This window comes from Trematomus bernacchii, unplaced genomic scaffold (genome assembly GCF_902827165.1).
Source record: "Trematomus bernacchii unplaced genomic scaffold, fTreBer1.1, whole genome shotgun sequence".
NCBI lineage: Eukaryota > Metazoa > Chordata > Actinopteri > Perciformes > Nototheniidae > Trematomus > Trematomus bernacchii.
In genome coordinates this window covers 4,717,155-4,837,521 of record NW_022987567.1, presented here as the reverse complement: position 1 = coordinate 4,837,521, position 120,367 = coordinate 4,717,155, and the positions used below count along the sequence as shown (strand labels likewise).

The 120,367-nt window shown below is 39.8% G+C and overlaps 8 protein-coding genes across 9 annotated transcripts; 5 read left to right on the top strand and 3 right to left on the bottom strand.

Annotated features, from left to right (window-relative positions):
• Window positions 1–1,870: 1,870 nt before the first annotated feature.
• Window positions 1,871–4,585, bottom strand: LOC117478894 (tripartite motif-containing protein 16-like). Its single transcript, XM_034125832.1, has one exon. It carries the CDS (start codon window positions 4,388–4,390, stop codon window positions 2,720–2,722), a length of 1,671 nt encoding a protein of 556 aa, XP_033981723.1. The 5' UTR covers window positions 4,391–4,585; the 3' UTR covers window positions 1,871–2,719.
• Window positions 4,586–6,761: 2,176 nt separating this feature from the next.
• c6 (complement component 6) lies at window positions 6,762–20,426 on the top strand. Its single transcript, XM_034125829.1, has 18 exons — window positions 6,762–6,871; window positions 7,809–7,980; window positions 8,664–8,823; window positions 9,629–9,773; window positions 10,488–10,629; window positions 11,131–11,269; window positions 11,697–11,888; window positions 12,259–12,502; window positions 12,999–13,121; window positions 13,609–13,775; window positions 14,152–14,377; window positions 15,404–15,572; window positions 16,204–16,315; window positions 16,452–16,584; window positions 16,728–16,922; window positions 17,775–17,862; window positions 18,184–18,428; window positions 19,391–20,426. Exons 2-18 carry the CDS (start codon window positions 7,835–7,837, stop codon window positions 19,570–19,572), a joined length of 2,808 nt encoding a protein of 935 aa, XP_033981720.1. The 5' UTR covers window positions 6,762–6,871; window positions 7,809–7,834; the 3' UTR covers window positions 19,573–20,426.
• On the bottom strand, window positions 19,848–30,327 carry c7b (complement component 7b). The gene is made up of 18 exons (XM_034125831.1): window positions 30,051–30,327; window positions 29,697–29,758; window positions 29,403–29,475; window positions 28,744–28,885; window positions 27,929–28,073; window positions 27,503–27,641; window positions 26,976–27,104; window positions 26,101–26,344; window positions 25,824–25,937; window positions 25,544–25,710; window positions 24,822–25,050; window positions 24,091–24,259; window positions 23,536–23,623; window positions 23,322–23,454; window positions 22,736–22,930; window positions 22,428–22,524; window positions 22,140–22,315; window positions 19,848–21,183 (listed from the first exon to the last, which is right to left on the bottom strand). Exons 1-18 carry the CDS (start codon window positions 30,054–30,056, stop codon window positions 21,011–21,013), a joined length of 2,481 nt encoding a protein of 826 aa, XP_033981722.1. The 5' UTR covers window positions 30,057–30,327; the 3' UTR covers window positions 19,848–21,010.
• A 3,432-nt stretch (window positions 30,328–33,759) lies between these two features.
• Window positions 33,760–68,417, top strand: ghrb (growth hormone receptor b). 2 transcript variants are annotated; one of them, XM_034125844.1, is made up of 13 exons: window positions 33,760–34,010; window positions 42,203–42,290; window positions 48,008–48,143; window positions 49,568–49,734; window positions 51,316–51,482; window positions 51,874–52,012; window positions 52,970–53,105; window positions 54,358–54,536; window positions 61,518–61,696; window positions 61,802–61,946; window positions 64,597–64,690; window positions 66,324–66,393; window positions 66,769–68,417. In XM_034125844.1, the coding sequence occupies exons 2-13, from the start codon at window positions 42,212–42,214 to the stop codon at window positions 67,630–67,632; spliced, it is 2,355 nt and encodes a 784-aa protein (XP_033981735.1). In that variant the 5' UTR covers window positions 33,760–34,010; window positions 42,203–42,211; the 3' UTR covers window positions 67,633–68,417. The 2 variants fall into 2 exon arrangements, with proteins under 2 accessions (XP_033981735.1, XP_033981734.1); XM_034125843.1 differs by lacking the exon at window positions 33,760–34,010 and having other exon boundaries at window positions 42,188–42,290.
• A 3,092-nt stretch (window positions 68,418–71,509) lies between these two features.
• LOC117478727 (coiled-coil domain-containing protein 152-like) lies at window positions 71,510–78,840 on the top strand. Its single transcript, XM_034125629.1, has 8 exons — window positions 71,510–71,572; window positions 72,395–72,500; window positions 73,075–73,143; window positions 73,490–73,554; window positions 74,090–74,225; window positions 75,485–75,612; window positions 76,521–76,631; window positions 78,569–78,840. The coding sequence occupies exons 1-8, from the start codon at window positions 71,510–71,512 to the stop codon at window positions 78,671–78,673; spliced, it is 783 nt and encodes a 260-aa protein (XP_033981520.1). The 3' UTR covers window positions 78,674–78,840.
• Window positions 78,841–81,327: 2,487 nt separating this feature from the next.
• Window positions 81,328–84,796, top strand: si:ch211-22d5.2 (serine/threonine-protein kinase NIM1). Its single transcript, XM_034126033.1, has 3 exons — window positions 81,328–81,601; window positions 83,025–83,293; window positions 83,964–84,796. The coding sequence occupies exons 1-3, from the start codon at window positions 81,328–81,330 to the stop codon at window positions 84,723–84,725; spliced, it is 1,305 nt and encodes a 434-aa protein (XP_033981924.1). The 3' UTR covers window positions 84,726–84,796.
• A 1,230-nt stretch (window positions 84,797–86,026) lies between these two features.
• Window positions 86,027–87,439, bottom strand: gadd45gb.1 (growth arrest and DNA-damage-inducible, gamma b, tandem duplicate 1). Its single transcript, XM_034125933.1, has 3 exons — window positions 87,247–87,439; window positions 86,925–87,132; window positions 86,027–86,815 (listed from the first exon to the last, which is right to left on the bottom strand). Exons 1-3 carry the CDS (start codon window positions 87,387–87,389, stop codon window positions 86,702–86,704), a joined length of 465 nt encoding a protein of 154 aa, XP_033981824.1. The 5' UTR covers window positions 87,390–87,439; the 3' UTR covers window positions 86,027–86,701.
• A 4,715-nt stretch (window positions 87,440–92,154) lies between these two features.
• Window positions 92,155–93,152, top strand: LOC117478976 (growth arrest and DNA damage-inducible protein GADD45 gamma-like). Its single transcript, XM_034125959.1, has 3 exons — window positions 92,155–92,272; window positions 92,393–92,594; window positions 92,704–93,152. The coding sequence occupies exons 1-3, from the start codon at window positions 92,172–92,174 to the stop codon at window positions 92,815–92,817; spliced, it is 417 nt and encodes a 138-aa protein (XP_033981850.1). The 5' UTR covers window positions 92,155–92,171; the 3' UTR covers window positions 92,818–93,152.
• The last annotated feature ends 27,215 nt before the right edge of the window (window positions 93,153–120,367 follow it).

Here is a 120,367-nt window from a genome sequence, read left to right as displayed (position 1 = left end):
CAAGAGGTCATGGTGGCATGGGAGGGCCGACAGTACGTGGTATTTTATACTGTATAAATAACCTATTTATTGTTAAATCATGCCCTAAACAAGGTGTTCAGACCAACAAACTCAAATATAGTATAAAACTGCAGAAAGTACTCATGATACCCTAGAATTCTGTTTACTGTAAGTACAGTAAAAGTACTTAGTTATAATTAAGTACACAAATGACATCACCCATCTCTTCAGAGAGCTAAAGGTGACCTGTGCAGCAACACATTTCAATAAATATGTGTCAATACTAAGAGCCGCTAGATTGTGCTGCTGTAATGGAATATATGCAAGGAGAATAAAAACATACCCTGTGGTCCAGCTGGAGTCTCCTCTGCCTCCTGATCCCTGCCTCTGTCCCTCTTTCTGACACTTCATCTTTATTCCTCACATGCATTTGTTCTTCTTCACTAATGTCTTCATCTCCTCCTGGCTTCCTCCTGCTCTCACCCTCCTGGTCTCTTCATCTCTCTTTTCCTTTTCCTCTTTCTGTTCGTCCTGATCACTTGTAATGTTTCCATGTTGTGATTGGACATGAAAGACTCAACTTGCTGAACGTTAACAGGGTTTATTAACCAGTGCTGGCTCACACACGTTATACATGCTTACTGTGCACTTCATCACTGCTAGTGTGTCTATCTCCTGTGTAGACAGCAGGGGGCGCAGTTATACTGAGAGCACAATACATTCACATGAATATCACATTGACCTTTTTTTAGCTTTAAACATTTGGCTGTTATACTGCATTTAACATAACAGTTATCTGGAACTAGTGCAATTCTGCTGTAACAGTATCTTTAAGACTTTTAATTCACATTTGTACTACGTAATGACAATAAGTTGAATCGTCTTCTTCTTCTCAGATATGTCTTTTTGTTGTTGTTGACTCACTCCAGCTACTCTGGCCTGCAAGATTCTACTTGTGAAAAGCACTGGTAGCCTACAAATGCTAGTATAACTTTACACGTTAGGGCCAGCTAATAAGCAGGGCCGTCCCTCCCTACAGGCCGATCATGCAGACTGCGTGGGGCCTCATCTTGCGGAGGGGGCCTCATCTTGCGGAGGGTGCCTCATCTTGCGGAGGGTGCCTCAACTGAGCCGAAAATGCTGCGCGCTTATGCGGCGCAATTATGGCGCATTTCCACCATGGCGTGGAGCGCGGTTTAAGCGTGCCGTGTCGCTGCGCGGCTCCACTAGCATGAGGGAGGGGACAGACATCACAGACAGTGATGAGGAACACTGTGCTTTGTTTCAGGAGGAAACTGAGTTATTCAATCAGAAGAGACAGTTTTGATGTAAGAATACATATTTATTGCCAGGAATACACAAATGAATGTAATGGAGTTTTGGCGATTATAGGCCCCGTTATGCAGGAGTATCATTCGGGAGGGGAGAACCGATCCGATGAAACCCCCCGGGGTCTTGACACTGGTGGTGGTGAATTGATAGTTGGGGTCGGTCTGAAGGGGAATGGCTTAGCTTGAGCCTGGATTCAGAGGGACAGGAGGTGAAAAGGGGGGGAGGAGGGTTGCGTCGAGTCACCTCAAATGACAGCTGTCAGAGGGGAGAGCAGATTTAAAAGGGTTAGCGGAGCGCTATGATAGGCTTGTGAGAATAGAGCGAAGTGATTGGTTAAGCTGGGGAGTGACGCCCCCGATCACTTATTGAGAGGAGAGAGAGAGTAGTAACATGGAAATAGTAAATGAATGAGTAAAGACGGTCTTCCTGGTTGAACTTGCTCTGAGCTTCATTTAGTCTCAGATCACTTCCACATGTTCTACATCAGCTTCGTATGGCACCTTGGACATAACACAAGAAGAACATCCTTTTTGTTTTTGAAAGACAAACCTTTATTAATCATCCAAACATTTAATTTGATCACACATCCCATCAGTAAAGTCTGTTCAATGATTTCATGATCAGTTTCACTTTATCCACACCATGAATGTCTTTAATCTCAGCTATTTCAAACAGAATCATACATGATTTCCTTATTGATTATTATCATGATAAGTTATGTTCTATAACACATCAGAGCACCCTATTTCTATTTGGATAACAACAACAACAATTAGTCTGCAAAAAAATAACATTTTATTTCCCAAGCAAAGACTCTAAGCTATTTACAGGAGAATAATACATGATGTACTTATTGATCATGATCATGACAGTAAGTAATATCATTTTAAATAAACATGTTATGATGAAATAAGTGTTATAACCATCTGGGAACTCATTTGTTAGTTAATTTGGGCAACAATAACATTTAATCTGTCAAAATAATACATGTGATTATAAATGCCTCTATTGTTTTAGAAAGTGGCCAGAATAAAATATCTACAACAAAAGAAGCTCTGCTGCTTTCTCTCTGAAGACTCGTGCATTACAAGAGAAACAACAACATGAATCAAAAGAAATATCCAACACATATTTAGAGCAAAGTTTACATCTCAGTTCAGGTGAACAAGGATCCTCCTGAGCAGTGACAGCCTCCATGGCTACACAGACACAGGAAGGAGCCGGAAGAAAGTCCAACATTTACAGAACAACTCATGAGGAGATGTTGAAGCACATCCCATAATGTTTGATTGACAGCTGATCTCTGCACAGTGAAGACATGAACAATCAGCTCTGATGGACACACGGTGAGTTTAAGAAGTAGAAGAGTTCCTCCAATGACTTCAGGCTATTTGAGTTTACAAAACTCAGCAGTGTCTCCATAATTATAACAAATCCAAACTCCAGCATGTAGCGGCTGAGTGAATGTGGTGTGGACTCTGTGGAGGAGAGTCATGGTTTCAGAGATGCTGTAGAAGGACAGAATACCTGCTCTGTGATCCAGGTACACTCCTACTCTGGAGGACGGAGGACCTGAGATGGGAGTGTCGATACGGTTGTAACGAAATGTATAACTGTGTTGGTTACAAAATAACGCCCAGGATTTGTCATTGTGTCCAAATGAACTTTCATCCCCTGCTCTGATGATATTCTTGTATGCGACTGCTACTTCAACTTCTCTCCCTCTCCCTCTCCGCTCCACCTCCCAGTAACAACGTCCAGTCAGACTCTCTCTACTCAGGACCTGAGAATAACCAGTGAATCTGTCTGGGTGACTAGAATAAGACTGATGTTGTCCCATGAGTGTTGCTTTTCTGCCCCCCTCAGATAATACCAGCAGTGTGTGTGCTGTGTTTGGATCCAGTGTGATCTCCTGTGAATATGTTAAGAACCCAGCTCTGGTGGCAGGCTCTGCTGCTGACAGTAACACATCCACTTCAGTCGGTGAGACGTTTGTCCATTCCTCTCTCAGGACGTCCTGTAGTTTGTCTCTGACTGCTGACAGGGCCGCCGTCACGTCCTCAAAGTAGCTCAGAGGACGGATGTTGATGCTGGATGAGTGTGTAGGTTCACTGAGGGCTGACAGTGAGGGGTAGCTGTGCAGAAACTGGTTGTGATCCTCTGTGTGAGACAGCAGCTTCAGCTCAGCGTCTCTCCTCTTCAGCTCAGAGATCTCCTGCTCCAGCTTCTCCTGAAGCTCTTTGACTCGACTCACTTCTCTCTTCTGCTGGGATCTGACCTGCTGCTTCACATCAGAGCTTCTTTTCTCCATGAGACGGATCAACTCAGTGAACATCTTCTCACTGTCCACCACTGCTTTATCAGCAGAGCCATTGACGGCCTCCACCTCCTGCTGAAGCAGCTTCACCTCCTTCTCTCCGTCCTGGATTCTCTGCTGGATGTTTTGTCGACTCCCCTCCAGCTCTCTCTGCCTCTCAGTCCTCTCTGCTGCAGCTGACACTGTGTCGTGGCCCTTATGTTCCTCCACAGAGCAGAGAGAACAGATACACTGCTGATCAGTGCGGCAGAACAGCTTCATCACCTCGTCGTGACGAGAGCAGATGTTCTCCTGGAGCTTCTTGGAGGGCTCCACCAGCTTGTGTTTTTTAAAGACAGGCAATTCATAATGAGGCTGGAGGTGTTTGTCACAGTAAGAGGCCAGACACACCAGGCAGGACTTACAGGCTCTCAGTTTTCTCCCAGTGCAGACATCACAGGCCACATCTTCAGCTCCAGCATAGCAGAGATCAGCAGGAGCAGGTGGGGGTCCAGTCTTCTTCAGCTCCTCCACTAAAGCTGCTAACATGGTGCTTTTCAGCAGGACAGGCCTCGGGTTGAAGCTCTGCCTACACTGAGGGCAGCTGTGGATCTTCTTCTCATCCTCTCCGTCCCAGAAGCCTGTAATACACTTCATGCAGTAGCTGTGTCCACAGGGAATAGTCACCGGATCCTTCAGTAGATCCAGACAGATCGAACAAGAGAAGGTTTCCCGGTCCAGCTGAACTCCTTTCTGCGCCATTTCACCTCTCAGTAGCAGCGAGTGTGTGAGTTTCACTTCCTGAGAGCTGAAACTAGTGAGACAGGTTATCTGAACAGCATGTATGTGTGCAGTGAATGTGGCCTATCAGCTCTTGTACTTTACCCACATGTTGGTTACACCCCTCCTCCTCAGTGTGGATCTGAAGGGGAGGAACCAGGAAACACAGAGTGGAGCTGGCTGTGTCTGAGAGCAGGAAGAAGAGGGAGTGCTTATCAAACTCTGACTCATTCCAGGAGGAGGAGCAGCGCTCAGACTCTGACCTACACAGAGCCTCGGTTACAACCTGCTCTTCATTTGAAAAGAGCTTTTAGTTGTAAAATAAGTTGGTAAACTTACAAAATCTGAAGGGGGTTAAATACTTGTTTCCTCCACTGTAAATGTATAGCCTCAATGTCCTGAAATAGCTGATTGATTTAATAATTGATTTAAAGGTAGGGTAGGTAAGTTTGAGAAACCGGCTCGAGATCGCTAGAATTTGAAAATACACAACCGGAGAAAATCTGCCACTTCCTTACAGAGCCCCTCCTCCAACACACACGAACGCGCACATGACCAATGAGGGCACGAGATAAGTTTGTGCACAGATGGAAGGCTGACAGGCAGGTAGGCCATCCAGTTATTTTAGCCGGGCCGGCTAAAATGATTGGTCGTGCTTTTTACAGTACTACGGCTTCCACAGATGACATTTTTTTATGGATTTTTTGTCAAAGCACTTAAGATATTCATTGCTATCGGGATGTTAAGAGCATTCCATGGAATATAACAAAAAGTGTATCTCGAGCCGGTTTCTCAAACTTACCTACCCCACCTTTAAATGTAAAGGGAATGTCCACTCAAAGGTTAGTCCACATTATTTGACAATAAGAAAAAAACTAAAACGAATTTACATATGTGAATTTATAAAATAAACTGTAAATCTGAAATGGAAAAGTTGTCTAATGATAAGATAAGATAAGATGGACCTTTATTAATCCCCGTGGGGAAATTCAGTTGTACAAGCAGCCTAGAGGATTTGAGGTCCACCCCGAAATAAAGCAGGTTAAAATAATTAAATTGCACACATTTTATTTTGATTGTTTGTTATGTGTAGTATTTGTGTTACTGTATGTTCAATAAAGGTGATTTAGCAAAATACACCTGTAGAGCCTCAAGAGCCTTTCTTGTGCTGGCAGACACAGAAACATATTGGCGGGGCGCACTTCGCACGCGCACACACTAAAAACTTCCACGTGCTCCGCGCTCACATTTTGCTGGGCCCACGTGCCTTAGCACCGCTGCTACTGTATGACTCCATCCTAGGGGAAACACTGAACACACTAACTTCAATCCACTCACTCATCTGAAGCATTCCTCTAGAGCCAATGTCCCATTCAATGTCAGTGTTGTTTGTAAATGTGTGTTTGTAATGTTTGGTTTTTCCTTAACTGTAAAGCGGCGATGTCTGAAACGCTTAATTCTTTGTTTTGGCATGTATACGAGTCAGAGTAGGCCGTGTTAGTGTGTCCAGCAACGCATGCAGCTAACGCTACCGCCAGCTTAGGAGTTTTTATAATGTAAATACAGTTTTATATACAAGTAAGATGATATTGCATTTCTTAAAGTTGTTTTTTACCTGAAGGAAGAGGTCCTCATTTTGAAATACAGTTTGCTCTCCAAGTGAGAAATGAGACCAATCTGGAGTCAGAACATGGTAAAAAAAACCTCTTCCAACACCTCTTAACACACAGACTGCATTGATAGCAATCGTATGTTAATAAGAGTCATTTATAATATGTTCCCAACTACATAGTTATCTCAAATCAAACAAAAACAATACACAAAAATATATTTCTTAAGAATCACATTTAAATGTAATGTTTTAGACACATTTGTACTCTGCCTTTACAGTGATCTTTGTTTCAATCAAGTTATTTTCCATGTTTCCAATTGTCTGTCATGTGTGCAACCTCTGATTGCAAGTTTCACTGTGGTTCTTGCAATAACACGTTTTTTCAAATTCCTGCATTTTTTAATATAATAATAATATTTTAGGTATATTTAATTTATGTATTTGTGGAGCATTGAGCAATCTTGATGGTGTGCATTAGATTGTAAATAAGAATCTGAAAGTGTTGAAAGAAAATATATTTGTCTCCCCCTCGGTATCGTTATCCGTCAAGTCTCAAACAAAGAACATCTGGTTTACATCTCTGCAGCCGGGAAACTCCAGAGCTTTTCCCATCTCGTAAAAATAAAGGACACGATGGTTGTGTAAGAACTTCATGTGCTGCTATGTTTGGATATTAGTATTTCTTGGGAAATCACTGAGGGGGTTTTACCTTTCTGCAACAAACCCAAACTCAGATTGAGTTCTGCCTGCAGTGCCGAGTGGACTCAGTGAGAGGACTCCTAACTGCGTGAATATTAACATACTAAAACTACATGCCTTAATATCTGATCAAGAGGACTTCAGTGTACGTGGTAAGTCAGATTTTGCTTATTTTTTATGTAGCTTCACTGGACACAACCCTATTGTACTTGCTTTCTTTTGTTGTCTTTTTTCTTATTAAATGCATTTTAATACATTATGTAAAACACTCAATTCCAGGCATTAGGCAACAAAATAACAGAAGTTATGTTTTGCATACCAAATAAGGTCATAATGTCAACAATAAAGTCAGTATTAATGCAAGGAATATGAAAAGCTTAATCAGAAGAGGAATATTTATATTTGCATTTGGAGGATGAAGTTGAATTACACCAAGAACATTTTCACATGAAGAATTAATTTAACATTTCAACATTAAACTCGCTATCTTGAGAATACATATTACGGCTAGAATTTGGACATTATTCTGGAGATGCAAATTACAATAAGTCTTCCTCCGTTTGTCTCTTTTGCCTGGTTCCAAACTCTTCTGTATCTTTTCACTTTATTAATGAAATGTGAAGTGCTTACAAAAACAATTTTTTTAAATAGACTTTATTGAAACATTTGTAAATGCAAAGACAGATAGCAAATCCTGGAGGACGCACTGCATTAAAGTGCTGCAGCATTTTTTGCCTGAGTAGAGTCAAGCAGATTTAAGTTAGAGCAGTTGTTCGCTTAATAAATCCTAACTCCAGCCATCATGTGAACATGTTGAGAACACTTTATTAGGAAGTTCCTCTATGGAAATTCAATAGCACTTTGTTTTTATAGGTTATTGCGGTTGACATGTTTAGTTTGAAATCAACCTTTCCAGAGTAAGATATTTTAGGACCAACCTGTAGTCAGAAAATGGTTAGCCATAGCTTAGCAGGATGTAATAGCCTTGCTTTGTCCAAATTGAAGGAAAAGTATTTCTTCCAACACCTGTTAACACACAGACATACAGTATGGTGTATCTGATGATGATATTCTGGACATTATTCTCAGAGAAAGTGAAGTTTCCCCCCCCCCTCATGGCGTCTTCCCGTGGGTTATTGGTGCTGCTGCTGCTGCTCGGCTGGACCTCAGCCGGCCTCGCCTGTTTCTGTGACCGCTACCCCTGGGGGTCCTGGTCCTCCTGCTCCAGGACCTGCAACCACGGCACACAGTACAGATCCAGGTGAGACACACACATTGACCTAAATACTGTACTGTTGGGAAAATACTGAATGTTCTCTTCCAATATCAGAGTCCACATGATAACAAAGGTATCCCAACTGTAGCTGTGTGCATGACAGGATGTATGATTACCTAGAAGAGCATCAGGACTGTTTTAGGCATATGATAGCTATGTGATTAACATGATGATTCAGCCTCTATGGAGATAGACATATGACAAGCATGATCATTTCTGACGTGGAGCTAATCTGAACTAAACATTGAATACTGCTTTATATTCCTCCATCTTGTGACTGTGTAACTCCCTCTCTTGTATATCAGCATGTGAAGGACACTGTTCAGGAACTAGTTGATGCTCTGTGTGTGATGACTACTTCCATTCTGGAGAGGATCATAAATACATGGATCCTGAGATTGAAGCTCAAGCCGGTGACGAGTGATACAGAATGGCTTCTGAGGCCAGAATTAGGAGAAAGCGTGTTATCAACAATTTAGCAAATTGAAACCGAAAATTGAGCCAGGAAAATTGTGAAATACTGTAATTTGAAAAGTGTTTTCTTTCGTTCCTCTGCTGATTTCAGTTAGGATTGTGAAATACAAATGCCTCGTTCATATGATGCCAACATCTGCTGCATGTAAAAGTGATTTTTTTATGTTTCGTTTTTTGTGTTTTATGTTTGACAGGAACATTAATTATAACGATGATTATTACTGGAAGAATAGCTGCCGTCAGCTGTGTGAGAAACACGACAGGAGAGCGTGTAACGAGCAGAGCTGTCCGATCAACTGCCTGCTGACGGAGTTTGGGACGTGGTCCGACTGCTCGCCCTGCGCCCAGAAACAGGCAAGAACCAAAAACATTAAAAACACATTGACTTTGAGACGAGGGAACCAAAAGTGCTAAAATATTAACTAATTTCTGGGTTTAGGACTCATTCCTGTATATTGTATAGGTACAGTATGTGACACTACTTTTGTGAAGCTAAGACTTTGGTTAACCCATTTCAAGCACCAACACATCTTGTCCATATAATGAAAGGTTGCCTTTGTTTTCACAAGGTATTGAATAAATTGCATTGAAATTAAAATTGAACATTTGTTTTAGCTTTTGGGGGCAACATAATGTCTTTACATGGTGCTTAAGGACAAACGGGTGTATCATTAAAGAAAGGGTTGAGACTTTTCTGCGAATTGTGATATGAAGCTCATAGGTTTCATGGTTTATTTAAGTATCAAAGATATGTAAAAACCAAGAAACAGCCGTTAGACCTTATTGATCACTTGGTCATTGGTTAAAACTTTAAAGGTCCCCATATTATACTGTTTTTCACTACTTTATTATAGGTCTCAGATATATACAATGGTTGGTGATTGGCTAATGGTTACACAAGCCAAAAAAATCGTTATGATAAAGTGGCCAAAATCTGATCAGCTCATTTTCAGACAGGTTTTTATATAAATGGATCAGGACAAAAAGAGAGAGAATCTTTTTTCCTGAAACTTTCAGAATCTCTTTACACTGAGGGGACACATGTTGATGTAGAAAAGACATGAACGGGGATTTTGCATAATAGGTGACCTTTAAAGTGTACATTTAAATTGAATAAATACAAATCTAAACCAGTATTTCTCACATGTTGTTACCACAGTTTCGGACGCGGTCGGTCCAGAGGCCGTCCCAGTATGGTGGATCGGCCTGCAGCGTGCAGCTGACGGAGGATAGGCCCTGTCACCCCTCCACTGAGTGCAAGCTAGCCCCCGTCGACTGCAGAGAAGACTTCAAGTGCGATAATGGTAATTAGACTTTGACTGGTGTGTAAAAGAAGCAACGCAAAACATCACACATGTACAATCTTCTAATATGGTCAATTTGTTATGTTTTTACGTTTTTTTAATGATAATTTTCCTTGCTGATTGAAGAAACAACAAACTGGAAAAAGCACACTTTTTTGAGGCAATTTCGTTTCCATAAAAAGCCTACTTTCACCCTTCTGTTATATTCATCTCAAGTTAACCCCTTTTCAACTGTACAGTAGTGTCTTGCAAACATATTTTTGTTCTTAAAGTTGTTTTTTTATTTTCTCATACTTAATAAATCCCTACTTCTATAACGTACTACACATTTTCCAGCAATTCTTTCCATCTATATTACAATGGTTTATGTAGAACTTCAATGCCAAAATATGTTTCTTTTTTTTGTACAGTTATGTGCAGTGTTCAAACATTCCCTCTGTAAAATCATTTGACTCCAATATGTAAACAGAATGAAAAAGGAATACAATTAATTTTTTTCCATGATCTGTTCTGTAAATGTATGCAAATAAGCACATATTTAATAACATGTCTCATTTGTAAAACATTGTAATAATACAAAGATACTTGTCTTTGTTCATCAATATATATATAATCAGCCAGGGAAGTTTCTTGGTGTTATTAATTTCTTTCTAAGCACAGACAAAAATAAATAAATAAAATGTTATCTTCAACAAAACCTCCTTTGTGCTGCAGGACGCTGCATAAACTCCACGTTAACGTGCAACAGGCAGAACGACTGTGGAGATAACTCGGATGAGAGGGACTGTGGCGACCTCAAAATTGTGTGTCCAGCGGAGAAGAGAGTGGCCCCCGGCGCTGACCTGGTGGGGAATGGGTGAGCTGATGGTCAGAAAGTCACTGCTGAGTTTACAGTTGTCCTAACATTTCTTTCAGCTGTGTTCATAAATACATTCCTTTCTGTCAAGTGCTCTTCTGGCATTTCTTACAACACAGAATTTCTATTAGTACCACTTGCACTGCTTCATTAAAAGTCCTGTACCACTGCTGCAAAGACCGAAACACAATTATATTTATTCAAATGCTTGTAAATGTTGTTGACATAATGTATACAATTTATATATTTGTAATACAAATGTTAGCGAACAATAAACTATTGAAATGTTTTATTTAAATCGTTTAAGATATCACATACAACAAACAATACTTAACTCTAACATAAGCATATATTACATTCTTCAGTTTCTTGCTCTGCAAATTCTTTATACATCTGTTATCGACCAATCATTTCGGGCAGCCAATGAATTGTTGGACTTTGGTGCTAATTGCACAAAACAGATTCAATGAGATTTGACTTCTTACTGATTTGTTTGTGTAGGTTTGATGCTCTGGCAGAAGAGCCCAGGGGAGCGGTGCTGGACAACATGTTTATGGGAGGAAGTTGCATGATCAAGAGACCTCCGACCACATTGCTTTACCACCGCATCCCTCAAAACTTTGAAAGTTTTGAAATTAAGGTACTATTAATAATTATTAATTGCAATAACTATTGGTTTCAAGCCCTCACCACCCACATCTCAGTGGCATCTGTTTCCGCCTGTTTCTGCTAGAAAGTCCTAAACCAGAAACATAGTGACAGAAAAGTGGCCACAATAATAATGATGGAAGCCTAATGTTGGCTTGGCTCTTAAAGTGCAAAACTGCATTATACCTTTTTTGAAGGACAAAATATTACGACATTCTGACTATCTCAATTAAAACTGGATCAACAAATTCTGTGTCATTATTTCCATCTGCTGTAGTATGTGTGGAAGAGCAGCAATGGATAGGGATTTGCAATCCTACACATATAGGCTTCAACGCTACAATTTGAAATTTGTTTAGCTATTTTGTTACTGTCTTTATTATTTTAGACTTTGATTTACAAACGTTCTGGTTGTAAAGGTTGGACAGCTGGAGGACTTCAGCATTGCGCCCGAGCCGCTGCACACCGAGTCTGTCCATAAGAGATCCTCAGACTCTACTGCCAAACAACAAGGTGGAAACCTCTTTTTCTTCCCCATCTTTTTCTTCAGTGGAAGTTCTATGTCCCATAGCAGCTCTAACAAGGAAGCTTTTGAAGCTTCAAAGAAAACGGTGAGTGACTCAAACAATAACAAACACATTTTAGCAATATAATTGTGAAAAGCTTTATGAATGTGATGCATTAACTCATCCCTTAACACCATCCTAGAAATAAAAAAAGTGATGCCCAGTGAAAAAGTCAAAAAGTGTCCTTAGATCTCACGGTCTGTTACATGGTCCCCACAATGTACATACATGCACACACACACACACACACACACACACACACACACACACACACACACACACACACACACACACACACACACACACACACACACACACACACACACACATATATATATATATATATATATACGAATCTCTACACATGCATGCATTTACTTTTTTCCTGTTTTATGTCCTATATTTCCTTCCGTAGGACTCCAAGTTTTACAGGGTGCACCAGGTTCTTCCTGTATCCACGTTCAAGGTGAGGGACCCGGGGGACCTCGTCCTGTCGCTGCCTTTCCTCCAGTTCCTCCATGCTCTTCCTCTGGACTACAGTTACGCTCTCTACAGGGACATCTTCCAGCGTTTCGGCACACACTACTACGGCTCAGGGAAACTGGGAGGCCATTATGACCTGTTGTACCAGTACAGCCGAGAGGAGCTCACCACTTCAGGTATTATAGCACAACCAGGTGGTCAAAATCTGGAATTACACCCTGGGCTAAAGTCCAGACTGTTTCTGATGCTGCTTGGATGGTATACATCATTTATTTTCCAACTTGATATCTAACTGATGTTGTGTTATGTCAAATACTGTATCCATGTAAGAAATGTATGTTGACTTCCAAATACACAGATACGATGGAACAGGTTTTAAGATTCATTTTTTATTTGTTTTGAATTTTCATCAAAGGAGAAATGAAGTGAAAAGAGAATATATTATTTTATCATTACTAAAATGGGCCTTGCAATGTACTTTTAGTTGAATAAATGTACCAATACTCACTACAATTGTGTAAAAAATATCAAATTCATATCTCATGAAGCTATAAAAAGAACTGAGAAAAAAGTTGCGAACATTTAGAACTATCTAAATGTAAAAGACTACGCATACAGTGCTACAGTGTTTTGATTTCTTTGTTTCTGCGTCATGTTGCTCATCATCTCCAGGTGAAACAGAAGAGCACATCAAAAGCTGTCTGGGCCGAGAGACCACCTGGACCATCATCCTCTACACAGAACACAGCAGTGTAACCCGGTGCTCCGACGACAGGATGACTGAGAAATATCAAGGTTTGTTACTCACACTGACAGACAGCCCACTTTCTAGAACCAGAACTAAACATGGAGAAGCAACGTTCAGTTATTATGCTCCAAATATCTGGAACAAACTCCCAGAAACAGCACATTCACACAGATTAATACAATTAAAGATCAAATCAAAGATAAAAAAAACTATGAAATAAGAGATGAATTAAAGTGAACATATATACATATTGGGTCATATATACATATTAGATATATCTCACACTGAACTGTAACTTTTATTCATGTTCCTTTGTTATTCATGTTTTATTATCTTTGCTTTTAAATTATTGTTTTGAAATGCCATTTTATAATATGTTTCTTAATGCTCGTAATGGCTTTCATCTTCTAATTGAATTGCCTTGTGTTGAAAGGTGCTATATAAATAAACTTGCCTTGCCTTTCTTGATTCCTAACTCTGCTTTTCATTGCGTTCTGATCTGATCTTATCTTCACCGTGTTCCTTTTGGTCTAGGCTCGTACATTAAGGCAGCAGAGAAGTCTTTCTCCATGGTGAAAGGAGGTCGAGCTCGAGAGGCCGCGGCTCTGGCCTGGGAGAGGGAGCGCCCCGCCCCGGACTCAACGGTCTTTAAGAACTGGGCAAAGTCTGTTCTGGACAACCCTGCTGTGGTTGAATACAAGGTTAATCAAATACCACTGAACTTCAAAATGACAAAACTCAATTCTACAAAAAGCTGATGTTGCCTTCTTGTCTCAGAATCAGAATCAGAAACAGGTTTATTACCAAGTAGGTTTACACGTACGAGGAATTTGACTTGGTGTCGTGGTGCATACTGTACATAGTAGTAAAACAAGAATTCAAAACACAGATAGAGAACTAGAAAAATATACAAAATATAGTAAAATATGACAGTATTTACATTGCAATGGAATAAGATGGAATAAACTATGGAATAAAAATCGGCAGTAATACAAAAAAAATAAAACAGATATTGTTGTACATTGTGTGCGTTAATGTAATGCATAGACTCTGAGTTGTCTGTCTGTATTTGTCCAGGTGCTTCCCATCATAGATCTGGTTCGGGGGATCCCTTGTGCCGCCACGAAGAGGAGAAACCTGAGGAAGGCCCTGCTGCAGTACATGGGCGAGTTTGATACCTGCAAGTGCTCTCCGTGCCCCAACAACGGCAGGGCGGTTCTCTCCGGGACAGAGTGCAAGTGTGTTTGCCAAACCGGCACTTTTGGCACAAACTGTGAAGAACGAGCTCCGGACATTACTTCAGGTACAGCAGGACACAACATCCTGATGAACAAGAAAATAGAAGACAACAAAGTATTGTTCAACATTTTCTTTTGATGATCTTGAATTTGAATAAGGTAAACATTGTTTCTAGGATATGCTGTCTTTCCCTTCGCTTTGGTATGGTGAGAATAACCATGAGAAAGTGTGGCTATTAGGATGAAAGTCAAGGGCTTCAATTAGTGTTGTAAGAAAATCACAGTTTAATGTTGCAGCTGCAAGCATAACACAACTCCATACTATCAAAATGAATCCAAATAGGATCCAGAATCTGAAAGTGATCTTTTTTCATTTAATTATGAACAACACACAGCCTTTGTTTTATCTCTCTCATAGTATAAATGTATGTTTTTACCTCCCTGACTTGCAAATTCATGAGTTTGATCGTATGTGTGAGACCATGTGAAGAACACTGCAGTCTGTAGGGCAGTACTTTAGACGTTTAAGCTAAAACACAGTTCCATTTAAAGGGGACCTATCATGCAAAATGCACTTTTGTACGTCTTTTATACATGAATATGTGTCCCCGGTGTTCCAGGGAACTCACCAAGTGTCAGAAAACACAACCCTCTCTATTTTCCTCCATACCCAAATCTCTAAAAAAGGGGCTGCAACGGATCTGATAAAAACTGATCCAGATTTGAACACTGTCCTGACGTCAGGACGGTGGCGCTACGGCTATTGGGCCAACTCCACCAATCAGGAGGAGACAACCACGGCATTGCCGTTCGAAAGCGCTGGAGACGCTGTAGTACATATGCCAGGCCTCTAGATGGTGCTGTTACTCACAGAATCAACCCTTGCAAAAACAGAGCTATAAATTGTCAAATTGAGCGAAATGAGGCATGGCTAAAATGCATGATCTGTTTGGTATTTTGAAAAAAAAAAAGTATAAATATGCCTTATATAGGTATGGTCCTACACTATATTATTCAAATATAGCATGATAGGTCCACTTTAAACTAGGTTTGGTGATGTTTTGGTATGGATTGATTTGTAATCTCCACAGAGGTGGTGGATGGTTACTGGAGCTGCTGGGGGCCGTGGAGTCGTTGTGGAGCGACGATGAAAAGACATCGGACGAGACGGTGCGATAACCCCGCCCCCCTCAGAGGAGGCCAACCCTGCGAGGGCCCTGACAAACTCGAGGACCCGTGTCACATCTCCATCTTTGAAAAGTAGGAAAAACTGTTTGCTTTGAATGAGTCATTATTGAAAAGTCAAGGAATGTTAGGCAGCTAGCATCAGATCACATGGAGTAAAGTTAACTAAACATGGCATGGTGATCTCATTAAAACTTATTTTTCACTATTATTAACCCTCCTGTTATCCTCAGATTTACTTTACACCCTTAATCCTCTGGGGTCAATTTGACCCCAGTAGTTTAAAACTCAAGAAAATGATTATATTCCAAATGTTAACCAAAATGTATGTCTCTGGTGCTTTAGGTGTCTTAGCTGACTACCTAAATAACCATTTATATAAAACATTACCCCAACCTTCCCCCCCACAGACCCCTTTATACATCCAGAATTCCTATTATGTGACTAACTAAAAATATATAAACCACCATAAAATCTCACTGATTGAAATAACATGTTAAAGTAAGATCTTTTTGATGTTGTTAAGATTTTTTCTTTTACACAATCTTATAAGCACACTTTGAATGCTGATGTATACACCATATATGTTGCAGCAGACATTTCAACTTACATTAACACAATTAGGTTGTAGTCAAGCTTGTATTTTCTCTTTTTACATAAGTGTATCATTTAGGATTTATTGTATGTTCCATGTTTTTGTGTCCAGACAGGACACGTGTGACAATGATGACGACTTCACTATAGGCTGGAAGGACACGCTGCCTCCTGGTGTGGAGGGCTGTCTGAGGCCACAGAGGCCCACCAACAGCTTCCTCAGGGTAACACTTACACTACACTTTCCACTAATTTAGTCCTAGAAAGTGTCAGCATTGTGACATCTAACGCACATTGCAGCAGCTGCTATATTGGTGGCTAACCATGTAACTTAATAATAATAACTGCCTCCTCTGACAGAAAGCGAAACAGTATTATGACTTTGGTGAGGATGAGGAGTTCCAGTGCTTCACTGGCTTTGACCTGGAGGGCTTTCAGTTCATCAACTGTCTTCCTGATGGCACGTGGCAACAACCAAAAGGAAGATGCATCAGTAAGTTTGCCTTCTCACATGAAACGTTGTAAATTGGTATAATCATACATCCACACATTTCTGTAAGGTCATTCTCGATACACGCGAGGACTGTAATATTTCTGCTCCAGTGTGTTACATTGATTTAAAATCGTGATTCTCAGGGAAACTGTGCCTTCCTCCTGAGATCCCTGAAGGCATGACGCTGTTCCCCACCAAAGAGCAGTACAGAGTGGGGGAATCAGTGGGACTGAACTGTGACGAGTCCAGCCTGAGACCGATGCCATCGGGCTTTTACAAATGCAGCGACAGTCTCACCTGGGAGCCTCCCCTACCTGCTGACCTACGCTGCTCAGATGGTACAGTAGATTACTCTTTTTGAGATCGCAGAGTCATGCAAATGTAAAAACAACACTTCCAGAACCAATGCTTTTAATGCAGGTTTTTTGCAAAGAGGCTTAAAGAAAGTGAGATTCCCATGGTTTTTGCAAAGCGTCAGTCTAGACATAAACAATGTTATTTTTTAGATATACAATCTTAACCCATGTATATCATTAGTATTATTTATTTGAAGCTTTTTGCAAATAAAATGTTAGCGATAGTTCAAATCAACATGTCACTTATGGACATTGTCACATAATTACTGATCTTATTGTTTTTCCTATGTTCAACTGAAACTGAATTATTCAGAGTGCTAGCACTATGATTCAATCAGAATTGGGTCATAAGACGTGTTGTCAGACCACATAACTTAAAAAGAGTTTTGATTTTTAACAAACTGCCACACTCGAATGGCATAACGAGAAGCTATATAAATATTAAGTTTGAACACACTTTCAATAAAGCACAATCTTTGTAAGCTCTTCAATGGCCGGGAAACCATCACTTCTGCTGCGGTTAGTGAAAACCGTCCTGCATGAGAATTTTGCTTTATCATCAGTGTTTTCTAACACCATGTTTGGCTTTACGACAAAGAACGCTTCACAGATAAGGAGTAACTGCTTGGTTTGGCAGACTCACATCTGGTTCCCCGCCTCTGATAAAGAGTAGCACGCAGCTGTGTTCCCTTACTCCCATGCGTGGGAAATATCCAGGACTGTGTCCCCCAAACTAAATAAGACAGACTCAAATGAGGCTCGGGTTTCGTATGTAAAATACTATGCATGAATGAGACAGCTCAAGTCTGCTTTCTGTGTACTTCCTGTTTGCAGAGGAACCGTTTGTTCCTGAGAGTCGGTGCGGGCCAGGAGAGAAACTGCAGGACTCTAAATGTGTCTGCATTCAAAGAGAGAGCTGCCTGTACGTTTTTCTCAATCATTTTTCAATCTTTCTATCTATATGTCTTCTTATTTATACGTTATTAATTAAATGTTTTCAATAAAATCAATTGTATATTTGTTGTTAAATTATTCTATGTTCTTTATATTTCTTGATATACATGTATATGATTTTTGTGGACTATAAAACCAATATATTACAATATTTGATTAACTTGAGGGTGTGTGTGTGTGTGTGTGTGTGTGTGTGTGTGTGTGTGTGTGTGTGTGTGTGTGTGTGTGTGTGTGTGTGTGTGTGTGTGTGTGTGTGTGTGTGTGTGTGTGTGTGTGTGTGTGTGTACAGTTCACAACCCGAGACTCTGTGTATCCTGAACATTGACCTCGGTGTTACCGTGGCGATGTCCCTCTGCTCCTTCCATGCCGGTCGTTGCCACAGCGATCCGCTCTTCTTCGTCAGCGAGGGGTCATGTGACGAGGTGGATGCAGCTAAACTGGAGTGGGCCAACTTCAGAGCCAACATGTCCTCCAAGAGCTCGGCTCAGGAGCCCTGTAACCTCGACACGTGTTACGAATGGGAGACCTGCTCTGGTGAGTTGGTCGGACACAAAACATTTTACATTATGATTTTGTATTGATTCGAATAAATTATTTAGACAGAGTATAGCATTCTATTAATTTTTTTTTTAATGCTATTTTCTTTTATTCTGATGTGTTATGATGATTAAACCTTGCCAGTGTGAGACAACCAACTGAGGTTCAATAAAGTAATTTTAGCCAGCCTACGAATATATAAAGGGGCTGGATATGCAGTACTCAATTATTGGTTTCCCAAAAAAAAATCATTATACATTTTCTGTAAAACTGTTGACAACTTCAATTGGAGGTATTCTTTAATTGTTAGCATTTTTATTTGGTCCTACTGTTAATTCTGTGTATTTGTTCATTTTTATCGTAATAAGTCAAACGTTTTTTTTCGAGGCTAGTTTTATTCAACTAAAAGTCTCGGTATTTGTCTTATCTTAGTGATGAACATAAAGAGACATTTTAGTCAAGTTTTTGTACTGCATTTAGTACCGGAATTAGTTGTCTTTTTCATGAACTATATTGAATTTTGATATACTAAGAGTTGGCGTTTAATGAAAATGTGCCGATTCGTCATTGTCTTGTCATGGAAAAAAAGGTTGTTGACGAACATACATTATTTTGTCATAGTTTTCGTCAATGCTCACGGAAGCAAACCCTTAAGCTGTAATATGTTTTGTGAACATTTGTCTTGTTTTGGTTGTGCTCATGTTTTGAGAGTGTATCCAGCAGATGTTTTTTAATTACCATTACTGACCAAATACAGCAATGGCAAAAACTGTGTAAAAATAATCAAATGTTCCTTCACACTTTGAGATAAATTCACTGGAATTGCTTCATAATTTTTTAAGTTTTATTGTTAACTTGCAGTCACTCATATTCAGCATGGATTCTTCATTCATCAAAGTAGTTTTCACATTTATATAGTTAAAAAAAAGATCCTAACGTTAACTCTCGTCTGTTCTCAGCATTAAAGAAGTGTGAGTGCAAAGCTGCTCGGGACTGCCCCAGAGGTGAAGCCAACATGTTCTGCGTGAAGCTGACCCGGACCCAGAGGACTCGCAGCATGGACCTGTGCTCCATGGCCGCCCTCAAATGCATCAACTATCAGTTTGAGATTCTCAATGAAGGCGTCTGTGAGTCCAGATGATCCTTCATATGCTTTTCTATGATTCCATCTAAACATCTGACTGTAAGCATATCTTGCACAATGTTATTATGTTACTCATACACTTATACAACTGGAATGGCAAGCAAGTATACTCGGGTTCAAAGATCAAGAGTAAGTAACCCTAACCCCAACCAACCCTAACCCTTATCAAAGGCACACCTAACTGCTCCAAATGGAAAGCAAATAACGTTGCTAAATTGAGAACAATTGTAAATTATGGAAGTCATAATTCTAAGTATATTTTGAATAGAAGATTAAAGGTCAATGAATCCAAGATGGTGCTTCCATAAAATCCAGAAGTTTATGATATCAACCTTATGTCAAGTAGAATGATTGTGTAAAAACGACATCTCTGATTGGTTGAACTTGCGTTACATGGGACATGTTTAGTGAGGGAACATGCCAACAGCGTCTCCTCCATTGTATGCCCTCAGATTAGAAAAGTAACCACCATTTTGACTTGTTTGGAAATGTTCTCCTGTTACGAAAAAGTTAACATGTATATAAAATGTATTTCTGAAAACATTTGTGGCGAAACAAACCATGCAGTTGCAGAATCTGCCTTCATTTTAGATTGAACGGTTATTTTAAAATGTTATAGTTCCAAGTTCACATTCACAATGGTTTATACAGTATCTCATATAATAATAGTGTTTCCTAGAATCCAATGTTTTATAGTAATTAGGTCCATGCTTAATATTCAATGCAAAGGCCTTTCCATACCCATTTACACATGTGAACTCTGGCCAAGGCATAAAGCGTATTTGAGGCTTTCATACAGCTTTTCTTATGCGATACTTTAAAATGCGCATTAAAGTTGTGAATGGAAACAAGTCTCCGGGTCGGAATCTTGTCTGATTTCATATGTGTTGGGAAATATAACTGTTTCAATTGTAATGTTAGTTACTAATAAGCTGTCACTATGCTTTCATAATTTTTTTGAAAACTTGAATTACTTTAAAGACACATTGTTTTCTCTTATGTTCTACTTTACACTAGTCCAACATACTTTTGAAAAACACAGACCTCCATAACTGTAGAATCTTAAAAATAAAGATACATTTAGAGATCTAAAATGTATTGATATGATTCATTAACACGTTATTTGTTATCATAACTTTTGATTCATAACTAATAATTTGCAAAAGAGTTTGGTTCATAAGTCTTTATATAATAAAACTTAGTCAAGAGACCAAAAACATAGTTGAAGTATTTTATTTGATTGATTTAATTTTGTATGATTGAAGATTTTCTCTTAGTTTTAGAAAATAAGCTTATGTAAATATGTGTATGCAAATGCGTAAAAAGCACATGATTTGTATAATTCAAGTGTTATAAAAAAAAGAAATTCTATTTACAGTTCATTGAAAACAACATGTCCCTCCTTTATGTACAGAGTGAGAGAGCTCAGACATTTTTATTCTGGACAAGCCTCGATACCGACAACATGGACCTGCTCATTAGCACAGCGTCTGGCCCCCACCTCACATTCAGTCATCGTCTTGGCAACGCTGTCATCACTGGTTTTGGTGCAAAGGGGGGCGGAGTCTGTCGGGCAGTCTGAGACGTTCTGACACACGCATTTCGATTCTAGAATTGAAAAAAAAACAATTATATAATGATGCAGTCACACCACATGTTAACAGTTAAATGAATCTTTTGAACATCATTCCTATCGCTTCCTGAAATCGGGAAATGACATCGCTAATAACTCAGCAAAAGAACACCCAGTCAGCCAATTGAAGTTGAGTCATAAACTAACTCACAGGTTTGACTTATTTGTCAGAAAATGATAGTGAATGGTAAATTATTACCCAATATCCATGACAGTTTACAGACCTACTTAATGATTCAATGACATACAGCATTATTAATGAGATGTTGCTAACTTTCTATTATGCTAGTTATAAAGTTCTCATTGGCTAATGGATCATTTGGAAATGTTGGTTTGAAAATCGAAATGTGTCATAGCAAGCAAAACCTGAACTTAAAAAGGAAACATTAGCATTGGAAAACTTGGACAAAAGTTGAAATGTGAAAAGTAATGGCCAATTAGGGGCAAAGTGTCTGTGAGTCGGTTGTCTGAAGAAATGTGTTTTTTGGAAGGTTCAAAAACATTTTCCATGTATCATTAATAAATGTGTTCACAGAGTGTGTATTTTTGGAGCAATGGGCCCCAATCCAACGATTGTGTTTGGGCTGCCGAACAAATAGTCTTTTAATCCAATATTATTATCTTTCGGACTATTGACGTTTAGGATAATGGACCTTTAGAATAATCGGATGGCATTTTATCAATAACAATTTTCAGATTTTTTCTTCATGGCATTTTTATTGAATTAGTGACTTTCTGATTGTTCAGTGCAACTTTTTAAGGACCATGTTTTTCTTATTCAGTTAAAGTATTGTTTTTAAATATGTAGTCATTGTCCTGAATCCATTTTAGACGTATTGTCCCAACAAACTTGATGTACAGTGAGCTAAGTATATTAATATCCATGTCAAAACAACAACAATAAGGTCCAAGGTGTAATAAATAGGATTACCCTGACAAACTGTCCCTGGTTTGCAGTCCTCACAGGACAGGGACAGCTCTTGTGGCCCGTCACAGTCTGTCGCTAACTCGAAGCTCCGCCCCAAACAGCGCAGAGCTCCGAGCTGACAAAGACTGAGTACTCGGGTTCGGCTTGAACCGAGTCTGGCACACAGCTGCAGAGAAGTCCTAATGTGGGCAATAGAGGAAAACAATCGTTACATATTATTTTCTACGTAGTTCTAAAAAAAAGCCTTTCCCTGTGCATGACAATAATATGATTATCAAAAATAATACTTACGAGCACTGAGATGGCATTTTACACACACACTCAGTTTTTCCTACGTTCTCCCAAGGCTTACATTTCAGGCCAGGTGGAGGAGTGGGACCTGAGAGCACTGAGGAGAAAATATAGAGGTAAACTGGATTCAATATTTGACTGACATGCACAATTCCATTCCAAATAAATTAAAATGTTGCTTCAGAACAGATAGGGTTGCAGTAAAACATAATTATTAAATTGTATTTATGCTCCCAGGGGCAAAAGCTGCTAGCAAACAGATGTATATTTACACTTTCACATTGAACCTGAGAGTTAATGCATTGTACCTGCTTTACAATGAGCGCTGGCCGGTGAAGGAGACCACTGCAGACTGGGACTGCACATGATCTCTGACACCTCCTCCGCGTCCAGCACCGACCCCGCAGGACAGGACAGGAACACTCTGTGTCCAATCTGATAGGCTACCTCGATAGGGGTGGCTATGATGTCACTGTTGAGTAGAGGAAACCCACATGTGGCACCTGAGATGGGAGGAGGGGAACGTTTAGCAAGAAGAACTGAGGACATAACACAGGACTAGGATTTCTAGAGGTGCATAAAAGGGACACGTAGAAAATCTTTAGACAGTTTTAATCTTCATCTTAATCCACATCTGTGTTTAAAAAAAAAGTAGTGATATACTGATTGTCTAATGGCAACCATGACAGTTGAAAATACTCCTTTTTGGTTTAGCTAGCAATGACTAGCTTAAAGGATTTGGCAATATGTCATTTTTGCCTTGAAAATCATCTCAGTAACTATCAGATGGATTTAGATGTGGTGCCTACAAAATCCTAACTTTCTTTATTGAATCACTTCAAGTAAATTGAGATATCTCGCTAATAAGCAAATAATAGAGCCAGAAAGACATACTTTTACAAACCGGCGATTCTGTCCTCCACTTCTGGGTTTCAGTGCATTGAGCCACAGTGCCTCCAATAAGGTAATAACCGTCAATGCAGGAGTATTGCACCGTGTTTCCAACCAGGTAAAAGTCCCTGGGATTCTGAGAAAATAAAACTCCAGTTTATTTATAATACAGTAACTGGAACAACCTTTTTAAACGGCATAAATCAAGCAAACTCACCTCAATATATCCGTTCCTGAGGTTTGGGGGCGCTCCACATGTCTTTGGTGGAGTCACTGGGAGATCGAAGCACTGAGGCTCCATCGTCCTGCACACAAAAAGTTTACAGTGAGAACATTAAAACACTGACACCACCTTTTGCGAATTGTATTGTATAATTAGGGTATTTCATGTGTAGACTGGCTCTACAGTGCCTCACTATCACCTCTAGAGGAATACGTGGGAAAACAAGAGAGGACGGGCCAGTGCAAGTTAGCTATCATGCTAACTTAAGTATATATGTTAAGAAGACATAGACATCTTTGACATAACATCCACACTGTACACTCTCCACTTGTTGATAATGTTCTTTTGATAATGTATATTATGGCATATCTTACACATTGTACCTTTAACAAACCACTTCTACTGTATGTGTATAATCAAATTAAGGATATTAAGTCTTAAATCTTCTGTTATATTATGAAAAACAAGTGAGAAAGTCTATGGGTTTGCTTTGGGGTCATATATTTGGGATACACCCTGGTTCCCACAAGTTCCTGTGCATAAACTTACTGTAAGTACTGGATGTCTGGGTCCTCACAAGGCTTCACTTCCGACACCTCTCCGATGCAGTGCTGGCCATTCCTGGGGGCGGGGTTTTCACATCTTCGGGTCCTTGTCTTTTTACTTCCAAAGCAGGTTCCCCAGGAAGACCAGCAGGTCCAGCTGCCATCGATCACGCCTTAGAGAAAAAATAAACATTATCTTTGCTGTTCTTTCATTGACTGGACTGCATGGTAACATAAACGTACATTTTTTCCAGGTAAATCTTATAGAAATAACTTGCCGTTTCAAGACAATAAAGGAAAGTGGGTTGGACGTATTTGAACTTTGAATCTGGATTACATTTTTGTAATCTCAGGATTTGTTAAGCACTTTCTTTACACTGTTATTACATCTTCCAGTTACTCGTGAGGCTTTCTGCTCTTAAGCTCGTAACCCCACTTCAATGTATGATCACTGATTACATTTGAGCATTTTTACTTTTCTTTAGTTTAGAAAGTTGTCTTGCTTTCCTGCAAGCTTTTTGTATTGTAAGAATGAAAATGACAAATGTAATTTTTTCATGGATGTTTGTTCTTATGCAACCTTTGAAAGATCATGTTTCGATTTAGAAGTGCTTTTTGTCACTATTGTTTCTATGATAATACTATCAGTGACATGTATCTTGTGACATTTGATCTTCATTGAATCTGGATGTATAATTTTCATCCCAAACTAATTTCAAGTTCTGTGTAGCCTACCTGGTTGTTCACCAATCACAGCTCCCTGTTCACAGGCGTGGCCCGATGTTCCCGGCCGGCAGGCACAGTGACACTCGGACCCCGTCAGCAGCGGCTTCCCGTTGTTCTGGCAGGGCCCGCAGTGACAGGGATGCTCCTCCGACAGGTACTCCTCTAAGGCTCTTTTCAGGTGGACTTTCTTTAAACCTGCACACTGCACTTCCTTCACCAGCTCATACAGAGGACGCAGCTGGAAAACAAGTGTACACTTTACAACTGTGCAAGTATAGAAAACATGTATACACAGATAATGTACAAAACACCGGGCAACCCCTGATTCTGAAAACTAAAGCCAATGCGAAGTTTGTTAAAACTGCATTCTCTCATACTCAACTGGTTTAAAAGAGTGCTATTGTATATTCAAGTCCAAATATGGTTTTAAATAAGCTGGACTAATAGTAGTTATCCTGTTAGAAAAGGAAAGGTTATTTTTGTCTTTTTTGACAGAGCATGCTTATTGTTTAAAAAAAAGCGTGTATCAAATTTGAATGTTAATCCTGCCAGTATTTTCTATTTAAATTGCAAACGCGCCATGCTGAAATTACAAAATGGACAGGAGCAGCAACATAAACAAAGGGGGGTGGGATTTGGTGAAGGGTTAGTTAAGCTCGATCAACTAATCAAACAATAATTAATAAACATCCAGATGACAGCTGACAACCAGCTGTGTACCACTGTCATACCTTCATGTCTATGACTTCAGGGAAGTCTTTGACAGACGAGGCCCAGTTGTCATAGATTTCTCCGTTAGCTTCTGGGTTATCAAGATCCAGGAGAGTCAAAGCGCCCGTCAAAGCCGTATCTCCCCCAAACACTTTGACCTTGATGGGCATGTTGTTTACTTTGTTTCCTGAAGGCAAAAGGCAAAAGAGATTGCAATCCAACTTGACAAAATGTATTTGCATAACTGTGTTCTTTGACACTTCAGGGCAAACCTTTAAATAAGGATTTTCTGTTACTTACCATGACTGGATGATAAAGATTTTGTCAGTTTTTCACAGGTTGTCTTGACTTTCTTTCTAAAGAAACGGCGTTTCACCTTTCTCCAACACCTCTGGTAGTCTATATTTGTTGTACCTTTACACAAACAAGACAGGAGCAAAATATTAAGAAATGTTCTGATGGGAACCTTTTAATGCAAGAAAACAAATCCCAAAAGTCCATGATATTCTGCATCAAGACTTCTAGATTTGTAAGGCACTCTTAAAAGTGAGGTTTTAATTATTATCAAAGCTCTTACTTGTTGAATCGAGTGCCTGACGGTCTAACTCCAACAAGCCTTGGTATTCGCCTCCGAGTTTGCCCTCAGAAAGGTAATGTGTGCCGTATATCTCAAACAGCTGGCGGTAAGCAGAGTAGTCATACGTGTACGGCAGCGAGGACAGGGCCTTCCAGAAACCTTCAGCCAGAGTCAGATACTGAGGCACAGAGTTTTGGAACTGGGCCAGCTCCACTTTATTCTTCAGGATTATAAGTCTGTAGGCCTGGACGATTGACACCAAAACACCAAGAAGTCATTATTTGTACTTCTACATACACCGTTAAAGGTCCCCTATTATACTGTTTTTCATCAATTTATTATAGGTCTCAGATATATACAAAACATGTCTCTGAAGTGTTTGGCTCCAAATACCAAACAGATCATTGCAGCATCCCATAATCCCCTCTGTTTCAGCCCTGTTTCCAAAGTGCTGATTCTCTGTCTGTTACTTTAGATGAAAATAAGGAGCCACTCCCCACGCCCCTCTGAGAGATATTTGGTTAAAAAAAACACAATGGTGCTCTAGGAGGAGATTCAGGTGATAAGGTGGGGGGTGGTTACCTTGGTTGGTGATTGGCTAATGGTTACACAAGCCAACACATCGTTATGACATCATCAAGTGGCCAAAATCTGATCAGCTCCTTTTCAGACAGGTTTTTATATAAATGGATCAGGACAAAAAGAGAGAGAATCTTTGTTCCTGAAACTTTCAGAATCTATTTACACAGAGGGGACACATGTTGATGTATACGTGGATTTTGCATAATAGGTGAATAATAGGTTTAAAGCAACTAGTCACAAAGCCCAAGAAGAGCCATATCAATGGTTTCACTCTAAAGAAGTGTTATCATTACCTTATTGTCAGTGAGCTCTTTGTGGAAACTACGACGGTCGTGTCCCACCAAGGCGTTGGCCTGGATGTGCTGCATGTAGGACCAGGAGCTCTCGTAGGATTCATCGCTGTCTTCATTTTCTACAGTCACCTGCAGCACAAACAGAGTTCAGCATTTGGTTTCATTAGCGTAGCTGCTGAGAGCTTATTGTGCCATATTTGTTGCCATGCTAGCTGCTGACTTTAGGGATTTATGACAAGACAAATCTGATGATCTTATAGAATATGATTAATTACCTTAGATAACACTACCTAAATGTATATAGGTAAAGACGAATCATATACATCAGTTAAAGGGGCCCATTATGCTTTTTGGGGTTTTCCCTTTTCCTGTAGAGTGTTCTATGATAGGTTGTTATAATACACCGGTATAGAATGTTTACTTCAGTTGGATGATAAAAGACACATTCAATTATTAATTCACAGTGTAATACTTTATATCTAAAATCATATCATATTGGCTCCTTATTTGTGAACATAAACACTCACCTCGAAGTTGTACCTGAGGATGTTCTGTGGCAGTCGGTAAGAGTCTTGATGGTCCCCACTGAACACCTTCCGGCACTGCCCTCCGAAGCTCAGAGTGTTGATCACACCTGCTCTCAGTTTGCCTGTTAACACGTTGTACCTGTAATGAATGAATTAAAGAACTCTTATTAAGTAGATCTGTGGTTCTAGCCCTTTTTTTAAGGGACACTTTGTTTTTTGAAGTACACTGACCACCTTGGATTAAGTGATGTGTTTTAACAGAAACAAATGAAACTCCCCGGGAAACGTTTGCGATCCCTTGTGGATGTTAAGACCCCAATGTTCGGAGCCAATGTATAGGCAACAATTTCACCCCAAATATGACGATTACAAGCCTATATCACACTCATGACACATGTTCATGTTGTTGGAGTTGAAGCTACTCACCCTCTGCCTGTGACGCCGGAGTTTGGAGGCGTTTTGTCGAGGTCACATGAGTACTGGCTGTTGTCTCCATCACAGTTCCTCTCATCCAGACCATCCTCACAGTCCTGGTCTCCGTTGCACACCAGAGACTGGCTGATACACTGACCTGCGTTGCGTAATGTGTACAGTAAAGACAATTTATTCTACAATACATAATTTGAAAAAACATGTGAAAAGTTACCTCTATTATAATATTGGTAAAGTCTTGCTGAATATAAGAAAGTGTAAGAAAGTATTGCAACAACTGAGACAATCTGGTAAGACCCTGAGCAAAACCTAAGCAAAAGATTAGCATTCCTGGGCAAATTTAAATTAACGGTAATGTTTTGTTAACTGAAATTAGTTTTTGGGTTTTGTGAAATAAAAAAACATACTATGAAAGGGATAAAGTTCTAAGATAAAAACATGAAGAAGATGTGGTAGCAAACCGTAAATAACAAGATACCCAAGCAAGCATTCTTTATTGAATGAGACGTGGAAACATGTTCAGTGTAGTAATAAAACAAGAGATACATTGAGTCATTCTGTCATAGACTTCTATCAAATCTGCCCTTTTAAGGCGCCGCCTGTTGGCCCTTTCAAAGAATGCATATTTAGAGCACTTATACATTGACTGCACTTTTCAGATTTGATTAGTAAACATTCAGTGATGTAAAAATCAAGGTAGAAGCATCTGACTTTTTTGTAATCCGTGAAGTGGCCCCCCATAGGCCAATTAAAAAATGCAGGTTAGAGTCACTTCCACATTTAGCTAAATACAAGATGTCACAACATACCAGAGGTACAGCGGAACCGGTCTCCACAGCCTGTTGCAAGGGGACATCCTTTCTTTGAGACACATGGCTGTGCTTGTGTGGCTTCTCCTGAACATGGTGCACCCCCAAATTGGGCGTACACCTCCACATGGCGGGTCCGCACCTAAGAGAGGAAAAACCATTAACATGAAATAATTTTTTGTTTTTTGTGACATCACTTTATTTCCCAATGTTTTGCAACTTACTGCCGTGAAGCTTTTTTCAGAGTCACTATATTGTGTGTTTTTTCAACATGGAAGCAGCCACTTTTTGATTAAAACATCTACTATAAACATACAATTACGTTTTTCAAAATGTCGAGGGACCCTGTCTGCATAACCTATCAGACAACATGAATTGAGAGCCTTCCCCCAAGTTCAGAAAGTCATGCCAGGTTAAATCAATAATATGTTGCAGCAAATATTACGTAATTTGATCACAATCAATGGATATGCTTGCTAGGGTAAATTATAAATCTGCGCAAATAGTTCACATTAAGTTAATCCAAGGTTTTCTGCAATACAAATCTTGCTAATGAGCAATAGCATCCATCTCAATTTATGTAACCCCACTCTGCATTTTGTATCACACCTTGAGGCACTGAAATGAAAACCATACAAAGGATGTGTGGTTTAAAATACCTTTGTCCTGGAGCAGCCATCACACTCTGACCACTCTCCATAAGACCCCCATCTGCAGTCAACATGCTGACAGCTAATAGAGAAAGACATGGACAATATAAAACAATATTCATGTTATATTTGTCGCTTGAGAATGAACAGAAAAGTATTAATCAATTTTTTTTTTTTAAAGCTGCATTCTTGGGTCCCATGTTGATAGTGTGGAGAAGAGAGACATTGTTTCCACTATTAATACATTACTGTACAAGCGATAATATTGCAGTAAGATGTTAGGAGAGTTGTGTGTACACCTACCATACAGGACATATAAGGACGACCAACAATGCAAAAGAAGACAGAACTGCAACCAAATCCATCTGAACACCGAAAACAGGAAAACTGTTAGCTCAATTCAGTTTGCTCTACATTGATTATGTAGAGCAAACTGATATACTTTAAATCACAGTAAATGAACAGACGTTATTTCATGAGTTAGTGAGTGGTGACAGTATGAATTTATGTATTACTATCAATTGGAAAGGGATAACAGAAATACAAATTGTAGTGTAGATAAACTCAGACACAGTTTTAAGGTTACTGACATATAACACTGTCCATTTGTCGATATTATTGTAGCATCATAAATAATAAATGTGTGGTTTACAGTACCTTCATGATGTGCTTCTCAGAATATGGCCCTCTTGTCTGATCCACTGGAATATATATAATCAGCAGAGTGCAGAGTATTCAACACAACCCCGAGTACAGGAATTCCCAAACTGAAGAAACTCTAATCTGTACAACCAGATTTTTAAAGCCTCTGGGTCATGAACACAGACCCAGTGTTCTTTTCCACAGCTTCAATCCAAGGCCAGTGTTATTGCTCTTTTATCTACACTCAAACTATGACTTTATTTCCAGTAACACTATTCATAAGCCTGTTTGCTTTGAGTGCTGAAGTGTACAAAAAGAATAGTTAGGAAATCTGTTCTTTTGTGAAAACAGTCACATTTGTCACAGGAATAGTTGCATCATAGTTGTTTACGTAGAGAAGGACATCAGTACAAGTCAGGAAGATTTGGGCAAAGTTCACAAAAACCCCCCATGTGGCCCATATTTGAATGCATGTGTCTCTGTTGTTGCTCTGTGCACAAAATACATGTTGTTGTTTCTTATTAGAGTTATACAATAAATTCATATTTTTTATTGTTTTGTTTTTCAAAATGTGACTTTTTTACTTTTAAATACAAGTAAAATCATTATAAAAGCCCAAACAGCATCAAGTAACATGTCCAGAGGAATATAATCAAATAGACGGGAATTTGGAAAGCACAGACCTCTACCAAGGCCAAATGCCTTATCTCGCAATGCTGACAAAAACTGAAAAATAACTAATGTATCCAGCCCCTTGTTACTTTTCTAAACAAAACAACAGTGATATCCTCCACATCCGTCTTTTCTGAAAATAGAGCAGTTCTCTGTGTGCTTTACAAAGTCTATTGTGAACAAAGACTGCTTATAGGAAGTGGAATTAGTCACCATGACGTCGCCCATTGGTTTGTGCACTACAGTTTCAAAGCCTGGAGTTTAGCGTATTGGCTGTTTTATTCTAAATAGACAAAATCCACATAATGCTATATTGAATAAGAATTGAAACTAGCGATTGAGATCATTAACTTATTAGGAAAATGTTCAGTAGGTTAATAAATCAAGGGAGAAGTAGAGTCATTTTCTCATACACTTCTATTAATTGAACCATAGGAGTGGCTCCCTGTGGCCATTTGAAATAATTAACTTTTAGGGCACTTCCACATTGGCCACACTTTTCAGAAATGGATGTTTATGCTTGATTGCGATACTTTAAGTTATCATGCAGTTTGTTTAGAAAAGGACAAACTTCACCAAAAGCAGCTACACCTTAACTGGATCTTACCCAATCCAAGTACCACCACCTGATGACTGATCGCTCTGATATGGTTGTAGTGGGGCACAACAGGCCTGGATACGAATAAGTTGTGGTTGTTATCTAGTAATTTCTTATTTTGGGTTCAGCAGCAAGAGATGTGACATACTGTATATTAAAGATGAATACAGACAGTGTGTGGAGACGCCTTCATTCCTTTCTGGTGTTGCGACATTGACACTTTACCCTCTGGTGGTGGGTGTGGTTGGGAATGTTGTTTTGCAAATTGCAATCTCAGAAGATCCAGCTTGCAGCTTCTTGGTATGATTTAGTTTTCTTTGAACTTTTCTTTTGCTGTAAATAATTAACATTAACTAAGTAAACACAATGCTAACTTCACTATTTGCCAAGCACTTGAGTTACTCAACTTCAACTTGAACCTCTCACACCTTTACCGTTAATACATTGTGTCCTGTCTTTATGCTTGTAGATACAATGTGACAGGTCTACCATTGGTTAAGTCCAGGCTTTGTGCCTTTAAGACAAATATGTTGTTTTTATTCACTACAAATTCAGCTCTCATCCATCTCAAGAAGTGGGTTGTTCATACACTGCATGCATACACTGGAACACTTTGAGCGTTAACATGAACACATGTCCGCAGCAGTGCATTGAGAAAGGGCTCAAGGATTACTTGTTGTCATTTTGCCACACAGGATTGCTCAACAAAATGCAGCTTAGTCCATTATGACAGACACAAAACACATGACCCAACAGAACAAAACCGCAGTAGTAGAAGTGCATTCCTGAAGTGCATTTTTTTTTAATTGAAGGTCTGGCTCACTGACTTGCTGAACTCAGATGCAAAATAATCTCTTCTTCTAAAGCTGTCAATAAACTCTAGTCAAAAGTTCTGGGGTTATAATGACACGGAAAATTGTTATATGAATTGAACTTTTAAAACATGTTGGGGTTTTTTAGGGCTGTTTCTAATATGTATAGGCCGCATGTAACAGACTTGTAAGAGACTTTGGGCATTGAGAAGTTAAAGAGACCAATACTTCTCTCAGGAGTTTGTGGCATGGTAGTGTAAGTATTGCAATTACATATATCATGAGGCGGGGAATACAACTCCAACTGTATCCTAATGTCTGTCCTTGTCTGCTGGTAGGTAAATAGACCACAGTTTATATCATATTGACTTTAAGAGTTGTGTTGACAGCTTGTTCCCACACTGCCATATATGAGTGTGTGACTGCATGTGTCTCTGCCTGCATGTGTGCTATGCAAAGCATGTGGAAATTGTGTGGGTGGTCCTCACAGGCTGTCAAAAACAAGTTACTGCCATGTGAGAACTATATGCACCACAGACTAAACCTGACCTGTAAAGTGACTCCCAGGCTGTGAAATAAGGCCCTAAACATAGCAGTTCCGTAATATGTAAAAAGACTAGTGACTAAAACCTTATATTATTTTAGGTTATTCCTTTCATTCCTTTAGATTGTTCCTCCCTTTCATCTGCTTTCATTTTGGTACATGGAACTATACAGTAGGAACTTGTACTTTACAATAGAGGCTCACATCCTCATTCTAGTTACTGTTCATACAGTATAAAATACAAGTGAAAAGTACTTTGAACATTTCCTCTATGCTGGACTGAATTTCCTCCACTCCATTTCACAATGACACAACACAATATACAATATTGAACTTTTTTTTAACCAACGTTACATTGTGCATTTTGTTACTTTGCAGATCTAGCAAAACTACTACTTTTTCACAAGATACTATTTTGAATGCTGGACTTCTTCTAGTAGTTATTTAGGATGATGGACTTATGGACAAGCTTTAATGGAATGTAACTTAATACTTTTACTCAAGTTCTGTACAATTTTGATTTGTTGTTTCTACCTTAGTTGAGTATTTCCATTCATGGGATTTTAGTAACCACTATTCTACTTTTTCTACTACATTTCTTCCATATCAGTTACTTTGCAGATTTAGATTTCAATACAAAATGTATATATTTTGATATATTGCATAACATTTATATTGTCTTTTTAAACGGTGTCACTACTACTTTAAATCAATTGAAAGCTGTACACAACTAAAGCCATAGCATTTCAATTAAAAACAATACAAAAACATTTAGATACAACACAATATATATTAATAATAGAAAAAAATGAATGCTGAATTACATTTATCTAATTTTACTTTAATTATTTAACAATCCGAAATGATTCCAAGAGATCTGTTGGGCGTTATCCTGCAGTAGCCAGACACCACCAGCAGAAGGCGACATTTCTCTCTTACTCGGGAACAACAGGCTGCAAAAACAAACACACACACACACACACACACGCACACGCACACGCACACTCACACACACACACACACACACACACACACACACACACACACGCACACGCACACACACACGCACACACACACACACACACACACACACGCACACGCACATGTACGTAAAACAGATAAACACATAAACACACACGAGGAGAACAGTGAGCGGGCGTTTCTTCGACAGCGTCACCACCCTGCATGGAGCTCGGTTTCCCGGTTGGTTTTCCAGAGAGTGTCGGCGCTGTGTTCAGAGGGATTGTGGACTTCATTTGTGAGTGAGATATTGAAATGGTGTACCCGGTTTTGCAGGACCTCGTGTGGGAGCTGTAGGACGGGAGCAGACCGCTGTCCACTTCACCACAGTGAGTTACTTGTTTGTTTAGCATGTCCGTGTGTTTACGCTGCTGTATGCAAACCGACAGTATCATACACTGACATCCTCCTGATAGTGAATACTTCATTATTGTATGTGATAGTATCAGAGCATTTTAATCTACATATTCCTTTATTAATCTTACAAAATCTCAGACAGCACTGTGTGAAAAACAGCCGAAACTGTGATAACAAACTAATTGAACTGCCATTTATGTGAAGTAAGCCTTATTTGAATATATAATATACTAGCCTCTTGAGTTTTAAATGTTGCAAGTGGATCTGAACTTTAACATTAACTTCTATGAAAATTGTGCATTTAAATCTTCTTTTTGTATTACTACTAATATATTAAATAGAGGATGTAGCTTCTTAAAGCATTTTTGGCTTGTAACCTCTCATGCACAGTGTTCAAACTCTTTCTCTTTATATCTATATATATATAAAGTATTTTTTATATGTCGTTTTATATGTGCAAATAAATAAATAAATAAAGTGTAGTCTATAGGTGGTAAAGCATGGAAAGCAATTATAAGTTATCATAAGTGCTGTTAAGTATCCAAGGGGCCATACAGTTTAATTTGGAGGGACTTGCGTAACCTTATTATGTTGCAATTTTTAAGGGCAAATGTGCTTATATCCTAGAAAGAATAATATTACCCCCTGATGTATTTGCTAATTATTCAAGTGGTTGCTCACAATACATCTATCGTCAAAAATAAGATAATTATTTGTGTAACTTTTCTTATCCAAATGTCAAACATTCACTTATTCAAGCTTTCTTTTTTTCTGTCTCATGAATATCTTGAGTAGGAAATAATTGAGAAAAACCAGACATTTGACAATAGTTTTAAGGTACAAGTTAACACATTGTTATGCACGGTTAAGACTCCTGCTAACACTTTTGAAATCACAGTTTATAAGGTGCTAGTTTGTCAATAACACTGTGTTTACTATGCTGTCCCCATGGGGCCAAATAAACAATGACTGTGAGGCGCCAAATTCTATGTTCTTTAAACGACCCTACAGCTATATTCTTTCATTGATGCTGCATACACACAATGCCTAGTTAAATATTACATACAATACTGCTACAAATGACCTACATACCTAGATTCTTTTTACCATACTTACCAATGCCGTCATACAGCAGGCTCCCAAAATAGTCATGACCGCTGTGTTGTCAAGTCATCAGGGAAAGTTAAGAACCGTATTTGCAAGAACAGAGAACAAGGTCAACATGGATTGTATGGGACTTTTTTATTTTAATATTTAGCCTCTTTGGAGAACATGCGTTAGGTTGTGTTGGCTTGTCTTTCCATGGCTAATCAAACATAGATGGAGCCATTAGCCTTTTATTATCTGTAAACCAACATGACTGTTGCGTGTGGCACAGTGGGTTTTGCGTTGGTGTTCGGATCAGGGGGTCACAGGTTCAAACCCCACTGCAGTCAGCATGTCGTTGTGTCCCTGAGACACTTCACCCCAAATTGCTCCTGTGGGGATTGTCCACAGTATTGAGTATGTGAGTCGCTTTGGATAAAAGCGTCTAACAAGTAACATGTAATGTAAATAAATGACTGTACAGTAGTTAGAAAAAACAACTGTTTATACCGTCAATGTCTGTTTGCTTCTCCCAAAGGGGCCCTAATACGCTTATTTTCAGTTGCAAATGTGTATTTCGTGCCCCTTCTGTGATGTGTTTTTATGCTTTAATGTTCAAAAAGCTCTTTATTGTTCTCATACTGCCTGTGCTGCAGCACCTCTTTTCACCCTCTGTCTGAAACCAGAGCCCAGTCTGCTCTGATTTGTTATCTGGCTGACTCTGTTGTGATTGGTTGGGGATGTCCCGCCTCTTAGCCTACCATATACAATGTGTCGGAGCGCAAGCAAATAGAAGCACAAGTCAAGCACAATCTCATTAGGATACAGAAGAACAGTAAACACATGAGTTTAAAGGTGGGGTAGGTAATTATGGAGAAACCAGCTCGAGTGCGCTAGAATTTGAAAATACACAACCGGAAAAAATCTGCCACTTCCTTACAGAGCCCCTCCTCCAACACACACGAACACGCACATGACCAATGAGGGCACGAGATAAGTTTGTGCACAGATGGAAGGCTGACAGGCAGGTAGGCCATCCAGTTATTTTAGCCGGGCCGGCTCAGATGATTGGTCGTGCTTTTTACAGTACTGCAGCTTCCACAGATGAATTTTTTTATGTATTTATTGTCAAAGCATGTAATGTATTCATTGCTATCGGGATGTTAAGAGCATTCCATGGAATATAACAAAAAGTGTTTCTGAAATAAATTACATACCCCACCTTTTAATGTAGGCATTTCAGGCAGGGGTGGAGTGTGTTGGAGAGAAACTCCCTCTGTAAAGAACTTTGGGATTTCACCCTTTGCAGACCAAAAATCTATACAACACACCACATGAAAGGGAGAATCCCCAATAAGCATAATCGGGCCCCTGTAATCCTCTGGTGGGGGCTGCAAGTGATCAACAAGTGTTTCAGTAGCAAAAGCCGATTCTGGTAATCAGGCTAAAAACAAGCTTTGATTTTACAGGCCACATTTTGGCCTTTGTTGGACTCATTTTCAAGCAGAGCCTCTGCAGATTAATTCCATACCCAATACACTATGATGCACTTAAAATGGGCACAATATGAGATGAATATATGTATATGTTTGTTATGTTCTCTGCTATAATTGCTATAATTAAGTTTCAGCTCTTTTTTGTTTGGAAGTAGAGAGGGAGAGACATTCGAGGACAATGCTGTTTTTTGGTTTAAATGACTCGCAGATATAAATGTATACAAAGAAACAGAGAAAAACTAATGAACCAAGTTTACTAGAATGTTTCCCAAACTCTATGACCTTGAGTTTGTTTCTGGAATCCACACCTGTTCATCCAAACATAGGCTGTATATATGAGATGATATTTGAAGCTATTTAGGGAATGTAGTCTGTTCACGTGTCTTATCAGCGTCAGACATCCCAGAGTGTAAATGTGTGTCTGTTATCAACAGACCAAAAATTGTAAACGCAGATTACAGAGTCAGAATGCCGTGACTACAGCAACGTTTGTGTTGGTGAAAGTGATTTATTGTCTTTCCCTCACTTGGCCCTAGCAATGCGAATATGTCTAGTAGTTATATATTAAGCCCTCCAATTCACCTGACACAATTAGGGACGGATTATGTATCAACAATTGTCTTAGCGTTATGTGAACCTAACAGTGCCTGACTGAAGACCTTTGAGGCCAAAATAGATAAAGAAAAGAAAATAATCACAAATGATTAGCCAATATTCTTAATGAACATAAGCACAAACAGGGAACCTATTGTACAGTCTAGGATTAAAGAAACATTACATATTAGATTGATGATTAACTCAACAGTGTCTTTTTGTAATCCTTTAATTGCAAAGAGTAAACTTCACTGGAAATGGTATTATTATAATAATTCTAATGACTGTAAATCAAGCAAGTTAAAGATACAGCAACATATTTAGACATACATTAAGAAAAATGTGTGTGGATATTAATAATATAAACACTTATATAAAATACAATGAACTTGTAACTGCTACATAAGAATCTATTAGGGATCTTTCGTTTGTCTCTATGACAGAAATGACTGTTTTTATAAAATGTGTATGAAAGCTGTATGAGTAAGAGCAAAGATCGATGAAGCATTATCTATATAGCGATACTGCATGTAATCAGGGTCCGTTAATTCCAGTAAATCATTAATATGTTGTATATTGAGTCCTGTACATACAGTATCTTGTGCTTGCAACAGCCTGGGTTTCCCCTCTTAGAAGAGATTCATATTCAATGAAAGAGTTGTTCACGCAGTTTAAATACATCGACAACTCAATAAATCAGAATTAGAATTCCTTTATTGGTTCTGCAGCAGGGAAATATGGTCTTGTGTTTAGCACATTTTGGCACTTTGGCTTCCCCATTTATAGTCTTAGGTTTGCATATCAATATGTTATAATGATACCTTTATTTGAATATTTGCATAAAGAAATGTTGTTCACAAGGTGGGGTCATGAACATGATACCTCAATGATCTTATCCATTCTGACGTATGCTCTACATTCAGCTTCAAGGATTGTTCCTATGTGTCTGGCTGTTGACACAGATCTTTATGCTATGAGGTCATTTTATTGCCAGAAATAAAACAGGTATTATGTTTCACTCTAAATCCGAAAATGACCCTGTTGTTTTTTTCTGAGTAAGGAGGCGTCTCCAAACAGATTATTCCGAATTTAGGAAGTTTTTGTAGAGGATTTGAATAATAAATCTGACAAATACCGGGTAAATCCTAATCACTAATTCACAGAGGGTTGAAAAACGCTGCCTCACAAGATGAACATAACATGAGTCCTGTATGAATCCCTACCCAAGGCTCAGTAAACAAGTTCCAAACATGGTCCAAAATGTAGTAAGGATGGATTTCACAATGTGCTGGCAGGAAGCCAATCCTGTTGGCTGGAGGTGTATGTCACGGTGAGAACAAAAGTGTTCTCTCCAGAAAGGAAAAACATTATGATCCCACGCAGATCATATGAATAAAACATGCTCATAATCCAAATAGGACCCTCCTAGTCCTCCCCATTGTCAGAGAAGTGTTGTTTTATTTCAAATTACAAGGAAAAAGATGTGAATTGTTCGAAAACTCTAACTTCTTTGTACGTGTTCTTGTTTGCGCTGAAAAGTTATATTGAAACTGGAAAAGGATTCAGAGAGAGCAGAACTTGTGAAATATAATGCATATCCTTTTATGTAAAGTGTCTTTGAGCATTAGGAAAGGTGCTATACAAATCCCATGTAGTATTATTATTATTATTATTATTATTATTATTATTATTATTATTATTATTATATGTATGATTCAGATCTATTCATAAATGTTCCATGGCCATCGCTAGACCCTTTCAACAAGTGCCATGAAAAAACAAACTGAACCGAAAAACATAACCTCCTTGACAGGTTGAGTCATTGGATATTTTGAAATGATAACATTATGAAATAACACAAAGAAAATGAATCTGAAATACAAGAACAGACTAAGTTCAAATTGAAGTGCCAGTTGAAGTTCAAAGAATAAATAATGAAGCATACTGTATACTTGAAAAAAGCCATACTAAGTAAGGGTCATTTTGAATTATTAACCAATCTGGTTATCATTTTTCTAGATTAACCAATTTCTCGTTTGGTATGTAAAAAATGATATTTTGCAATAAGAAAAAGAAAACGTCAACGATTGGATGATAATCAAACTAGTTGTTGATCATTCTCCTTCGATTGCTTCATCGATTTGTTGAGTTAAGGTTCAAGCGTTCAAAAGTTCTGAATACTTTACCATAGATCATATCAACTATGCTCTAAATCAGTGGTTCTCAACTGGTGGGTCGCGACCCAAAAGTGGGTCGCGGACCCGTTTCGAGTGGGTCGCGGATGTGTGAGTGAAGAAAAAAAAGTTGAAAAAAAAAATTGGAATTTTTTTTTTTTTTTTGGGGGAAAAAGTCAAATTTTTATTTTGAAGGCCCGATTTTCTAACGCTGGAACGCGTTGGTCTGGAAGTACCGGAGACCATAAACGGTTTTGAAAACTTCTGTCACGATCAGTGGCGGCTGGTGGAAAATATTTTAGGTGGGGCTGTGGAAATGGTGATCAAACAATACTAGAGGGGTCCGGGGGGATGCTCCCCCGGTAATCTTTTTTGAGAAAAGACCCCTTAAATCATGACTTCTGGTGATGTTAGAGGGGGGGGGGGGGGAGAAGGACAATTTGAGGCTTAAAAATATGAGAAGACTGATCAATACCTCCATAACTTCAGTGTGGTTAGCTATGAATCTTCCAAAACTTCCAAACACCTTGTCCTGGACATAGTTTCTACAGCATAAACTGTGCAACAGTACAGTAGGCCCACACAAACTGCAGAACACCGGGGCTTTGGGAACACTGATTTAATTCCCATTTAACCTGTTAAGGGGCTTTTTTCCCCCGTTTTTTTTCTCACGAAACTGTGTCTCAGGGCTTCTTAAAATGTAATAAACTATTCATGTGTCCTACTCAGAGGAAACGCATCTAACTGATGATATGAACCATGTTTACCGAAACAAAACACAAGTCTCACAAGAAGCGTCTCAATGAGCCCTGAGCGAAAAAATGCTAACGCACTCTAGGTATAAATCAATCGATATACTTATCGGATATGCACAAACAAGTTTACAAGCTGAGATTTCACATATTCTAGAAATATAAGTATCATCACTGAGCGATCAGAACTCGCGACAGGGGAAGCAAATACAGACATCACACGATGTAGCTTTAGGTAGCAAAACATGGAGATATGCTCACCTTTTGCAGAATAACAATTCTGATCAAAAACGAGAAAAACGCAGCTGAAGGTTAATCCATAGGTTAATCCAATGTGTCTGTCACTTTGAAAAATGATTGATGATCCATAATTCAATTTTTATGTCAAAAACGGAGTTTTCATTAGCTGCTAAATGGTAGCTTCCAGAGTGTATGACAGCTTCCTGTTTTGTCTCCTTGGATACGAGTCCAAACAACTCACAGACTGCACCGGGCGCTCACGTAGGAGCCCTGTGACCATCATATTTGACGACGCTGATTGGCTGAAATTATGTTTTCGCGGCATAGTTTACACGTTACAGATAGCAACAGTCAGCTGCTAGTGGCTGCTGCTGCACTGGTTGAGGGCTCCTCTCTTAGCGCCCAGACGAGAGAAGGTACACGGGCAAGGCCAGGCAGGAAACATGTGACTTATCAGTAACTTTAGACATCGTAACACAATTTTAAACGAGATTTTATTGTAGATTATACATTTTACTGATACCAATTATATAATATTTACCTTGTTCATTAAAAATAAAAATATATATGTTTTTTTAAATATATTTTTTATTTTTATTTTTATTTTTATTTTTTAATATGGGAAGAGGTGGGGCGGCGCCCCTAGCGCCCCTATGGACCGGCCGCCACTGGTCACGATCATCTTCTCAATAAAATATCTTTGCTGATGTTTTTTCGAGTCTTCTGGCCAATCAGAATCAAGATTGTACATCTTTATACATCCATGGGTACAACTTCAGATAAAAATGAACACATAATGAAATATGACCCCCGGTTTGATGATTGACAGGTCACAGAACAATGGGAGCTATCTACCCTTACCCACAATTTAAAGTAATTTAAAAATCTCCTCTTTACTCTTCTCGCAGCAAGATATCAGAACAAAGTGAAAAACAAACAATGGCATAAAATATTATTAATATGTCGGGTAGTAATAGATTTATTTATTTTCTTCTCAGAGTACCAGAGTGCGTAGTTTATGTTAGTATTTCTAAAAATCTCCTGGGGGAAAATCCCCCCAGACCCCCCTGCTGGGGTTGGGTTTTCAGCATGTGTGCCTTTTTATACACTTCAGCTTTGATTCCATCATCTCATTAAACCTTTTTTTAAAGCATACTTTAGTTCTGTGAAGGGATATAAGGGATATATGCACTGTACTTCACTTTTATTAATATTGTATGCTCAAAAGCGTATATATTACAGCACGATTTTTTGTTGAATAGATTTGAGTGCTTCAAAATGTTGGATCGCGATGTATTGACCAAGTAAAACGTGGGTCCCGAGGCCTGACCAGTTGAGAACCACTGCTCTAAATTATAAGGGAAATGTTCCTACACAAATGTCTTCACATCAAGAAGTTAGTTCTAAAGCATCAAAAACGTTTTAAAATCCTTACACACATTAAAAGACATACAAGGGGGTCTGTACACACAAACTGAAAGATTGACAATCAAGTTGACTTTGACGTATTAGGTTTGTGTCCTAAAGAGTCAAGTATTTAGAGAAATATTTGCATAGTTCCTCCAGCTGAATGTTAGGATATAGAATAACAGATAAGCTGATGTGTATGCACTGGAGCCCGGTTTACAAACTGGAACATTACGTTATTTGTTGAATGTGTTTATCTAAAGCACTCGTTTAATCATGGGTGTACCTAACCTCTCATCTGAGAGAAGTTAAGGAGTGTTTAATGGTGGTAGTGGGCTGGGCCTTCATTGGCTGTGTGGTGCAGCTGGGTGGACTGCACGGAGAAACTAACATACGCCACATGTTTTCTCCACAGCTCAACACCATGGCTGCCGCTCTCACCATGCTCCTCTTCGTCCTTCACATCTTCACTGCTTCAGCGCAGGAATACGCTTCTGAGCAAGGTATGTGTGTGAATATGTATGAGAAGTTTCGAATTTTAAAGCATTTCTTGGCATTTCAAGACATGATTGCATGATGCAGATTTTGAATTATTGTTATTTGATATCATATATTGTGTTATTATGGTTGCAACTTTTGTGGTTGGCATTGATTTTGATTTTTTTTTTTAATTTTCGACTAATTTTTAGATGTTTAATTATCTTTGGAATTACAAGTTGCGCAACACCAGATAAAACCATTTAAAAAAAAAAAATAAAGATAAATCAGTTTTTAATAGACAACAGCCCAATTTGAAAGAGCCTTGAATAATACAAAAGATGTCCAGTTGCAATGTTACTGTGTGTTGCGTACTAATTTGGCATTCAAATGAATATGTGTTGCGCAACAGCAAAGCCCTCCACACAGAGCGAGCAGATTTTCTAGTGAATTGGCTTCCCAGGAATTCTGGAGAGCAGAGAGTACTCCACTGTTGAACAATGGGAAGCTGTTTAAAGTGTCGCGCCCCCCCCCCCCCCCCTTTTCTCCGTAACAGCCCCTCAGTGGTAATAAAAGACTGTATTTTTGCACACACAGGTTGTATTTTACCCAAAGATACAAACGGTCTGTATTGACACATGGGGACATCCTGTGCTTGTTACATAACACTTGTAGTGTACTTCAGCTTGGTGTTGACAGATGATGTGTTCCCCTCTAAGCCTGTTCTCCTGCTATTTACTTTTATTCTGTTGTTGTTGTCATGCTTTACGAACAAGGCAGCCGGTTTCTGACCGGCATGTAATTTCCCCCTGTAGCGTAACAAGCAAGTGAAAGCTTTCAACTTGCTGCCAATTTGTCCTTTGAACTCAACGGTGCCTCAGCTCCGTATAATATTTTGTACAGACTCGTGCGCTACAGTTCGCCAACTTTTAATACCCTCCAGATTTTTCTGAATCGCTGCCTTCATCTCAAAAGGTGTTGAGTTAAGGAAACCAATGTGGGGACAATTTGTGGTAGATGGCTTTTTGGTACGTAAAATGAAAAACAAATGATCTCAGTATTTATAAGAGGCGTCATTTATCTTGCAGACAGAGGCTATTAGGGCTGGCTATGTCTTGTTTAGCAACGTTTAATGCTTTCAACACTTAATTCTCCTTTGTGTTATTTGCTTAATTAATTGTGAGTGACGTCCAAATACTCGGCTATCCAATTTGAATACACAATGTACTTAAAAATGTATTGGAGGCATGGGAATTAGCCTGTGGTTGCGGCTAGCCTACTTTTCACAGCTGTTTTTGTTGATAGCAACTTGACATGTATAGGAAATGCTTGATTATAACTTATTTGAAGAGTTGGGTCTTACAGATTGATAGTTGTGTGTTAAAGCTTGGTTGAGTCACATTTGAGAAGCTAGCAAGTATAAACTAGATTTTTAAATGTATAAAACCAGAAAACTCTGCCAATTTTGCCGAACTCTTCTCTCTGAGTTTCTCTTAAAAGCATGCACTTAAAACCCTTTTTGCGATAGTGGAACAGCAAGTACAGGATGGGAAGAGCGAGGGGAAATTGTGCGCTATTTAACAGGTCATGGATGGGATGTTCTCTGTGCAAGATTAAAATAAATAAATGCACGACAAGGTCTACTATCTAACCCTTCATTTGTGAATCTCTCGCAAGATAGTTACACATTTACCTTTTAATGGTTACAGTATAAAGCCAGTCTGGGTAAACCTTTCGCAAGGTTTCTCGCATGGGTTTTCAATTTAGACACAACCACTTGGCACTTTAGACACAACCACTTGGCACTAGCTTGATGATTGGATATTTCTTACTGAAGATCATCTCTTGTACTATTTTACGGACATTTCTAGGTCAACTTGCTATATGTAGAGAAGAAAATGGCTCAGACTTTAAATCCACTAGACGCTCAAGATTTAATTCGACAAATTAAATAGTCCCTGTAGGGGGGAACATGAATATTCTTCCTCACCACCTGATTACCACTGTATATCATCCAGGAATCAGGACATTGCTTCTTGATGTGATTACGAGGTCATATTGCCGCTCCATACATTCAGGCATACACAAGCTTGTTATGTTGTTAGACCTTGTTAGTTAGTTGTTAGTAAAAAGTTCCCCAAATGACTATTGAAAGCGTTGAAAGCTCTTAGTCATGGTAGGAAATTGCTTTTTCTAAATACAGAGGATGAGGTCTTTCCTCCTGAGAGTGCACTGATTGGCTGGACATGTGCTCACAGGAAGACATTAATGAAGGCTTGCCACCGACATACTGAGCAGATGTTAATAGATGCTATCATGGAAATACAGATGACAAAACCAATAAGCTGTGTTCTATAACATACGTAATCTGCTGTATGAGCGAGTCCTTTTAAGGAGATTAATAGCTGCTATTTCCTGCTCCGCTCAAATTTGTTCCTGAAAAGGAAACGCATGCGGTCTTTTCAAAACAGATTGAGAGAGGATGTTTTTGTTTCACCCTGAAATAGACTGTCGGCAGCATTTACAGAGATTCATGCTGTAAACATGTTTACTCTGTATGCGTGTGACAGTTTACCTCAGAAAAGGGAGTCCTGTAATGACAATATGTTGCAAATAGATATTTTCAATCTTGGAAATTGTGTGTGTGTGTGTGTTTTTCGGCTCTGATGGCTGTGTTCACAAAGTGCTTGGCTGCTGCCGCTCACATGTTTACTTACACCAGGGGTGAACTCTGTCTCGCGGCTGTTGAGCAAACACAGCAGCGAGCGGAAAATGTATGGTTAGCGAGTTGATTTAGTTTGTTAAGGGATACGGGGCCATTCATAACTTGCCAAGGAAGTACAGCAAAAATGAAGACCTTAACAATACTTGATTAATTGTTTTGTGTATCCACCAAACAACAGCTGATCCTAACCCTATCAGCTCAATATGTTATACCAGGAAACTGCTGTTTGTGTGAAACCAAAAGTCAAGGTTGACCTAACCTAAGTCAACTTACGTTAACTCTTTCCCCTTACATAAGGTAATTAAATGATGACATATGTTATGTAACAGAAATACTTAAAATTACCCAATTTATGACCATTTACTACTGAAGTAGGGTTTTTAACAAGTAGTAGTAGTAGGGCTAAATGGGACCTATAATTATTTACAATCAAAAGTAAACCACAATGCTTCCAATCCACACTTTTACTGGTTGCAAATATATTCCAGATTTGTGTGATATGTGCTTATAGAGAATACATTTGATATGTGATGCAGTACACTTTCTAGAAACTCATTTAGGTAACCATTCCCATATACAATCCTCAGATTGATATGTATGTGTTTGACAAACCTCTATTAATTAAAAGTATGATATAAACTGTATGGCAGAAGTTGGATGTTTTCTATTGTCCTATCATACGTATTTATCAATTGTACTACTGTAGTTACTGTCACACCCAGAAACATGTTTAATAAATCAAGTTGACACACACACATGCACACACACACACACACATGATGAGGTGAGACATTTAAATGCCCGGCATAGCTGAGTGTCAAATTGATTTTTCTTTTAAACCTGAGCCAAGCAGAGTTCCGAGGAGGAGTCGGGAATCTGGTAAACAGGTTATTTTTAACCTGTTCCTCCTTTTCCCTGAAGCACCCTAAGCGAGCCAGAGGTATTCATGGTCGCTCTGAGCGCTGCCTCTCAGCTGTGAAGGAGCCATCTTGTGCTCAGCAAGCATGCGCTCGTGTATTCTTACATGTTGATTTCAGCTGCTGCTGTCCCAAGAATCATTGATTAGGATCCCTACTGGTAATACAATCACTAATGGAACATACAAAAGCACAGTCAGCTATTTGTTTAAAGGGACAACTCACCTACATATATTAGTAGTAGACCAAATATGTAGATAGATATGTCACTATATGTACAGATGTCCATTTTCACTTGTCACTTTAACTCATTTCGTACTTCATAATTTATATGACCAAATCTTATTTTTACTCGTCTCCTATTTCATAGTCTTTTATTATTATTATCATTATTATTTTTATTATTTTCTTGATTTGATTTTTGATTTTATTAATCTGTGTTGTCCTGTTTTTCACGCTTACCCTGTTGCTGCTTTGTACAACTGAATTTCCCCACGGGGATTAATAAAGGTCCATCTTATCTTATCTTATCATTAGACAACTTTTCCATTTCAGATTTACAGTTTATTTTATAAATTCAAATATGTAAATTCGTTTTTGTTTTTTTCTTATTGTCAAATAATGTGGACTAACCTTTGAGTGGACATTCCCTTTACATTTAAAGGTGGGGTAGGTAAGTTTGAGAAACCGGCTCGAGATACACTTTTTGTTATATTCCATGGAATGCTCTTAACATCCCGATAGCAATGAATATCTTAAGTGTAATCTGTGGAAGCCGTAGCGCTGTAAAAAGCACGACCAATCATCTGAGCCGGCCCGGCTAAAATAACTGGATGGCCTACCTGCCTGTCAGCCTTCCATCTGTGCACAAACTTATCTCGTGCCCTCATTGGTCATGTGCGCGTTCGTGTGTGTTGGAGGAGGGGCTCTGTAAGGAAGTGGCAGATTTGTTCCGGCTGTTAGTGCACTCGATCTGGTTTCTCCAATTACCTACCCCACCTTTAATGTCTCTTTATTTATTTTAAACTTTCTTTTATTTTTATAAAAACCTTCCCTATTTGTATGACCATCAGTCAACAGCATTCTAAAAAATGTAGTAATTTACAAATATTTATACTCTATTTTATGGCTGTCATGATAAGGTTTTCACTATAGGATGATCGTCGGCAATATATTTTGCAGTAACGATATTTTCTAAATGTTACTAAGAGAGGACCTATTCTGCTCATTTTCAGGATCATATTTCTATTTTGTGCCTCTACTACTGTGACATGTTTCCATGCGTTAATGTTCAAAAAGCTCTTTATTTTTCTCATACTGCCTCTGCTGCAGCACCTCTTTTCACCCTCTGTCTGAAACCAGAGCCCATCTGCTCTGATTGGTTAGCTGGCCGGCTCTGTTGTGATTGTTCAACCACTTAGAGATATCCCGCCCCTTAGCCGATCACGTACAATGTGTTGGAGCGCTAGCCAATAGAAGCACAAGTGTTACTTAGGGATGTACTATGTTATGGAAGTAAACAAAGGAGCCCAATGAAGGTGTTTCAGGCAGTGGGGGGTAGTGTGTTGGAGAGACACTTTTGGATTATAGCCTGAAGATATGCACAAAAACCTATATATCAGGAAAAGGAAAAACCCCAAAAAGCGTTATAGAGCCCCGTCATTGTTTTGGCTTTGAGAGTATGAAACTCCCTACAGACAGACAGACAGACAGACATGATTTGGGAGCTTAGTCTGCTGCGAGGAATCTGTAGAAACGTGCTCTGTGCACACATGGTTTGAGTTTACGCAGCTAGTAAAACTGATTCCAAGGAGTACTCTCTGTGCCTTCTTTGAGTTCACAGAAAGCAGATTCCACGACAGCCGTGGTGGTGAACTCTACCGCTGCAGCTTTCATTTGAAGAGCAATAAAAGGACTTCCAGGAAAAAGCCCTGTGACTGCGATGCTCACAGGGTTTAAGTTACAGCTACTATCCTGTCCCTGGAGCACAGCCATGATTTATAAGAGTTACACCAGAGAAAAGAAAGCGTCATTAATCTTTACAGTTGGAAAAGAATTCGATGTGTGCTTACTTTTCTTCCCCTCCCTCTGTTCCCTACAGTCCTCCCCCGGATAAACCCACATTTCACGGGCTGCGTCTCCGCCAATTTGGAGACTTTCCTCTGCAGATGGAATGTCGGCACTTCCAAGAACTTCTCAGAACCGGGAAATCTCCGCTTGTTCTACAAAAACAAAGAGTAAGGGGAAATAATGATAACAGAAAAGGCTCTTTCTGTGAGTTTAAGCAAACCAAGGTCACACATTGAAAAATGGGAAAGAGATCAGAAGAGGCCCTTTTCTTTTGAATTCATCCACCTTTCGTTCTGATAGAGTTCGGGGTACAATAACGTAACCATTTCAACAAAAGGCCTTTTAAACAATATGCAATACATATTACAAATACAATAATAAGTGTTGAAATGTTAAACCTACATATATATTTGTGTTCTTAGCATTGAATGAAGTGCAATATATATGTTTTGATGCAGCTAATAAAAGGGCTAGGAAGAAACAAAAAGAGATACGAATGGATTGCATGTGAAGTAAGTTAGTACATACTGTATATTTCTGATAACAAAGAAGGTGAAGATGAAAGAAATTGCACTTGAGGGTATAAGTAAATGTACTTTAGCATGGTTAAAAAAACCTATTTTTCCACCTGTTCTAGGTCAAGCAAGGTCACTGCTTTTACTACTCAAATTTGCACATGGTTGTGTTCAAGCGTTATCTGGAATATGGAGCACCTGCTCACTCTGTTGACAAGGCAAAAGTCCAGTTCAGGTTTACACTTAGCTGTGAGATATTACTATATCTGAGGGCATGGTAGTGTTTCTCTCGAACTGAATAGTAAGTGCATTGCATTATTCTATATTTTTTGTCAACAAATCCCACGTGAAACTGCCACAAATCTGCAGTTTCTTAAATAGACACTTGAAGCTAATCTCTATAGAGCCTCATGTTATATGCCCACATTTAAAGGTCCCCTATTATACTGTTTTTCATCAATATATTATAGGTCTCAGATATATACAAAACATGTCTCTGAAGTGTTTGGCTCCAAACACCAAACAGATCATTGCAGCATCCCATAATCCCCTCTGTTTCAGCCCTGTTTCAAAAGTGCTGATTCTCTGTCTGTTACTTTAGATGAAAATAAGGAGCCCCTCCCCACGCCCCTCTGAGAGAGATTTGGTTACAAAGAACACAGTGCTGCTCTAGGAGGAGATTCAGGTGATAAGGTGGTGGGGGGGGGGGGGGGGGTTACCTTGGTTGGTGATTGGCTAATGGTTACACAAGCCAAAACATCGTTATGACATCATAACGTGGGCAAAATCTGATCAGCTCATTTTCAGATAGGTTTTTATATAAATGGATCAGGACAAAAAGTGAGAGAATCTTTTTTCCTGAAACTTTCAGAGTCTCTTTCCACAGAGGGGACACATGTTTATGTATAAAAGACATGAAAACGTGGATTTTGTACAATAGGTGACCTTTAAAGCAGAAATAAACATGTTTGCAGCCTGTTACAAAAACAGTTTTGTAACAGCCTGCAAACATTTTGGAGAATAGAATACAATTCTTCTAATTTTATAACAAATGTTGTCTTCCCCCCTCATTGCAGACAGGCTAAAGAGTGGATGGAGTGTCCTCACTACAGCACAGACAGGCCAAACGAGTGCTTTTTCAACAAGAGCCACACATCCGTCTGGTTAGATTACAGAGTCCAACTGCGCTCCAGGGATCAAGACATCATGTATGACGAGAACCGCTTCGAACTTCAAGACATCGGTGAGTGAACTGCACGCCTTTCACAATCCAGACAGGCAGTTGATAGAAAGCAGAATACAAACACATGTAAGGTTTTACCAAAGCAACCTAGTACAAACATATTGAAAGACACTAGAGGCTGAACAAATACGTGTTTTCATGCACTAGTCAATGTTAAGAATTATGCATATTTTGCCACCAATCAGTTAGTATTATTACATATAAGTACTTCAATTCATTAGACATATTTTTTCGTTAATCACAACAATAATCTTTGATAACTCATGATTATCCAAGTTTCAAAATGCTAGTATTTACTATTGTTTTCAGAGGAGGAAAACAACAATTACTTGTTGGTGTTGTAATAAAGAAATGCATGCCAAACTGGTAGAAGAAATCAGATGTTTTTTTTTATACTTTTATTATAACATCTGAGCCTAGTTTTGATGATATTTGAATTATTTGCATGAAGTCAAACAGAGAATAAATGGTCTTCTCTGTACATTTGTATTATATTTTTATTTTACTATTAAATTCATTAATTAGACAATTCCTGATTTGCATATTAAAGCAACATATTTTGTGAAAGCTAATATAATATGGAGGTATGATGAGGATATCTGTTTGTAAAATGTAAGACTTTTCACAGGTAGAGTCTTGTTGTTTTCTGTAAAATCATGATTTTTCTTTAGCCAGAAATCTCCACTTCAGTAGCACTTTCATACATCTTACTTTCCAGATTCATTCCTATCCATATTCTGAAGGTCCAGGTATCATTGATAGCCTGATTTATATCACATGTTGTATTCCTATTCCTAGAAACATGGAGAAAATAGATCTTCTTAAGTGGCTTTTGACAATATTACTTGATGTATAAAGAGAAAGAAAAAGCAAATCCCTGTGCAAGTAATCAAATAGAGAAATGTTCATAGTGATACTCCAAATAACATCCCTCCACCACCCATGTTTTATTGAATGAATCCATGAATCCTTATGTGTAAGCTGTACTTACTGTATACACAGTTTTGTTCAAAAAGAGTCTTGTTCAATTGCTGATATTAAAGGTCCCCTATTATACTGTTTTTCATCAATATATTATAGGTCTCAGATATATACAAACATGTCTCTGAAGTGATTTGGCTCCAAATACCAAACAGATCATTGCAGCATCCCATAATCCCCTCTGTTTCAGCCCTGTTTCCAAAGTGCTGATTCTCTGTCTGTTACTGTAGATGAAAAATAAGGAGCCCCTCCCCACGCCCCTCTAAGAGATATTTGGTTAAAAAGAACACAATGGTGCTCTAGGAGGACATTCAGGTGATAAGGTGGGGGGGGGGGGGGGGTTACCTTGGTTGGTGATTGGCTAATGGTTACGTAAGCCAAAAAAACCTTATGACATCATAAAGTAGCTCAAATCTGATCAGCTCATTTTCAGACAGGTTTTTATATAAATGGATCAGGACAAAAAGTGAGAGAATCTTTTTTCCTGAAACTTTCAGAGTCTCTTTACACAGAGGGGACACATGTTGATGTAGAAAAGACATGAACCAGTGGATTTTGCATAATAGGTGACCTTTAAAACTCTTATGTTTTTGCCTGCAGCGCGCCCAGATCCCCCGGTGGGCCTGAACTGGACTCTGCGAATTGTGACCGACAATAACTATGACATCATTCTGAGCTGGAAGCCGCCTCCATCTGCAGATATGGGATGGATGACGCTGCAGTACGAGGTCCAATACCGCAACGCCATCTCTGACCAGTGGAAAGCGGTAGGTGTTTGACACTCAATTCCAGCACCAGACACTTTTTACGCTGCTATGGACAATCTTGCACTAATGTACATTCCCAAAGATATTGAAGTGACTGTTATTTTTGTATTTATTGATTGTTGTGTTTTTATCTTAATGTGTGCATAATGTAAACATGTGTCTGTTGATTGTGTATATATAGGATATACATATTTGTATTTTTTTTTTTCGGGATTGTGGGAAACGGCATTTCGATCTCACACACAAACTGAAAGATTGACAATAAAGTTTGACCTTGACTTTGATACATTGATTGTTTCTTAGAAAATTAAAAGGGATGAGATAAGATGAAAATAAGATAATTTAGCTGTTCCACTTCCTCTGATGTTCAAACCTTGTTTTCTTACCACAGGACGGCCTTTTGAAGAGCACACATCACTCTATTCTCGGGTTTCAAACTAACAGCAATCATGAGATTCGGGTTCGGTGCAAAATGCTGGCTGGGGAACAGTTTGGGGAGTTCAGCCAGTCTGTATTTGTACCATCTGAAGGTAAACACTGAAATTGTACGTTACACCTGAGAGGCTGCAGCTGAACGTCCTTGTCACCGTGAATAAACCTTTCAGTGTTCCGGCTAAGAGTTTATCTAACAGCCCCCTCCGTACTACTGCTGATCATCAGAATCACAAAATAAAACAAAAATCATGTTTGAGTATTTGGCTGTATGATCATAGTAACACTGAACAGTTTATACTGAGTGAATCCAACCACATATATGCCTAAATACTCCTAAAAATGTCAGAGTTGAACCACAGTAAGCCATTGTACTTGTCAAAAAAACTAACAAATAAAGGGATAGTTTGGATTATTGGAAGCAGGATTGTATGACTTACTTATCCATAATCAGTATACTGTAAATCCTACAGTCGATGTGGGTCAATATTTTGGGGGTACCAGTAGAGGGTGTCACAGGGTAGTTGGACCCAAACACAGAAACCAATGGAAGCCATGGTTGTGTATACATGTGTCAATTCACAACAGTTGAACATATTCATCGTACATTTTTGCCTCTTTAAAAGAATCAAATGTTTTGTCACGGCTGGAGGGCAAGGTAGACAGGACCCAAATGCAGAAGGTTGGTTGAAAATCAAATAATCCTTTAATTGCAGAACTAGGCCAGGCAACAAAGTAAAATATGGCAAGGCAAACCATTAAATCCCACAGAACAAAATCCTTCCAACGACTTCAAGACTCACAGAAAAACCAGAACTTAAATGCACACAAGACTAATCACACGAACAAGACACAGGTGGGCAGGGAGGAGAAAACACAGGGGCACAAGGTGAACACAATCGGGTAATCAAGCGGGAGGGAACACAGAGACAGGAAGCAACAGACAAGACTGGGGGTGAACACTTTTCAAAATAAAACAGGAAACCAAAGACAGATGTTTGACGGGACAAAATGAAACAGGGAAAACTAATACGGATGTTTCTCTCCCTCTGCAGGTTTCCCCCAGGACAACCCACACCTCACGGGCTGCGTCTCCAACAATATGGAGACTTTCCGCTGCAGTTGGAGTGTCGGCACTTCCAGAAGCGTCTCCGAGCCGAGAAACCTGCGCTTATTCTACATCACCAAACAGTAAGGAGGAACACTTTGATAACAGAACAATGCTCTTTCTGTGAATCATAGGAAATGAACGTCCAGATAAAAAACAGGGATAGAAATTAGAAGATTTTTTATTTTATTTAACTATTCATGCTAATGTGGTAATTTCAGCAAATGTAGAACAACAAATTGACGGGAGAGGGAAAATAGTTTATCTCAAACTGATTTGTCTAGTATTTTCAAACAGAGACATTTATTTGTTTAAGAATGTATTTACAGATTTTGTTATGATCTCTACCACTCCCCTTAGGCCAAACGTTCCACTTTGTTTGCAATATATCTCGTGATGTAATTGGCAGAGTGGCATGAAATGTACTGAGCAATTACCCACTCCCCAGAGGATATATTCTTTTTATTTTAACAACCCCATGACATGCGACTGAGAATCGCCTTCAAGGCAGACTTACATTTACATAAAGCTCCACTACTGACACTAGAAAAGTGGATCACATCACTCCGGTTCTGAGATCATTACACTGGCTCCCAGTCTGCCAAATAATTGATTTTAAAATACTACTGCTAGTTTTTAAATCACTAAATGGCTTAGGACCGAGGTATATAGACGACCTACTCCATCACTATGAAGCATCCATGAGTCTCAGGTCTTCTGGGTCGGGTCTGCTCTCTGTTCCGAGAATAACCACTAAACATGGAAAAGCAGATTTTAGTTATTATGCCCCAACAATTTGGAACAAACTGCCTAACTCGTGCACGTCCGCCGAAACACTTCCTATTTTTAAATCCCGACTAAAAACGCACCTATGTGCCGCTGCTTTTAATTGAGCTGCCCATACTCACACTACAGTATGCCTTTTTAGTCATGTATTCTGTACCAGCTGTGTTTGTTTATTTATTTATTTTATTTTCATTATCTTTGCTTTTTATGCCTGTTTTTAAATGCCTTTTTAATAATGTATTTATGCTGTATTTGTTCTTAAATGTCTTTTGCTTTTAATGTGTAAAGCACTTTGAATCGCCACGTGCTGAAAAGTGCTATATAAATAAAATTGCCTTGCCTTGCCTTGCCTTGCCTTGCCTTGCCTTGCCTTGCCTTGCCTTGCCTTGCCTTGCCTTGCCTTACTGGTCTTAGAATAATCTAATATATATGTGTCTGTAAAATATTTAGGAACTGCTTCGAGTAGATTATCGGACTGAACAAAGAAATGTCTCTCGTCATTTCCATGCAGTTTTCTTTGTAAACAACTGTTGTCTTCCTTGTTTGCAGACTCCCCCACATTCCTCCTGTGAAGTGGAGGGAGTGTCCTCACTACAGCACAGACAGGCCAAACCAGTGCTTTTTCAACCAGAGCCACACATCCGTCTGGTTAGATTACCGAGTCCAGCTGCGCTCGAGGGATCAAGACATCATCTATAACGAGATCCGCTTCGAACTTCAAGACATCGGTGAGTGAACTGCACGCCTGTCACGATCCAGACAGAACGTTGATCGAAAATAAAAACCCATGCAAGACTTTCGTATCAAAGGATTCGTTTGCAACCTGGTAAAGTACCCATGCTTTTGTCCATATTCTCAGAAAAATAAATACCTTACATTAAAGTTATATTGGTGACCTGTACTCCATGAAATCAACCGACTATTGCCCGGAAAATACAGTTTTTAACTGGCTGTTGAAATGCGTACACCACTGTTTTTCTTTATGCTAATGCTGCTCAGTGGTGTTATTTGTATGCTTGTAGACTTTCATATTGGCTTGGTTTTATAAGTAAATCTTTCCTTGGGCTGGTTCTTTGTAATCTGTGCATAGACACTATAATTCTATAGATGTTTGTCCTCAAGGTTAGACAGATCTAGGCCTGATATTGACAGAGATGATTACTATTCCATTTTAAAAGATCGAGAAATAGCTCTGTTGGCCAATCTGATTGATCTTGATGGTTTAAAAATTGTGCGTGTCTTTTTGAATATTGCATATTAACTGCATTCTTTGCTCATTCATCTGTGGTGCTTTACTGTTTTATTTTTCTGTGTATTGATGATTATAATGATTATCTTAGCCAAGTCACTCTTAAAAATTACATTTCATATCTAAGTAAGACTTTGACCTGGTTAAATAATGGATATGTATATTGTAACATCTTATTTTAGACGAGTGGAAAGATACAGACATTTTAAAAAGTGTTCCAAAGTTTAGCATCCACATCCCATGTATTGATTGAGTGGATCTATGTGTACGTATATAGCAGGGGTACTCAAACTTTTTTATTAAAGGTCCAGTTGTGAACTTTATACAAGGTCACTGGTCCGGATCAATGCCAGTAAAGTCCGTCTGTCGTCGTCGTCCCCGTCCCCCCCCGAGCGGAGAAACGAAACTGAAATTAAGAAGCAGTTTCTTGGCGCTCTATGCAAGGGTGTTTCATGTTGTCGTTGCTGTGGACCTTCTTAATCTACCTTCTTTGGGGGACCCCTTCTGGTCCAAGCACTTGCCTGCCTTGCCTGCCTTGCCTGTCGGTAAACGGCGCCCGTGTATACACACATACAGTATGGTGGCTTGAACTAGTGGGAGAAATGGCACTGTTTGGCTGTAGTCAATGCTTTGAACCTCTGCAAAAAAGGCATTGGAAGCATTAGAAAGTCAAGGTGGCTTCCGGTGAGCAAGGCGAGTGAGATGGCTGCTTAATTTTTAGCTCTCGATAGCGATTGGAAATCAACCCCCTTAACTCGCCAAATAATATACAAATCGATGTAATTTTATTGGAATGAGAGGGGGAAAGAGAACTAGAAGTCAAAAGAAAGGTGACAAACTAGAAAGACAGAATTCACCGGAGATGGAAGATGCTCAAAGCTCCGTTAGCTCCGTTAGCTCACAACAGGACTCGGCAGACACCATGCGCTCAGTGCTCCAGGAAATACGCGATTTCAGGGCTGAGCATAAAGTGGACTTAAACAAACTTAAAGAAGAAATCAAGGGGGACATGAAATCTGAACTCGAAGATATGAAGCAGGAAATTTACCAAAAACTTTCTGCTAACTCCGCGCTAACCCAGGCCCACGAAACTAGGCTGAAAGAAGCGGAGGAACGAATCGATGAGGCGGAGACAGTAAACATGGCTCTGTCAGATGCGTTGATTAAATCAATGAAAGAACAGAGAGCCATGCAGGGGAAACTGGTGGATTTGGAAGGTCGATCCAGGAGAAATAATATGCGCATTTATGGAGTACCCGAAGAGAAGGAAGGTAACTCCATGTCTGACTTTGTGGATCAACTTTTGAAAACTGAACTCGCTTTACCGGACACCAACCTACAGATACAACGCGCCCATAGAGCTGTGGCTCGCAAACCGGAAAGGAATGCACCGCCAAGGTCCATAGTGGTGAACTTTCTGGAGTTTAACACCAAAGAAAGGGTACTGAAAAAGGCCTGGGAAAAAAAGATACTGATGGAAGGGCGACGTCTATCGTTCGATCACGACTATGCAACGGAGGTCGTCCTGAAGCGCAAGGCGTACGTGGGAATAAAGAGGGTCCTTAAAGAGAAAAATATACGTTTTCAGACACCTATTGACAGGATGCGTATTCACTGGGACTCGGGAACACGCACATACGACAGTGCGCAAGATGCAGCGCAGGAGCTGAGGAGGAGAGGTTTCTCCGTGGAGATACCAGACCGCAACGCTTCGGAGCTGTACCCGGAGATGGAGCGTCTCCACCAGACCAAGACATGGCAGCGCGTCGGAGAGAGTAGTGCAGGTGGGGACGAGACCGCGAGCAGAGTAAGGAAGAGGCTACAAGAGTATGAGCGGATCCCTCCCGGGACTAACTGATTCATATTATATATTCACTGTATATATTTGTCACGACTTCATTTGGATTATATAAATGCTATCAGATGCTGTTGGACTACTAGGATGCGTGAGACTGCGTGTTTCACCTCTAGTGAGGGGCCCTTCAGGAGGAGGCTCTCCCCTCTACCTGCCAACGGGGACTTAGGGTGGCGAGGAATCACCCTACCTTGGAAGTCTACGTTTTTCTTTTTACGTTCTACGTTCACTACATGTGGGCCAGATGTTCAGGTCTGTGTAGTTTTCAGTTGTCTGGAGTTTTGTGAATGCAAAGGATTGGGTAATTTAAATGCCGTACAATAATATAAAAGTGGTGTCACTTAATGTAAATGGGATGAATAATCCAGTTAAAAGGAGCAAGGTCCTGGCTAAATTGAAAAAAGAAAAGGCCCAAGTACTATTTTTACAAGAAACTCATCTGCCTCAACAGGAGCATGAAAAATTAAAACGCTTTGGTTTTAAAAATACGTTCTATAGTTCTTACAAACCTAGCCAGAAGAGGGGAGTGGCTATCCTTATTTCAAATGCAGTTCAATTTGAACTCCATAAAGAAGTTAGGGACAAAGAGGGACGATATATATTAGTGAAAGGAAAGCTTGAAAATGCAGTGGTGACATTGGTCAATGTATATGCCCCCCCCAGAGAGTAACAAATCTATTTTTAAAAATCTGTTTGACGTCATTGCATTAGAGACTGAGGGTATTTTGATATGTGGAGGGGATTTTAATGTGGTCCTGAATCATACCATAGACACTACAAGTCACAAAAATAGCAAGAAGCACCTGACCAAGTTTGTTAATGCGTCAGTGCAGGAAATGGGACTAATTGATATTTGGAGGGAACTTCACCCCCTAGAACGGGATTATACACACTATTCAGTGCCCCATTCTGTGTACTCCAGAATTGACTACTTTTTAATAAATACGGGTGAAAGTCACAGGATCACAGAGAGTAAAATCGGGGTGGCAGATGTTTCGGATCATAATATGATTAGCTTGTCAATAAATCTGAACAGTAGACAAAAGAATACAGTGTGGAGGCTCAATGTGGGTGTTTTGAATGATAAGGCGACCGTGGAACAGTTAAGGGAAGAGATACAAATATATATAGAGGAGAATGATAATGGGGATGTGGACCCTGGGATACTGTGGGATGCTTTGAAGGCTGTTCTCCGTGGAAAGCTGATCGCCCTAACAGCATCACAAAAAAAGGCCCGGCTAGCCACATACAAATACAAAATAGAAAAATTGAGAGAAATGGAGACAAAACATAAGAGTACAGGGGATCAATCGGCATTACAACAAATTAAGGAAACAAGGGGGGAGATAAATGAGATCCTTAGAGGAGAAATAGAAAAAAAGGCAAGGTTTTTAAAGCAGTCTTATTATGAATCAGGCTCAAAAGCAGCTAGACTCCTGGCTAGACGCCTGCGCAAACAGCAAGCCTCTAATACAATTCATAGAACAAGGGACCCCCAAACTAACCAACTACTATATGAGCCAGATGAGATAGAAAGAATATTTGAAGAATACTATAAGACACTCTACTCTAATCCACCATTAGCTGATGAAAGCACAATAAGAAACTTTCTTAACTCTCTTGATCTGCCATCTATAGGTGAGATACAGAATGACACCATTACGTCGCAATTTACAGTTGAAGAGTTGGAAGCTGCAATCAGTAGGCTAAAGACCAGTAAATCACCGGGCAGCGATGGGTTCCCACCAGAGTTCTATAAAACTTTCACGAAGGAGCTAACACCTCTGCTTCTGTCTTGTTTTAATTGGACTCTTAAAGAAGGCAGGGCTCCCCCATCTTGGAGGGAAGCAATTATTTCCATTTTGCCTAAGGAAGGCAAAGACAAAGACCACTGTAAAAATTATAGGCCAATTTCTCTTTTAAATGTGGACTACAAGCTGTTTACCTCAATTATCTGTAAAAGATTTGAGACTTTTATGCAAGATCTTATTCATGAAGATCAAACTGGTTTCATTAGAGGACGCCAAACACAAGACAATATCAGAAGGACTCTCCATATCGTAGACAATGCGCATAAAAAGGGCACGAGTATGGTTCTGGTTAGTCTGGACGCAGAAAAAAGCGTTTGACAGTGTCAGTTGGTCTTTTTTATATGAAGTACTAAGGAGGTTTGGTTTAAATGAAAATGCAATTCGGTGTATTAAGACTATTTATCACGAACCTACGGCTAGGATCAAAGTAAATGGGAGTTTGTCCAATAGGATTCAGCTGGAGAGAGGCTCTAGACAGGGTTGCTGTCTCTCTCCTACTCTCTTTGCTTTATTTGTTGAACCATTGGCGCAAGCAATAAGGCAGAGTGAAGACCTGCAGGGTGTCAATATAGGGGGGGAAGATCATATCATTGGGCTTTTTGCGGATGATGTTATAGTTTTCCTTGAGCAACCAGATGTATGTTTCCCAAACCTGATGAACCTACTCGACACATATGGTTACTATTCAGGGTATAAAGTGAACGTAACAAAAACTCAAATTCTCTCATTCAATTATTCCCCATCCCAACAAATTAGACATGCATATAACCTAAAATGGAATTCCAAAACAATGACTTATCTTGGTGTAATTATAACCAAAACATTTTCCAACCTGTTTGAAGCCAATTATAACAAAATTGATGACAATATCCGAAAGGATGTAGAAAGGTGGTCCACCCTCCCTTTAGACTTCAGTGCCAGAATACAAACGGTTAAAATGAATATCCTACCTAGGCTGCTGTATTTTTTTCAGTCTCTTCCAATTGATGTTCCCCAAAAAAAATTCATAACCTGGGACAGGATGATTTCTAGATTTGTTTGGAATAGTAAAAAACCAAGAATACGATTTACGACACTTCAGTTGCCTAAAAGTAAGGGGGGAATGGCTTTACCAAATCTTAGGGAATACTTCTATGCAGCCCAACTCAGACCTTTGGCCTACTGGTGTAGACCAGATTATGAGTCTGGATGGAAAGCCATGGAAAGGGAGGTACAGGGTCACCACATTCAGGCCTTGGTAGGAGATAGGAATTTGGTGAAGGCTCTGAGAGGTGAAATTAATACGATAGTTGCGTTTACACTAGAGGTCTGGAATGTTGTAGTAGCAAAATACAAATTAAAGAGAGGGATACGCACGCTGAGGTGGTTTGCATACGATTCCAATTTTAAACCAGGTGTGTACGATCCAGCATTCAAAGAATGGGTGCAAAAGGGCATAACAGCAATGTGTACGGTTTCAGAAAAGGGTGAATTGATGGGTTTTCAGGAATTACAGGCAAAATATGGTATTACAGACAGGGATTATTTTAGATACATGCAGCTAAGACACTATTTTGTAAAAGAGATAAAGCTGAATGCAGATGAATCTGTAGATACTGTAACTGGGGTGATTGTGGATGCGTATCAGCAGAAGGGGTCCCGGATAATTTCTGCTTTCTACCAGGCTTTGGGGGGAAACAGGGGGGAATCGACTATCTACATAAAAGCAAAATGGGAAGTAGAGTTACAAATTAAAATTTCAGAGGAAGAATGGTTTCAAATGTTCGAGACGCAATTTACATCCACAAACTCATTAGTATGGAGGGAATTCTGCTGGAAGAACCTGACTCGCTTTTTCATAACACCCAAAATAAAGAGCAGGCAACTTGGTGTACAGCAACAGTGTTGGAGGTTGTGTGGCAACATGGAGGCTAACCACTCACACATTTTCTGGAACTGTACAAAGATAAGGTCATATTGGGAGAAGGTTAATGCAGTTGTCAAAATTATTTTGGGTTATGGAATCCCAAATACCTGCCCGGTGATGTATCTTGGGAACATTAAGGATGTTGTGATGGGAGGCGATCTATATTTGATTAAGGTTTTACTTGCAGCGAGTAAGAAAGCTATAACTAGGAATTGGCTTAATGTGAACGCTCCGACTCAGGAGCAGTGGCTGGAAATTGTTCAAGATATTTTCGTCATGGAAAAGCTGACATATGTTTTGAGAATCCAAGAGAATGCATTCAATAGGAAATGGGAAAAGTGGAATATTTACATGGTTGACACCAATGAGTAAGTGAATGACTAATTCAATCCTGTACGGTATGTGTGAATATTGAAGGTCTTCAGACAACTAGTATTTATTGTGCTTTATTTTACAACTGATTTGTGTGTATTATGTTTTCTTGTTCTGTTATTATTGTTGTGAAAACTCAATAAAAGCATAAGTGTAAAAAAAGAAAGTCAAGGTAAACTTGCGGTTAACTTGCGGTCTGCTATGCGTGTCACGCTCGCACACACAAGTAAATATATATGCACGTTCATTCTCACAACGCGTCAGACACAAGATGCGCGTACATGATGATGTACATTAATTTATCAGAATCAGAATTTTTTTTTTTTTTTTTTTTTTAATAATTTTTTTTTCTTTTTATAATGGGACACAGGGTTCGGTCCGGATTGATTTGCAGTTCGGTCCGGATCCGGACCTTGGTCCGGAGTTTGAGAAGCCCTGGTATATAGAGTTTAGTTAAAATAGAAGTTTGTTGATAATACCATGCTGATGATAAAGCTTCTATTTTTTGGCCTGCAGTGGAGCCGGACCCTCCAGTTGGCCTGAACTGGACTCTGCTAAATGTGAGTGTGACTGGCACTAGCTTTGACATCATGCTGAGCTGGGATCCTCCTCAGTCCGCCGACGTGAAGATGGGATGGATGACGCTGCAGTACGAGGTCGAGTACCGCAACGCCATCTCTGACCAGTGGGAAATGGTGGGTGTTATATTTTAGTGTGTGAATTACAACAAAAAATGTACAACCTATGTACATTTGATTTGAAATATCCGACTATAGACTGATTGATCTACTTTTTTACAGGTCGACCTTGTGAAGAGCACACGTCGCTCCATTTTTGGGCTTCAAACCAACGCCAATCATGAGATCCGTGTTCGGTGTAAAATGCTGGCTGGGAAACTGTTTGGGGAGTTCAGCGAGTCTGTCATCGTACACGTACCATCTAAAGGTTAACACTCACTGCATTCAGGCTGAGAATAATTGCTTTTATATAAGTTTTTCTACATTTTAGCTGTGAGGCTGCAGCTGAACGTCCTTGTCACCCTGAATAAACCTTTCAGTATTCCGGCTAAGAGTTTATCTAACAGCTACACCTTTTCTACTGAGCTTCAGAATCATTAAATAAAAAATAGTTTGTTGATGTTATGTAGTTATCCTTGTGATCACCCACACACTGTGACCAACATTTACCTGAAGCAATGCAGAAACACAAGCAAAAAAAAAAACAAGCAGAACAGCAATCAGCTCAATGTGTCCCTTTTTTTTTTTTAAAGACATCGATAAGACATGTCCATATCCCGAAAGAAAATTCAAGTTAATCCACTTTAATTAATATATTTAAGATGTCCCTTAATTTGTTTTACCTAAACCAAGATGTCCACCATAGATTGTATTTATTTTTAGATAAAAACAGTGCTCCGTTACCAGAATTATATCAGTTTAGCGTGTTAGCCTACCAACATTTGTAGACTTGCGGTCGATGGAAAATGCTGGCCGATTTGCAGATGTTTGGTCATAAATCAAAGTATTTGGGCTGCCAAAAAGATAACTGAACTCATGAATTCTGAATTACATCATGAGACATTTCAGTGGTGGACTTACTGAGTGACCAACCATGCAGCTAGCATAGCTTAAAGGTCCCATGTCATGCTTTTCCGGTTATTACCCGCAACGTCCCGCCAACACGGCACCCAGACCCCACGCAGCATTCTCATCTGTTTGTCATTGCTGGTGTCATTTTCTGGTTGCTAACAAACGCCATTGTAACACATAAACACACATCAGAGCACAGTAGGCTCATAGGGAGGGGGGGGGGGGGGGGGGGGGGCAGGAGCTCCAACAAGCCGTTTAGGACAGAGAGTGAATACACATACTATACAGAGATGCTGTATGAGAAAACCATTGTGATTTTGGAACATTGAACAATGTAAATCTATTCTAGTAGACCTCAACAATGGAATTATGATCAGTAGAAATGGCCATGACATGGGACCTTAGGGTTAGGGTTAGGGTTACAAAAAGTAGTACAGTAATTATGTAATGATTTTCAGGAATACTTGGGATTTTTTGTGTGGGATTGTATAATTTACCTATCAACAGTCGGTGCCACTTTACAATAAGCCTACCCTTATAAAGGATTCATAAAGGGTTTATAATTAGGTTATGAATAAGGTTGTAAACACTTTATTAATCATTAAGAACCATTTAGAAACCAGTTCTTTCATACATCAACAAAGGCTCACTATTTGGCAAGATGAATAAGCCTTATGGCGCATTTCCACTACACGGCCTCGCTCGGTATGGCTAGGCCTCGTTAGGACTGGCTCACTTTATGGCGCATTTCCATTACAGTTTAGGAACTGGGGTAGTATCTATAGTAACGCAGTGTAGGCGGAGCCGTGACCTCATCTTCAATGAGAACCCCAGAAAAACAACACAGCCGTTAGCTGTTAGCACTCAGAGCTCACAGCTCCTCATATCTGTTCAGAAACTAGACAAAAGTTAAACAAGTACAAACCACAGACTGCCTGTGTCATGGCGAATACAGTCGCTGCTTTATTTATGTCTGTATAGGCCGTTGTTGTGAGTGTGGACGGTCGGAGCATATACTGCGTTAGCTTAGCCGATCTCCATTTAGAAAACACGCATTTTAAAAGGTTTTTCGCCTGCCGTCTGTCTGCAGACTTGTCAAAGCATTAATTCATGGTTTTTACTAACCGGTATCAGTATGTTGTTACTTCGGCATCATTTTGAAACGTGTATTACAATGAAATCACGGTCAAATATGTCCATCTTGTTGTAGTTGTTGCCCCCTTGCCAGCGATTCTCTCTCTAGTTTAGCATACTCAACCCGACTCAGCCTCGTTGTCTCTGGCCCTAGACCCACGATTTTATGAGGCCAGAAAAACTGTGAATTAGGACCCACCGGCCGGTACTAGGCCAAGTGGAAACGCAACCAAAAACAGGCCACTGACGTCACAGCCCTCTTAAACCATGCTCCGCGCTGTAGTGGAAACGCGCCATCTCGCTAAGTAGCCAATATGGCTACTTAGCGAGAATCAACTCAGTGAGCAACAGATACCAAGGATGCTGGCTGATGAAGAAGACAAAGTAAGCTAGGTAGCCAATATAAGGCTTAGCAGTACAGATAAATGTGGGCTCACTATTTGGCAAGCAACCTCTGTACTTAGAACGTTTAGAATTCAGAACTTTTACTTATAGTGGAATATGTTAAGACAAAGGTCTGAGTACTTTTTCAACCTCTAATGCAGAACACATCTTATTATTATTTTATTACCAGATAACTATTTAATACAACCATACTTAATTCAATCCAGCTTTCCTTTAACTGGAGGAAGCCAGGTGTCTTCAGGTCTAATACAGGTTCTTATAAAGAAACCTCATAAAGTAAATGTGAGGACACTCTTTCATCTGTCTGGAGTCTGAATAAGCACCTGAGTCATTTCTTTGAAGCAGTTTCTGTCTCAAGGACTGAGCCATTACGCCAATAAGAGAACACATTGAACCAGCAAAGTTATGCAAGTCAGTTATATGATACTTTGATGATGTTTTATATTAATTGAACATTTCCTTTTCAGCGGTGTCTGGATTCCCAGTGCTGGCCTTGCTCATCTTCGGGGCCCTGTGTTTAGTCACCATCCTGATGTTGGTTATCATCTCCCAGCAAGAAAAGTAAGTATTGAGCAGTGTCAGGGTTTCTGTGTGGGAGCAGCACTCTGTGTGGGCTGTGGACCTTGATAGGCTCGCTATTCAAAAGTGTTGAACAGCGAGACATTCTGCTCTGCAATGTTCGTACTGATGTCTGAAGTCAAGTCTGTTTTTTCCTATTGCTTTCTTGTTATTTTGTTGTTGTTTACTAGGATCCCCTTTATTCGCTACCCCATGATCCCAAAATCCACACATACAACTTGAGAGCAATGATAATGATAATAACTTTAACAATAAACAGAAAATAAAAGAAATAAAACTGTGTTTCCAGTCGAAGGAGAGATCTCACTGACAGAACAAAAACAGACTTGATTTAATGAAACAAGATCTGCAGACAAAGTTTATACAAAGACATACAGCCACACACCAGAAAACTTTTTACAGATCATTCTATAATGAACAATTGATTTATGTACTCATTTTCAAATTTTCATTGCTTTTTCATGCAAGGGTACATTTTGAGAGTAAGGATCATCAACCAATATTCATATTTAGTTATTTATTTTACTTACTGAGCCTAACAGTGTCTTTATATTTCTCCTAAATTGCTTTAAAAAAAGGCCCTATTTGCATATGTATCGCATTGTTCTCTTAATCTGAGCCAAAATTGTTCATTTGTTTATGGTTGTTGCCATTATTTTCTTATTGATGTAGTATGACACAGAGATATTTTCATGTAAAAAATCTATAAAAACCTTTTAAATCTAACATGGCAACAGTTAAGCACTATATTTCAACCCGGCTTCATCCCATGTTCAAATGTTTGTTCTGCAAGTGTATATTTACTAAGTTTGTCTAATTGGTTTCTGACTTTTCTACAAAATTCACCAAAAGCAAGCATTTTCGCACATCTTAACATGTCATTTCAGAAAGCTTGATTCAAACTTAATTGGTTTAATATGAGTGAACAACAGGGGAACTTTCATGGTGATATCATGGTGTATCAGCTTGAGTGTCAACCCTTAAAACAAGCTCTTTTTAGTTGGAAAGGTAGCAAATTCCACTGTTGTAAAATGATTCTAGTTTCCCAATATTTAGGTGCAGGAACTACCAAATGATGACCTTGTTCTAACCATTTGGTAATATAACCGTGTCAGTAAAATATAAAATATTTTGGTGCAAGTATTTAGGGCCTGGTCAAATGTTGCAAAATAAGTCTAGTCTCAACTTTGAGCGGGGATAAAGCATCAGGCCTCGACACTCACCGGATGAACAGTGGAGAGCTGGAGGTGCATGTTGAAGCTTGTGCGAATATTCTTTTAGTCGCACTTGACTGAACTGCTGAAGAACATTTAAGATTAAACAAAGCCGAAGATTGCGAAACCTGTCTCACTGAGTGAGTTAGACATTTAGCTACTGTCTAATTTATATGACACAAATAGGTAAGCTGTTAATCCAGGATGACACACAACAACTTTACTTCATGGACAGAGTCCAGTTATGGCGTTTATTAAAGGGAAAGGCAATTTACTTCTCAATGCATGAGTCTAACTAAAGATAATGCCCTTTGTACACATATCAATGTCACAAATGGCTTATTTAATGTAAGGTATAAAGCTAGTTGTTACATGTGTCCTTTGTTTCTTCCTTCCCTAAGGTTGATGGTTATTCTTTTGCCTCCTGTTCCTGGACCCAAAATAAAAGGAGTTGACCCTGAACTACTCAAGGTATTCAAGGCCACATGTCTTTATTTGTCCTTATTGTCTTGCACTGTGTTTTAGTGAGATTTGTAACTTAAAATGCATAAGAGAAGCCATTTTCAGACCCAACTTTTATTTCTGACCTATGCAAAGGATCTTTGCACCTACATCACACTTCAACCTCAACTATTTTGGTTAGCTGAATAACTCACTCCATGGAAAATATTAACAACATTGCACTGTTTTCGATTTGGTCTCAGAAAATTAAACAAGATAGTTGGGTTGTCGGATGTGGGATTTTTTTTCACCCAAATTATTAGCGTTTGGCCTCTAAATACCTTACTTTACCATCTGAATTTGGTCTCTTATGTGTACCAACTCTTTTTTCTCTTCATCTCTCAGAAAGGGAAGCTTAGGGAGCTGAGATCCATCCTGGGTGGCTACCCTGATCTGAGGTCGGAGCTGTACAGCAAAGACCCCTGGGTGGAGTTCATCGATCTGGGCATGGAGGAGCAGAGCGACAGACTGACGGACCTGGACACAGACTGTCTCATGGAGCGCTCCTTGACCTCCAACTGCTCCCCCCTCTCCATCGGCTTCAGAGACGACGACTCGGGCCGGGCCAGCTGCTGCGATCCGGACCTCCCCTGCGAACCGGAGCCCTCTCCTTTCATTCCTCTAATCCCGAATCTTACCGAAAGCAGAGATTCAGAAGAGACAAGCTCGCACGTCCCAAACCCCAACGCCGGGGAGCATTGTTTTGCAGCGCCAGGTAGAGAAGCGTTGTACACCCAGGTGAGTGAAGTGAGGTCATCTGGCAAGGTGCTGCTGTCACCCGAGGACCAGACAGAGGTGGGAAAAAGCACGAGCAAAGACAGAGAGAAAGGAATCCTGTTGGAGAAAAAGAAAAAAAACGAAGAGTTGCAGTTCCTGGTGGTGAATCCAGATCATGGAGGCTACACCTCTGAGCTCAATGCTGGTAAAAGGAGCCCCAGGGTGTCCTCAGGAGACATGGGTGAACCCTGCCAGATAGCAGGGTACTCAAGTTTGACCCCGTCCCTGTCGCCTTACCACGAATCAGATACCACCACCGTGTGCCCTCTTCCCCCTGCTCCCGTCTACACCGTGGTGGAGTGCGTTAACAGGCAGAACAGCCTCTTACTCACCCCGAACTCGACACCTCCCCCCCAGCTCATAATCCCAAAAATCGTGCCGACACCAGGCGGCTATCTTACCCCTGAACTTTTGGGAAGCGTAACACCATAGATCACCTCTGACATGTTCAAAGTTTCATCTAAATCAATGGAAGGCAGAGATAAGCTTGGGAAACGATTTGCTCTCCCAAGAATATTGAATGTCAGGTGTCCTAAAATAGTCTGTGGGGGGCTTGTGCTCCTGTCCTGCCTTCACCTCTGACCTCGTGTTGCTTCCTCTGACGGGCTGTAACGGTTTAGTTGGAAGTTTGCTATGAGGGAGGAAGAGAACATAACAATATGCTTGACTGCAGGTGTGGAAATGGCAAAGGGAAACTCTATCCTTTATTTGCAGTTGTGTTTTGTCCTGTTGATAAATGTAAGTCTAATATTCACTCACAAAAAAATATCTGACTCTTTAATAGCTAATTGCTCCATTGTCTTCGCCAGATTTTTTTCAGTGTTTGATTTTGTTTGAACAGGCTAATGTGGATCTGCAGAGCAACCCATAGCTGCATTTTCAATTGTTTCAAGGGAAGCAACATATCTTCAGCAGATTACAATCGTAGATATTAACATGCTGTTAACATTGTGTATTGAAAAATTAATTACGCTACAAAACTGCTTGGGTAAGTTTAGGCAACATAGTCTTTTTGTTGGGTTAAAGAAAAGCATCATGGTTTGCCTTAAATTAAGTATTTTTTCTTGCGTTTTACATTACGAACGCCAATTTAATTATGTAAACGTCAACTTAAAGGTGGGGTAGGTAAGTTTGAGAAACCGGCTCGAGATACACTTTTTGTTATATTCCATGGAATGCTCTGAACATCCCGATAGCAATGAATATCTTAAGTGCTTTGACAAAAAATTAAGTGCTTTGACAAAAAATCCATACAAAGATTTCATCTGTGGAAGCCGTAGTACTGTAAAAAGCACGACCAATCATCTGAGCCGGCCCGGCTAAAATAACTGGATGGCCTACCTGCCTGTCAGCCTTCCATCTGTGCACAAACTTATCTCGTGCCCTCATTGGTCATGTGCGCGTTCGTGTGTGTTGGAGGAGGGGCTCTATAAGGAAGTGGCAGATTTTATCCGGCTGTGTATTCTCAAATTCTAGTGCACTCGAGCTGGTTTCTCCAAAATTACCTACCCCACCTTTAAGGTTTCACCAGGGACATGAACAGTGGTCTCATGGGTAAAAATCATTAGTTAGTTTGACCCATTTCAACGTCTTTCCTGAGCGGATTTCCGAAAAAATATTGTTATACAAACGTTAATAAATATGTAAAAATATGTTTAATTTAAAACGGTTTTGACAATGCAGTTTCGTTGTTGCAGGTTTTGCAAAGTTGGTGGTTGTTTACTTCCCACTTTTAGTGGTAGTAATTTCATTCAATGTTGATGTAAAAATTTGAAAAAGAAAAAAAAAAGCGCATCATTTTACTTTTATATGCTTCGTTCCTATAATGTTGTACATATCAAAGGCTACTTTGTGATACAATAAGTTCAGATGGAATTACTCTGTGATATATCATGTGCCATATTTTTGTGAATCCAACATTTTTGTGGTTTTTCATATTGTTTTCATTCCTTTCAATAAATGCCACAATTGTATTATTTTTAACACTAAAACGTATTGAGGTTCAAATATCATATGGTTGCCAACACTTGAACTCCAGAAAAAGTTTTTTTTTAAAAAGCAAGACCTGTAAATGTGTAACGCATCAAATGAAACATATTATATTAGATGCTAATTACTTCAATGTCATTTCTATTTATTTTCCTAAATGTGTTTGTTTTTTTAGAGCAGACAGCTAAAATAGATTTTGGGTTGTCTGTTGCAAGCTCAATCAGTATTTCTTTTTCAGTGCATGGACTATAAAGGTTTGTAGTTGTTGTCGGGCTGACAGCGCATTTAATGCAAAGTATAAGTTAGGGTTACATGGTCATCAGTGTAACATTTGTACAGTTATTGCATTTTAACTGTTCAACGTGTTACAAATAAACAACTTTATACTTTTGCTATGTGTCTGTCTTAATATCAGCTAGAGTACACAGGCGACTGTATATTTTATGTTACGAGTGTACCAGGGTGAATAACAGCCTTCAGTAGTAGAAGAAATAGCCTTTTTTTAAGTACACGTTGCAGCATTGCACTAGGTCAGGGGTCACCAACCTTTTTTAGGGTGAGGGCTACTTTAAAAAAATAAAACAAGTCAGGGGCTACTTTTACTTTTCTTTTCTTTTTTTGCGGTGTATATATTTAGCACATTTTAACATTATGATATTCTGACCTTTAACCTTTGTTTGCTGTTTGGGTCTGTGGGACCCGTTTGCAGTGTTTACTAAAAGAACATGTATGCAATCTAATTATTTTAACCTGCTTTATTTGGGGGTGGACGGGCCTCACCTCCTCCAGGGGGGTCCTCACCTCCTCTAGGGGGGTCGGGGGGCATGCACCCCCAGGAAGATTATTTTTTAATGTTGAAGTGAAATGCATCAATCTGGAGCACTTTGAGCACAACATGAATTGATGGATACAGCTCTCAACACTCAGATGAAAGAGAGCTGTATACTTTTCAATAATCCAAACATCTTTAGAATATGATCACAACCAATAACAAATCATTTAAACTGGTTTATTCTTATCTTATGTTACCTAGTTAGCATTTTTTCTTTTTATGTATGCTTATTTTACTCCCCTTTCAAACTGTTTTTTGATTTTTTTTTACTGTCCTATAGTACACATTGGAATGATTTCTTACTTTATCTATATTAAATAGATAAAGGTATGCTCTCCCTAGCTCTCTCTCTCTCCCTCCCTCCCTCCCCCCCAGCTCTCTCGCTCTCTCTCTCCCCCTCTCTCTCCCTCCCTAGCTCTCTCGCTCGCTCAGAGGCTGTGAGCTCCTCCGTGGCGATCGACGGCTTGCGTTAAAAAAAAAAATAAACATATTTTTAAAGTGGGGGGACACAAACGGGATTTCGAAAAGTGGGGGGGACATTTCCCCCCTGTCCCAGGTGGAAATTACGCCATGCGTGTGTGTGCGTCAAGTGCAATAAAGATATGCAAGTTGCAACACACAGAGTAAAACTCTGCCCCCCATGTGTTGTATAGGCTGCATGATAGGCTGTTCAATGGGGCTGATGTGTTGTGTAGATTCTGCCAGAAGGAAAATCAGCGGGGAGGTGCCACATTGCTTTTCTTCCAGACTGCAACGCTGGTCCCGCAAATCAAGCAAGAACGTGATTGGTAGATATTAATTTTGGGGGTGGGGGGAGGAGGGGTGTTAGATAGATATAGAGTTGTAGTAAGTAGATAGAGTTCGCTATGATTTAGGTTTCGTTTATGCATAGGGTAGATAATTTTAATTACATTTCCTTTTTTGTTTTGTGTATTTTATACATTTTGGATTTGCTTGGCGAGCTATTTTTTAGAACATGCACCGCGGGCGACTCACGTTGCCTCTGCGGGCGACCAAGTGCCCGCGGGCACCGTGTTGGCTACCCCTGCACTAGGTCTTTCATTTAAATTCAATTTAAGTAAAAGTGAATGCATTTACAGTAACATCCTATGAGCATCTTCCTTTCAGGATGCTTAATCCTAATAATGAATTTCAGTGATGAATGCTATGCATGATGTAAGTCTATAGAAACAACTGTTCAGTAAATGTTCTGTGATTACCGAAATCTTGAGAATTTGTATTTACCGCCATTCAAATGACAGCGAGTGTTTTCAAGGGCGTGGCCTTGCGTAGAGGTAAAGTACCCGGATGCGTTGTCTGTCTATTAATTAATAACCACATGATTAACCTGCGCGTGCGGGAAAGAGCTAGCTTAATTGTGTTGCCAACAGCTAGCTACTATTGTTTTTATCTAACTTAACGTTGGAACTTAAGCATTAATACAATATTATTACTTTTCCCATAGCCGTTTGCTTTTTAACTAGTGAAATGATAAAATTAAACTGTGTTCACCTCGACAGGTTTATGGACGACTTCTCTCTGCTAGAACAGGTACATAAGCTAACGTTAGCTAACTCACTGAGGGCTAATTCATGATGACTACCGTCTTATTTATTTGCCTGTTGTACCGTTTGTTCCACTTTGTTATACTTCAGGATAAGTTGAATAATTTGTATTTCTCACATACAAATAATATAGAGGTCTCGGAGGCTGATATTAACACGTATAGTTATTTTAACCGCAGTCATTTTCTGACAATATCAAAGTAAAAACGGAATGCTATTAACGTTATGTTCAAAGAATATGATTACCATTAGCTAATGGTAATCGTTAGCTGCTAATGTTTGGTTTGTTTGTTTGTATGTTTTACTATTTATTTTGTGTTTAACCTAACGTCAATTTACGTCAGAGTTGAGAAGGTTACTAAAATGTATTCCGTTGTAATTACTAAAGACCTGTAGAAAACATGTAATCATCAGTAACCTAATGTTAGTACTCTAATGGTATATTATGTTGTACAGTAAAGTATGATTGAAGGAATCAGTTAAGTATGTCAATGATATGATATCATGAAAAAAGTCAGGATATAGTAGTTATAAAATATTATATACATTGTATAGTATGTTTACGTTGAAAAGTTGAAATCTTGCTAGAAATCCCTTTGTTTTTAAATATGTACCAGTAATCTGTAGACATATTTCTTTAACATAACTGTAAGGGAATATATTTACCTTTTTTGTATCCTATTTACATAACCGTTACATGTAAACCATTACTACCCGAGCCTGATTATTGTCAGCTATCAGTATAGATAAATAGGTGGGTAGGTATAATGTATAGTATTTACTCTTGTTTTATTTATTTTTTAAACAGAAAATTGCAGAGGTTAATGGCAAAAATAACATGTTTGAGATCATGCTGGAGGATGCCAGTAGACAAATGAAATTCTATCAGACCAAAGAGAAAAGTCTGATTGAGGGTGAGTTTTTGTTTTTGTGTACTATACAGTATTTACTTCCTAAGATCTGAGATCCTTGTAGAGCTTGATTCTGTTTGTGTATGTCTCCCTCTACTGGTACATCTGCTGAATGACACCATCCTGATCTACTGTAGCTTCTCTATATTTCAGAAATCCAATTCTTAATTTCTGCAAATGTAAAGATGGGCTGATATATAAGGAAGCATTATTTGCCCTGAGGTTCAATGATAACATATTGATGAAAGTATTCTTCAGTATATTGTGCACATGTCCACTCTACATCTGGACAGACTGCCATTATTTGTATAGTTTATCTCCTTAAAGCAAACTGTTATATTCTTATTGTACTTTTTTGAGTAGTAGTTCTATAGTTGCTCCCTTTCTACAAATGAATACCTTGTTGAAGACTGCACATACATTTCTCCCTACAGAAATTCAAGCTATACATTTTAACATCCTAAAAATGTTCAGTGGTGGCATAAGCTTTATGTCTCTCATTGAGTTTTTTTCTTTTATATCAGAAGCCAATGATATACATATGTATAGTTGCTAATTATTGGTCTACTTGTTGCAGAAAGAGACAGTCTCCTCGTCACAGTGAACCGGCTGCAGCAGACTCTACAGGAGCAGTGCAACCTCAGAGGTCTGAACAATAACCCACTACACACATGTTCCCAAAAGAAATACAATTACTTATAAAAAACAGTCTGTCTTTTGTCAGGGGAAAAAAAAGTACAATCCTATGCACCCATGTATGTACAGATTTAACAAAAGAGTTTAAAATGAATATGTCTACTTTCAATTAATAGCTGGATTTAATAGCACTCCAGTTGATTCAAGTCGTGCTTTGAAAAATGTCAAAATTGTGATATTTATTCAAAATTACACTTTTATCACATGTAAGAAACCACTCAGCACCATTTATTTATAGTACACTTCTAGATAAAGGGATTTTCATAATGATTCTTCTGAATATGTCCATATTGTAGTGGAGAATGAGAGACTGAAGAGTGAAATGGCAAGCCTGAAACAACACAATGAGAGAGCAGCTGAGGTAAGAAAGAAAGCAGGAGGAATTTATTGCGAAGTTAATTAAATACAGGAGTGTACGAAGACGTTTTATTGAAAGGGATTGTTTCCAGTTTCATAGATAGTCTGTGGTCAAGGTTCTGTTTTCTTTAAGTTATGGTAGGAATTGTTCCTAATAGCTACCAATAAGAACTATCTGAATTGCTTAAAAAAATTAAAAAAGGTGAATTTACGTTTGATTAGGTTGTATACAATTGTTTGTGTGCCTACTATTAACGTAAGGAATGTTGAGCTTTTTTAGCTTTGGGACAACATTTATGAAAAAAATATATGTATATGATTAAATACAAAAGTGGCAATGTGTATTTTTTATGAATATATTTTTTATAAAAAATAAAAAACTAAGCTGTGAGCACCTCATGTGGTCAGAATCAAAAGGGGAACATTGGTTGTCGTGAAAGTTGCCACATTAGAGAATGACAAAAAACCATTTGACTTGTTAGGCAATAATAAGAAATAACATTGAGATACATATATTAGTTTTGTTGGGTTTTCAACAGGATGGAAAAGCTGAGCTTCAGCGGCTCATCGGTGAAATGAGAGCAGAAGGAGAGAGACACCAGAGGGAGCTAGAGACCGTGAGGCAGCAGAGCAGGAGAGAGGCAGAGGACGCCCACAGAGAGGGGCTCCACCAGTGTAAGTCAAACCACAAGATGACAATATTTAACAACTAGTACCAACCGAAAAACAAACGTGAAAGTTAGAAATCAGTAATGTATGGGTGTGTGAGAATGTGAAACAAACTAAACAACAGAGCAGGGATGGTGTGGGGCTTTTTGACCCAAGACTCTCAGGTTCAAGCAGAGAGAACAAACTGAGCAATTTCCTCAATCAATGTTGTTGCTAATAATAACATATCCCACACTGTTGAAATATAATAATCCCCCTAGATTTTGTATACAGACTATAATAACATATTTGTTTTTTTCATAACACCAGGGATATTTTTCAACCCTTGTGTTGTGTTCAAAAGCTTTTACCGTTCATGGTGTTCGCGGGTCAATTTTGACCCATGATTTATCTCAGTCCAAAACACTCACAAATAATGACTATCATCCAATATTGTTTTAACTACATCATAACTAACTTATTATGCATTCATAACCGTACAATCCTGTTGTAATTTAATTGTATGGTTCCAAAAAACATTACACCACATATTTAAGTAAAACATGTGATTCAATTCACTCATTATATTTCCTATAGTGAAGACAGTGGATCATTACGTTATCTGACTATAATAGACTATTCGAATACAATCTCCCCAAAAAAAGTTTTAAAGTATTGTTACAGTGGATGAAGGGGGTGGGGGTGGGGTGTCTAAAGTCAAAGATGAATCTTGATTGTGCCAAATTTGACCCCGAGTCCCCCAAAACAATGCTGCTGGGTCTCCCCAGACCCGAACACCAAATTATACACTTTCTTTTTTAGAGACCTTCAGACTTGGCTAAAATTGTCAAAATCATCGATATCGTGAAGCCTTGCTCCGATAGAAAAAACTAGAGCGTAGTTATTATATAATTTTAACTTGTCACGGGAGACTCGAACACAACATAAGGGTTAAAGAAACTGTAATTTAAAGGGTTACCATTCAGAAAATGTATGAATATGTGATAGAGATTGATGTTGGTAAAAAGATAAAACTCAGTAAAAGTGGAATTTTAAGTGATACATACGTGTTGATACATTTTGTCAGATGTGTCCTTTTATATATATATATTTAAATGTCTAATGTAAGCAAAGGTATTAAGCCTCTTTCCCTTCAATTTCCAGTCAAGCGATATTAAAGTGACAATATTAGAGCTTCATGGCAACAATGATGTCAGCCGCCAGCATCAGAGAGCAGAGGCAAAAGACCTAAATAGTAAAAATGTATATATGTATATTTCTGACAGCGGACGTTAAAGATGCTGAAGTAAAGACTCTTTTGGAGAAAAAGGATCTGGATCTGGGGGAATTGAAGAAGAGGCTGAAGGGTCAGGAGAGGGAGAGGCAGAGCGAGCTCCTCAAGTTACAGATGGAGGTAAAGAAAAAGCTTCTGCTGGAGATATCACCACACATAAAGAAGAAGTCACAAACAATTATTTTTTTCTGAGTTGACAAGACTGTTGTGTAATGCCCACATTGAATAAGTATAGCCTGGTATTGGGTTATTATGCAATACAGCTGTATTTATAAAGCACTTTAAAACCTCCAGACCAAAGTGCTGTACAGCAGGGCTATTCAATTAGTTTGGAATGGGGCCGGTTGGTGAAAATGATCCAAAGCAAGGGGCCGGGAAAAAGATGGCTTGAAATATGAGCAATCATATTAAGAGCTTCAGATACAGTTAACACTACAACAGCAGTGGAGACAGAAGTGCATATATTGTGTTTAATTAAATCAAACAACATAGCCCCAAGGCCTTTATAGATCTAAATGGAACTCAGTAGGCCTACATGTGAAGCTAATTTAACCATCAACATCATTTCATTTGATTTCATTTAGGTGAAATGATCTAATCATTCACGCAGAGATGCAATCAATGACAGGAGTTGTCACTACAGTAGCTACTAGGTGGGTTCGAAACCCGAGCCCGCCGAAGTTTTCTGGCAATGTCTTCCCCTCTATCTCTCAATGTAACACCCTCTCTGGAATAAAGGCACTCTGGCCCAAAAGAAAATCTTTTAAAAAAAGAAGTAGATTAGATGTTAACATTATACTCAGAGGGTCAAATAAACAAATCACACAGCACAGCTCACACACCATAAAACAAGTACAAGTAAATAACAATTTAAATGCAACAATCTAAAAGATTTCAATACACTAAGGAGAAGAGGTGGGTTTTAAGAAGCGATGTAAAAACAGACTTATTGATTATGATTACCCAATATAAAGGTCCAGCTTCTCTTAAAGCAGCTTGTGATTGTTTTGCTGTGTACGTTTTGACAGTTTGGTGCGAAGTTAGCCAGAGTTCAGAGTACAGCTCAGTGGAGCCAGCAGCAGCAGCAGCAGCAGCAGCAGCATGGCTCCAACCTGCTTCCTCAGAGCGTCTTCAAGAGGGTGAGCAGCCCACACACTACTTCATTCAAAGTCAACTTTATTGTCAATCTTCCAGTTTGTGTGTACAGACCGAGAGATCGAAATACCGTTTCCCACAATCCCGAATATAAAAACAAATGTATATAAAGGTATGTGTGCAGATATGTATATACGCTGAATCAAAGACACATTTTTACATGTGCACACATTAAGACCTAAATAAAAACACAACAATCAATATATACAAAATAACAGTCACTTCAATATTTGAGAATGTACATTAATGCAAAATTGTCCATAGAATGTGCAAAATATTAGTGCAAGATTACAGAGGTTAACTAACAAGGTACAAATCACATAAAAAAGTGATCTATCCGTGGTGCAGGAAGGTTTTTCCCACTGTCAAGCAGTTTGTGCAAGAATGAGGAGAACTTCATGAGCCAAAGTGATGTCTAATCGTGCAAGGGGAGTGAGATTTGAACCTTAAACCTTTCACTACTTCCGCTGAGATCAAAGCAAACTGTATTGGATTTAACCTGGATGTCTCATCCTGTAATTCCCCAGCTTCTAAGAAACATCCTAGAAGCTACTTCCTAGCATGCCCCATCATCATTTAGGTTGCACACTGAGAGGCGACAGCGCTAATGCATATGTTTGGTTCTCATTTGCCAAGTAAAGATCTCCTCGATATTTTGAGTTAAGGTGAATGCTTTGTGACAACGCTGCTGTGGGCTCTTGCACTACTGATGACGGAGCTCAACAAGACTTTATTTTCTGAGGGAAAAATATATTTGCACTGGTGTAAATATATGATGTAATTATGTAACCCTCGGAACCAGCCACACCTGTGCGCCTAAAAGTGCGCTTAGTACTAGTTTATACTTATACAGTGTTTCCCCTACCATTGTCTTCCGCCAACGGAGCCCCGCGCCCCCCCTGAAATTCAAGGTGTTTAAAAAATATATATATATATATATATATATATATATATATATATATATATATAGCACCAAATTGCAACTGATCTATATCTACTGTCACTTTTCACATTGAACATGTGCTCTTTTATTAAATAAACTAAACTCTTTTAAGTTGTGAGTTTAGGGTTTTTGACCCTAAGGAACACTGATGCAGTAATCAATAACAATAATCCACAGCTCCTCTCTCTGCTCCAGAGGATTATATATATCCCAATACCACCCCACCCCCCCCCCTCCACGCTCAGGCAGCACCCCCCCAAAGCAGTAAACCTAGGGGAAACACTGTTATATATATATATGTGTGTATACTTGGGTCTATAAAATGGGAGAAAGTGAAAAACGTGGATCCGTCGTTCCAAAGCCCAAACAGAAAAAGATATTCAAATGTGTGTGTCAAACAGATTATCAATGTAGTTTGCGACTACTCTGTTAGTTTAATTTGATTAATTGTTAATTGATTAATCGTGTCAGCTCTAATTGTTAGAAGCTGTGTCGGGCACATCAAGTTCTCAGAACCTTGGAAGAAATGTCTAACAGCTTCTTGTGCCATATTTCTAATGTGAGAATGTGCTGCTTTTCTTTTTTCCATATCATTGTGAAGGATATGGAAATGTGAGGATGTCACCTTACAGTCTGGTCATCTGTAATGTGCATTTAGAAGGCTGCATTATCAAGAGAATACATAAGGGATAACAGCTAATAGCAACCATTCCTAAGAATCCCTGAATCAAAGTGGATTATTTAGTTAAACATCATCACTGTGTGTGTGTGTGTGTGTGTGTGTGTGTGTGTGTGTGTGTGTGTGTGTGTGTGTGTGTGTGTGTGTGTGTGTGTGTGTGTGTGTGTGTGTGTGTGTGTGTGTGTGTGTGTGTGTGTGTGTGTGTGTGTGTGTGTGTGTGTGTGTGTGTGTGTGTGTGTGTGTGTGTGTGTGTGTGTGTGTGTGTGTGTGTGTGTGTGTGTGTGTGTGTGTGTCCACAGAAGCTGCAGTTCTTCCAGGAGGAGAAAAACAAAGAGATTGCGGTTCTGCGTCAGAGAATCAAAGAGTTGGAAGAGAACAGCCGGCTGAAGAAGAGGAAGGTCTAGGTGTTCAGAAGCTCCACAGGTGCATGAGTCTCCTTCAGAGGACTAAAGCCATTTCCATATTTGTATATATCAGTTTCATTTACAAGAAAACCAGTTCCTGTAGAGATGTTGACGTACTTTACATACTGCTTGTTTGATCTTTAATGCTAGACTCTGCAGGTGACGGCACGTTTGACCGCAGGCCAAGTTCTTGTCTAAGGCTTTAATCCAATCAGACGCCTGCATGGGGGGGGGGGGGGGGGGGGGGGGGCATTGAAGAAGTAGAAGTGAGTAAAGTAGATAGCTGGAAGGCCAATCCCATTCCAAGAATTCGACTCAACGAACTTGTGTTCTACGTATCTAGACTTTTTTTCAAGCAGGGCTTTTGAACTGTAGTTCCCATTGTTGAATTTTATGAAAGTTAAGAAGAACTTTTACATCTACTTGAATACATTTAAAAATCTGTTTCTTTATTTGGCTATATCAACTGACTTTTACTAATTTATTTATTAGATGACAGTGGAGTGTTCCCTGAGAAAATGTATATTTATGAGTTCAAAAGGGCTCCTGAGCATTACTCCTGCCTACAAACATTAATACCAAATCAGCATTCCTGTGGTTGCTTATTATATGTAATATATATATATACCGACACTGCAACTATATTGGATTTTGAAAATAAAATGAATATGCATAATATGTACAATTTCCACATTAAAATGTCTAAAAACGACTAGACCCATTTAACATGTTTGGTTGAGTTGTGTAATTCAATTTTTCCCAATGTATCCTACAATTTTCAGAACAACAGAGATTTTAACCAAGGTAACCGTTTCATTTGGTGGCCTGTATCTCCTTTGTGCAATTATCAGAGTTGTGGTTGTCTGCCAGAAACTCATTATAAATTGAAATTGTTTCCAGTTTTAAGTACATTTTTACTCTCAACATCCATGTTGTTTCTTACTATACATTCAAACCGGATGAAGGATATCAGTCATCAGACGTCTGGATCTGAGGTTTTCAGTTGTTTTTACCAGCTTTTATCAACAGGTCAGTTTGTTTTGGAGATGAAGAGACCTCTGTGAAGTATATGGCCCTGTTTAAAACATCCTGAAAGTTTTAAAATAAAGCCTCACAATTTGAAAAGCTAAATGTATAAAAATAAGTATTTACAAGATGAGAAAATGTAGATAAAAGTAAGTACAATAAGAATATGTCAATTTACCCTGAGAATAAAATATTTTAAAGGTGCTGAGTTTGCCGCTATAAAAGCTGTAGCACTAAATGTTGTAAGCTGAATATATTTAGGGTTTTTTTGGCTGGAAAAAGTGTAAAATGAACAAGAAGTTTCATGAAAAAGACCAGTCAATAATGAAAACAATGGTGCTCCAAGTAGGCGTTAATAACTCTCTTGAGGACTTTTGAGTGTAGTATGTCCCTGCTGTTCCTCCGCTGCCCCTCAAGGACACCACACCTGTATAAAACGCTCCTCCTGCTGCAGTGTGACCTGGAGTTTTGTAATCCCTTTATCTCTGCTGCTCAGCTTCTAAAGCGGACGGACAGAGGGAGCTAATCTCTCTAGGAACATCGCCTTACACCCTTACATAACATTTCATCTTCACAAGAGCCCAGTGATCAACTCCATAGTGTCTCACACAACACCTGCAAACCAATACTGTAGTTATGCACACTGTGGATACAAATACATATTCACATTCGTCATCTTTTGAATCCCTTTTGGCCACTTTTTGATGCCGTGAGGTGATGCAAGCCATTTGAAGGGATTGACATCGAAGCAAGTTTAAACCAGGATTAGAGTTCATGACACCACCTTAATCCTTCATCAGTGGAGAGGAACAAGTGAGCTGGGTACAGTGGGCTGCTGGAGGACACAGACAGCCAGCATGTGAGCGTACGAAGTAAAAAAAGGTGGTTGCCGAAACCACTTCTGCGTGTAATGGAGTCCACGGCTGACAGCAGTTTGGAAACTTGGTAAGAAACAAGTCTTTTTCTATATTCTTGATGTCTTTGTTAAATAGTTATATAGCCATTTAAAAGTTTACACAATGGTAGTCCAGTAAACGTGCAGTATTATGGGTACAAACTGTTGTAAGGCATCTATTAAAGTCCTACGTCATATTGCTACCATGAAGTAGAGCTTTATCAAGAAGGTCCCAAAAAAAACCAATAATTTTACTATTTTTTTTTTATGTTTTAATGCCAGAAATTGTGTTTTCAGCATCTTAAATATGGAGATGTGCTGCTTTCCTCTCTTTATTATAATGTTAGAGTTCATATATTTTGTGTTGGACTGACATAACAAGCGATGTAAAGACATTACCTTAGCCTGTATGCAACAAATTGAATTTTATACTATTTTCCAACTTTTAAAGTTATTAAATGTAATAATAAGAATAATCTTTAATTGCAGCCCTACTGTGATGCACCAGATGACTTCAGGTGTAGAATAATTATAATTGATAATAAAGGAACAGGCATCTGGTATCACCTCTTACCCTCTCTTAATGCACTTTCCAGTGAAATATAAATGTGGTTTTTAACATCCTATTAGCTACAAGGTAAACAGTTACCAAACTACTGAACCAAACAATGAGCAGTCAAAGACTTTGTAACCGTGTCTTTGCAGATGAGCCGCTCTTCAGCCGGCAGCAGGCATGCTGGGTAGGCAGTACCAGGTGGCGAGCACCAGGCTCCACCACAGCCGGTACAGCCTGACGGACACCTCTGAGGTGGGCCCCGAGGACGAGGAGGCGTACCCCCCGCCGCGCCCCAGCCCCCTGCAGAAGCTCACCACAGACTTGTGCAAGGACGATAAGACCATCAAGGACCTGGTGGTGGGCCGCAGGGTGGGCTTCTACAAGGTCCGCGGGGAGATCGGCTCCGGGACGTTCTCCAGGGTCAAGTTGGCTTTCCACGCTCTGACTAAAGGTGCATGTAAAAGATATCAGACTGTGGGAATAACCTTTAACCTTTGCCTGGGATCCTTTCACTTGTGCACATGGCTTTAATGTCCAATCCCTTTTACTTAAACAAAAGGGATACACTCAGCTTATACACAGCTTTTGGGTATGGGGGTTCATGCTAAGTTATAGTGGATGGAGTCTCTTGTTAAATATCAGGAACAACAAAAGTCTGCATATACACTTTATACACACTACACATAAAGTAGAGTATTGCACAACTCTAAAAATGACACCCACCCATCAGGTGTTCACAATCATATGATGCATTGTGGGTATTGTATGCTTGACTTGACATTCATGGATGCAGACACTAGGCACATATAATATAATAATTCCTTAAAGGTAGGGTAGGTAAGTTTGAGAAACCGGCTCGAGATACACTTTTTGTTATATTCCATGGAATGCTCTTAACATCCCGATAGCAATGAATATTTTAAGTGCTTTGACAAAAAAATCCATAATAAAATGTCATCTGTGGAAGCTGTAATACTGTAAAAAGTACGATCAATCATTTGAGCCGGCCCGGCTAAAATAACTGGATGGCCTACCTGCCTGTCAGCCTTCCATCTGTGCACAAACTTATCTCGTGCCCTCATTGGTCATGTGCGCGTTCGTGTGTGTTGGAGGAGGGGCTCTGTAAGGAAGTGGCAGATTTTCTCCGGTTGTGTATTTTCAAATTCTAGCGATCTCGAGCCGGTTTCTCAAATGTACCGACCCTACCTTTAATGAATTACATTTACATAACCCAAACTCCAGGTCATGTTAGCAAAACTCTGGTCCTTCTGCTTTTGTCTTCATTATTAGTAAATCAGAACTCTTTAGTAGTATTTCATATAAGATGTCGTGCAGTAGTAATGCAGGCTGCAAAAAAAACAGTATTTTCATTATCAGTAGATCAGAAGATCATATCTAAAATGTCAGGAAGTAGTGGAACAACTCATTCAAAAAGATCCAAGAGTCCAATGTGATGTTTTCAAACAGATCGAAACCCCAAGATATTTTATGAATGATATAAAAGTAAGGAAATTAGAGCGATCAGAACCACAGAAAGTGTGGCTCTTTTGCTCAGGTGAGTAGATATGTGATCATTACAGTTGGTAACTGTTTTTGTATTTAATAAGAAAGGTTGTTCAGTGTGTAAGTTTGTGTTCAAAACTTAATGTACATTTGAATCTCTGTTTTTGTGATGATTCATAATCAATTATAATAACTGTTACAGCACTAAGATATCAACAGACAGGCTGAAAGTGATGTCTTCAAACACATTTCTTGCCTGTCCAACAATCCAAACACTACATAGTATTAAATTAAAATATTATGAGTATCAAAATCTGACCTTAACACATGTTCTGTTCATTGAATGTAATGCCCCTGTGTCCTCCTCATAGACAAAGTGGCCCTGAAGATCCTGGACAGGACCCGGTTGGACAGCCACGCCCAGCGCCTGCTCTCCAGGGAGATCAGCACCATGGAGAGCCTGCGCCACCCCAACGTGGTGTGTCTGTACGAGGTGGTGGAGACGCCCAGCCGCCTGTTCCTGGTGCTGGAGTACGCCGGAGGAGGAGACCTGCACAACAGGATCTGCACCGAGACCAAACTGTCCGACGTCACCTGCAAGATCACCTTCGCCCAGATCCTCTCTGCCATCAAATATATGGTGAGAGATCAAACTCTGGGTTCATTTTTACCACCGTGAAGTTGTATTTATTTAGTCTATTAAGTTATCAGATATTTTATGTTGCAGCTTGATTGCAGGGACTCAACTGAGAGCATAGAAACACTACAGCGGTGCAGTGATGACATCTTTTCGAGGCGAACCAGGAAGTTAGCATTGCTCCCTCAACAAAAAGCAATGGAATATTTCTGTTGGACTTTGGAATAAGCAGAAAACAAGCCCTATGTCAAACATACATTTATATTTGTTACACGTTATGTAGGATGATCTCCAAATTGAACCACAACTTTTATGATTTTTGAGGCATAAATGGAGTAGCCAGAAATGAAAAGGTTCGGCTATAAACAAACTACATCACAATCGCATGGCACCACCGCTAAGCGAAAGATGACGTTTAAAAACGTGTTAGCAACAGTTGTTATTAAGACACCTAAATGCTTCGGACATTCACAAGTGGGGTATTAACTGATTTCAAAACTGTAAAAACAATTTATTGGTCGTAGAACAAACGTGAAGAACACAGCTTGTGTCTTCAGCTTAAGTTGTATGATTTGTTTTAAGGAAGTGGATTGGTTTAAAACGTGTCTGATCACTATGTTTTTATGGATTCCATTATCATTTTAATCCATTTTAATTATGTTTCACCGTGCAGCACAACCGCAACATCATCCACCGCGACTTGAAGGCGGAGAACGTCCTGCTCACCAGCACCGGCTGCGTGAAGGTGGCAGACTTTGGGTTCAGCACGCAGATCTCCGAGCGCAGCGACGCGCTGGACACCTTCTGCGGCTCCCCGCCGTACGCCGCCCCGGAGCTGTTCAGGGAGGAGTGCTACCTGGGGCCCCCGGTGGACGTGTGGGCCATGGGGGTCGTGCTCTTCTTCATGGTGACCGGCACCATGCCGTTCCGCGCCGACACCATTGGAAAACTGCGGCGCTGCGTCATCGAGTGCGCCTACACCGTGCCGCCCTGGGTGCCCGGCCCCTGCCAGAGGCTCATCAAGGGCATCCTGAAGGCGGCCCCCGACGAGCGCGACGCCCTGGACCAGATGATGGGCTGCAATTGGCTCCTCCCTGTGGAGTTCCCCTGGTCCCTGGTGCACCCGGAGCCGTCGAGCTCTCTGCAGAGCCTGCTGGACTCGGAGCGGGGCAGCATGGAGGAGGAGGTGGAGGAGGAGGTGAGGGCCACGCTGGAGGAGCTGGGCTTCAGCGCGGAGCACCTGCCAGACAGCCAGACCAAACACAGCCGCAGCCCCGTCACGGGGGTGTACCGCATCCTGCTGCACCGCGCCCAGAAGAGGAGGGGCTGCGACTGTCCCCCGGTGGTGCGAGGGATGGTGAGCGACCCCAAGAGGGAGGGGCTCAGCACCTACAGGGGCCTCAAACACACATCCAAACTCTGTGTGCTCTCATAAAAAGACTGGCAGAACTGTTTTTATATATTTTCTACAAGCATGGAATTAGTGGCTTTTTTGTTTTTTTACATTTCACATTGTGTTTCCACACTTTTTGCAGTTTTGTGCTTTAAATATTATTTTTCATTTCCTTCAATAGCAGAAAGTGTTTTTTAAAAGTGCCTGACACATTTAAACAAACCTAATGGTTGTGAAATAAAAAATAAATAAAGATTCTGACTCCTGCTTTTTTTATTTAATTTTTTTTAGGTTTGGAGATCTGATTCAAAGAAAAAAGCTCAAGTTAGAGATGAACATTATACAAATAGTAATCATTTAATGTAACTTATTGTTACTTTTGGACACTTTAAATTGAATAAAAAGTCACAAATGCTCTTTGCAGCCGCAAACATTTTTAGTTCAAAATAAAACCAGATTTTTGTGCAAAAAGTATTTCATGCAAAATATTTGTGTGCACCTGATTTGAGCTTTGCACACTTTGGAGTGCAGGGGAAATAAGAGACATAATGTGTTTATTACACTTGCACACATGAGTTCTGTGTCCTAAAATTGTTGAGGAAAAAAAAGTCGTGTGTGCAGGAAAAAAAAACTGTGTGTGTGTGGGTGGGGGGGGGGGTGGCAGCAGAGCAGATCTCGCGTCATTGTGCTTTGTTTACCAAAAGTTTCGCGAAGTGCCTGCTAGTAAATAGTAGTCCCGACAGCAGCTGGCAGGACACCAGATGATGCCCGGGACAAACCGGCCCAAACCAGCCAGACCCGACCCCTGCAGCCCCTCTGGCACTGGCAAACTCCCTCACCCCCATCTCTCCCCAGCTCCTCCCAGGCCGCCCTCCCCGACCCCCACCTGCAGGACGCGGCAGATGGCGCGGCGTGGCTGCGGAGAGACATCTGCAGGCCGAACAATGGGAGCTCTGTGCGGCCCGCTGGAGCTGACAGGCCGGGAGCTGCAGCCTTTGTGCCCGGATCTATACACATGCAGATGAGGTCTGCTGGAGGAGGGACCACGGAGGGTTTTTTTTGTACTGCAGGCACACCAGATGACAGGCCTTAGCGCCTTCCATGCAAATCTGCTGAGTTTGAAACTTTTGTTAGTTTCATTACCCCCCCTCCCTCTTCTCTGACCCCGTCAACCCAAAACACACAACTCATCTTTGCAAGAGAAAGTGAAAACACAACACACCATCGTATTCTTTGTTTTGTTTTTATTAAGCGTTTTCCACTTACAATTTCTAAAGTGAAACTGTTAGAAGATAAACATTATTTTTTTCAAACATTTTCCAAAAAATGTCAACATCATGATCACAAGTTCATAGTTTCATTTCTGTCTTACATAATTATATGTTTATAAGACAATATTACAATTATCATTGTTTTTTTACTTTATTAAGCCATTTTCTAAAGTGAAACCTTTAGAGAATAAACTTTTCTCATTATTTTCTTTTTATATTTTAGAATATTTGTTGTCATCGTTAAATTTCTAAAGTGAAACCTTTAGAGAATTAAGACATTTCTGGAAAGTGGGAAACATATCCGCTGATTGCAACTGTTGTCATGTTACTCAGCGAAGAGGTCGTCTTCAAAAAGTCTCTTTTTTAGACAACCTCTTCCTCAGCACCGCTTCTTCTCCTGCTGCGCGTGCTTTCAACGTGCGACGTTTGCTCTGTGGGACCACAGGACGCAACACTCGCATCTCCTCCCTCTCCAAACCTCATCCACACAAAGAATGAGGGTCGATGCGTCGCTCTTGTGGCATACCGGACTCTCATTCACATAAAGAAGGAGAGTCATCTTGGCATGGACGGGACAAGAGGCGACGGTTCACGGGGGGCCACCTTGGGCCGGCGCCGTGCTGCCTGGACGGAAATCCTCCTCAGGAGTATCCAGGGATGAGCAGAAACAGGGTCATCCGTCAGGATGAGTATTCCTAGATGAGAAGCTTTAACAGCATCTGAGCATAGAGAGGAGCCGAGGCCCGATCAGCGCCCGGGGAGGCTGATCTCAGGAACCCAGTCGTTGAGACTGCGGCTCTCCTCACAGAACAGGTGCAGCTTCGCCAGAGCAGGGTCCTCCCAAGACCCTTCAGCTGGGTTCTGTTGAAAATGAAGAGGAAATATGGTTTAGTGATGTGCTCCTTTCCAAAAAGCACCAAAAATACACTTCTCAAATGATTTAGAACCACATATTCTGAGCTCTACATACCGTGATCAGGACGCAGTGGGCATCTTCAAGCTGCTCCGCCTTGTCTCCAACGATCTCAGCCAGACGCTGCATGTCGCTCACTCTGACGATGCTGATGTCGTTGTCAAAGCAGAAGGACTGGATGAGGGTGAAGTGGATCTGCAGAGCAATATCGCACTCGAACTCCTCATCCGTGGCCAGGACGCAGAAAGACACGCTGTCTGGATCACTGTAGGGACAAAATAAAAGCAACAAGCCATGAGATTCCATCCAAAACCTACCCAAAGTGTGTAAAATCACTGATTTAAATGTTGAAACATTCAGTTGGGAGTTTCATACTTACAGGTTCATAATTTTGGCGCACTCATAGACGCCAACAGTCAGGGAGTCGTTTTCTTTAGCGGTCACCAGGACCTCTTCCAAGGCGTTACCGGTGCACTGGGCACGCTCGATGGGCTTCTGGATCAGAACTTCTTCAAGAGTCATGATGAAGATGATGAAGATTATTCCACGAAGGAAATAGATTTAGATAGTTTCAGTAAATCCGAAAGGGAGTAGAGTGCCTTCTGAGTCGCAGCCTCCCCTCTTTATACTCTGCAGCTCGTGCGGGGCAGTGAAAGCGCTGCGCCCTGATTGGCTGGGAGATGAATGGTGTATTGGTATGATAATGCTATTGTCACACTGTGGCTCGTGGCAGATTGATGGGGGTCATCGAGCCACGCACGCCCCCCCTCTGAGTGCTTGCAGCCTGGACTGAAACTAAAAATAGCTTCATTAAAATAAAAAGAAGTGTTAGCACTTTAGTGCAAATGACAGAAAACTCAGCCTTTCTGTATATTTCATATTATTTATTCTACTTTATATATATTTATTTTTCCAATGTTTTGCATGTCGATCTTCACAGTTTATGATCATTTTGTTTTATGTTCGTTATATGTTTAACTCCATGTGCAGTGCCTTGTATGCTGCTGCAACCAAACCATTTCCAAATTAAGGATAAAAATGCATAATATAATATAATTGTTAAGCATGCATAACATTGCATGCATTTATAATAATTATTAAAACTCACAAGCTGCATAATGTGTGCAACAGTGGGGACAAAATAATAGAAAATAACTGAGATTTTATCCTAAAATGATCCAAACTAACTGATATGATTCATTTACATGTGCACATCTTCAGCAGCATTTGTTAAACCCCATAATGCACCTTCCTGACTTTCAAACATTCAATCTGAAATGACATCTTTCTTGTTTTTTAGGTTTTTTGTTGACATTTTGCAGCACCAACATGGAGAAAGTGTGCAGCGCCCCCTCCCCCTCCAGCACAGTGAAAGGGCAGGTGGATGATGCCATCTGTGGACTAGAGGCTGGCCATAAAAACGGCCCATTGTGAGCACAGAAGCCCTCTATTATTACGGCCATCCATACAAATGCAAATGAGGAGCGCGTGCCAGAACGCTGTGGGTGCTGCGCAATCTGCACTGCTGGCCCATGCTGACCACGTGTCCACCATCAGCTGGCCCTGCTCGCTTTTTATGTATTTACTCTGGGGAGTTCAGGGGCCACACGAACTGAATTCTAAAGCAGAACTTGTGAAGTTGATTGCACTTTTGTTTTGAGTTTTGGTGGGTGGAGTCATCAAATGTCTCCATCTGGAGGATTGAATTAAACCTATTTTTGACAACTTTAGGAATCAAGAAACTTTTACGCAATGTATTATATCTGTGTATGCAACATTTGTTTTGATGATGTTTATCTGTGCATTTAAATTCAGTTGTTTATGACACCCTTTTGTTTCACTTTTACGCACGACCAAACGTTTAAGCACAACTATATTTAGGTCATATTTTTACAAGTGTGTTTAGATACACTAAATGTCTTTATCTATATCCATCCATATATAGGTTATAAACTATTTTTCTGTGAACCTTCTATTCATTTGTGATCACTTTTACGCACGACTAAACTTTTACGCACGACTCAAATACATCTGGCTTACTGATAACGCAGTATCTCCCTAATAGTTCGTGCTTATTTGGTTCTATTCTATCTGCATAATAATCCAAAGCTCATCTCGCATCAGGTCAGACCTGCTGCCACTGCTGCGTAAATAGAGGAGGGGGGTTGGCTGTGCAGGAGACACAGGTTGGCGGTGATTGATTCAGCGCTATTGTTCTGCAGCAGGGAGAACGGCAGATGGAGAACTGTCGCTATGAGGGACCCCCCTTCTCCCCTCTCCTAAACCCAGGTCAACACCGACCCCTGGGCGCGCCGATCCTTTGTCTACAAGTCTCCACATTCGCCAGGCTGTTGTCTGAGTTTTGATTAAATTTGAATGCCAAAGAGTCGTGCTTATGGGCTAAACTTTCACAATGAAAAGTGTTATCTCCAAATGGTGCCAGACACGTAAAGGCAGATGTAAATCAAGTTCGGGTTGCGCTATAAACACGTGCTAGAAGGCTCAAAGTGTTTGTTTTTTATAACAACACAACTCTTATCTGTGCATTACACCAAATGTGTTTATGTATATATCATCGCTTTTACTTTCTGCAAACTCATCAGCACATCAGCTGCATGCTAACGTTTGATTTGGAACCAGCTGAGGGAGGTTCAAACACTGAGCTATTTTAGGAAGGATCAGCTTGCATGGCCACAGGGCAGGCAGGCAGGCGCGTGCAAATCGATACCGACCCATTGTTGCTGCAGCACATCTGCCACACGGAGGCCTCCTCTGCAGCGCGCGACAGGTGTTGGTGGTCAAAGCTCTTTTTTTTCCTGGTGACCTGCGGCGACTCGTAAACCCTGAACCTCTTTGTAGGGATAGAAGGGCTCTAAAGCTGCAGGATGAGATGTTGATGTGGGGTGTGGGGTGTGGGGTGTGCAAATAGGACTTAAGGTTGAGGGAAATAAAAGTACATAAAGAAAAAGTATAATATTTTAATTCATAAATAAAATAAGTGTTTTTTGAGACAAAACAGCCAACTTTTGTGTTTTTCTGCATTCTAGTTACATGTATGTGTCACTTGCACCATTCTATTGCATTAATTTATTTTAATTTTGTCTTGCATTATTGGCTATTTCTTTTATGTGTTTCTGTGTTGGATTGTTGGAAGAGCCTGCGATTTAAGATTTGGATTTCCAATAATAACGTTTGCAAAGTGCATATTACAATAAAGCCTTTGCATTTAACTGAACAAGAAGGTATTTATCCAGCTACCTTTTTTCAACCTCAAAACTTTAAAATCCTATTTCCAGTGGACTGAAAACTGCCCCTCACGCGCAGCAGGTGCTGCCTGACTTGCTTTGTCTGCTCCCCCCCCTTCACCTCCCTCCACCTCCCTCCCGCGGGGACAGATGGTATCTCTCGGTTGCTATGGGGAGTGATGCAGACTGAGCGATAAAGCACGCAGGCATCTCCAGATGCCACGCGCCTCAAGTGAGGGCCGGCCTTTAGGCATGCAAAGCAGCGGCGCGTGCCACATCTACAAAAAACAGTGCATGCAGTGAAATTGGTCTTGCGTTATAAAAGTGTGCCTGACGTCCTATGCAAATAAGATGCATGGTATCTTTGCATTATGATGACACATGAAAAAGTACCAACTGCAACGTGTTAATTGATCACTGGATCTCCAAACTTCCAATAATGTTATATTTTGATTTCGTAATAGTTGATTACCTGGAAAGAAGTTTAATCTGCAAATATGTTGTAACTGCATAACAGTCATTCGGAGCACCATACTGTTTTGGCAAATGTTTGCAAACTTTGTGTGTATTTGAGTGCATACTGTACATTTGGAATGTTACTCTTTACAAGTAGCCTTGTTTTCCAAAACATTAGGTAAAATCCCCATTTTAAAGAAACTCCCAAAATGTAGTACATTTTTGTAATACTCCTTAAATAGTTTGTATATACTCTGTTGATAACATCAGCTAAAGTCTTTAGATAAACTACAATTACATCAAGGCAAAAAAACATGCTTATCATATGCCTTAGATCCAAAAGCATTTAATGTTGTACGTAAAGGAAAAAAGAAGGAAATATGTTTGCTTTTTTTTAAAACCATAATAACGAGGGATGATAATCAAAAAAATGAACACTTACATATTTAGAGTAAAGCTGATTGCAATACAGTTATTATGATGGGGACTATCATATGTGCTCATAATCTCTTCAAAGTGGCACTCATTCAGACTTTCAAACCTTTTTTGGAGGCTTTAACAACAAACACACAATGCAGTGAAAAGATCACTTTTGACATGAATATATCTGAAGAGAAACCTTCAAAAGTAGTTTAAAAACGGACATGCATCTTGAAATATGCAATAATATAGAAGAACAACATCAAAACAAAACATTTCTTGAACATTTACTTTAGTTATTTTGAACAGCTCCAGGCAGATATGATTTCCATATATTTTCTGTTCAGCAGAACATCGAAAAGACTCCTGCTTGTGGTGGGGAATCTGTTATAATGAACAACCATTTTCAATACATTTTGGAAATAAATGTCTGCCTAGAATGGTGGCACAGTTTACAAAATGTTAAGATGTAATGTCAAGTTTTGCTCAGCGATGTGAAGAAAATCATACATCTATTATTTCTGACCAAATGACTCGATATACATATTATGACAATATTGTAAGGTGGGCCATTGGTGCTTTATTAACAATATCTATATTGAGAGTATTCAGTCATTTGGATGTACTGACTAGGTTGGTAAAGGTTTAAAACGAAACCACTTGAACAGTCTGATTCAGAAACCCTTGTCTGTTGTACAAGCCTTAAACATTTAAATTACGTTATTTAACATCTAAGACAAAAGCGAGTATCATATCACAATATTGATACTGTATCGGTCCATTGCCCAACCCTGATGTACTCTAGATGTGTATGGTCCTCGTTTGAATGTCAATGGCTGCTCTAATTCTTCCAGAACTTTGACGACCACAGTCTGCTCTTCCTGTGTGGTTTCATTATCCCTGTAAGCTAGCCAAGGCAATTATTTAAAGGTCAGAGAGTTTCTACATCTGATCCTTTCAACCAAGACTTCCCCCGACTTCTAAGACTTTCTATAGGCACGCGCCCCAGAGAATGGGGTGGGGGCTGCAGGCCTGTTGTAGCCATTGTGCTTCACACGGCCAATCAGAGAGTGAGCGTGTGCCAGGGTCTGGGGTATATAAGCTTGCAGATTCTAAGGAAGAAGCACAAACTGTCTTTTCTGGACTTACTGACCACATCATCTGAACTATTACCTAAAGCATCATGCAGTCACCTGGGAAATCTCTGAAGGAAGCTCTGCTCTGCGCTCAGGCTGAGGAGCGACTCACTGTTGGAGTCTACGAAAGCGCTAAGATCATGACTGAGTAAGTACACTAAACGTGTTTTAAAAGTGACTTTGGCATCGTCTCTGAACAACAGCCAACATGATGATCCTAGAACAGCTGCTAACTGATCTCTAACCCTATCTCTTCTTTGTTCCATAGTGATCCAGACAGCGTGTCTTTCTGCGTCCTGGCCACCGATCATGAGTTTGACATCGCTCTGCAGATCCACTTCACCCTCATCCAGTCCTTCTGCTTTGACAACGACATCAGCATCGTCAGAGTGAGCGACATGCAGCGTCTGGCTGAGATCGTTGGAGACAAGGCGGAGCAGCTTGAAGATGCCCACTGCGTCCTGATCACGGTATGTAGAGCTCAGAATATGTGGTTCTAAATCCTTTGAGAAGTGTATTTTTGGTGCTTTTTGGAAAGGAACACATCACTAAACCATATTTCCTCTTCATTTTCAACAGAACCCAGCTGAAGGGTCTTGGGAGGACCCTGCTCTGGCGAAGCTGCACCTGTTCTGTGAGGAGAGCCGCAGTCTCAACGACTGGGTTCCTGAGATCAGCCTCCCCGGGCGCTGATCGGGCCTCGGCTCCTCTCTATGCTCAGATGCTGTTAAAGCTTCTCATCTAGGAATACTCATCCTGACGGATGACCCTGTTTCTGCTCATCCCTGGATACTCCTGAGGAGGATTTCCGTCCAGGCAGCACGGCGCCGGCCAAAGGTGGCCCCCCGTGAACCGTCGCCTCTTGTCCCGTCCATGCCAAGATGACTCTCCTTCTTTATGTGAATGAGAGTCCGGTATGCCACAAGAGCGACGCATCGACCCTCATTCTTTGTGTGGATGAGGTTTGGAGAGGGAGGAGATGCGAGTGTTGCGTCCTGTGGTCCCACAGAGCAAATGTCGCACGTTGAAAGCACGCGCAGCAGGAGAAGAAGCGGTGCTGAGGAAGAGGTTGTCTAAAAAAGAGACTTTTTGAAGACGACCTCTTCGCTGAGTAACATGACAACAGTTGCAATCAGCGGATATGTTTCCCACTTTCCAGAATTGTCTTAATTCTCTAAAGGTTTCACTTTAGAAATTTAACGATGACAAAAAATATTCTAAAACAAAAAACACAACATTGAAGACAAAGTTTGTTCTCTAAAGGTTTCACTTTAGAAAATGGCTTTCATGTTAATGTTAAAAATGATATGAATTGAATTATGAACTGAAGAAAGAAATGGTAAAAAAAATATATATATATGTTCCCATCCTGTGGGAACAAATATTTGAACGAAATTACAAAATATTCCATAAAAAGATATTGGAAAAATTGTAATTAAGAAATGTAACATCAAAATACTAAAAGTGTTTCAATAACAAGAATCCTGTGCGTCTGAAATTTCAAGATAAGAAAAAGTACTTCCTGAAGGTTTCACTTCAGCTCTATTTGTCAAATGAAATTATGTGTTCACTGAATATCTGATTTATTTGTGAGATGAAAGAAATAAAATCTTTGAATTCAATATTGCCTTCTGACTTTACTTTGACTTTTAGATGGGGTTTAACTTGTTTTAAGCACAAATTCATTCCCACATCTTTCTTTGGCATCCTGCTCCAGTTTGACTTCTTGACTTTTTGATCCCTTTTCTGGGTTTTCTTTTGATGTGGCCGGCCTAACCACAAAGCTGAAATCAGCATGAAATTGAACACAATGGCACACATGTCACATGGTATTATATTTAACTAATTTCCCATCACTTTTTATTGAGGCAGATGTCATCTCACAGCTATACGTACTACAATTGATTCTGGTAACTTCTTGTATAATCACTGCCTACATTTAGGCTTAATATTGTGCAGCGCTGTTGCAAAATCAGGCTTACTTTTAAATGTAATACAACACATTTCAAGGGATAGTTTAACACAAGGAGACATGCTTATTTGCTGTCTTGTTAGATTAAAAAACAGATTGATTCCACTCTTGTCTTTAAATATGCAGCTCAAGGCAACAGTCTGTTAGCTTAGCATGAAGACATACAGCAGCTAATCTGGCTCTTTTTTGAATAAGCAACTCACCTTCTGTCTTTAGTTTAGCTGTATATTTACTGCACACATATGAAAGTGCTCTGACTGTAAGAAAATGAATAAGCATATTCTTTAGGCAGCAAGCCATGACATCAGAGAAAGGCAGACGTTAGCTTAACACAGGATGCTCCTTTATTTGTGTTAGCCTAGCTAGGCTGCTAACACAGAGACTCAGTGAATGTCTGCTGTCCATTTCAATTTTGATGTTAGTATTTTGCAGAATTTTGGTATCTGATAAGACCGCTACATTTATTCAAATACTGTACTTACAGTTTTGAAGAACTTGTAGTTTACTATTTACCTTAAATGCCAATTGCTACTTTTCTGCACTAGGCCTACACCATAGCGGATAATATTTACTATTTTGTAATCACTAGCTGTTCACAGCTTTGGTTACTTTACTAATCAAGATCTGTTAACAAATGGAGAGTTTTACTATTGGAGCTACACTTGATTATTGTCATTTAAGGTTTTTCATGGTTGGTTGGTCAAAGCAAATAGGCCTTTAGTGAAGGTGTCACTTTGGGCTCTAGGTGAGGTGGCATTTCTTACTATTTTCATAAACCAAACAATTTGAGTAATGGGGAAATAAATTAGCACAGGATGAACAAAATCATTAGTTAAAATGAATTTATATATCCAGCTTAACCAAATACAACAGTCATATCATGAGTAGTACAAATCTAATGTAATGTAAAAAATCCTTTAACTACATTTTTTGTCATTATACTTTCATACATTTAATGCTGTAACAACAGGACCTTTACTTGTAGCCTTTCTAAAGTGTGTTCGTAATTTGGTTGAGGAAGAAGTGATGGACAGGAAGTTATTTCAGAACTAAATTATCACAGTGACTGTGAGCTTTTAAAATGTTTTCTGACATGCGTTTACAGAAAAAAACGTCATACTAACTTTACTATCATCATAATCGGAGGCTTTATTTCATGATGCTGCTCTCATTTTGAAGTAAAGAAAACCCAAAGTGAAGCTGCAGCTTAATGAAGCTGATCTCTTGCTTCTGGCACACTTTGGTTTCTCTTTTCTTTCTCTCATTTGTGATTCAGAACCTTTAAGAGGCTTTTGTGTCTTTGGAGCCATACTCTAAAGTCAGTCTGACCCGCATGTTGCCTGTCACTGAAAACTATTGTGCAGTCAACAGCTGCTGCAGCCCCCACGCCGCCCCCCCCCCCTCCTCCTGGAAGAACTGCAGCTTCTGTGGACACGTGGACACACACACACACACACACACACACACACACACACACACACACACACACACACACACACACACACACACACACACACACCACACACACACACACACACACACACACACACACACACACACACACACACACACACACACACAACTTTGACATAATATGTTATGGACGTTTCTTGGCATCAAGCCTTACACAGAAATGAAGCAACCAAAGAGAGTGAATCTGGGGTTAGTGAGCACTTTAACTCTTGATCAGCTGGGGCCAATTTCCACTGATGTTTACACATAAACTAACAAATGTACCTTTAAAAAAAGTTGAGAATTACACACCAGGGCTTAAGAGAAATAAGCAAGGTGATATAAAATCAGAGGACAAAGTTCATAGCAATGTTTGCAGAGTTGCCACATAATATTAAAACCTCAGAATCATTCACCGTTCTGCACCATCACATGTGCATATACACACACACACACACACACACACACACACACACACACACACACACACACACACACACACACACACAGCACGACCAGCTGAAATGCAATCAGCCCTTTAAATCTCCACGACAGCCAGCCTGCACTTACTCCATCTGCTGTTCAATTTAATGATGAGGATAAAGGGAGAGAGTGGAGGATGAGGATGAGGAGGAGGAGGAGGAAGAGGAAGAGGCTGTGTGCCTGGCACAAGCCTACTGCCATTCATCCATTCAGGAGCAAATCCTGACGAGGAGCATCAACCCCCCTAAAGTCAGCAGAAACTCGTCTGAAGTCTGAACTCAACACAGTCCCTGCAGGATGGAGATGAAGCCACTTACAATAACATTTGACTAAGAGACCACTCTTGTTTGAATGTGAAGTACAGAGCTGGAATCAGCATGTGCTTGGCTTAGCTTAGCATCAACATTTTAAACAAGCTGAAACAGCGCATTTAGGAGAAGTGAGCCTTATCATATAGTATATTTTAACAATAAACTATATGTAAGAGGTGGTCGTTGTCACTGTGAAGAATCCCATTTGTTTGTCGCCTACTGTTTGTAAGCCTCGAGTTTGGCATTTTGGCCGTTGCCATCTTGTTTTTAGGGAGCATGATAGAGGATATTTTGTAGAGGATGTAGCTGTTAGTGTTTGCGGCTAACGCTAGCACTACCTAGGTTAGCTTGGTGCCACGTTGTTAACATGAGAGGAGCTGCATGTATGGTTGGCAGCTAACGTTAGCCGGGTTAGCACTGTGCATCAGTAACTCACTTTCACTTTAATAGTAATAGGGATGCTTATTTTGGCAACAGAAAACAGGCTTGTTTGCAAAGTATTTAAAAAAGAATTTACACACAACTCTTTGCAGTATATTTAAGTACAACTGAACACTGAACAGCACTGGGGTTGCTACCTTTTTGCCATTAATATTACCCTGCCGTATCACCTATTTGACTTTAAATGGGACCATCATTTACACAATGAACATATTACAGTATTGAATAAGAGAAAACACTTAAGACAATAAACTTATTAGAAAAATGTTTACTGAGGTCGTAAATCAAGTGAGGAGTAGGGTCTGTTTGTCATAGACTTCTAGACAATGAGACTTTTTTTGCGACATGCTGGCCTTTAAAATATAAAGTTAAAGGCAAACATAATCTAGTATAAAATATGTTTTTCTTTAAAACATAATTAACAATGCTGTTGCTTTGTATAGGAAAGTTATATTTAGAAGAGAGGTTAGCTTAGCCTAGAGACTGGAAGCAAGGGGAAACGGCTAACATGGCTCCATGCAAATAAATAGGCCTACAAACGCCTCTAAAGCTCAGCGATTAGCTCCACACAATGCTGCAGTTTTCTGTCTGAACTGGCTCACCCTAAATAACCTGGGCTGCCCTCTGCCTCAACCCCGGCCATAAAGAGCTCTGCTGCAGCCGCACATGCTGCGTCTCAAGTGTCCTTTCAACATAAAAGCCTCCTCCTCCTCCCAAAACCTTTTCTCTGTGCCGGAGAGCTGCAGCAGATGGTACTGACGGGCTGCAAGCTCAGTGTGTTGGTGTGTGTGTTTGTGTGTGCATGCACGTGGGTTAGTCAGTGCTCTTAGTTTTTTGGTGTTTTGGTTGAGCATGTTGCCTAGAATACTGGCATCAACATCTCTCCAACAGCTCATCAGATTAAAGTAATGCCGTCCAGTCATAGCCTGATCTTAGTCACGGAAGAAAAGGGTAGTTGATAAAATGCTTTCAACGTTTTTATGTGTGTGTGTGTGTGTGTGTGTGCGCACACGTTGGTTATTCTGTGCTCTAAGTTTGATGGGGTTTAGTATGTTGCCTAGGATACCGTCCTCAGCATAAACAAATCCATTTTCATATATTTATTTATTGCTATTGGCACACGTATCATATTTACACTGAAATGTATGAAATGTTTAAACTGCATTGCGTATTGCTTTTTTCAATTGATATAATTTAAGAAGCATGTTTGTAGGAACAAAGCACGTTTTTGAAGATGATCCATAGCTGAAGAGGTTAACGTCTGCACACTCACTCTGTCTGATAGCTATGCTAATAAAGTTTGCAACTATGCTAATACAGCCCTCTGTCATTACCATAAGCCTGCTGCTGCAAGTCACTGCAGGATCAGGGTCAAACAGCACACAAACACTCCGAGTGTGTACATTCAGTTAGGGTTGTGTATATGCACACACACACACACACACACACACACACACACACACACACACACACACCACACACACACACACACACACACACACACACACAACACACACACACATCACACACACCACACACACACACACACACACAAACACACACACACACACACACACACACACACACACACACACACACACACACACACACACACACACACACACACACACACACACACACACACACGCCCATTCCCTCAGTCATCAGCTGCTGATGGTAATTTGTGTGTGTGATATCCATCAGTAGGGCCTGCGTCAGCTCTTGATGAATCTAATCACTAATTACATTAAACAACCCGCAGGCTGCTCGTCCCTTACTGACACACATTTCATACAAATTATATACTTTTTTGTGATATGCTTAATTCAAATCTTTATGGTTATAATTAGAATATCATCTTGTATCTTTTCTAAAGTCTTCAGAATAAAAGTTGTGTTTTTGTATGCTCAGTGTTGCATTGTTGCAGATGTTATGTGGATGTTAGATTACATGTGTTTGCATCAGATGTTATCTCTACATGTAACAACAGTGTAAATAAATATGCAGATAAGGTGTTTTCTATCTGTTTACGTCTGCAGCTGCAGTTTGTAATCACAAAGTAGGAGAGAGTGCACACAGACACACACACACACTTACACACACTGACAGCTGTTGCCAAAACACTGGTCTGCTCATTCTCCATTCAATGCTGGGGGCACGTTCAGAAGCAGCAGCAACACTGCGCATAGTGTGTGTGTGTGTGTGTGTGTGTGTGTGTGTGTGTGTGTGTGTGTGTGTGTGTGTGTGTGTGTGTGTGTGTGTGTGTGTGAGATAGCCAATTTGGCAGAATATGAGTGTTAAAAGTGTATTATTGTTATCTTCTTCTACTTAGCATTTGATATTGTTTTGTTTTACCTCATATTTTGCTCCAACTTTATTCTGGTTGTCTGCTATTGTTGCTGCTCGTAAAACATTTTGTAACTTTACTTTGAAAGGGCCATATAATGACGATATGTTATTACGAATAGCTTTTTGCAGGGGTTGCAACCTCATATAAAACAAGATAAAACATGAACTGTAGTGGCTCTGTAGAGATCTGCAGAATCACAACATTGTGATTCTGCAGATCTGAGTCACTTCTGTGTGTCTGTGTGCAGCAGATCAGATGGCTTGTACTTGCCCCCCCCCCCCCCCCCCTCACCCACTGCACACCCTCACCTAAACAAAACTCAGACAAAAGCTCCAGCCAACACTTCTCCACCCTCCTCAATGGGCACAAAGAGCAGAAAAACGACAGGAGGGGCCCTGCACAAAGGTGCAGCGAGACCCCGGCCCTCTCTCCTCTTTTGTGCAGAAGAATGGAAAGGTCCAGGAGCAGCTGCTGCTGGCTGCACGGGACATTTGAGACACCCCCCCTCCCCTCCCCTCCCCTCTTTCACCCAAAACACAAAGTCTGGAGCTGTGAATGTGCAGGCTGCAGGGGTGAGGAGGAGGAGGGAGGTTGTATACAAAACCAGAGGCACACTTTGCCTGATCAACGTAGAGCTGACTCCCCATTCATCCAGCAGATCAGCAGGAGTGGGGGGTGGGTGGAGGGGCCCTAAAGTGAAGGAGGAAAACCTTTAAAGTTGAGTCACATCAGTCATGGCACAAAGGAGTCCCCGAGGTGTGCCATATGGAGCAGGCACATCATCTGTTCAGGGATCACTCCAATAGGAACCACTTCGCACCTTCTCTCTACCCGGCGACACAATCCTGCTTTCTGATTGGCTGTGGAGTTGCTGTCATTAACACAGTGTCTCAATTAGCCAGATAGGTAGGAGGGCACTTTTTTGTTTTAGTGCTTTAGGGTGCTCTGGGTTTCCTCTCAGGTTACTCTGACATGTGGCTGTCCAAAACAACACTTTTAAAGCAGTCTCTCTCCTTTTGAAATCCCTTTTTTTCTTTTTCATAATTATATTATTGTTTTTTTCTCAATCAATATAGGACCGTTGGCTCAGCTGATTTCTCCTCAGATACCAAATACAAGAATCAATTCATGACAAAATGGAACAAATCAATACAAAATATTGAAATGCATCTAAACTTCAAACACCATCATGATAATAAGGCAGTTGTGTCTTTGTTTTAAACATCGAAACGTAAAATGCAGCTTATTTGCAGTGTTCTGTTTGGTTCCTGACTCATTGTTGTTGTGATGCTTGAAACAGGAGACACAAGTGACAAGTCAGCACCTTTATAGCACCCCCTATTGACAGAATTCTTTATTAAAGAAAAAGAAATCACCTGTTATAGCAGCACAAATGGTAAATGGACTGCACAGTCTTTTAGACCCCTCAAAGTGCTTTTACATACAAGTCAGCATTCACCCATTCACATACAGTCATATAGAAGCAGGGGCTGCCATACAAGATGCCACATGCTCGGAAAAAATATAATTCACACAAACTGATACATGTCAGCCATGCCAAAGGAAAACATTTATACTTTCAAACTCCTACCAAAGGGTAAGTACACATAGCAAGATGTAACAAAGTATTCATCTTCTTGTGACAAAGTTGAGTACTAACTGCAGAGAGGTGCACTGAAAATGAGAAAAAGAATCCTCACATCCATCTGATTAAATGGATCTGGTCTGTGTGTGGTGTGCCACCTGGTGGTGTAACAGAAGAACTGCAGGCTGTGAAGCTTCACAATCAGCCTGCTGAACACAGAGCAGCAGCTCCATCTGCTGGTTCAGAGCTGCTACTGCAACACCAGCTCCAATGCTGATCCAGCTAGATAGATAGATACAGTCGATAGATAGAAGATAGATAGATAGATGATAGATAGATAGATAGATAGATAGATAGATAGATAGATAGATAGATAGATAGATAGATAGATAGATAGATAGATAGATAGATAGATAGATAGATAGATAGATAGATAGATAGATAGATAGATAGATAGATAGATAGATAGATAGATAGATAGATAGATAGATAGATAGATTAGATAGGTATATAGTATTATTCATCCCATGTAATGTTTGCGTTGCAGCACAAGGCAGTGTACATAAGAGAAACTAAGACACAGAAATAAAAAAATCCTAACATAAGTGACTATGATGTTCATGTAAATTAAATTCAGCTTCACTTAGAGCACACAATATAACCAGTTCAAATGCTACATAGTTTCATATTCACACAGAATGTCATAGATAGATATAAAACCACTAATTGATCTACTACTGGTTTAGGTACAGTATTCAATGTGTAGGGGGGAGGCTTTTATAATTGCACTGCAAACGTTGAATGGCAACATTTTTCAGAGTTCACCCTCCCAGTTTGTTGTGCACTAAAAGCTGTAAAAACAACATATAATTGTTAGTGACGTAACTGATGACATCACTATGATATAATGTGGGTTATTTTTTATCAAGGTCCTCATTTTTCTTTTTGTGAAACCCAGAAGATTCAAAATAAAATCTTGGAATATCACAAAAAATGTTTTGAGCCTGACTGAAGGAAGAAAACTGTGTACTGTATTGATAAAAGTAACAATGGGGCAAAGAACAATGAAAACAAATTGAGTGAAACAATTACGACCACTTCCACGTTCACTGAAGCTTTTGTTCCAATAAAGAAACAAAAAATATTCTCTTCATCCCTCCACCCAGATCTGATGCAACCTTCCTCACACTATGAAACACAAATGTCTGATCTCATCCAGTTGTCCACATGTTATTTAAAGCTTGAGGTTATGAATAAACACCTATCATTACAGCGCTCACGGCATTTCGTGTTATAGTCACGAAATTAATCTATTGATTCGTGTTCACCAACACGAATTTCGCATTTTTTTCGTGTCACACAGAACGATTTTAAAAGCAATGTAAATAATAACAAATTTGAAGGAAAATGAGCTAAAAAAAAATACAGATTTCAGTATTCTGACACAGAATGATTTTAGAAGCAATGTATTTCTATTGGTAGTATGTTTCGTGCCTGCACCAAATAATAACAAATTAGAAGGACATTTAAAATAAATAAATACAGATTTCAGTATTCTGAGGCTCTTTGCCCCATTTCTTCGCGGACGGCAAAAAAACTCCGACATTATACTATTTTAAATAAAAGGGTTAGGGTTAGGGTAAGATATTGAGTAAGAAAATGTTTTTATGAACCACACAGCTTCCGGTCTTCCAAGACCCGACCGGACGAAAAGACGTGGTGCAGGCACAAAATATACTACCAATAGAAATACATTGCTTTTAAAATCGTTCTGTGTGACACGAAAAAAATTCAAAACACGAATCAATAGATTAAATTAATTTCGTGACTATAACACGAAATGCCGTGAGACTGGGTTGTATTTTTTAAATGAATAAAAAATGTTGTCAACTACTTCACACCTCCATTAAACAACTCACTAATAATCGCTCAACAGGTGTGGTTAAAAACACGCATTCATTTGCATTTTTTTGGGGAGATTTTCTCAAAAGTCGATTCAAATTGGGAAACATTGGGATGGAAAGCAGGCTTCAGAGTTGACAAAGTTCCTCCAGAGCCGCTGAAGTTTATCAAGTAGATGTTTTGGCACAGGAAGATATTCCCCTTCTCCCTCACACCATCCCTCTTCCCAGATGTTTCCCAGCTGTTGACAAGCATGCTAACACAATCCTATATTCCATAGCAATCATTTCAGTCGACAACTCTTCACTCACACTGATTTAGATGCTCAGAGAATTTAAAAAATACGTAGTTTCCGTCTCGGGGCGATCATGTATTACTTTCCTTAAACTGTAATTTCATTTTTCTTGGACGTACAATAAAGTAGACATTTTCTTTCTGTTGCTGATGTCAGCTGCAGGAAGCTCAAACCTGCATCTTCAAACGAGCAGACCACCCACACGCGAGTCTGAGGCGAGGAAGCATCAGTCTCTCGTGTTTTTAGCTCACAGTGAGTGTTTACTCAGTCAAGAGAGGATCTGTGTGTGGTCGAAGAACCGTGATAGAGACTCATCCGTGTTTTCCTCATTGAGATCTACCGTTCAGCCATAAACCAAAAGGCATTAGCGTGTTTAAACCCTTCAGTTCATGTTCAGTCCATTACACTGAGGACAGACGGGTGAGTGAGAGTAAAGCACCATGACTCTGCGCTGACTTACTTACACACGTTTTGCTCCACTTGGGAAACACAGTTCAGGCAGAAGTGCTGAGGACTTTCTCTTGGTTCTCTCTCTGTCAGGCGTCCAGCAGCTTTTCTTCAAATAGATTCTCAGTAGCAGGAAAGTACATTGAAAACAAGTTAGGTCACTGCATGTGCAATCATGACCCTGTTTCAAAAACGGAATAACACAAGGTAACACACACTAGTGAGGGTATGGCCCCACAGGCTGACATCAAAGACAGGAGGGGAAAGACAAGTTCTCATAACTCTGACGCAATCTTTGTTAGGTGAAGATCAAAATGTTGGCACATTCAGGATAAAACTAAGACATATGTTCACACTCTGTTTTAAAATATGTCATGGGTGATGGGATCACAAATGGACAGCTTTAATTACAAGTGTCAAAGGACCACCAAGAGACATTTTGGTCAGATCACTCAAACCACTTACCAAAGTGTTCCAGGACACAATGGACCACTTATCTTTTGCAGTGTGATATGTACACAACCTGGATTTAAGAGGAACATTAAAGCCATTCAAGTTTCCCCCATCTCCAGTTGGTTTACAAATTGAGTAATATAGGTTTGGTCACGACATCCAATCATTTCGAAGAGTCCATACACCCCATTTCCACTGAGGCAGTTGCCAGGGTGGTTCGGAGACGATGACTGACTGCAAACCACTTTTTCTTGTTTCCATTGCAGCGGCCAATTAACATTTGTTAAATTCCACCCACAATTTACTTGGCTGGCACCAAGAACTGAGAGCCGCATCCATGTAATAATCTGAGGAAGGTAATAACCGCCTTATTGCTCCACAGGTCCGATGATGTTGTCTGCCTTTTTCAGCGATCAGCCCCAAGACAGTTAGCTACGAGTTGATGAAAAGGAAAAAACGTTAATTAAAGTGATCATTAACTGTTACTGTGAGCACACAGTGAGGTTTAAAGACTGCAGCGAGTGCTATGTGCTTACTGTTTTGGTCCTTCTGCCTAATTTGTAAAGCTATGCACAGGCTGCTCATACCTTTGTATGGTATATTTTATTGAGGCATATAAAGAGACCTGCAGACACTACTCAGGGAGAAAAAGAGCCCACGCAACCTCCTACATGTTTTTTAGATTTTTCAGATCTATGTATAGGTACTAATGCAGTAAAGATGTCATCATGATGTTCTGGTAGCTTGATTGATATAAGTTATAAAAGCAGCCCCTGTACACACACACACACACACACACACACACACACACACACACACACACACACACACACACACACACACACACACACACACACACACACACACACACACACACACACACACACATACACACACACACGGCAGTGGCTCAGTCAGTAGGGGCTTGGACTGGGAGCCGTAGGGTCGCTGGTTCAAGTCCCCGACCAGACCTAAATATGGAGTGTGGACTTCTACTTGGAGAGGTCCCAGTTCACCTCCTGCCCTGCCGTGGTGCCCTTGAGCAAGGCACCGGACACCCCCCTTCCCCCCCACTCCCATTGCTCCCCGGGCGCTGTACAATAGCTGCCCACTGCTCCTAGTACTAGACTCCTTGTACTAGGATGGGTTAAAAGCAGAGGCCAAATTTCACTGTGTGTGCTGTGTGCTCTGCATGTGTGACCATTAAAGAGGGTTTCATCCCTCCCTATTCAAAACACACACACACACACACACACACACACTGAAAACAACACTTTCTTACTTCTTCAATGCCCCCCCCCCCCCCCCCCCCCCATGCAGGCGTCTGATTGGATTAAAGCCTTAGACAAGAACTTGGCCTGCGGTCAAACGTGCCGTCACCTGCAGAACTTGCTTTGGTCCTCTGAAGGAGACTCATGCACCTGTGGAGCTTCTGAACACCTAGACCTTCCTCTTCTTCAGCCGGCTGTCGCTGAAGACGCTCACACGCTGGTTCTCTTCCAACTCTTTGATTCTCTGACGCAGAACCGCAATCTCTTTGTTTTTCTCCTCCTGGAAGAACTGCAGCTTCTGTGGACACACACACACACACACATACACACACACACACACACACACACACACACACACACACACACTGAAAACAACACTTTCTTACCAAATGCTATTTGTCCCATTCTTTCCCCTGGTATAGATAATTTAATACTTCCATACGTTTTAAGTGCTCTCTTTTCATCTCCGTTTGATTGCATCTTTGGTTTCCATTGTTGTATGTATGTTTGTTTGTATGCTTGTAAGATGTATTTTTATTGTAAATCAACTTTACAGTAAATTAAATGTATGTCTATCATTATTTATCATTGATTTTGCTCATCCATCCCCCTACTTATTCCTATTTCTCCTCTGAATCTGTCTCCATCTCCGTCTTTTCCACTCCTTCTTCCTCTTTTAACCCCCCTCTATCTGTCCCAGGGAGAACACAGAGCCGACTGGAAGTCATTTCAGGAAGACATTAACACAGGAGTCTAATACTCTAATGCTCCCACACAGCAAATTGGATTTGTGCGCTTCACTGCCTCTGAGTATCAGTGTGTTGCAGGACACAAAGCCTCCTGCAGCAAGTGAGAGGCTCAGACTCAGGAGAGACGGCGGGCGCTACAACACAGCTAAACTCGCTGAAAAATATGTGTGTGTCTGCTTTGGCACAGTTTTCTGTGTAGCTTTTAGTTTGACACATCATGGCCAAATGTATAATGACACCTGTGCATACCAGCAAGCACCCGTGGTGTTCTGCAGCTCACAGTGAAGCGGTCAGAATGAGAGTAATTACATCCAAGTTTGAGGCTGTGGATCTCTGATGGAAAATGCTGGATCAGGCACTCCATCTCCACTGTCAGAGGGAGACTTTCTTTTTCTTAGAACCCAGCTAAAGGGATTTGATCTCATTCACCCATTAGATTATTAGTGATTAGTGATGGGGCCAGACCATGGATGTATCAAGAGAACCAGATACAACGTTGGAGGTGAGGATCTGTTCATTCTTATGAATGTTGCTCAGTGTCGCTTGAAGCAAAAATGGCCTGACACTCGAGTACAAAAATACCAGGATCTTTCCTTGATCTTTCCTTGATCTTTTCCCGGATCTTTCCTAGATGTTCTCTGTATCTTCCTTGCGTCTTTCCTGGATATTTCCTGGATATTCCCTGGAATTTCAGGCAAACGCACGCACTCAGGTTTTCCTTCAACACCGCCTCCTAACGGCTATGAAAACATTCATCTGCTACTCAGTATTATGTATCTAATACCTAATATAAATCATTCCAATAACTTGTATATAGACTTGTACTGCACTATTCCACATCATCACTTTATTTTATAACTATTTTTCTTTTTGTATTGCTCTTGCTCTTATTGTTATTATGTTATTATGTTGCATTGTTGGAGAAGCCTGTGACATAAGATTTTCAACTACATAATTACTCTGTAGCTATGTCAGATTGACAATAAAGAACCTTGAACCTTGAACCTTGAACCTATGTTGCATCCGTTCTTGGCTTGAACTAAATTCTGCAACTTTGAATACTTGAATAGCACTAATTTAAATACTGTGGACCTCAGACTGTGAAGTTAATTTAGCTAAAAAAGAAGAGTTAGCCTATACGTGGACTTACGGACGTTCTTTTCCAAAGGTCAATGGGAAAAAGCCTTTTTGGGTATATGAAACTATGAAAATGAGCTTCAACAGGCGCCACCGTTCCTGGGGTCTTGGGCCTGACTCACAGTTGTGTTCTAGTTCATCCCAAAAGTATTAAAGAAGGTGGAGGCTCCATGAAGGCTAAAGTTCTTCCACATCAAAACTATTTCTTTATGGCACATTGGGCCATTGGCTTATGGGTCTGTGGGAGGAGTGGCATATTAAAACCGCAAAGAGCCTTCCCTGAACTGCTGCCGCAAAGCGGAAAACACAAGTAACTTTACTGAAGGCTTTTCTTTCCCTGATGATGATGGTTTAGTCGATCACCTGCCAAATCGTTTTTTGAAGTTCCCCTCTTCCTAAGAAAGAATGCTTCTCAGATGCCATCTGGCGCACCAGGTTAGTGTTGACATGGAAATGGTCTTACTTCTGATTAGTAAAAAGTTACCTTTCAGATTGTATTCCTTGAGGTAAAAAATCATGTTAGATCTAAACCAGACAGCAGCTCATTCCTCACTCCCCACCTCATATTGCTGTAATGTTGTAATATGTTTCATTACACTGTTGCCCTGCGGCTGCCTGGATGTTAATTACATTTGTTAGAAAACTCAGTGTGAACAGGAACACATCAACACACACATTTCTTGTTGGTACTGTAGAGGGATCTGAAAACGGTAACTATGCATGTAGGAGAGGACAAGATAGTGCTTTAGAAAACAAGACAACTGCACATACTGGATTAGCAATATTGGTGTGCCAATAGAGTTTATCTTCATAATCCAAGCTTTCACTAAAATAGTAAAAGCCAACATGAGGGTTTTGAAAATAAATAACATAAGTATTTTGTCATTTAAAGGTCCCATGTCATGGCCATTTCTACTGATCATAATTCCATTGTTGAGGTCTACTAGAATAGATTTACATTGTTCAATGTTCCACATTGGTTTCTCATACAGCATCTCTGTATAGTATGTGTATTCTCTCTGTCCTAAATGCCTTGTTGGAGCTCCTGCCCCCCCCCTTCCCTATGAGCCCACTGTGCTCTGATGTGTGTTTATGTGTTACAATGGCGTTTGTTAGCAACCAGAAAAGGACACCAGTCTGACCAGACAAACAGATGAGAATGCTGCGTGGGGTCTGGGTGCCGTGTTGGCGGGACGTTGCAGGGCTCGCTGCTCCGCTCGAGGAGCGGACAGTGTGAGCTGGATGACTGGTGTCGTTTCCTGGTTGCTGCGTGGGGTCTGTGAAACAGCGAGACACAGAGGAACTCAGCCTGAGCACACACACGTGAGTGTGTGGTGAACTGTGAGTGGAGATCCACGGAGCCGAGGCTGAGAAAAGATAAGGTGTGTGCCAGCGAAACTCCGCGGAGTAGCGCGGCTGAGAAAAGATAAGGCTGAGTGAGTGTGTGTGTGTGAGGAGCTCCAAGGATTGCTCAATTTGGACCTGGGTATGGTCACGGTACTATACTATATATATATATAAAATGGAAAAAGATAAATCTCCAACGAGGCGTTCTGGGGCAGCATAGACAGGTCTTTTCTGTGTTAGAGTTTTACTCGCTACAGGGTGTACTTTGAGGGTTTGTGACTCTGCAGACCGTTTACATGCAGAAAAAGCTTCATAACACACAAGGGGACGGGTATTAACCGGAAAAGCATGACATGGGACCTTTAAATAGTATTTTCCAAATCTAACTTAAACTGAATAGGAAGATGCCTCTGGTCCTTGAAGGAATGTCATATCCAACTTCACTAAGGTTTTCAGGTTATGAATTCAGACATTGTCCACAAATACAAGCGTGTTGTTTTACAATTTGGTTTTTGTCCTGTTCGCACAAACACTGTAAAAATAAAAACACAGAAACTCGTCCAAAACCGACATTTTGGCGACTTTGGCGACTTTCTCTTGCTATAGTGTTAGAGTAACTGTGCATTTAGTTATTTTTTCCTGGTCAATCATTGCAAAAAGGTTGGAGATAGATAACAAAACACACTCTGAAGTTACGAGCCAAAAAGTCAGTTTTCCCAGTCTACAAGTCTTGGGATCTGCTTACAATAGTACATAAAGAATAGAGTAAAATGTGTTTTTTATTATATTTCTATTGAGTAAGGGGTCAACCACTACCAAACCCTTCTGGAAAACCTTGATGATATTGCTGTGTTGAGCATTATTAGAAAAAAATACATTTACCAATATTGAGGCAACGCTGAAAACTGGATTTCAACACATCCTCACTCTTGAAAGAGTTTTACAACAATAACCCAAAACGCTGTTTGGGTTAAGACAAAAGGCAAAAACGTGTAGAAAAAGCTATGTCCTCAAATTTGTATGGGTTGCAATGGTCTTTGTGGCTTCCTGGAGCCTTGTTATTACGGTAAGGTTATCAGACAACCAGCAGAAACTCCAGCTTCCAGCCTATGCTAAGCTAAGCTAAGCTTCTGCTGGCTATGGCTTGAACAGTCCTACTAGTAACACCTCAAATAATGATGCAGAAAATAAGGGCTAAAATGCCCAAAGAAATACATCTAATCAATAAGGTTAAATATGCAATATAATGTTCGAACTTCACCTTAAGCCAGTGTTTGTATTTATTTTAAATGTAGGGAGAAATCCCTTGAGATTAACCATGTTGTTTAAGAAAGGCTCATGTCATTCAGAGGTAGTTAACATACACATGTGTTACTCTACAAAAAGTCAGCTGACGACCTTTGACCTGCCTCCATATGACCAGCAGCTGGATGTAAAGAGGAGCGTGTGACTCTTCAGCTGATGTTAAACCATCAAAGTCAAAGTTTGGATTTACGAGGTTCCGGCATGACGGACACATTACGATCAGCTGCACTTCAGTCGAGCTCCTTAAACAATTCCCCCCCACAGCTCATTTTTAACCTGCCACCCAGCCGTCATCATTTAGCCCCGTAATTCCCCAAATTCACGCATAATCAAACAAATTAGTCTTTATGCTAATTTCTTATGACTCAATTATGTTAAAAGGCCCGGCTTGAATGGCAGTCATAATTACAGTCATAATGCTGGCAGTGATATTACGGGGCGAATAATACGGTAATGGGTATCAAAGGAGCAGCCTTCATCTGCCACACGAAGACGCTCTGAGTGGGTTAGCAGGAGTAAATAAACTCTGATGTGTTTGCTGATGAGCTGTTGTTGTCCTACAGCGATGATGAGACGCTGCAGAGGTCAGACACACACACGCACGCACGCACGCACACACACACACACACACACACATACACACACACACACACGCACACACGCACTTACGCACGCACGCACGCACACATGCACACACACACACACACAGATTTCAGCACCTTGTTTGAGTCTCTCTAAGCTTCTGATGTGTTTAAGGTGTCTCATTAGGTAAACACACTTTATTTGTTACATTTTTCAACGTGTTTCACTTCCCAACATTTTATTGTCGTCCTTATGGATAATTTATTTTGCATTGATGTATATATAGTGTACAATATGGTATATATGTGATGTATACATGATGACATTTAGATCCAAAGATGGTTCCTTATTGGAAAATGTGGTGGTTCAATAATTTTGCATTGATGAGTGAGCACTGCTGCATGGATGACAGTAGTGCAATAAAGAGGAGAAAATATACAGGTTAAATGCAGATTATACAGTGATAAATACATATATTCATACATATGTAAATGAAGAAATCTGGATAGGAACAATTTCTAATTTCTAGTTGAAACAAGATTCCATATTCAGCCCATCACACACCGCTGTAAATTAACTTTTTGCAAAGTACATAAATATTTGCTTTCATTAAGAAAACATCTATGTTTTTCTTAAATATGTATTAAAAGCTTCTAGTGTTAGAGTGTTAAACAGGTCCTAATCAGGTTCTCTCACTCGTTTTATTTTGCTCCTTCAAAATGTTTTTTTAAATGTTCTTATATATTCACAATATTGGATATAAGCGGATGAGGGTAGTTTCATATTTAAACTTCGCTCAAATACAAATTTTTACTGAAAAGATTTGAACACATCATCAAAATGTAACTCAATTTAACCTCCATTAAAGTCGCCTGTTTGCTCAGTCATTCAGCCCAACAGGACTGTCCTGCTTGCAGCTATTAGCACCTTTAATAACACAGATGTGTTGTTCATGATGTAGCATTGTCACCATAGACTTTAGCATGTGCCCCCCTTGGCCTTAGGGCGTGATCATCTGTTCCCTTTACCCCCCCACCCACCAGCAGCTAATGCCTTGCAGAGATAATAAAAGGTGTCATTCCTTTTTTTTATAATTCCCTGCTGAGCTGCAATTGACACAGTACTAAACGACTTCTTTGTAGCACAGCACACCTCATGGGATCAGCGCGCTTCAAATTAAGTGCTTGTTGGATTACCCGACAGTGTCTGAGACCTCCCTTACACCCACCTTTATAACTTCAGAACTACAGAGGCTGTCTGAAGAGTTCTGTAACTTTCTGAAGCCAATAATCTGACAAACACGTACTGTAACAGTGGGGGATATGAAGGTTAGAAGGTGTTCAGCTTCCCTTTTAAACTCTTCTCTTTCCTCACAAGCCTTTTCTGAGACTTCTGATGTGTCCGAGTGCAATACTACAAAAGAGGGGCGCATGAATGAGTACTAAACCCGGAAATGTGTTATCCTTTGAGCTATCTAGTCTTAACATCAAAGGTTTTTTTTTATGAGTTTTTGGTTATATTCCCAAAATAAGGTCTGTCATAAAATATGATCTACGACATAAAATACTTAAATTGGTATCCACTGTCATCTTAAGTGTCTAAAAAATGAAGGTTACTTACAAGTGCCTAATGAGATTACTAAACGTCATCACGCTAAACTTTAGCCACCTTTTGCTTAGCGCTGGTGACGTGAAGTTGTGTAGTTCACTTTTAACGTTAGCTTTTTACTTCTGTTAAAATAGATAATATTGCTGTGTTAGCATTATCAGAAAAACATTTACCAGAAGTAGAGAGGCAGCATACAGCATTTCTTTATTTAAATCAAAATAGAAAAAAATCGAATATCATATTTAATCATTTTAATGTCAGCTTTATTTTTGCTGTGGAGGAATCATTACTACATGTTATTCAATGTTTTCCTTGTATCTTTACTGCTATTTAATGTACATGCATAAACATATATATATTGTGAATTGAACTCATATGGTACAGTATTAGTTATTTAAAATATAATAAAAACACAATTATTATCTTGAAAAACATTTTCACCTTAATTTTTCTGTGACTTTTGTTAATTATGTCACCCATTTTCCCATGTACATTTTTGATAAAAAGTTGATTTAGTTTTGTTTAGAGGCATGATATTTCCGAATTAGTGCATTCAAATGTTTAAAAATCACCCGTAAAAATCTGGCCAGCTAAACTAACAAGAGTTCAATGAGTTGCTCTCATGCATCATATTAAGCAGGTCCCGCTGAGATACAGAAACCTTTCAATCACAGGCTCTTGTCTTAATTCCAGGAGAAGAGGGGAGGGAGGGGACGAAACAGTTATTCTGGCAAACATGATGATTGATACCTCTGTTTATTACAGCGAGAGTCTCTTTTACAAAGCCTCACAATTTTGGCATGTGAAAACCACCGTTGGACTCCTGACAGATGGCAATAAAAAATGAAATCACATCACGATAGTTCTCCAAGAGCCAAGAGCTAATGTTGACAGAATAATGAGACATAAAGAGACCCGGTGAGTAGATGTCTTTAGGGAACCATTTTTCTTTGTTTCGGGTTGGATTGATTGCGTTTTGGAAAATGTTCATTTACTCCTCCTCGTTGTTGGGGTCAGAGGTCAAATCTGAAGACTTGGGAGGGTTTTTTAGTCTCAATGTTGTTTCCTGTCGTGTATCAGATCTTTGTCTAGCTCAGAGAGAACAAACAACCGTACACAAAAGTGCATAACTTCCTATAACTTAATGTAAAAAACCGACTTTTTAGCTAATTGCTGATACGTGATAGATGGATCCGGAACAACTTGGAGTAATTGCATATTTTAGGACCCTCAGATGAATTATCCAGCGCTGATCAGTCATTATAAAACTACAACTCAGGCCGTCATTTGCAGTGAGGAATGTTGCTCAACACTGGTATTTGCACAGCTGCAGGGGGTAATACATTATTAAAGAAGACACAGGAACATTAGTTCTACTCTTTCATCACAGGATCTCAAACAAGGTAATATCCCCTCCCCTGCATGTTATCCAGGAAGTTCTCTGTGTCCTTTCATCAGCCTAATGATCTGTACAGTTTTTACACTATGAACTTTACGCTATATGATGTTTACAATTTGAAAGGTAATCAACACCCAAAGTGAGTTTTGAAGCAAGTGTGAATAAATGAATATCTAGCTGAATGTTTTTAGCTAGTGAGCAAACAGGAATTAAAGGTGGGGTAGGTAAGTTTGAGAAACCGGCTCGAGATACACTTTTTGTTATATTCCATGGAATGCTCTTAACATCCCGATAGCAATGAATATCTTAAGTGCTTTGACAAAAAATCCATAAAAAAAATGTAATCTGTGGAAGCCGTAGTACTGTAAAAAGCACGACCAATCATCTGAGCCGGCCCGGCTAAAATAACTGGATGGCCTACCTGCCTGTCAGCCTTCCATCTGTGCACAGACTTATCTCGTGCCCTCATTGGTCATGTGCACGTTCGTGTGTGTTGGAGGAGGGGCTCTGTAAGGAAGTGGCAGATTTGTTCCGGCTGTGTATTTTCAAATCCTAGCGCACTCGAGCTGGTTTCTCCAAAATTACCTACCCCACCTTTAAACGTTAACATATGTTTTTACAACGCTTGTGCAATCTCTAAGGCTCTACTCAGTGCTTCAAGCTTGAGCTAGTACATGCTAACATGCCGATGCTAAGCATGTTTGATGGCAATTATGTCATTTGCTAGCACTGACTACAAAGTACAACAGAGGTTTTTTTCATTTGCTTTGGACTTATTTTGTCAAGTATCAAACCATTAGAGTATCATATCAAGGAACATTTAAGGGAAGAACAAAGTTATTCATATCCCCCTCAGGAGGATTTGTAATGTCTGATGCAATCTCTCAACATCTGTTGGATGAACTGCCATGAAATGTGTTCAAAGAACCAAAAAAAGGTGAACCTCATGCTGGCTCTACAGGGAACATCTTCTTTAGGATTTATCTCCCAATGTTGGCGTCTTCTCAATTGTGGCCTTAGACCAGAAATTGCTAGCGTGAACAAAACGGACAGGTTCCTGCAGTAAGATTTTCATCGACATAACTACACTGTACTGTAGCTATGTACGAATGACAATAAAAGCCTTGAAAAAATAAAAAGAAGTGGACTTTGATTTTAGAGGCTTGGGTTATTTTAACTTTCTTCTTAAAGTGGCTATAACTTATATTTTCTTTATAATAATGTACGAAATGTCAGGTTGAAAACAAGGGTGGCTCATATAGTGATGGTCATAGCTTCCTTATGTCTTTACAGAGACTTATAGCAGTCTCAGCTGACTATTGAGCTGTCCAGCTTACAATTCTACCGTTGTGGTTCACTCTTGTGGCTCTGATAGCATCTAAAAACCCAATGTCAAATTCAGTGAATAACTGTTGAACTGTTGAGAGAAAGACATTCGTAGGGTGGAGACGAACACGACTCGAAAAACGATAAAAATCAAGTACACACAGGAAGAAACACTTTGAATGGACACATACATCTGCTCTACTGCTCGCATTCGTTCCACCGTTAATACAAAAACAGGCAAAATGACTACACATACCAGCACCAGTTACAGTGAGTGTGATGGTGAATTTGAATACTATGGTGATAGCGGTGGCAGAACCATTGAAAGTGCGATAGTGGTCGCAAGGAAATATAACTTCCCGACTAACCCCTTCTCTCTAACCATGCAAAAACCAGAGTGAGCAGGTGAAGCAGTCAGATAAAACCACCACTAACTCCGCCCCATCTCCAGTGAACAGAAGGGTGCTTGGGCAAGATACCCAACCCTCAGTTATCGGTATATTTTGTAAGTTGGTTTAAAAAATTTAAAAAAGGCGCTGACTTACCAAAGATTGTTCCTTATTGGACCAATTTGGTGAGTGTGTAGCATGGATTCATGACAGTAATAAAGTATCAAATATAAAGAGGAGAACATATACAGGTACAATTCTGATTATACAGTGATAAATATGTATGAAATGTGATACATTTTGTTGTTTTCGTGCTTTGAACATTTGGTGATGCTAGGGGCTTTTGCTTACTACAATGAGGTGTTGCTTCTGGTGTGAATTTCAGGTGAGGATAAATATCCATGTGCAGATTTGTAAACCAGGCTTGGCTATAAATCTGAGCAGACATATTGGCACTAAAATCAAAAATGTTTCACCGTGTGTGTTTGTGTATGTGTGTGAATTGATGCATGTGTGTGATGCTCCCTAATGTCTCTCTGTCCCTCTTAACGACTCCTCGTTCTCGTTTGGAGCAGGATATGGATCACCACTGCTCGCTGCTTCGCTGCCGCTGTTTACCGTCTGATAACTCTGTCCAATTAGATCACAGAAGCTGCTCACACTCAGCTCGCTTCTGAGGGTGACAAATATGACAATTACCCAAAGTACCAGGCGCTGCTGTTCATTCCTTATTAGTAAATCAATCAGAACCACGAGCGCCAAGCCCCAAGGCGCCAGCACTCCAATAAACCCTGAGGAAAAAGACAGGTTTGGAAAAGACTTGAATTAGCTTGTTGCTGTTTGGCGAAAACACATTTCTTCTATTGTATTTTGCATACTTGAAATGACTAAATACTAATACTTGGGCTTTCAAATCATGCAAGCACCAGTTGTACAATATTCCACAATACAGATATCACTAAAAGTGTAAAGCCATCTACAGAAATACTCAATGCTTTGCAAAGCTGTACTAGAGTCTGTATATGAGATGTGGATATAGCCTACTCATCTTAAAAATAAAGCCAATCGGATGTGCCTTGAACCTGCATTATTTGTAATGACCACTGGTAGCAAAAGAAGTGTGATTGCATAAAAGTCTACGAGAAAATAACCCAATTTCTTACTACATTTATTACCTCAAGAAATCATTTTCAGCTTGATAACATGCTAACATTTAGCAGTTAGCACTAAATGCAGCTAAGGCTAATGGGAATGACATTCAAGTATTTTGTCATTCACTAAAGTATCATACAATGTGAGATTTTGATCTGATTATGATAATGATAAAAACTAAAAATGAATAATTGAACCCAAATTCATGGCTATTGATCCAATAATTGTTACGTTTTTGTGTCCAAACTTCAGTGGCATAAGGCCCAGCCGTCTGAAAATGTAACTAGCATGGCTAAAGTTGACCTATTTCAGCTTTAAGAGGTATAAGATTTGGGCTTCAAACATGTTCAGGAACTTTTCCTGGTTCAAAATGTGTAAATGAAACAATAGGTATTGATTAATAATAAAGTAGGCCTACATTTAAATTTAAATGTATGGGAGATCAATTAACCTTGTTCAAAACCACACAAATCAAAACGATCTGTGATTAACAAGACAGCAATCAAGGACATTATACATTCCTTAAAACAAGCTTTATGCTTGCAGTACTTTTGACAAATCTGCTTCAAACTTGATCAGAGCCATGCAACAACCACCATCACCTTGTAGCCACTCGAAAAAGTATTCACTGTGGTCACTGTAAAGCTGTTTACACGAGGTTAACCGTGTGAAATGGCATTGAGTTTTTCTTCCAGTCTGCTAAAGTGTCTCTAAAGACACACTATGTAATGACTCCAAGAGAAAGCTTCAATAACAGCTAACCTTCTGAAAGCCAAGCCTCTGAGGGGTCAAGGCCACGGAGCTCCGATAATGGCAAGTATTTGTGCTATATTTACAAGGAAGCAAGAGTCTGGCAGAAAGTTTATTTTTCCATTGAGACCACAGGAACATGAGTGGGAAGTTAAGGTCGCTCAGTGGAGATTGGATGGTATGTGAAGCATTTCTTGACAAGATAACACACCTTAATTTGACATCAGCGAACATAGAAATCCCATCAATTCTGACACCCTGCGAGACAGCCTTAACATACCTGATAAAACATAATGCTCCGACTGCAGCAGAGACCTTGACCTGTGTGAATTTCTCTGTTAGCTTTAAGTTGGATAAACAACTCCACATGCGGTCCTTTGGTTCAGGCTTGTAAATGGATTGGAGGCAGCTCGTCATTCTGTTAGCAAGGATTAGACATCGAGGATAAACACACATTGGAGTAAGACCGAACAACATGACATCTGTCAGTCGTCTTCGGTCACTAAAAGCCTGGTAATGTTCTACCAAATGTGTTTTTGTTTTTTTCTAGTGCTGTCAATCATGATCACATTAAAAAGCTGTAAATAATCCTGATTATTGATGAGTTTGAAACTTGACTCTCAGTGATTGTGATGTTATGTTAAATGTTTTTTCATGTGTTGTGTCTTGATATTTGTCCATGTTGATGTTACACATGGAGCTGCTGTGATGCAATTCAGATTTCAGACTTGATCTGACCAATAAAGTATTATCGTATCGTAGTTTAAAAAATGTGTGTTACTTTTTCTGAATCATTGGCATTAAATCCAGCCGTTTTTATTGTTTACACGTCATTGTTTGAATGACATGTACATGCTTGACATTTTATGCAACATTTAGAAGGCTGTTATGTCCTTTACGGAAAAGACACACCTTTGAACCATCATAGTCAGACTGTTTATAGGCCTTTAATCATTGAATATCATGTCAAGACTTAACTGGAAACATGCTTTCTCATCAGCTGACACACTTGACTGGCATTCACATGGACACATTATTTTCCTCTCAGGAATTCCCCCCCCCCCCAGGCGACCCGGAGAGTCTCCTCCGTGCTCAGGGGATGACCGATACCTGATCCGGTCCAGGAACCTCCGAGATCTTCTTCCCAGCCAAAACGAACGCTCTGTTTAATGAATAAATAGCGGTTCGGCCCGCTTTAGCAGATCACAGGCAAACATGTTTTGAGTTAGTTCTCGGCAGGAAGAGGCGAAACAGATACTGCCGGGGAAATCCGATGAGAGCAGGAATAACATTTACGAGGAAGAGAACATCATAGCCGGTTTGGTCAAGCCCTCGCTCGCATTTAGACAAAAGGGTAGGGTGTGCATTTGATATGGAATCACACTGTGATGACCGGGATGTGTGCAGGAAGCTCTCAATGGTGGTGAAATGGACCGATGACTAACAGGTATTCACATTAAGCCCAGAAACACTTAAAAATAATAATAATAATAATAATAAAGCTTTATTTATATGGCACTTTTCATACAACACATGCAGCTCAAAGTGCTTTACAAAATGACACATCACAAGTTAAAAAACAAACAACAAGAAATTCCCCTCAGATTATTTGTTAAGAACTTTAAAAGGTACATGCAGCAAAATATAACATTGTATCAGGTTAAAAGACACAAGGAGGTCAAATGTATGATAATACAAATAATCGCTCCTCCGCACACTTCACTGGCTTCCAAGTAACTGCTAGAATCCACTTCAAGACACTGGTACTTGGTGCGAATGGATCTGGCCCTTCCTACATCCAGGACATGGTTAAACCATACACCCCAGCACGTGCACTCCGCTCTGCATCGGCCAAACGGCTCGCTGTACCCGCACTGCGAGGGGGACCCAAGTTCCTTCCGGCGCAAGTTAACTTCCGGCGCAGACTGAAAACTCATCTCTTTCGACTCCACTTTGAGCAATATAATTACTAACAAAGCACTTATATACTAACAAAGGACTGGCTTATCTAAAGCCTGTTGAGTAGCACTTGAAATGTTTTGGCTCTATGAAACCTGATGTACTTATATGATTCTGTTTTCTTCAAGTTTGTATCTTCTTGGTCGAATGCACTTATTATAAGTCGCTTTGGATAAAAGTGTCAGCTAAATGCAATGTAATGTAATGTAATAAAATAAGTAATGGTTTCTCTCTGACAGATAAGACACAAGGCAACTGAGTCGATGCAACAATATCAAATATAAAACCCCATAAAACAGTGAACATATAGGTACAACAGAAATAAAAATAAAAAGATTAAGACCACTAAAATAAATAAAACAATATAAATGTAGGTTAATAATAAAGACTAAAAGAACATTCAAAGTGGGGGGGTTGCTAATAATTATGCAATTATACTTCACACATTACTTGAGTTTGTACTTGACAGACTTTGAGGAAGGAAGTTATTGAAAATCATCCTTTGTAGATATGTCTGTACCGAAAGTCCTGATATTCCCATCAATTGTTGTTTTAACAAGTCACTGGAGAGACATCAGGGGACCACTAAAGTCTGTAGGATAAATCATCTGGGAACCATGAGTTAGTACCACATGTTGTGATCATCTCTCTTGTTTATCTTTGGACATGTCCAGGGATCATTGAAAATGGTGACCTGTTGATGGAGCTAGAGAAAGGCTCAGGAACACCACAATCATTTGGATATACATCTTCTGGGGACCGTGATATCAGTAGAATCTTTTTGCGACCATATATCTACAGTAGTAGTATATATTTCTGGGATGATTGAAAGTGTTGTCCTGCTTGAGGCACTAGAGAGAAACTAGATCAACAAAAGTCATAACATCTGGGGGACTATGAATGTGGGTAGAGAAGAGCCATGCTGATAAATAAGTAAACAATAGTTCAAATGTGTTTTTGGGACATTATTCCATCTTTTGAGGCCTTACTTTCCTTTCGTAAGTGCCCATGCACCACTGACTGTGCTTTGACTGTACCAATATCTTTGTTCAATGTTTTTCCTCCTTTGAATCATTATTTTATGGTTGAAAGATTAATTCCCCCAGTCTACGGGAGACTTGCAACAGTGGTTTTCAAGATTTACAACACCTCTCACTAGCATTAAACATTGCCAGTGTGCTGAGTGATTTGTCTTGTTTAGATTTCCACATATTGGATTTTTGTATGTATTTTGGAACTGAAGTCTTGAGGTGCTCAGATGAAATATCTTGTTTGGCTGTGGAGGTTCATGCATGGGCAGAAAACCCTGGGGTCCTTTCACTCAATCTGCCCCGCTCCTCATGTCACGACCCCGCTGTGACCCTCATCACTTCTCACTTCCCGCTCTGCATTTTCCCACCAACATAATGATGCACTCTTGATGGCCCCCGCCACCTTATTCAATCCAATCGCAACGGAAAGCCATAGGTCAAAGTCGTTTCAAAGAGGTTTTTTTCTACTTGTGCTTTTCTAAATAAACCCTTCCCCTGCTGTTTTATTGATACAATGCAGAGTATAAAAAGGAAGGCTTGTTCTCAG

Coding starts and splice junctions, on each gene's coding strand:
- gadd45gb.1 (XM_034125933.1), bottom strand. CDS start 87,389: ATGACTCTTGAAGAAGTTCTGATCCAGAAGCCCATCGAGCGTGCCCAG. Junction 87,133..87,246: donor TGCGCCAAAATTATGAACCT/GTAAGTATGAAA, acceptor TTGTCCCTACAG/TGATCCAGACAGCGTGTCTT. Junction 86,816..86,924: donor CCCACTGCGTCCTGATCACG/GTATGTAGAGCT, acceptor CATTTTCAACAG/AACCCAGCTGAAGGGTCTTG.
- LOC117478894 (XM_034125832.1), bottom strand. CDS start 4,390: ATGGCGCAGAAAGGAGTTCAGCTGGACCGGGAAACCTTCTCTTGTTCG.
- c6 (XM_034125829.1), top strand. CDS start 7,835: ATGGCGTCTTCCCGTGGGTTATTGGTGCTGCTGCTGCTGCTCGGCTGG. Junction 11,270..11,696: donor TTGAAAGTTTTGAAATTAAG/GTACTATTAATA, acceptor CTGGTTGTAAAG/GTTGGACAGCTGGAGGACTT. Junction 17,863..18,183: donor ATTCAAAGAGAGAGCTGCCT/GTACGTTTTTCT, acceptor GTGTGTGTACAG/TTCACAACCCGAGACTCTGT.
- LOC117478727 (XM_034125629.1), top strand. CDS start 71,510: ATGATAAAATTAAACTGTGTTCACCTCGACAGGTTTATGGACGACTTC. Junction 73,555..74,089: donor ACAATGAGAGAGCAGCTGAG/GTAAGAAAGAAA, acceptor GGTTTTCAACAG/GATGGAAAAGCTGAGCTTCA. Junction 74,226..75,484: donor CAGAGAGGGGCTCCACCAGT/GTAAGTCAAACC, acceptor TATTTCTGACAG/CGGACGTTAAAGATGCTGAA.
- si:ch211-22d5.2 (XM_034126033.1), top strand. CDS start 81,328: ATGCTGGGTAGGCAGTACCAGGTGGCGAGCACCAGGCTCCACCACAGC. Junction 81,602..83,024: donor TTTCCACGCTCTGACTAAAG/GTGCATGTAAAA, acceptor TCCTCCTCATAG/ACAAAGTGGCCCTGAAGATC. Junction 83,294..83,963: donor TCTCTGCCATCAAATATATG/GTGAGAGATCAA, acceptor TTCACCGTGCAG/CACAACCGCAACATCATCCA.
- c7b (XM_034125831.1), bottom strand. Junction 29,476..29,696: donor GTCCTTATATGTCCTGTATG/GTAGGTGTACAC, acceptor TTTCTCTATTAG/CTGTCAGCATGTTGACTGCA. Junction 22,316..22,427: donor AAAATGCCATCTCAGTGCTC/GTAAGTATTATT, acceptor TGCCCACATTAG/GACTTCTCTGCAGCTGTGTG.
- LOC117478976 (XM_034125959.1), top strand. CDS start 92,172: ATGCAGTCACCTGGGAAATCTCTGAAGGAAGCTCTGCTCTGCGCTCAG. Junction 92,273..92,392: donor AGCGCTAAGATCATGACTGA/GTAAGTACACTA, acceptor TTTGTTCCATAG/TGATCCAGACAGCGTGTCTT. Junction 92,595..92,703: donor CCCACTGCGTCCTGATCACG/GTATGTAGAGCT, acceptor CATTTTCAACAG/AACCCAGCTGAAGGGTCTTG.
- ghrb (XM_034125843.1), top strand. CDS start 42,188: ATGTTTTCTCCACAGCTCAACACCATGGCTGCCGCTCTCACCATGCTC. Junction 49,735..51,315: donor CTTCGAACTTCAAGACATCG/GTGAGTGAACTG, acceptor TTTTGCCTGCAG/CGCGCCCAGATCCCCCGGTG. Junction 54,537..61,517: donor CTTCGAACTTCAAGACATCG/GTGAGTGAACTG, acceptor TTTGGCCTGCAG/TGGAGCCGGACCCTCCAGTT.